The sequence below is a fragment of the Amphiura filiformis genome, chromosome 20, assembly GCF_039555335.1.
Source record: "Amphiura filiformis chromosome 20, Afil_fr2py, whole genome shotgun sequence".
Lineage (NCBI taxonomy): Eukaryota > Metazoa > Echinodermata > Ophiuroidea > Amphilepidida > Amphiuridae > Amphiura > Amphiura filiformis.
The window spans coordinates 32,534,868-32,679,046 of record NC_092647.1 but is presented as its reverse complement, the minus strand read 5'-3'; the positions used below and the strand labels follow the sequence as shown (position 1 = coordinate 32,679,046).

Below are 144,179 nucleotides of genomic sequence, written 5' to 3'. Positions count from 1 at the left end.
CTAAAAATTTTCGCGCGCTCCGCATGCATTCTTTTAGGGGGTCATAAAAAAATTTGCCCGCAATAGGGGGGTCATAATTTTTTTTACATATTCATGACCCCCTCTGCCGAAGAAAATGACATCCCTCTTTTTACGTTTAGCTATCACTGCTAAACAGCAGGGCGTGTCTGGCATTTTGATAGGTTAAATTTAAATTTTGATATTAAATTTCCATAAATAGTTGACTTTCTTTCCATGAAAATAATGGAAAAAATGTCATGGATGCAGCTCATGCCAGCATACTAACGCTCGGGGGGGTGAATATGCTAGGACTTTTAGTATACTACAGTCATGACTTGCTAGTAGTATATTTTAGGCCAACAGGGCTAGGGCCTAATTATAGTCCAAACCTCATACGGGAGAGGAGAGGACATCATGTTCAACTATAGGCTACAATTGAATTGTTGTCATGTTTTTGCTTACCGTTTTTCTTTCGTAGGCCTGCAGCTACTAACATGATGACACATTGTATACGCATGCGGTACATGCCATATATATTGGCGGCATTGGTGTTTGTTCAGTCAGATCTCGGCAAATAGTACTCATGTCCATGTCCATGTCACAGTCAGTACACGGTCAATAATAATGATGACATCACATGGCCATGGTAACACTGTCAACATCAGCGTAAAACTCCAGTCAGTGCCAGTACCATGTCCATGAGTATACCTCATGACCCTGGACATGTTGGAAGTTGTAGGCATGCAACAATCCTGGGCAATAATCATGACATCAGGCACAGTAAATAGCAAATCAACTGATTTATCCAGGGTACAACATTCATGACATAATGACATTGACATGCATGCATGGCATAATGATGGAGAATCTTGCATGGAAGTCTCAGGGTTTTGATCATTGCATGATTGCAGTGACACTGTCGGTTGGTGCGACGATATTGTCAAGTAGCAGTATTCTCTTGCCAAGTCAGATGCTAGGCCTGTCTACAAGTACAATCAATGTGATGCCGTGTATGCCACTGAGGCCTAGCATGCTAGTCAGAAGTATTACAGGCTACATTTACGCACGGTCATGACGGTTTGCATGCATGATGCATTGAATTGGAGATGTCCATTTTTGCAACTTCAGATGCAGACAGACCATAAGAAAGCACACTGCCGTAAGAATGAACTTGTTTTATACTAGAATAGAGCTGATTAAATATGTCGTCACTCAACTGGGCTCAGACCATGCAGACAGTACGTAAAAACAACCATCATCACCATCATGACATGTAAAAGTCCGGGGTAAAAGTATAGCATGCATGTGTACACATAATACTGCACACACTGTCACAGCGGCACTCCCGGTAACTATCCACATAAATTCTTCCAAATCGGATTATGTTCAACTCTTTCTTCACTTCCAGTTTGGTCCAAGCGATGTTTGAACACTTGCCGTTCATTATACCTTGTTTATTATTCCACAAATCGGTATATCCTGTTAAATTCCTGTACAAAATTTGTCTTCCACACGGCGCCGTGATTGAATTTCGACATCGGTGTTCAAAATTCCGACGAAATGGCGCTACGTTGTTTGATCTCCATATATAGACTATAGAAGTCCATATATGGACTATGTGTTCTATATGGACTATATAAGTCCATATATGGATATTTATCGCGCCGTCAAAAAAACGTCGGCGCGCATGAAAAGTCCTCCATGAAAAATGCACGTATCGTTCTCAGGCCTCGAACGAGCCGCCGCCATGTTTGTCCGCCATTTTGCGAGTGAGAGGCCAGGGACTCAGGCTAGTGTACTGACAGAGATTTGTAAAGTGTAAATGATATCCTAAAAATTACCGCACAGAAAGCAATAGTCATAGCTTTGTTGTAGCCCCTTTTCTGATACAAAAATAGTAAATAAGAAATGTGGAAAACATTCACTCCGGGCTAGATATTTTTGCGAGAGTCGCCCAAAACGAGAAAATTCACCCTACATACAACATCAAAGTAATGATAATAAAACAAAATTTATCTCTTTCCAATTGACAGGGATTTACGGTGCCTTAGTTGACTACTTTACTCATATCGTTAGCAAGACAGGGCCTACGCTTTCAGGCCATGATTTTTGGGATAATGGTAGAGCTGCTAAAGAACTTGTGGGCCAATATACGACGCACCTTTATGCTAAAAGGGCTGAGGAAATCATTGCTTCACATGGGAACGGTACAGTTAAGGTATGGTAAACTAGTACGAGTATTAGTTATCCCGGGCATCATTTTGAGCAAATGTCAAGCAAGTCTCGGTCGCTATACCAACATTTCGCCAGCCGATTCTGGGGGTTTGCTACCCTAAACCAAACAACAGTTTTTGCTACCCCAAACCAAACAACAGTTTTTACTACCCCAAACCAAACAACAGTTTTTGCTACCCCAAACCAAACAACAGTTTTTGCTACCCCAAACCAAACAACAGTTTTTGCTACCCCAAACCAAACAACAGTTTTTGCTACCCCAAACCAAACAACAGTTTTTGCTACCCCAAACCAAACAACAGTTCAACATGCAGAATCTCAAAACGGGTAGCTATTCTAGGGTTTTGGAGCCCACTCCTAGGAGTGGGTAGCAATGTAACATGTAGGGGAGAGCGGGGAGTGTTCGCCCTAGGGGCAGGTTCGCCCACCCCTTGTTTCTCAGCACTATGGCTATCGGGGGATTTGGTGATGGCAAAATTAGGTGACATAGGTCATTATAAACCTCTCATATTAGCTACGCGACATATAGGGGCGTGTTCATCGAACTGCAGCCAAAACAAAAAAATTACACCAAAACGTAATTTTTTCTTGCATTAATAATGTTGTATTATCATTGATACATAAATACAGATGGTTTTAATGGAAATCTGTATTTGGAACATATGGGATTTGTTAAAGATTTAATGCAGTTATAAACTCCTCATTCGATTTATATTTGCATACCCTGAAGAAAATACAAAAATGTGCACAAGGGGCACGTTCGCCCTTTTGAGGATGGGGCATGTTCGCCCTATATCTTCCCCGGGCGGACTTACCCCAAACTGCAGGGCGGACCTGCCCCATCAGCGTATTATGCAAAATATTGATAATTATACCATTAAACAAGGTAAAACTACTGAAAAGCATGTTTTTTAAAGTTATGTGGTATCAGTATTACTCATACCACCGTTTATGTCCTAATCCATAATCCCCTGAAGTTGTAAACATGTTACGTTTAAGCTCACTTTGGACCCCTACATTTTACCCTGACCCGACTCCTGCAACAAATTTAGTGATTCCCCAGAAGAGAATGAATACCCTGTATACTCTTGCTAAATGTTTGCATTGAATATGTTATTGTTACGCAATGTTTAAACCTTTTTTTGTGATTAGGGTGAACTTACCCCACCATATGGGCGAACCTGCCCCAATATGGGGCAAGTTCGCCACTTTGCAAAACTTTTTTGTTTGCTCTATCCTGTTGCTATTGTAAGGCCTATAGTTCTGGGATTGTGGTCATATATAGCTAAGACATAGGGCTTTTACATGGGCTAATCAGGTCATCCCTAACCTTAAAATTGACATCGCTAGGCTGGTCAGAAAAAAATAGGGCGAACACTCCCCGCTCTCCCCTACAATGGTATAGCCTCCGAGTCTTAGATATAGCTCGGTAAAACCCAAATCCGTGTAGCGATTCTAGGGTTTGGGAGTAGGGGAGACCGGGGATGGAAGTTACACGGGGAAGTTGTTACACCTCTCAGTGTGCCAAGCTGGAATAAGAGAGGGCAGGCTAACTTGACATCCATATGTTGCCTACACATCACAGGGGTATACTGCCAATCGCGAGCTTTCTCCATTGTTCTACTAAAATGTTAAGTCAAAAATCTTTTTTTGTCCTTTCCTAGTAACTTTCTGACAAACTTGTAATATTGTAATAGCTCTAACAACTGGAGGTGCATAATGCTAGCTTGTTATGGTAAATATAGTATGTGTAGGTCACTAATATATCCCCGAGTCATGGCCTGTAATTCTGCCTCTGGGTTGTGTTATAATGGCTTATGTATGCAAAACTCCCTATGGGGATAGTTGTTACACTGTAACAACCTACCCTATGTAACAACCTACCCCAATTACATTTTACATGTGTTGAACTAAATTTTGTTTCAATTTTCAGGTTTAATATTTCATATGTCTACTCTGTATTTTGCTTTACCTAGAGCTGTAATTGCTCTACTGTTAATGATGCCAAGAACCTAGAAAAGGAAGACAGAGAGGGGGAAAACACCTCTTAATGTATAATGGAAGCTGCTGCCCAACGTGTGTTGGAATATGGTGATTCTTTGCGAGTTGCAGCGGCTGACCATAATATAAGAGCATCATAGTTTAATATAAATGAACTTATTATAGAATAAAAATGATCCAAATGCTTCTAAAGGCCTATAAAAGGTCCATAAAATTTTGTAACATTGTAACAACTTACCCCGCATGGTGTAACAACTTACCCGGTATGCGGGGTAAGTTGTTACAAAAAAGTACCTTCATTAGTTAATTAGTAGTTAATTAGTTGTTTGATGTTTTCATGTTTTGTATGCCCCAAGATTTAGTAAACATAATGTGCTAACCACAGACCCAAGATGGAGTGTTTGGGTTCTTTCATTGGATTTATATGGGGCAAAATGTAAATTTTGTAACGTTCATCCCCGGTCTCCCCTACATTCCTATGAATGGCCGGCAATACCATGGTATAGTTTCCGAATCTGTAAAACTCAAATCCAGTAACGATTCTAGGGTTACGCCGCTTAACAACAGTTAACCGATTTACCGCAGTGTTGCTGCCCATTCTGGGGATTAGTTATGAAAACCCTGAATCAGGTATGAAAACACTGAATAAGTTCAGTGCCGATTTTCCAGAACATGGGTTGGATTGTGGATTGGTTAGCTTGAAATTCCCGTGGACAAGGAACGTAGTCTGCTAGTTGTCTCATTGTATTAATCGGTACGAAACTCGGGGAGCTAATCCTGGTGGTTGCGATGGTCATTTGTGGAATGTCTAGGGTGTGCGTTCTTGAAGCTGCAAAGTTTCTGTGTTGTTGTTAACTGGTTTATGGAATGATGTGGGTCGTAGTGGTCAGTGACAACCTGTAAAGTGTGCTGAGGCTTGTGGATCAACGTCTAGGCGTTGTGCCTGTGCGTAGCGCACTATAAATCACTGCGTTTTTTTTTTTTTTTGCTTGAGCGAACTGCATATGACCACCAGACTGCTGTTCAAAGGCCTCATTGTGATGTGGCGGGAGTTTAAAAAGCACGGGTCCTGAACAAAACATGATGCGCGCGCATTCTGCTGACAAGGAACGATGGCCTTTGTCTAGTTACTCAAGTGTGCCATGAGTATTGCCTCTTCTAGTCGGTTACTATTCTGTTGGGAATGAAACCTGATAGCAATTTTATAAACCAACGTGAGCGAACACCAAACTTGAGGGTTTCTCCTCCTTATTTCGGGATTCACATTTTGGGCTTCTTTCCGGTTTTCTGATTGACGTATCAGAAATGTTTGAGCGCCACAAAATTCTATATACACTTCCGACACATTCATAGCCTTATCATAATTTATTATATCAAAATTAATTCTATACTTTTGCAGAAGCCCATGTTCATGTACTTAGCCATGCAAGCACCACATTATCCGTTACAAGTACCCAAAGAATATCTTACTCCGTATCTAAAGATAAAAGATCCATTACGAAAGGACTTTGCTGGAATGGTCGCCTGTCTTGATGAGGCTGTGAAAAATGTTACTATGGCGCTAGACAAATATGGGATAAGAAATAACACCGTCATCATATTTTCATCAGGTAATATACCACATACGCAAAATATTTCCCTTTCATAAACCAAAGCAAACTGTTTCGACAAACCTTTGTCCTACTTACAGTATCAGATAGTATAATCTACAAAAAATGTTTCAAAGCGTAAGCATGGAAAGAAGTTTAAAACTTTTCTCTATTTTTGGTAAAGGCAGATACATACATTCCGAAATGCATAAACTGTATGTAAAACATGAAGTAGAAAGATTAAGATAATCAACCGCACTCACTGGATTATTTTCCCAGATAATTTCAGAACCAACTGGTTCCTTCCTCAGTGGGTAATTATATGAAGCGATTCAATCCGTGAAGCGATCGACATTAGACGGAGAGACCAGCAGCCCAAAATCAACACATTGCAGTTTGCTGAAATCAGTGAAACCAACTGGCAAGTAGAAGATCTTCTAGAAACACTGATATCAGCATCTCAAACACCACATACTAATCCCCTTAGTCCAAGACCATTACCCACTGAGGAAGGAATCAGTTGGTTCTGAAATTATTTGGGAAAATAACCTGGCGAGTGCATTTGAATGTTTTAATCATTCTCTTTCTTGTTTGCTACCGGCACCTGCACACGAATTCAACTGTATGTAAAATATATTCTATATAATTATATATCACTTTTAATTGATGAATACTTTATGCAACATTTGTCAAACTTTGGCGCAAAACGCAATCGCGTTTTTGAATATTTCAAAATGTCTTTTTCAATGATATCTTGTACATCAGCCTGGAAAATATGAAAAGCAATTCACTTTATAACAATCTTTTACTTACGTAATTTGTTTGTTTTTTGCTCACTTTACAAGACAATGGTGGAATAGGTAAAACATGGTGGGAGCAACATGCCACTTCGAGGTACCAAACATCTTTATTACCAAGGCGGTATCAGAGTCGTTGGTTTTGTCAACAGCCCACTACTATCATCCAAGGTGAGAGGCACTTCATATAATGGCCTCCTGGGTGCAGCAGATTGGTATTCTACTTTAGTGGAAGGAATAGCTGGCGGGGAAATGAATGTCAATCAAACGGACGGCTATAATATGTGGGATGCCATAAGGTGAGATCAATTAGGCCAAAAAAAATGTTTGTTTGTCCACGTCCGACTAGTCCATACAGGACCAACGCAATATTTAGCACTATAATCAACGCCGTTGGTCCTTATAAATTCGTTCGCTACCCCCAGCAGCGCACTCGAATTACCATAAGCAGTGACCTGAACCAACTCAGTTAATGACAACGTAATAACTCCAAATATGGTTGGTAACCCCGCCCATCATTTAACCGCATCTGTTATGTAACTGGGACTAGTACGCTAGTCATCTCAATCGATTGATTTTGAGATTGCATGAATCAAAACACTTCACACTTTTGAAGTAGCTGGGTTTCGATAGACCAGTGTAGGCCTAAATCGTGATATCATATTGATTTATTTTGTAAAATCAGTGTTATTATAATGTATTAGTCTGGTTCTATTTTGGAAATATGCTTATTTAAGCATCATGCGGCAAGTTGGAACTCCGTGACCCTAAAAAAAAAGACCCTCAAACACCCTACATACTCATAGTCATATAGGGGGCAAAAATTAAACATACTCCAAATTCACTAAAAACATGTCAAATTATTTGTCTGGGTCTAAGGATCACAGTGTAAAATATATATGCACGTAGGACACATAGTTACCAAGTTTTGAGGCTCGACAGGTCCAAGGTCAATTTGCATGCTAAGGGTGAAAAATTAAAAGTTACTCTAATTTTCGAAAAATGGATGCAAACTGTTCTTCAAGTTCAAGGGATTCTTAGATTAATCACTCAATCGCTGGTTCATTCAACCAATCAATAAAGTATTCAACAAACAATCAAGAAAACAATCAGAATCATTTAATGAATTGATTAATCAATTAATTGATATGGTCATCCTATCAATCAATATAATATAATAATATAATAGAATCACAATAACTTATTAGATTGATATGAATTAATAGTCAGTCAATCATTAAACTACTCATCAAGCATCAATTAATACTCATTCGTTTGACCAATCGATCAATTATGATTATTATCAAATTACATTGTAGTGTCGTTAATGTACCGTATCTTGGTAATAAAATATCAATAAATCACGTAATCGAGTCAAGCAACCACTCAATTTATAATCAGTCTCTCAATTGGTAGGTCTTCATGGTCTTACACTAGGAGCGTGTTTATAGTGAATATACCGCATATTGAGTATACCGTATACGATAATCCTTGTATATATACCGATACCCTTGCTGTTTATAGTGAGACACAGTTACCGCACAAATTATATTCGCTACTTGCACGGTTCCGCCATTATGTACTATGTGCGGGGAGAGCCTCGAACTGGCAGCATACATGAAAGGAAGAATTATGTAACCTTACACAGAACGTTATGACTAGTTCAATTCCCATTCATGTATGCTGCCAGTTCGAAGCTCTCCCCGCACATAGAGCGTGTTTATAGTGGTGTACGGTATTTATACGGTATCATTATACGCATATGGGATTAGAATGGAATGTGACTTATCCGTTATCTCGGCTGTTTATAGTGGCAATCAATAGCGCTATTCTGAATCCGAGGTGGTTGAACTTAGCGTGTTAGAGGTCACCGCAATGCAATGTGGGAGACACAAATATGGTGCCAGTTTCAAATAGTTTGCCGTCGAAACGATACCGACCATTTATAAAAACATTATTGTTACAGATCCGTACCATATCTGTAGGTGATGTGTTATTACAGTGACAAATTTGAGCTCGGAGAGTTATATTACCCTGCTCCACTTCCTTGAATAACGGTATCGTTAATCCCTGTCTGTTTATAGTGGCCGTATACGGAAAGAATATACTGCAATATCCATCGATATCGAAGGATATCAGTTCCGTATAATATGTGCGGCAAATAGCGCTATTGGTCTGTTTATAGTGGCGACCAATACCGTATAAGATGTACTTATACGCTAAATACCGGATAATCTGGCTCACTATAAACACGCTCATAGTGCATAATGGCGGAACCGTGCAAGTAGCGAATACCAACTAACATTATCGTACATTTGCAATGACCCCGAGGTCACACGGGGAATGTGTAAATATTGTGGCGCGAGCTATAAAGAGCCCATGCAACAATATGATCATGGCGGTGAACATGTAGCTTCTGTTTTGATAACTCTTGGGGTGAGAATCGTTCTGAATGTCCTGCGCGCATCCTACGCATCATGAAGAAGCTCCCACTTCCGGTAATACCGCACACAATTTATACTGGTGTGTTTATAGTGGGAATATCTCGCCACAATATCCTTCGGTTTAGAAGGATATCGATGTACCGTACATACATATACTGCTAGTGTTTATAGTGGGCAAGTATCCGGATAATCTCTAACCGGGTAGAAATTGTACCGCAATGTACCGCACATCTGCTCCCACTATAAACACGCTCATTGATCCACAACATGCTCATCTACTAAGGACACAATTCTTTAACCCCAATACATTTGTATATTCATTGAATGGCCTTTGAAAATATGGGTACCAAAACTCATACTCTGCAACTTGAGGTCAAATTTGCACTATTGAGTATTTAATTGAGGGTATTGAACTATGTCATTGGGATGAAAATCAAGGTATTATACCCCCTTAAAGTAAATAAATGAGTGAAACCCAAAGTTTTTATGAAGCGTGTGTCCTCCAATTCTATATTTTTCTTAAACATGTTAAACGAATAGGCCAACCAGAGAAGATGTAAAGAAAGGAGATAGATCCAGCCATCCTCAAACAAAATATGTGTGTTGCCGCTCATTCAAAAGCAATCACGCTATTTTGGTTTAACAATGAAATACAACAAAAGGGTTCGAACCCATGACGGGTGTGATACACAAGTTGCTGCTTACTAGTTTTAGGGAAAGGTCAGTGTCTGTATACCATCAATACTATGCACACCATGCATGCAGATCCTAACATCCAGTTTATTTCAAATAAAATATGACCGAAGTTCCATGGCAAATAATAATTTTGCACGCTTGGTTACGCTTTCAACCTCTACGGTTTATGATTCAGACTATTTTCAATTATCAAAATATCTTTATTAGGTTTGCAGGAAATGACAGGAAAATACATAAAACAATAAAATATAGATGATCAAAAATCATCCCTTTTCTAACAAAATCCTAAAACACTCTCCTAAATAATTAATATATGTTCCAAAATGGGCGGATTTTTTGGAATCTTTAGAAAACTGCATTTCTTTCTATAGTATCCACGTGTGGTATCCCTTCAGAGCAACATCAGGTACTTAACACACACGTGTCATACTTTTAAGGAATTCTCTATAGAAACATTGGATATGGTTTCAATTCTGGAGTGAAAATTAATCAACCGTAGCCGGCAACACACATCACATCAAAGGCTACTTTCAAGCAGTGTTGTAGTCAAGACCTCTATGTCCGAGACCGAGACCAAGACCAAGACCTGCCCATCCGAGATCGAGACCGAGACCGAGACCAAACCTTCCGAGACCAAGACCACCCCTTCCGAGACCGAGACCTCTAAGTTCCGAGACCAAGACCGAGACCGAGCCCTCAAGTTTGGTTTGGGTAGGGGAGTGCCGCTGAGAATTTCAAAGGGGACTCATCAATATACAAATTTGTCAAGAAATTTGGACCAAATTTAACACAATTTGTCTTAATTTTTACAATTTTTCCTCAAAATTGTGTGAAAATGTCAAAAATGTTGTTTTACATGTATTGACGGCAAAATTGGGCTATTTTCCGCAAAAAAATTGAAAAAAGGACCCATCCATTTAGGGGAGGAGGTTGGGACAGGATATTTTGTTCCGATTTTACTGGGATGTTTTTGCGCACACGAAGCAATTTTGGACTTTTTTGAACCCAAATGAAAGTGTATATTTTACACAATGGGCCAGTTCGCAAAACGCGCAAAATTGAACAATTTTACCACATTTGGGCCCAAAACACAGCGTTTTTCGTGCTGAAAAGAAGATGCACACTGCACAGGGCAACTATCGCTTTATTTGTTCTTCTATTATGCTTTTTTTGGAGGACGTTCCCCTGGCAAAAGTTTAGTGGGAATGTGTCCCCTGCTTCCGCCACCTGCCCACCTATGTTTAATCATGAACTGAAATTGGAAGCTCACATCCGAACATCTCACTTATGAGTCATTTATAAGTCCATTTATTGTTAAATCCCTAAACTCATACATGTCAGTATCATAACAAATGATTTCTGTATCTTTATTCTTAACAAATTCTTCAACATTCATTGAAATTTAGGGTAAGGAATAAGTAATGAACAACAACAGAAAATCATATCTTTTTCTTCAGGTCTCGACAGGTCTCGAACTAAAAAACGTTCGAGACCGAGACTTTTGAGGTCCGAGACCGAGACTTTTGAGGTCCGAGACCGAGACCTTGACATCCGAGACCCGAGACCTGCAAAACCAGGTCTCGAGATGGTCTCGAGACTGAGACCTGGTCTCGAGACCTACAACACTGCTTTCAAGTAGATGTGTAACTACTTGAGAATAAAGGACTATGAATAGGTGCGACAGGATTACCTACGGGATTATCTCAAGGATATAATTCCGTTCTCCCTCCTTCTTTTTCAACTTTCCTGGGCCAACTATCACAATTAATAGCGGTTGTGCATATGACGTATACCGTAAATATAAATAAAAACAAAAGCATGATTGCAATATACCGAGACAGTTCGTCTCACACACATAACAAATGCACTACGATCAAATAGGTTGATGACAACATTTGATTGAATGGACTGCACTCAAATTCTTTGTTTGTAGCCAATCAATAATTTCAAGCACAACCTCTACAAAAATTGTAACGAATCGTGGTTAACCAGGACAATATTAAATGTAGTGATGACAAAAGGAACTGATTGCAACCTACAGGTCAGTGAACTGAGGGTATAACAGCATTAACACATATGCAACTAAAGAGGATTAATAATCAATTTTGTTACGCAATACTTGTGTCAATCCCAAGCTAGGAGCTAGTGTTCTGGTAGCAGGTAGGCAAGCCACACCTACTGACAGCTCACGGTTGTTTGATGGGATCATTTATTAGTTTTTCAAACAAAACATCATGTATAACCAAATTTTAGGCTTAAACAGCTAAAAGTGATATCGTGCTAATGTATACAGTTGCTTTTGAATCGTTCTCAACTTTAATTTCCCTTCTTTTACAAAATTATTCACTTTTTTATTTTTTAAAGCTTTTTTGGATATAAACATATCTATTAATGACAAAATTGGTGGCGCTATTTAGTTACTGGATATTTACCCTTTCAAGTTAAATAATTCCTTTTATTGTTTGATAAAATAAGTTTATAAAATTTCCTTGTTGCTTGTTTCACCTATTCTAGCTGTTTTAATGGCGGTATGAATCACCTAACCCTTGCAAACAAAGAAATATAATTTAGGATAAATAGCGCCATCTATAGTTTGCATTTAGTTAATAATGAAGCCAATTCTATATACATCAAACAGCCGTGAGCTATTGATGATATTCAGTCAATCGGATTGGCTGAATATCATTAGTAGCCGTCAGTAGGCGTGGTTAATCAGTTTGACATTTCCCCCGACTTTCCGGGAAGGATTTGTCGAATGTAGAAGGACCCACGCCTGACGGCGTGGACTATCGTACTAAATGGAGCGTGGTCCTCCTTGAAGGACTACGTCCGACCGACCGTGTACTCTGGTCCCAACCGTGTCTTTTTTTTTTCAATTTGCGTTGAATGTGCTAGTAAAACAGTGGTTAGTATTAATTTAAAGAAAGAAAATGTAAAGAAAATGAACAGTATAACATGCAGAACCATCTCAAAAGTTAAACCAGTAAAGTGCTGTGTGTTTTGACCCCGGGGGGGGTCACTCCCATTGTGGCCTGTACACCATCCGCGATAATGAAAACGCGTAAAAGGGTCGTTTTTCGTGGGTAGGCACGATACGCGCGTATCGCGTTTACATTTAGCATCCTGGACAACCGATTCTTTTGTTATGCAAGGCTCACTCAGTCATTTAATGAGGCAATACAAACGATCGAATTTGGTGTTGAAATGAGCTAAATTTTTAGTTACACCTTTTCGATGTAAAATTAATTTTCTCGGCCAAATGAAAAGCAATCATTTTCATTTTTTCAGTAAATGTCAGGAAAAATTGTAGTGCTTGATACTGTATTTTTTTTTCAAATTCTAGTGTTAAACTTAGGCGTGAAATTTAGTCATTTAGTGTAAGATTTTCGATTTTGATAGGCTTAAACTCTGCCCGCGAGCCTTTTTTTTTTTCAACTTTTTAGCTTTTCAAAGTAAGATAGTTCGCTAATGAAGGATTTTTCCCAACTTTCTAACGCACATCACCGTGAGCGATATATCATAGTTTTGTCAGAATTTGCGTTTTCATTTCACTATTTTAACTGCCGGCTGACCATTTTTTCAAAATCAACAAGTGAAATCTAAGGCTAATACTAGCATTGTGGATCGATATCCCTGGGTTTAATAGGAATACCGGCATGGCTACAGTGTTGCTAGAACTTCAATATAGCAAAGAAATTCCCAGGCCTATAGCGCTCCTACTGATCATGTTTAACCAGAACACTCAATTGGGGATTTGGGCTACCAAATCGCTGGTCGGGCAATTTGCTTTCAATGGAAAATTGACCTGGATAAACAACAAAGGAAATATCGACTATTTCTGCTGGTTGCTCTCGAGATAAAAGTACTGAGTTAGACATGTTCGGAGCATGAAGGGAAAATGGGTAAAACAAAGACGGAAATTCTGACAAAACTATAATATATTGACCCACACGATGTGCTTTACAGAGGTGGGAAATATCTTTCTTTAGCAAACTATATTAGTTTGAGACGCTAAAAATGAATTCCGTAAAAAGCTCGCGGGCGAACTGAAGGTCTATAAAAATCAAAAATATCACACTAAAAGACACAATTTGATGCTTAATTTTAACACCAGGATTTGTAAAAAAAATGTATATCCAAGCACCAAGTTTTTAACTGACATTACTGAAGAAAAAAAAATATTGCTTTATATTTGACCGAGAAAATTAATTTCATAGCAAAAAGGTGTATCTCTGAATTGTGCTGATTTTAACATGTATCGATCGACTTTTAGCGCGACTAAGCATTTCTAAAGAATCGGTTGTCCAGGTTGCTAACTGTTTAGGGTGTCAAAAACATGAACAATTGGAAAAAAGGGTAGCAAAATTGCAATTTCTAAATACGCGGAAATGAAATTTAGGGTATGAAATTTGATGTTAGGAATGAAATCCCTGTTTAGGGTGTCGTTTTAGCCAAGGGTTAAATCCTTGTTTAGGATGCTTTTCAAAAGTTGATTATCGCGGATGGTGTACAGGCCACAATGGAAGTGGGTTTTGACTTATTTACCAAGTTTATTTATTCAAGTGCAATATCTGTAAAAAAAATCCGACCTACCGACCCAACTGTTTCACAAGCCTCTATGGACAAACAAACATTCCAAATCTCGGTTTTGCCGGGACTTCTTACTCATAATACTGATTTTGGTCTTACATTCATTCATTCATATTCATTCATCTTGAATATGGGCCAAACTATTGTAATTTTCATACATTATATATTATATTATATTATATTATATTATATTATATTATATTATATTATATTATATTATATTATATTATATTATATTATATTGTTAAAAAGATCAAAACACTTTTTGAATCGCCTGAATTAGACAATCCGTTGCGAAGATTCAGCCTTCAAATGTTGTCATAAATTTGCATATTAACATACACTTTTGCTGGTACTTTAAAGGTAAATATGTATGATTTTCACCGTTGAAGGCGCTATTAAATCATATGCGCCAATTTTAACCTTTAAAGGCTTGTATTTCCTAAACCATACAACCAAATTGTCTGCATTTTGCACAGGATTTTGCTCTGAGGGTCAAGATTGTAAAAAAACTATAAAAAAAAAACACCCAAAAACAACAAAACATAATTGTACCCCTTTGGAAAAATAGTTTTATTTGATTATTTAAAAAAAAGTATTTTGTGCGCAACTTTGTCATGTGTGGCCGCACAAATTGGGGTATGGGGTGGAAAAGTGCACCCAAGGACAAAAAAAATTCAAAGACTGACCCCATCCAGTGCAAACAATATTGTTAACAACCTAAAACGTAAATATTTTACTACAGGTTTGGTTCACCTTCAATTAGGACAGAATACCTTCACACAGTAGGAGGCAATTGTGACTGGACTCCTACACTTCCATTTCGCGATCGCGATCCAAAGAATATCCCTTCGATGTATGGTACGATAAGACATGGTCCATGGAAGTTGATGATTGGTGATCAAAGTACGTTGTCTATTTCTCCTGTTGTCAAATCTTACATCATTGTTCCATTATTAATATCAATTGACATGAGATTCATTATGCCAATGATCTGAATTATACATTCCAGCACATGGAAATAAAGCATGCATCAATATCCATGTTTAAACAGTTGTAAGAGCCAATACCTAACAAAAGCCCAATACGTTACGATTTGATAAGCGGTATTGGCTTAACATGTCTTCTAGTCTGCCAACATGACCAAAAATTCCGAGCAAAAACTAGCAAACAATAAAGCATCCTGCCCAGTACAAAAATTTAAATCTTATTTAAATACAGTAAGCCAAAAAATTAAAGTACCAGTTATATTCACCCCCAGTATATCCTAACCAAAGACAAAAAATAAAACAAACGAAGACGGGAAATATGTCATAATTGGAACCAGCAGCCAATAGCTGGATCTTTTAGCTCGAATTTAAGACATCATTCGTTGAAATTGTACACGAAATAAAGACACGGCATTCCAAAAACCCAAGGAAGACGCCAATTTAAAAGTTGCAGTTTGCTCCATTGAATGCCATATTGTTTTGTACACAAAGCGTTCGCGAACAAAGGAACTAGCGCCGCGCCGTGCTTCCATTGATTAGCACGTTGAAACTAGCGTCGCGACGCTCGTTTTAACGTGCTAATCAATGGAAGCACGCGTCGTGCTTTCATTGATTAGAACTCAAAAAAGCAACTTTTGATTTCGTTTCTTTATTAGGTTTTATATAGATCACCGTTTCTTTAATTCTCAACCAATTTCAACAAATAAGATCTTAAAGCAGAGCTAAAGAGTAAAGGTTAAAGACCCTCAATAGGCCTGGGCGATACATTGAAATACGACGAGGAACTATTTGTTTTCATGGCATTCGAAAAGACTGCATTAAAATCGCTGAAATTGATCAAGTTACATAGCCAAAAAAGTACTTTGTAGGGTTTGATGCTTCAAAATGGTATATTTTCTCTCATTATTTGACATTTTTGTTGTAATAGTACCAAAATTCATACGCACGGCTTCGGTTTGTAGTAAATATTCGCCCTATCATATTGTAACTTCCAGCTTCGAGGGCGCACTGTCATTTTAAGGTGTTTACGGTTCAGTGCGTTAAAACAAGAAAAGTCTCAGGTCAACCTATGTTGAATTTTTGATCATTTGGCATCTAAATCATATAATTTCACCTGATATTAGTGGCATTGAACTGTGCGAGTTCTGAATATGAGAAATTCCACCCGAAATTAGGCATTTTCCCATTGAAACCCGTGTAATACATAATTAGTGGTATTTAACCTAAAGGTATTGGCTGCTTGTTTTCATTTCGACATATTTGTCTTTACTTAGGATATACAGGGGTGAACACAACTGGTACCTTAGGGGCTGTGCAATAATTATGAGCCCTGGGGGAGGGTAAAATTGGGGGGGGCAAGAAATTTTTTTTTGGCAAGCCGAGAGGGGGGGCAAGCGATTTTTGGCACGCATTCACGGGGCGCCTTTTTAATAAAACGCTCTAAAAAGGCTTAGGAAAACAGTACGGAAACGCTTAAATATGCAAATTTTCCTGCTCGCTACGCTCGCAATATACATCTAGACCATTTAAAGTTTGGAATTTGGGATCCCAAAAATTTGGCATGTTCAAGGGGGGGGGGGCAAAGAATTTTTGCCGGGCCGAGAGGGGGGCAAGCGATTTTGGCGGGCCGAGAGGGGGGCAAGCGATTTTTGGCGAGCCGTTCAGAAATTTTACCCCCCCGGGGGGGCTGATAATTATTGCACAGCCCCTTAATTTTTTGGCTAACTGTACATTATTTATGCGGACTCTGTAGTCGAAAAAATGAGTTTGTGATGTATTGGGCTCTGGTTATTCTTAGTGCATGTGAACATATGTTTGCTAAGAAAGTAACAAATATATGCTTTCAAAAACAACCAGAGATCAATACGTGACAAACCCAATATTTTCAGTACAGAAGGAAGGAGTATGAATAATGTAACTTTAATTAGAGTGTTTGGTTTCGTTATGAGAAGGACGATTAATTTTGCCAGTTTCTGGTCTAGGCAGAATGAGACAAAATATTGGGCTTTTGTAACGTATTGGGTTCAAACAACACTGTCTTAATATGGGCTATATTGATGCATTATATTTTTGTCAGTTGTTTGTCATGGGTTGCAGAGGTTTAAGGTGGTAGGCTACTACAACCCCTGATAACACCAAAGCTCTAGCCAATTCTAACCGTAGCTCTAATCCTAACACTAATACTAAACCTGATCTAATCCCTAGTCCTTAAGTCCTTAACTTAAATGCCCTAAACCTGTTTTGGACTAATGGGCTTAGCTGATTTCAGTCAAATACAAAGCAAAATGAAGCAACAATGACAGTAAAATGAAAAAAAAAAAACACGTATTTTGAATGCTATGCCTTCTCTTAAATTGAGTACATTACAACATTAACAAGCTCCATATATATTTTGTGTATTTTTGGCAAGAAATGTAGCTGATAATTATTTATATTTATTATTGGCTTATTGCAGTGCAACAGAAAGTCTCAGGAAGAAACGATTATTTAAATGGACCAAACGGTGTATCGCTGTTCAACACTGACGATGATCCATATGAACAAAAAAATCAATTAGCAAACCACCAGGACATATTTGAAGATCTGCTGAAAAGGCTCAAGGAACACTGTAAAACACACGTCAAGTACCTAAAGATTGAAAATGATGACAATAATTTCCCACGATTACACGATGGTCTATTTGGACCTTGGTTGTGAACATGTGACATAAATGATTGCAGAGATATCTAGACAGAAGCAAGATCAATCGTCGTGGATCTATACAGCCTGTCTAAAAAAAAATTGTGCAAGTGGAAAGCGCCCTCTTTGGCAATTAGAAAATACCGTTGTGACATGATGCTTACATCAACGTCAAGGGCGCAGTCTTAGCTCTCAAATGCCGTTTGTTCTGTTCAATTTGCTTGTTTTAATCTCGAGATATGATTATTTAACAACGAAAGGGTAAAATCACAATTGTGCCACTTTTACTAAGCAAGAGAGCTGTACATGTAAAACCAATGATAGCTGATGTTGATGCGTCTAATGCACTCCCCCTTCGGGACTCGTGCATTGCATGCATCAACATCAGTGCGCGTGCATTATTTTGTCTATAATTTCTCTCCCAACAAGTAATACGCGTTCATTAACCTATAGGCTAAGTGTGCAATATTTGTTTGTCTTTTAACATGTCTTAAGTGACTAAGAGAACAGTATTTACCATGATAAAATCATTGACATGCACATGTTTTTAATTTTACAGCAGAATGTGAAATATTCATTTATCTTTTAATCTGTTTTAAGTGGATAAAGAGAATCATTATTCCTGCATCATGATAAAAACAGTAAAAACAGTATTTTTTTTTGCATTGTGCATTCTTTTGATTTCACAAAGGAACTCTTGATAAACTTGATGCTATCACTGATTTACATGTAAAGCCCTCTTCCCTAGTAAAAGTGGCACAATTGTGATTTTACCCTTTCGTCATTAACTAAACATATCTCGAGATTAAAACAAGCAAATTGAACAGAACAAACGGTATTCGAGAGCTAAGACTACGCCCTTGACGTGGATGTAAGCATCATGTCATAACGGTATTTTCTAATTGCCAAAGAGGGCGCTTTTCACTTGCACAGGCTGTATAACAGACAGAACGGAGTCAGTGACCTCCTCATTCAATAAAGCGCGAAGAGCTTTCCATTTAGAGAACAATCCAAAAGTTCGACGAAGTCCTGTAAGCGAAAGTCTTTTCGTTAGGGAGGGAGGGGGTCAAAAGTCCGATTACGTTTGGTAAAAAAGTAGTTAAAACATCGATCAAAGCTGATCCTTTTTTTAAGGATTTAATTTATCACTTTAAAATTTTAGTATTTTCCGAAGTACGATATTGCATTTTCAAATGGTTGCTTCAAAAATGATTTCAAATCAATACACGTGATCTATAAACGTGATCAATATCCTAGCATTGTCGCACCCCACCTTTGTTCCATAACCATTAAGGTATAGGATATTTTTTGTCTTTGCTATAGCCCCCGAATGAAATGTATTTAATTATGTTTGTACTCACCCAGGTAGCATTGTGTGTGAATTTTACTTCCGAAATAAGTGCTATTCTTTTAATGGGCATTTTAGTGTCAAAAATGGCCCAAAATGAGGGTTCTTCGATATTGCCGTCCATTTCTAATCGTCACCCCCCATAGACTTTACATGTAAAATAAAAAGGCTTATAAAGATTTAATAGCACCTAGTTCCGACGTAAAATTCACACAAAATGCTTTTTGAGTGATTACAAAGATAATTAAATACTTTTCATGCGGGGTTATGTGGAATCTTTTTAATGTATTCCTTATACAATGAAATTTCACAATAGAATGTCCATTGGAAACAAAGGTGGGTGCCACCTCCATAACCCCATGCACCATAGCAACGGCCCCTGTAGCCTGTGAATACGGGTTGGATTTTTCGATATTTGACATTTACGTTAGGGCAGGGGGAGGGGTAAGCCTTCTAACGAAAGGACTTTCGTTTATAGGACTTTATCGAACTTTTGGGTTGTTTCGTTAATGATCCCGACATCTTAGCTAAGATGTCACACAAAAAATAAATGTATTATCAACTTTTCCAAGAAACAGTCGTTTTTTTGTATCTTAAATGTAAGGAACAGACTTAATGATTTCAGACAAGTAGAACAAAAGTACACTTTATCCTGTCTTAAATATAAATTTTTTAAAGATTTTTACAGTCACGACTAAATATTCTGGAAAAATATGGTTACAGTAGTATTAAACCTTTCCATTATGATATTTATGTTTGCGACGACTTCGCCCACATATACGTGCAAATTTTAGTGTATGACCCTGACATATGGGGTGTTTGGTACCAGTTGGGGAGGGGGGGGGGGTGGTAAAGCTGCACTGCTACCAGATATGTTTAACATCATGGGCTACACAAAAATGCATGATAGCAATTGAACCGGAGTAACTTTCGGCGGGAAAAGGGAAAAGGTCATCGAATTTTACACGTCCCAGGGTCAAATTTCAAAGTTGTTTAAATTGTGTTAAAAATGTCTAATCCCAATGTATTCCTCTAGCCACAAGGATTCAGAAAATATATAGTTTGACATATCTAGGAAAACCCTTCCTTGAGTTATAGCCGAAAGGGTCAAAGGTCACGTTTTTGGCACTATGCAGGTCAAAAATATGAAAGTGCTCAGATTTTGCCAAAAGAGGTGTCAAAATATTGTTCGTTTTGATAATTCAAATAAGGATAGGATTGCACCATCTTGGATGTTTCGTTACCTAGGTAACACAGCAAAATAGGTAAATAGGCCTAACTTGACCTATTTTGCTGTTACCAAGCATGCATGTGAAACGTTCGAAAGGTTAACGATCGAGAATTTAAAAGAACAGATTAACTTAATCATGTTTGTCACCCTGTGCATACGTGCGTATATTTATGGCCTTTACAATATTTTCTTATGTTCTTGATTAGGTATGAGGTATATATTAAAATAAAAAAGAGTTATATTAAATGAAATCCTAGTACAAATAAATCGTCTTCATTCAATTGTCTATACTATGTGCATATTGGTGTTCTCTTTAAAGCAAGTAGAAATATAACTTTCAACATGGGAACATGTTGTGAAGTATCTATAATTAGTGAAAAGATATAGCTCAGCGGCCAACAATTTTTTTTCTATAGTAGGCCATATGCGACAAAACAATATTTTCTCTCTGAAATGTCCGTATTTTTACGTGTAAGAAAATTAATCGCATTATCGTGTTCACTCTAGCGTAAAGTTTGGGCCCTATTTGACTCATTGGAACGTTCTAAAGGACCCCCCGTAACTGCCAAGGTAAAAATAATTTATTATGACTAAACATTCTGCACATTTCAAGAGTGTCCAATGTTGAATTTGGAAGAGACAGGCTTTTTAAATAAACATCCAAATTGATGGGTACCAATCATTTCGATATAGGCTAGTCAAATTAAGAAAAATAAGGGTTAACTCACCACTAATTGCACCAGCATCGATTTAATCACCATTCATTTCAGAAAAGCATACCGTAAAACCCCGTCTACAAGCATATATAGTGTTTTTATGAAAGCTAAATTAATTCGAAGCAAGCGTGAATATACCGATACAATAGATTGGTCTTAAAATAATACTTGTTTGTATATGCTTGGATCCGTAATTTATTTGATCAAACTCCATAATGGTGCCTGGATTAATGTAGCTTTCATCAGAAGCACTCTATATGCTTGTAGACGGGGTTTTACGGTTTTTAATAACATATCAAAAGTTTCAAAACATTCAAGTAGTGGAACAGTGCCTAATTTGCATAAATCAAGATTTGTCAAATCTTGTTAATAACCATACCAATGTGTTGTTCTCATCATAAGGATTCAGAATAAGTACAGTTTGACAAACCTCCGACATATAGTTCTTGAGTTGCATGCAAAAAGATCAAAGGTCAAATTATACTTCTACGCTACTCAAATTTGGTACACTAACCGGAGCGCTTTCACCGGGTCAACCGGCGTCTTCAGCGGGTGTTATTGCTCTGAAGATTGTTGTTGCTAGTGATGTTAGTACTAGGACACCTCCGATGACGTCACATATGTTGATGACGTCAAACTTGAAGATGTTCTGCGCAAAGTATTCTGAGGTTTAAAAGCTGTGCTAACACTTGCAGATTTGAAAGCCCTGCGCAGCCGTTCCGAAAGTCCTTCCACGTAAGGTAAGGTGACAAAAATGCCCTTCTTATTGCTATCTTCGTCATTGTCCTTATTTTGTCTTTTCTGTTTTGGACGAGCCCTGAACAATGACCATTCTTAATAGCTGCTCTCGTGTAGCACCTCCTTCATGTGTCTTATCTCCTTAGATCTGTCGTCAGGATCAGTAACAAGTCAGCGATCAAGGAACACGTCGACAGGAGCAAAGGACACATGATTGACTGGGAGAACGTAAAAGTGGTAGAAAGGGAGTCCAAGGACTTCCCTCGCAGGGTCTTGGAAGCAATCCATATTAGAACTAAAAGACCCAGACTGGACCGTGACAAAGGGTTGGACATCGACCCTGTCTGGGACAACCTCCTGACCCCAGGAACCAAGGGGCGGCACAACATCTTCAAGTTTGACGTCATCAACATCTGTGACATCATCGGAGGTGTCCTAGTACTACATCACTAGCAGATGAGGATGGTAGAATAAATACTTTCTCTGCGCGTTGTGACATTCGTCCCCATTGCTCTAAATGGATTGATTCAAAAAGTTATGGTACTTTTTATAAAAGTTATGGTACTTTTTTATAAAAGTATAAATCATGTTAGGTCTAAGGCTGTGCTAACACTTTTCTTTGATGACTTTGACCACAATTTTTTATTTTTTCAAATATCTTAAAAATTCAAGAATCTAAGCTAATTGAACAGCCAGTAGTTCTCTTGTTCGCGAACGCTTTGTGTACAAATAAATAGGGCATGCAATGGAGCAAACTGCAATTTTAAATTGGCATCTTCCTTGGGTTTTTGGATCGTCGTGTCTTTATTGCTTGAACAATTTCAACGAATGAGGCCTTAAATTCGAGCTAAAAGATGCATATATTGCCTGCTGGACATATCTGTCTTTGTTATGATATACAGGGGGTAAACATAACTGATACCTTAATTATTTGGCTTATTGTATGGATGGGCGGAGCCATAGGCGGAGAGCCATACTTTAATTTTGTTTTGCAATATTTGTTCGCACGTTTAAGGGTTTATCTAGCCACTGTGTAGATTGAAAGTTGCAGGGTATATAGTATGTAATCGAATGAAGAAGTAGATAGATTTTCTATAATAATATGTGTTCAGGAAAGGAGATATTTAACAAAAACAAAAACACCCAAGTCCGTCAAATGCACGAATAAGAATACGTGTATAGTATAGGCCTATCCACCATTGGGGAATTGCCGCAGCTGATTAGAGTCGTTCATTTCGTGCGGTACATGATTAGAGTCGTTCATTTCGTGCGGTAAATAGCGGGCAATGGGTGTATTTTTTGTTTGCTTTTGTGCTGCTTTTTGGAAACACTCGCGTTCGCTATAAAGTCGTTAATTTGTTTGCGTTTGTTTGCACAGACCTAGTCTCCTACACAGCCAATTTGTGTCGAGCGATCCAAACAAACATCGTGATAGCCACATACAGTCTGGCCCGAGGCACAGACTATCAAGTGTTTGTTTACCTTCAATAAAATCGATACTGTAGTACAAACATGCTATATACAGGGTGTCCCTGAAAGAATTGTATCGTCAGAAACTTAATTGTTTGGGTATTTTAACGCCACAATTTTGACAAAAAGACGAAATATTAAGATTAAAAATTTAATAACGTGGCATAATCACTGCGCATCATAATTCTTACTTCATTTACTGTATAAAACATACATCTTTTGACTCATTATGACACCAGATTTTTTTTTTTTGAGAAACAAAATCCTTCCAAACTTTACATAGAGCCAAAAATTTACAAGATTAAATTTTATTTTGGCATAACAATTTAGGGAATTTTGTTTTTGTTTGTTAACGTTTGTTTTAATAAGAAATCACTCGGGCACACCATTTCCAACGAAAAATGAAAACTTTAATCTCAACATTTAATTTTGAGCATGGAGAAAGGAAATCATAATTTCCCTCCTGTTTCTCCCCATTTTCCCCTTCTGTTTTTCTTCTCTTTTTTTTCATTTTGCTTTTCACCTTTCCACATTTTTTCTTCTCAGACAACCCTTGTTTACTAAAAGTAATACATTTTTTTAATTAATGACGACACAGCATTCTGCCATCCCTGTCTAGCCCCGCTCCAAAGGTTTGACCTGGTTGTTAAACCGGCGCAGGCCAGATGTCAGAACTGCAAATCAAATACAGCAAGGTAGAGGTTGTAATATCGTGCACATAGCTACATATACCTTACTGTGTATAGTGAACAGAGCACGTGTATTTTGCTCACTGGCAATTGATACAAACAGAAGGTATCAATAAATGGGACAGTATGAATGGATCATTTTCGAAGTTTATGTTGTGATGAAGTTTGGAAGTCAACATGTGCGATGATGCCGAGTATTAGGAACAAACCAAAAGATCAATGACGTCCTATAAACGAGTTTCGTTTAGGGGTGGGGTAAAATACTCGATTACGTTTGTACAAAACCATCGGTCTGAAGAATGTGTCATTATTATTATTATGTCAAAATTTTCAACATTTCATTATTACGTTTCTGGCAGGGAGGGAGGGGGTCGGCTGAGAAATGAAACTAGTTACGTTTATAGGACGTCATCGATCTTTTGGTTTGTTCCTTATAGGGTCTACAGGGGTTTTAACAACATGGTGTATCGCCTAAACTTGGTCAGTTGTATTTGTAGTTGATGTTCTTACAGAGCTGAATAGATTTCAGGGTCATCCAAGGTCACCCAGGGTTCATCTGAGGTCAAATGACTAAAAACTGTCATATGGGCACGAAACTTGGTGGGTATAGTCAACACTTAAAGTAACATTTTGGAAGGTCATTTCGGGGTCATCCGAGGTCACCCAGGGGCATCTGAGGTCAAATTACTAAAACTGTTATATGGGCACGAAACTTGGTGGGTATGGTCAACATTTAGAGTCAAATTATTGGAAGGTCATTTCGGTGTCATCCGAGGTCACCAAGGGGTCATATGATGTCAAATTACTAAAAACTGACATAACAGCATGAAATTTGGTGAGTACAGTCAACATTAAGAGTCAAATGTTTGGAAGGTCATTTTGGGGGTAATCCAAGGTCACTTAGGGGTCATCTGAGGTCAAATGACTAAAATCTGTCGTATGGGCATGAAACTTGGTGGGTACAGTCAACATTGCTAGGAAACTGTCTATACATACAAAAACTTCCAACACACGGCTCGGGTTGTTTTGGTAAAGCAATACCAACACCTGTTGTGAACTCGACACCACGAGGGGATATCCCATATCCCAACCCGTGCTCTGGGCATCTTGTAAAACATAAACATTACACAGCTGTGCGGCCTATTACAGACTTGACATTTAATATGGAATATTTTTCTGTAAAATTCCGAGACAGGTCTGGTAGGGGTCTGCATAAACCGAACGGGCTAAATATTAGTTGGGGTGTGTCGAAAGATAATTTAAATAATTGTTTGACAGAAAATGTACTTTCCATTAGTTTATATTATGACACTCATAATGTAGTGAATTAGCCTAAAATGGCGGATTTAAGGAGACTGAATTTGATTTTTGTTGGGGTAAAATTTCTGCATTTGAGCAACATTATTCTGATATTATAAAATTTATTGAGGTTTGAGGCGATATTTACCGAACCTAAATACCATAAGTGTTCGTCAGAACTGAAATGCACCTGTAATCTACCAGTTTTGAAAGTGGGAGGAGCTTTAAAAATATGGCTCTTAAAAGTGGTACGCACTCAGAAAGTTTGAATAATCCCCTAGGGCCAAATGTTATAAGCTTACTGTACACAAAGAAACAGCGTGGGTTCATTGGACAACCAGTAATCCGCGTAGATGTTTTTTTACCGTAAGTTTATAATATTTGACTCCAGAGGGCCACTCAAACTTTCTGAGCACGTACCACTTTTAAGAGCCCTATTTTTACGCTCCTCCCATGTTAAAAAAATTGGTACATTGCAAGTGTATTTCAGCTGTGATGAATGCCAATTGCTGAGGAAGTTTAAGAAATATCACCTGAAACCCCTATAAATTTGATAATAACAGAACAATTTTGCATAAAGTCCGAAATTGTGTCCTCCACAAAACTCAAATTCAGCTTCCCTAAATCCGCCATTTTAGGCAAATTCGCTACATTATGAGCACCATAATGTAAACTTATGGAAAGCACATTTTCTATCAAACAATTATTTTACACCATCTCGCGACACACCCCAATTGATATTTAGCCCGTGCGGTTCATGCAAACTCCGTCCAGACCAGTCTTGGAATTTTGAGAAAAATATTCCATATTAAATGTCAAGTCTGTACATTTCCATATTATTTCCTTCTTTAATCACCCCACACTCCCCATCCACCATCCAGGCTTCGCCCATACAGGGTTCTGAAAAGAAACTCACATCTAAACACAACCACTACCATACCATCACCCATCAACCTTACACACCAACCGCGTATGCCGAAAACCGCGCAACCCGAGAACCGCTCTAGTTGTATATAATTTCAATTTATTCCCTGTTTAATTGTGCTAGTGTGCGATGCGTGATTCTTCTTTCCCCTGTATATTGATGACAAATGTTTTCTTATTTTTTTTCTCATCCATTTCATTTACAAGCAATATGAAATCACCAAATATTCTATTAAAATCAATCTACAAATTTCTTGAAACTATAGCCAAGTCTAGCTCTGCACCAAATTAACAATAAATGAAAGTAATTTGACGCATATGTTACCATACATCCGGGTTATAAAAACAAAACAAAACGCCCAAAAAACCACCCAAAATTTTGCATTTCATGGCCACCTGCAGGATATAACATTGGCGTAGATCCGGGGGATGGGGATTTCCCCCTAATATTTTGATACGTAGGGATGGTCCATACAAATCATCCCCATTTCCCCAAAAGGCCTACATTTTTTTAAATGTTTTGGGGAAAAAATCCATATCATCACTAGCAAAGGTCAACATTTTCAAATGATGGAAGGCTGTTCCTTTCACCTACGTACACTTTTTAAGTAAATATCATTGGATTGATTAAGTTCACTTCGAGGAATGTCCAAAATTAAAGTTATCACAACACGATAAATCGCATTCATCTATATTTAGAGGGCATACGTTTTGTCTTTTAATTCTAGTTTTAAATATCATCTGTCGTGCGATATGGTATCTTTGATCTAAGTCTATGGAATTATTGTGGCTAATTTTTTGGTCAAATAAACCGATACTGTTAAAAATATCGGTATTTACGCAAGTGATCTGGGTAAAAGGCATTGAAAACATTGTCAGCTAAGAAACGCAAAATTAAAATCACGAACATTAGTATTGTCAACAATAATTATCTACATTTCAACCTAAACCGATTTAAAATATATAAAAAAATTTTCCCCAGCAATCGCACAGAAATAAATGCGGCACTCGAGGACATCTGTAGGAAAGACCGCGAGTCTATAATGGGTATGAAGTTAAAACATCGCAACAATTGTTGTAAAACCTGTTAAAATGATACAGTAATTATTGACTATCATTATTTGTTAATTTGCGATTTTTACTTTTTAAGAAAAATAGATTAAAAATGAAAAACTGGGAGAGAAATCGTCATCTTTAATTCAACATCACTAAAGGAGTCTGCCCAATGAACATGATAAAAAGTGAGCGTGTTACTTGAAACCAGTTTTGGCACACACCTAACTTTTATGTCGTCTGGTCAGACATAAACTTACTGGAGGAAATGTTTTAATCAAGCCACGCCTTTTATGAGATACCATTGCCAAAAGCTTGCCAAGACACTATTTCATCACGAATGGTCAGCCATGTAACTTGAGCAGGGGCCCATTTCACAAAGACTTACAATTGATCTTACGATTGATTTAATAGGGGATTACGTGTGGTAAATCAATCGTAAGATCAATCTTAAGTCTTTGTGAAACGGCCCCCAGAAGCAATGAGGAAACAGTGTAACAACTGGCAAAAATTGGACATTTCATTCTGCTAAAATATACAGGTTACGTCTATACCTAAAATATTTGTCTGAATTGAACATCGTATTCTAATGACCATTTGTGTAAAGGATCTAGTTGGTAAAACGCATTAAGGAAATATATCCTCTGATACTTTATCATCGTTGTGTGTTGATGTGACGTATCAGAGGATACAACATTTAATGTGTTAAGAATAAGAAGCACTATCTCGTAAGCTCCATTTGGCTGGTCACAAGATGCTTCTAGAATAACTCCATAGGGTGATCGTCTTTCGTAAATAAATACATGCTGATTCAGACTAACTACTGTAGTTAATGTACCAAACACTACTGGAGGCTGTAGATGCCATTGCCTAGTGGTAGTAGACCGATTGGATGGCGAACAGATACATACTCTACCCTCGACGCCTTCATCACGGCATTCATCATACACGCCATATATAGATGTCCGTTCGTAGTGGGCGAGAACCAGTGACGGACCATCTTGTGAACTTGAAGTTACTTGTACAGCTACGAAGAAAATCTCGTCTTTTTCTGGAGTAGGTAACTTTCCTGGTAAGTGCAGATTCATTTCTATTGCCGTAGTATTCTGTGCAAGAAAATATCATAGTTTATATATCATGTTAGTTAAATATGCTGTATTTTACGTTAAAAATATATTGCAAAATGTCGTCTGTCTAGGCTGTGTAATATGTAAGGTAAAGGGCGATGGCCCACTTCCAGAAATAACATGAACAAGTGTCTTATTCATTCCTGGCTAGTGGAAAAAGTTCACTTTGGTGACCACTCTCTGGCTAGTAAGGTTTGACGATTGATTCGACTTCTATGGACCATTTAGAAAAAAATAGCCACCATGTCCCTCGCGAAAATCCCGGCATTTTTCGCTAGAGGCCAAAATCCAAAATGGCGGCCACCACCATTTTGAAAAATTAAGTTTTGAACCAGAGCACCTATAATCATGCACAAAGACACGTTTTCGGATATGTCGAGTACAAGGATTCCGATTCTGACATTAGTTTGACATTACGGCATCATTTTCACCCAGAAATCCAAGATGGTGGCCGGCACCATCTTGAAAAATTTAGTTTTGAACAAGAGGACCTTAAATCGTGTACAATGACACTTTTTGGATAAGTCGACCACAAGGATTTCAAATTTGACATTACTTTGACATTACGAACTCATATTTACCCAGAAATCCAAGATGGTGGCCGCCGGCGCCATCTTGAAAAAATAAGTTTTGAACCAGATTACCTAAAATCGTGTACAAAGACACTTTTTCCGGTAAGTCGACCCCAAGAAATCCGAATCTGACATTAATTTGACGTTACAAAATAATTTTTGCCCAGAAATCCAAGATGGCCCCCATTTGGTAGAGCATAAATGTGATTTTTGAATGAAAGCAGAAGCATAAATGTGTCGTTTCCGCCTTATCTGGGGTTCATGTCCCTTATATGTGGTTAAAACTGCCTTATCTTGGGTTTACATCCCTTATCTAGGGATAAGGCGCCTTACCTGTGGTTTAGACGGCCTTATCCTGGGTTTACGTTCCTTACCTGTGGCTAAGATGCCTTAACCTTAGCATATCGCAATCTAAACCCAGATAAGGCATCTAAACCCCAGATAATGCGCCGTAACCCCAGATAAGAGACGTAGACCGTCGATAAAGCAGTCCAACCCCCAAATAAGGCGCTTTAACCCTAAATGAGGAACATAAACCTAAGATAAGGCATCTAAACCCCACATAAGGTGCCCAAACTCTAGATACGGGTCGTTAACCCCAGATAAGGGTCGTAAACCTCAGATAAGACATCTAAACCCAAGATAAGGCGCCTTAACCCCAGATAAGAGACGTAAACTCAGATATGACAGTTTAAACCCCGATAAGGCGCCGTAACCCCAGATAAGGGACGTACACCTCAGATAAACCAGTCCCAACCCCAAATAAGGTGCCTTAACCATAAATAAGGAACATGAACCTAATATAAGAGAAGTAAACCCCAGACCGGCGCCTTATCTGGGGTTTAGACTGCCATATCTGAGTTTACGTCTCTTATCTGGGGTTAAGGCGCCTTATCTTGGGTTAAGATGCCTTGTCTGAGGTTTACGACCTTTATCTGGGGTTAACAACCCTTATCTAGAGTTAAGGCACCTTATGTGGGGTTTAGATGCCTTTTCTGGGGTTTATGTTCCTTATTTAGGGTTAAGGCGCCTTATTTAGGGTTTAGACTGCTTTATCTGGGGTCTACGTTGCTTATCTGGGGTTACGGTGCATCATCTGGGGTTTATATGCCTTATCTGGGTTTAGATTGCGATATGCTAAGGTTAAGGCATCTTAGCCACAGGTAAGGAACGTAAACCCAGGATAAGGCCGTCTAAACCACAGGTAAGGCGCCTTATCCCTAGATAAGGGATGTAAACCCAAGATAAGGCAGTTTAAACCCCATATAAGGGACATGAACCCCAGATAAGGCGGAAATGACACATTTATGCTTCTGCTTTCATTCAAAAATCACATTTACGCTCTACCAAATGGGGGCCATCTTGGATTTCTGGGCAAAAATTATTTTGTAACGTCAAATTAATGTCAGATTCGGATTTCTTGGGGTCGACTTACCGGAAAAAGTGTCTTTGTACACGATTTTAGGTAATCTGGTTCAAAACTTATTTTTTTCAAGATGGCGCCGGCGGCCACCATCTTGGATTTCTGGGTAAATATGAGTTCGTAATGTCAAAGTAATGTCAAATTTGAAATCCTTGTGGTCGACTTATCCAAAAAAGTGTCTTTGTACACGATTTAAGGTCCTCTTGTTCAAAACCAAATTTTTCAAGATGGTGCCGGCCACCATCTTGGATTTCTGGGTGAAAATGATGCCGTAATGTCAAACTAATGTCAGAATCGGAATCCTTGTACTCGACATATCCGAAAAAGTGTCTTTGTGCATGATTATAGGTGCTCTGGTTCAAAACTTAATTTTTCAAAATGGTGGTGGCCGCCATTTTGGAGTTTGGCCTCTAGCAAAATTTGTCTGGATTTTCGCGAGGGACATGGTGGCTATTTTTTTCTAAATGGTCCATAGAAGTCGAATCAATCGTCAAACCTTACTAGCCAGAGAGTGGTCACCAAAGTGAACTTTTTCCCCTAACTAGAGCATGTAGCAGTTGCTTTCAGATCCAGACGGGTTTCCGATAGACGGGGTTTTGCTGGTTCATTTCTTTGACCCAATGCTGAATGCAATAAATTATGGCAGATATTTTTCAGATTTTCCAGATTATGGGCAAATGATAATAATTACGAGTCCTAATACTGGATATCCTTACCAGTATTTTTGTTTACAGACTAGAAAAAAGTTTGGCAAATCCTATATTGTTTTCGGATTATGGGGTCAACATGGACTTTTTACTTTGAAAACTCGCAGTAACCTTGGTCGATACCTTTCCTGAAGAAAGCAAAAGATGTTTAAAATAATTAAAATATTAACCTGCATGCTAAAATTTGTTGATAGATCCCAATTTGAAAATCAGTTCATGTAGATCTCTAAGAAAAAGATGGGAAAGTTCAGCATATTATACTACTGCGGGACGGAATGTTTCATTACTCTCTTGTAGAGCCTACAACAATTAAATGTAAAAGTGCATACGTCGATTAATGCCCTTACGCCATTTTAAGGATCCTTACCGTCCCTATTTTATCCCTGGAAATTTTCTGGGAGGAATTTTCCCCTTGGCTCTCCCTGGCTACGCCCCTAAAATAAGCCCAAAGAACGAGCAAATTTTCCAAGCACTCTCAACTTGAATGACCAACACTAATCATAATCACTTAAGATGACTGTATTCATGTCTATCATATCATTTGACCTTCGAGATTTTTGGTAAAAGTGCTTAAGGTTAGTAACTATTTTAAACTGTTGCGATTTGGTAGTTCACATTATCTTGCGAATTGTAATGAGCTTTGACAAAAATTGCATTGCTCATTTCATAGCGAGTGTATAGAAGAATTCAAATATCACAGATATACTTTTATAGGTCTTGTGGTTCTTGAGTTATCTTATAAAGAGGCCTGGAACAACAACACTTTTGTAAAACGCACATAACTCATTAACAACAATAAATCAAGCAAGTTTTCAAAGTGTATGATTTGTAGAATGAACTTTTGCTAAACATCAAAGTGTTATTTTTCAATAATATATTAATTTAGATATTGAAAATCGATATTTTGGCTGCTTCGACCAACAACATATTGCGTCTACCCTTAAACTGTCATACGCTAAAGCATAATTAGATGAAGTCTTAAATGCCGAAAGGTTTCCCAATACTTTTTGTTTTCTTTTTGTTTTCCTTAGATTGGTAAGGTTTCTTTAAATGTACAGCAACTATGGTTACTTACCTGGTCATAATATTCCATCACGTTATCAATCCATTTTCCAACTAGTCGTTCACATGAACCAAATCCAGATCCACTTTCTTTGTTCGCAGAAACAAATTGGTCTTGGAGGATGTTGTTGATCTCTCCCAAAGCAAAATCTGCCAGTACTTTTACTCTGGTGTCATTTGACATCATATGACTCGTGCGACCTTCTGATGAGCAGATACATTTGCTACCTTCTAAACCTATTCCCAAACTACTGCAAGATCTCTTAGGATCAATTGGATGAAATAGTCCGTTGGGATGTGTGTCGTATTGCTTGTCAATTTCAAAAATAGAATTATCATCATCAGGTGAAAAAGTGAATAGAGTTTGTCTCAAATCTACAATATCAATCAGCCTGTCCTGGTTTAACCTCAAAGATTCCATTTTGTCTTTTCCCAGCTTTTCTTCTAAGTTCTTTGAAGCATGAATGAAACAAACCGGATGACCCAATTCAACTTTGCCTTCAGCCGTCTCTAAAAACTTTCCGTATCTCAGTCCATGATCTCCAAACATGAAAGTAAATGTATTGGTCTGGTTGTTAAGGAAGTTAATAAAGTTTGCCAAACTTTCATCTAAAGTTTGAATTCGGAGTCCACTATATTCGTGGCCTATGTTGAGATCTAAGTAGTTAAAAAACGGTCTTTTACATGTCGTTAATTGCTTCTGTAACGATTCCAGATATGCGAGCAGATAGTCAGCATGATATTTTCCATTATAACATATCGCTTTTCCTTCGCCTTGATAAGGAGCTAAAAGCTTGTTGCTTTTCAAAACCTCACAATTTGCTGTAGTTAATGCTATTTGGTTAACACCTTTCAATTTCAACTTTTCAAGCAGGTTTTTCCAAGCCTTAGAAGTGTTTTTCTCTTCTTTGTTTATACCAAGAAATCTGCCCATTCCTGCTTTTCGAAATTCTTTCATGGAATTTTGCCAACAAAGATCATCAATCCATGAAACGTAGTATCCGCCATTGTGGAACAAGTTAAATATTTTACCGATACCTGTCTTATTTTTGGATTTTAGGTCTTTTAACAAATCTTTTCCTAATGTAAACATAATAGTATTATTATAAGTTCCTCCCCTTATAGATTGCATCAGGTCATAATTAAACACGTGAGCAAGTTTATTTTCCTTGGTATTTTGTAAAGTTTTGACAGATTTTGGTAAAGATCTAAAGAAATGACTATGTGATGTTGAATCTAGCCAGATGACGTTGATATTTATTGCATCATCACAAGCCGAACCTTTACATGTATTCTGGGTAAAGTATTGTGGTATAAGAAGCAACTGACTGCCATATTGTTTGGTTTTTTTGTTTACACTTCAGATAGCAGAATCCATAGTTGCCGTTGCTCGCATTCTTGTTGAGAAGGTCCAAGATAGCGTTTTCTAAGTCATTGATGTCGGGGTATATACTCCATACTAGAGTTCCATCAAGTGGGTTTATTAAACCTAGCGATATGTCTGATGCACACATGTTGTTGGTACAACTGACTCCGTGGCTAGTGTTGTAGTTCTGTATACAATCAAATAACATTTAACAAATGAAAATAAGCAAATAAATAAGTAAAATAAAGATATGATACATACAAAAATGTAACAATGTAGTTTGAGAAAACGGAATAAGCACTAATTCAATGATAGACGTCATTGAATGGCCTCACAAAATTGCTTCTTTGGAACGCTTTCATCTTATTTAGAAACACACCTTCTGTACAATTGAGCATGGTGTGAGAGCGTTCAGATTTTGCCACCTTGAAATGCGACCGTATTACACAGGGCTCCTGTAATAGCAGATTTATCTGAAGGGTAACGATGTATAAATATGTTTTTAATAAATAATCTTTGATTAACTCCCGTTGGTCAGGGCACATCGGCTTCGTGTCACATGAATCTGGTATCAGTGACACCCGTATAATGATTTTAAATGTAGGCAGTCGAAGATTAATGATATTGATGGAATCGATCGGCCAAAATTTTTTTATGCTGGCTATCATTGATTTGCAAGCCTCTATTGTTCATGCAACACTATTCAAAGTAGTGAATATTTTAAGTCATCCAGTCGTTAAAATCACAAAGTTTTACTGGAACATACTTTTGCAACTTTCTACGTTGCGTCTGATACCATCAGACTTCATCAGGCAACTGACCCGCTGGGCTGGTCATGTGACACTTGAAGACGACTAAGGATCTTCTTGACCGCCCGATCCCGTGCGTGAGATAAGTTGTGTCTCAGTCCCCCCTTTCTTGTTAAGTGACGGCTGCTCTACTCACTCCCATGGGAACGGACAGTCAGATCCCTAGTTGTCTTCAAGTGTCAGCACAGCGAGTCAGTTGCCTGATGAAGTCTGGTAGCAGACACAACGTAGCAAGTTGTAAAAGTAAGTTCCAATAAAAAATTTAATTTCAAACTTTGTGACGTATTCAAAGTATTTTTTATAATATTCGACGTCACATAATAATAATGTTCTTTTTCGTCAACAAACATTCTTTAGTAAAAATAATATAAAGAAAATGAATTGAAACAGATTGCACTAGACAGAAGTTTGTGCTCACAGAGCACGAAAACAGCCGACAGCTTCGGAAAAGGTTATTGATTTATCGCAAAATATCGATATACCGGGAAATCCAGTGTTCCGATACCCGATAATGTCGCCCGACCTTCCCAAACAAAATAACCTGTCTCCTGAGAGCCCCCAACCTATTCAAGAAATCGGCAAGTACAGTTAGGGTAAATGGAAATCAACAGATTGGTTTACAACCTTGTTTGGAGTTCGTCAAGGATGTGTGATCTCACCTCAGATTTTTAACATCATACTGGAGATGGCTATGTTACATGCTCTGCACCAGGGGCGTAGATTTCTTTTTGACATGGGGGGGTTGGAAAAAGTGAATCCAGCACCTTATGGCGACAGAATAAGTTTATGGTACAAATGCGCGCGAAGCTATTTTGAAGCTAAACATCTCAGCTTTTGGACTAAGTTCAGGCCGTAAGCAAAGAGGACATCCACCTGAACATCACAATTCTCAACACTAAGCTTCTACAGGTGGAGGCGTTTACCTACCTGGGAGGAAAGATCATCCACAAAAGGATCCTGCTCAGAAGTTACTAAACTATGTCCTTGTTTGATCAATATTACTATAGGGAGGGAGCAGAATCCTGGATATCACGTTTGACGTTTGAAGATGTGCCTTGCCAAGATACTTGTAGTAACGCGGAGAGACAGGATCAGAAACACCCCATCCGCAAAATCTAGGGTGTTGAGTTTTCCCTCTCGGTAAAAAAAAAATTACCCGAAGAGACTGCATTATTATGGCCACATCCAGAGTATGCCTCCCTCCGGTCTTCCCAAGATTGTTTCCTTCGATTGTCTCATCCAGGCAATCGGACCTAAAGGAAGACCAGCAAAGAGGTGGACGGACTGCGTGCTAACCAACCAAAATTCCATATAGTAAAAGTCAGCCATATATAAGACGACAGAACAGTTTGGCGGGACATTATGATGCGGATGTTGCCACTCAACTCTCAGTTGGAGTGAACGGCAAAGGTCAAGGTAGGTCAAGTGCAAATTTGATAGTGCACAAACATTTTGTCTTCCTGTAACGATGCAGATTATTTTCCACCCGTTAACCCCATGAGAACTATATACCTGCCGATTGGCCAAAATGAACATCGTGTCCAATTTTGAACCAATCAAGGAGGGTGTTAATAAGATCATCTGCAAATGCAAGTTTGATCATAAATAGTTTAAAGCTTAGTCATAATTGGCAATTGAATCACCCCGGGTAAATTATTAACACCTTTACAAAAAACAGAACTGGTATGGGTTCATATACTAGGAGTAACCAGATGGGGAGGAGTAGGGAAGGGACCAACTTTGGTTCCCCCTCACCCACCATGTCACCTAACCAACCCAATCACTCAATAATGTTCAATCGTGTATAATCCCATTAGGCAACGAAAAAAACCTTGTTCTATTGACGTACGGACCTTTTCATTTGATTTGGAAGCGACCCTAAAATAAACATTTATAATAATGTGTTTGAATATCATAAAAATCTACACAATTAGCTTTTTTTTTCGCTTGCATTTTCTATAATCCAAATCAATTAATTTTAATACATGCATCACCAAACCGTAATTTCTGGGTCGGTTGGGCAAGTAGATCAGGGTGTTTTTTCGTCGCCTTTTAATACTGACGCAATTTTACCTCCATCTGGCAAATGATTAACTCCCGTTGGTCAGGGCACATCGGCTTCGGCTTTGATAAGAATAACTTACGAGCCGTGTCACATGAATCTGGTATCGGTGGCACTCGTTTACAGGAGACATAAGGAGGATGTTTCGTCTTGGGGTCGAATCTAGGCACCTTGCATCGATCATCGGATGTGTCTTTTGTACCGTCCGAGGAATGCTTTACATGGTAGAAAGATAATCATAATTATTAAGATTGTCAAAAAATGGTTTAGCAATTTGTGCTAGGATCTCAGACATACTCATCTGTCACGAGCACAGATATTTTCAACGAACACCGAGTCCGCCATGTTTTGGTGTTGCTCTGGAGACATTTCCCCCCTTTCCCATCATGCACTATTTCAGGGGTGTACTTCCGCCACAATTCCGCCAGGACAGTGTCACAAAATCTGTTCATTACAGTTTAGAATACGAACATTTCGGCTTTTTATACATTTTATAGATCTGAAGATGCCTAATTAATGACAGGACAGACAGTGATACACAGTGTCATCGCCCTGATATCTTCATGGCAGAAATCGTCATGGTAGGTTGAATCCACAGCCTCGCATGGCCATTTTGTTCCGACCTTTGAGAGGCATAATGAGCCGAGGGTCATGACTAAGGCTACTGACAAAAGCCTGGTGATTGACTTCTCTGTGTGTGAGTAAGCTTGTATACGCCATTGAGGTCAATGGTCATCGACTTTTATACTGCCTCCACGGGAGTTTCGAGTGCAGCTAGCTAGTGCGCTGTAGTCCATACAGGACCAACGCAATATCAAATCAGAATTTTGAGTTCAAGACGCACGCTTCTTTCTCAATACTCAAGCTAATGACTATCATATCCTTTCAACACATATGTTCAAGTGCAAGGATCTAAATATGGCTTCTTTAGAACAAAAAAATTACGGGAGATATTCATCATTTTCTACCACGGTATCCAAAGATTTATCGTCTGAATATCAATCGTGCATAGCACATTCACGTGTATCGAACCGGGTATTTATTTTAGTATCTCTGCTGTAGCTGTGATAAACTTCCTCCTCAGTGACAGCGAAATTCAAACCGCGAGCAAGAACATGTAATTCTTAGTCACTCAGAATACGTTGGGAACAGTTCTTAAAGGGCAGGTCTATAGCAAAACAACATCATATCATTGGCAAGCTAATATTATGAGGACAATGAAAATGACTCCTTTTTTGAGAAAATAAGACGTTTAAAATTGATATCCGCAAAAACCAACTTAAGCGGTGAGTTCCTTCGAACGAGACAGATTTGGCCTAGAAAAACGGTGACGTCATGAAATGAGATGTGCCCCCTGTGAGGGGATGAGGGAGGAAGAGGTGGAGGAGGGGACATGAAGAATGAGAGGGGGCTGGAGGAAGAGAGAAAGAGGGACAAAAGTATGAGGGGATGGAGAAGGGAGATAAGAAGAGGGAGTGATACTTTAGCAAGGAAAGAATAAGTACAGAGAAAGGAAAAGAAAGGAATGACAAATAAATGTAGGCCTTATAATAATTATTATAGAAACTAAACACAGCCCCCCAACATAGGCCTAACACTAACAGCACTATAGGCAGCCATTCGATGATGTCAATGCCTTTATGCGTTACGTATTTAAAACGCCCAGTCAGATGTATTTTACACCTGCCAAGCACAAGTCACCCAATTTCGAAAATTGGACGTTGAATGTACACTCTCATGAATATTGATTGGCTACATTTTCCAATATGTCAGCGCTCAAATCGGACACAATAGAACAATAGACCATTCAGTGCGCTGAGTGGCATAGTGTTTCTTATTTAATGACATTTATATTTGATGCATTGTAACTATTTGTTTACCACTGTTTCATGGTAAAAATTCTGACGAAAAAAAAATATATTAAAACATGGAAATGGTTGAAGAAACTCAAGAAAGTAATGTGTTTTCTGAATTTTGGTTAATTAATAAAATAACAAAGAAAATGTAAGTTTTTGTATGTAGGCATGAATGAGAAACTATCATGTTTTGGTTGAAATCACATTAAACATATCACAAGATTGGGTATGTGATTGAAAATCCTAAGCACATCTGGGCTAAACACATTGTCCTAAAAATACCATTTGTTGATTGTGTTCAGTTTGAACAGTCAACACCACAAAAATACATATCAAAATTCCCCGAATATCAACTTAGCGGAACAGTGCTTAATATGCATTAAACTAGAATGACCGCTTATGCAGTGGATGAAATCCTTTTAAAAATCATACCAATGTATCATTCTCATCAAGGATTTAGAAAATTGTCACTGCATAAGCGGCCATTTTGGATTTATGCAAATTAGACAACTGTTTAGTTTGACCTACCTCCGATATACATTTATTGAGTACCGGTAATGGGGAAAAGTTCAAATGTCAAAATTTGGATTCCATATGGGACAAAAAATAAAACATTCTATGATTTTGATCAAATTGGTCTTATATTGCTCCGCTGGAAAAAAAAAACATTTACAAAAAGAATAGTTTGCCATATCCCAGGTGATTTGTTACCTCGGTAACATGGTAAAAAAAAGATCAAAATCCATTGAGTCCTGTTGACCTTGACCTATTTTAGATGTTACCTGTTAAAATAATATCCAAATGATATTTGATTTTATATTTGCCAAAGGACCAATTTGAGACAAGTTGGGTTAAAACTGGAGCGAGTTTCAATTATAGACGCCTGTGGACCCCAAAATTTTGACCTTATTTTGTCTATAACACAAGAAGTGTATGTCGGAGACAGGTCAAACTATATATATATTTCCTGAATCTTTATGTTAAGAGGAATATATTGGTATGCTTTATTACCAAGATTAGACTAATTTTTGCCCACTGCCTATGCGGCTATTTTGGATTTATGCATATTAGGCAACTGTTCCATCACTTGGATTTTCGGTGACTTTTGATGTGTAACATAATATGCTTTTCTGAAATGAATGGTGATTAAATGGATTATGTCGCAACTAGTGTTGGGCTAACCGCTTTTTTCTTAATTTAGGCTATTACACGTCAATATCTTTTTCTTCCTCTTAAGGGGGTACTACACCCATAGATAAATTTGTGTCTATTTTTGTATTTTTCTAAAAAAAATATTAACACAGTGGTAACAAAAGTTATGTATATTATATGGGCAAGGAATCCAATTACTACACTGCAATTTCAGTGACCCAAGATAAGCGGTTTGTTATTTATAATAAGAAATAAGGTACCGTTAGGATGTACCTCATTTCCTATCATATATACTGAACCGCTTGTCTTGAGTCACTGAAATCTCAGTGTAGTAATTGGATCCCTTGCCCCAATAATATACATATTTTGTTGTTACCAGTGTGTTATTATTTTTGAGAAAAATGCAAAATAGTCACAATTTACCACAGGGGTGTAGTACCCCTTAAACTTGCGAAATACAGACTATGGCGATTGAGACCAAGTCGAATTGTTATTTCATGATCTTGACTCCCCCGCCACACACACACACCCCACCCACACACACCCCACTTAATCAATAACATTATCATGCATCTTGCCCACCAAGCCCACCAAATTTGCGAATTTTGTTGCCTTCGTAGCTCGCTAATTACATCATGTACCAACGTGAAGAAGACATGGGTAAGATTATCCCAAACTTACCGTATTCTTAGTGTTTTTGATCTGTTTATCCCCAGTGGCATGAAATATCAGATGAGACCAAGACTGAAATATTAAAAGTCATGATGCATTGAAAATACATGATTGAAATAAAATATATACTTTGAAACAGTGGCGTACGCAGGTGTTTTTTTTTTTTGGGGGGGTGTTGGGGGATGGGGAGAGGTCACAGGTCTCGATTCTCGACTGCTACAAAATATTCAGCTCGCTTGTTGACCCCTTTTTTGGATTCAGACATAAAAATGTTACAAAATAATGTTGTCTAAATTTCATAGAATTTGTACTGCATACTACATGTAATACAAGATCGCAACCAAACAGCAACGTATATACTGTTTGCAACAATTATCATGATTATATGACGTATGAATCAATGACCTTCGCTTGTCGCTTGAATGCAATTCTTTTGTGTTGCATAGCACCACACATGTGACTTGGAAGTTCTATTTGGGCGACATCATTGATCATTATGACCGATTTTTGTGATTTGACGCGAACAGACGACACATTATGCCTACTTCTTGGCAACACTGGCTCATATATATCGATGCTAGACTATTTTTACGAGTATAAACTCCCGTATATGCGGTATTACATACGTAAGTCAATGAAGCCGTGCATTTTCTCGCAATTTATCGTCTAGATGAACACATACCCTGTTCACCTCGAGTTTTCATGCCAGAATTTCACTCCCGAAACCGAAAACAAAAATACCAATCCTTTTCAGGGAGTGACAAAGAAAAGGATTTATCGCAATTCAAAACTTCAAAATAACAATTAGACCCAAAACCGAAAACAAAAACAAAAACTGAAAAGATAAAAAAAAGGACCCTTGTCAGATAGATACACATGACAAGTCTCAAAATATATATGCAATTTTATAGTAATAAATTTGTAAATATTATAATTCATATCCGTACATCTTTTGCTTGTTGAGGAGCGATATGAAGTCCGGCAATATATTCGTCATCTCTCCAGAATTGGAATGTTACTAATATGACACATACAAAGCCGATCAGGATTAATAATCGCCATGGTCGTCTCTTCTTAGAACCGATGGAGATATCAGCTGCTGCTGGTGGTGTATCGTATGTCCTAAAAGTAGATCTGTAATATATAAAGATGTATATCGTTACTTACTGTTTTTTTTGCGCAACGAAATGAAACGAAACAAAGAAAAATGTGATGGGCCCTAAAAAAGTACACATAAATTGAAGACAGTTTCCATGACAGTTGCCATTTACACCCATTTTGACTGGGACAGCTGTACAGTGTAATCGCAAATTTGAGATTCTAAGAAATAGAAGACGAAGACGAAGAAGAAGATAAGACCGGGTGTAAGACACTTCTCCTCTTTTAACAGGCTCTACTCTGAGACACCGAGCGGTCACTGGGTCTAGCAGTTCAAAGGGTATAGCATGTCTCGGAGTAGGCTATAGCCTGTAAACAGGGCCCTGTGGTAGGGCTACTCTATGCTAAGTTTTAAAGCTTGTGATGGCTATTTAACTATTTTCTCCAAACCACTGAACATGGAACACTGTGCAATTTGTCTCTGTATTACTAAAATACCGGTAGGGATGCACCATTTGACTTGGGAGGGGTTGGAAGTTGAAGTTGAGACAAAACAAATTACACTAGGTATTGGCCAGCTGTTGCTTTTTTTCATTAAATTGATGCATTTTATTGTAAGTGATAGTGGGGACTTTTTATTTCTTTTTTTGGTTTTTGTTTTTTTGTTTATTTGTTTATTTTTTTCAGAACCTTCCAGCACCCGCCCTTGAAGTCAAGTGGTGGGTCCCTTAAGAGCGGTATCCTTGTGTGCGCTGGGTCGTATCAGACTCAATATATGCATGTAGAAATGCAATGTAAAAGTTTGAAATAACTCCCAGTGGACACAATTTTAAGTCTGATGTCAATGACGTTGTATTTTTTGTTTTAATTTGGTTAGTGGTTGTAGCGACGTAAATACAAATTTCAAATTCATTATTGGTTATAATTTTGGTTGTCCAAATAACCAACCAAAATACAACATTAATGTTACGTTTGTTTTCTGACGGTAAGCATACCAGCCAAAATGTAACTGAAAACAAACACAAAGTTTGGTTAGTTTGTGACCAATAATAATTCAACGTATATTTCACGTATTTGTCTTTTTGACAACGTCAACATAACCAACATTATTCTAACGTTAATCTGACATGGCATTGGTCAGTTTGGTAACATCAATATAACCTAATGTAAATATAACACTAATACGTGTTACTTTTACGACGTCGACGCGACACAGCCAAAGTCGTCGCACAAAAAGCTTGAGCGCCATGTGTCGAATAGTATTTTAATACTTAAAGGGTCCTCTATTAAGATGCAGGCCCGGGATGCGTAATTTTTATGCAACCATAACGGGACGCAAAATTTTATTAAACCCTAATCCTAATCCTAATCCTAACCCTAACCCTAACCCTAACCCTAACCCTAACCCTTTCATATGTGTTCCTATGGGTTATAAATTGTTTGCGTCCCGTTATGGTTGCAGAAAAAAATAAAGCGCCCGGGATGCGACTATTCGAGTATTTCCTATAGTTCCTACCTTTTATCCATGGTGCTAGTATGATCTGGTTTGGCAGTGGTTTTAATGAGCTCGATTCAAGACTGGTGTAAAACTGTAGTAATGGCAATAACATTATAAAATCATATAAATAATAATTGGATGAAAAAGGAGGGAGAGAGAGGAAAAAGAGAGGATAAAGTTATAAGTTGTCCAGTGATAGTAGTGAGAAAGAAGAATTATTTTTTTAACAAAGACGATTTTATGTTCTCCTTTGATCTAAAGTCGGGATATTTTCATGTGGAGATATTCCCTGATCACACACAGTATCTGTGTTTTGCATGGGAGTTTGGTGGTATAATCAAGTATTTTTCATTCAAGGTCTTGGCTTTTGGGTTAAAATCGGCACCTTTTATCTTCACAAAATGTTTAAGACCTTTGGTAAGATAGAGTTGAATAAGAGTTGTGGTAGAGTTGAATAAGAGACTTCCCTTTGAGTATTGCTGTCCAGTTTCCTAGTATATTCAGATACTAGTGATTCGGGTTGCGGGGCCTGGTCGGCAGAGTGTGGGGGATTAAAGTTTTTTCAGAATTGGAACATATTTGAAAGGAAAAAGAGTTCCACCTGGAGAGAACTCAAAGGTGTATTTTAGCTTTGCAAGCCTTCACATCCCAATTGCAAGGAAAGAAGATATCATTGTCTACCGATAATTATAATCAAGGGGTGGTTTCCACAGTAACAAGGCAGCATGAAGCCAGAATTACAGAATTCGTAAGAACAAATGCATAGAAATAAATTGGGTTCCCCGGTCTGAAAATTCTGAAGCTTATGAGCTGAGCAGGAGAATAAATTTTGACGATTGGGCTGTGAGTCCAGAATTTGTTGACATGATTGATAAAATGTGGGGACCACATTCTGTAGACCGGTTTGCTGACGAATTCAACACGAAACTGAGATCATTTAATTCAAAATAGGCCCCTACTGGTCGCCCAAAACAGCTCACGTTGACGCCTTTACATGTGATTGGGCTGGAGCCCAGAATTGGTCAGTTCCACCAATAACCTCGGTGATCATGGTGAGCAAACCAGTCAAACACTTAGTGACATGCAAGGCTAACGGATATTCTGACAAAACTATGATCCCTCACGGTGATGTGCGTTAGAAAGTTGGGAAACATCCTTCATTAGCGAACTGTATTACTTTGAAAAGCTAAATGGTTGATCAAAATCGAAAATCTTACACTAAATGACTGAATTTCAGGCCTAAGTTTAACACCAGGATTTGAAAAAAAAATCAGTATCAAGCATTATAGTTTTTCCTGCCATTTATATTACTGAAAAATTGAAAATGATTGCTTTTCATTTGGCCGAGAAAAATAATTTTATATTGAAAAAGTGTAACTCAAAATTTTGTTCATTTCAATACCAAATTCGATCGTTTGTATTGCCTCATTAAATGACTGAGTGAGCCTTGCACATCAAAAGAATCGGTTGACCAGCGATCAGAATGAATACTGAATAGGAACCAAATCTGGTTACAATGAACTTTACGGGTCAAGTTGTAAGAAAAATAGTATTATATGACCCACTCCAAGTCTGTACACTTACATGTACATTTACAGTGTACAAATGTTTGAAATATTTAACTTAATTATGAAGTGAATTTACGATTTTGATTTTGAATTTTATCTTTTGAAAATTTCCGAATTTTTATTTTCAAATCATGAAATGTTATTGTGCAATTACCTTTGCCAGGTATGCAAATACCTTCATATAAATTAATGCACTGCTATCTTTAAAATGTATGTATGCAATTGCGTGAAATTTGTATCTTGAAATTACTTTCAATTTGATTTATAATTTTATCTTATGAAAATGTCAAATTGTACTAGGGAATTAATAATACTATTATTCTAATAGTATTATACTTTTGTTGTTAAGTAGTTAAGGTGGTACTACACCCCTTGATAAATCTGGGACTATTTTTGCATTTTTTCTCAAAAAATAATAACACACTGGTAACAAAAGTTATGTATATTATAGGGGCAAGGAATCCAGCTGCTACACTGGAATTTCAGTGACTCAAGACAAGCGGCACGTTATTTATGATAAGAGAACAGGTACTGCTAGAATGTACCTCTTGTCTTTAATCACTGAAGTAAAGTGAAGTAATTGAATACATGAATACAAAAGCCACCTAAGTCCATGGGAAGTGATTTTGAGAGAAAAACCTGTGTATCATTTTAATTCCTTCAGTTAGATTTACCTGGTCAATATGGTAAGTTTTACGTGCAAATGAGTGGATTAACCTGTATTAGGTATGACGATTAGCATTTCAGGGACTTCGTGGGGTTCATTTTAAATTTTGGACTTAGGTGGTTGTTTGAATCATATACAAAGACAACAATGTTAGAATGAGATTACCACTAATAAGATAATACAAAATAAAGCGCACAGGTATGTATAATGTTGATAAGCATTCTGCCATGTAATATAAACCACACACTTTCCTTTATTAAACCCATTTTTTTCAAAAGTCACTCTCTAGCAATGAATGTGTTACAAGTGGACTTTTATACATACTGGATTTTAATCAATGTGTTACAAGACTCAAATCATGGAATTGGGTGATTCTTTCATTCATGCTATTTTCACATGCTCAATAGACACAGAGGATGAATTTGAGTTGTTCTTTCATACATATGACAGGCCTATGTAAAGGAACACTTTCCCATGCTTAACTCAATTTGGTTTAAGTATGGACTTAGGTGGCTTTTGTATTCATATATTCAATTGGATTCGTTGCCCCTACATTATACATAACTTCTGTTACCAGGTGTAGTTATTTTTTGAGAAAAATGCAAAATTAGTCACAAAATTTATGAGGGGTGTAGTACCACCTTAATGTATAATAAAAGTATGTGGGGGTTTTGTTCACGCTGTATATGTAAGTCCGTCTGATGTATTATTTATGCTGTTGTTGGACCATAGACGAACAGGGGATACCTAAATTTTCCTCTGACTATGGAAGTGACGGGTATGTGCCTACCGGCGTCTCGAAGTAGGGGTCTATACGTACAAAACATAATTGTAGCCACGGTTGTTTGTAAATAAAAATCAGAATTCGTATACTGTGTTGGTATTATTCTTGCATCATAAAATGCACCATAAATGCAGTTATGGACCTTTCTCTCAAACACTTTAATTTCGACTTATATTCATATCAGTTAAGGGATCTGGAATGAGCGTTTTGGGCGTTTCGATGGTATTTTTTGTGGGACATGAGAGCACATCAGACATATCGAATTGCATTCTGAATACGAAGACTGTCTTTCTGATATCAAATAATTTTCATTTTTGAAATTCACGATATAATACAAATTTTATGACAAATTATTAAAATTTGATATTTTTCACATTTTTGATATATAACAGTCCTTTTGATATATCAAAAGTAATTTGATAAATCTAATGATATATTCTTAAAGTGTATGTAGCTGGGAGGAAAAGCCGACGATCAATTGAAAATTTTGACCTTTCATATTGAAGATATGGATTTTTTCCCCAAAAGACCAAATCTATTTTGGTGTTTTGGGGGAAAAAATCCATATCTTCAATACGAAAGGTCAATATTTTCAATTGGTCGTCAGCTTTTCATCCCACCTACATACACTTTAAGTATAAATCATCAGATTTATTAAATTTACTTCGAGTACTCTTAAATATGAAAAATATAAGTTTTTAATCATTTGCCATAAAATGTGTATTACATTGTGAATTTCAAAAAATACTATGAATTTGTTTCTTAGCTCACTTGTAATGGGTTTGAGCAGTCTATAATTCCAAAGTTAGTCACTTGTAAAGTAAACTTGTCATACATAGGCCTACATATATTATTATCTTAGTGGAACTTAGAGACTCGCTCCCATACTGCATTACACAAATATTTATACAAACAGCGTCCACAATATAATAAACATATTACTATAATATTTTACAGTAATTTCCAGTTTGGCCAAGATATTATTGTAAATATTATAGGTCTTCTAAGTTTGATAAAACGTGGAAAATAACATACCTTTAATAGGCAAAATGCAGATTTCCGTTATTTCGCAGTCTTGTCTTTCAAATGAAATGACAGTGTTAAAATCAAAGTGGGTATTTTGCTGCCTATATACACAATCCGATAATATGCAGTGATGCATTCAAGAGGTGATACTAAATTCGGTTATTCTATTAGCAACGCAAACCAATGGCATTCCGGCTTGTTAACGAGCTAGAAAGTCAGCCAATATACGTAATTATTATAAACTACTTTTTTTTAATAATTTTGAAATAAGTGAAATAATGCCACCTGCCCCCACATCTCATATGCACAGTTTATCCCTTACATATCCTGTGTCTTGAATAGCTATATAGCCCACCAACCCTGTGGTTAAGAGGCTAGGAAATAATTCCTAATATCTCATACCCTAGTACCTAATCTTGCTCCACATGACAACTTAGGCCCCGTACTATATTTAGCCCTTAAATCCGGCAAAGAGTCTGTTCAGTGTAGGATTTTTTAGTCTTTTTTATAAACATGTTTGCAATTGGCTTATAGCCATCACATGCTGACAATACACATAACTGATTGGTTAATCAAAACTAGCAGGTCATGGTCAGGCCTAATCACAAAGTAAACATATCATCTGTATAGAAAACTATGCAGCAGGCGATTTACTTCAGAAAAAGTTCAATATAACTACATTGCACAAAACTAAGTCCATTATCTATACTAGTTAATTTAATGTTTATTGACTCTTGTAATAACCCATGTAACCTGTATAATATTGGTGTTCATAAAAGTAGGACTATGAGACAAATATCCCTGACCCTGACAAAAGCCATCAAGAGCAAATGGCTGTGTAATTTGTTTACTTTAGTGATAATGCATCTTCAATACAATTTTCTTCATAGTTATAGCCAAATTTGTTTCCTGTACATGTAGGAGGCTTAATAAAAATTCCTTTAAAAAAGGAATGGGGCGCCCAATGTGAGCTTGGTGTGATGTGGTGAATTTCATGGTGTTTAGATTTGGTATTATCTCTTGCAAACCCGATGACACCTCATTATAGAAATCAGACCTGTCGATAGGTTGTAAGAGAGGATAGCCTTTTCCAGGCACGAATTGGGCTACATATAAAGAAAGTTTTGCTACTTTGCAACGCAATAAAAACCTAAATGCAAAATGAGATCTTGTATAGGTGGCTCCTCGAGGTGGCTTAAAAACTAAATGCAAAATGAGGTTTTTTAAAAAATATTGTTTTCCAGAGTCAAGACGCAGGTATCATTATTAAGCCTCATATCACTTATTTATTGTCGAATGTAGGTTAGATACCCGGGTTAGATATGAATATTAAATGTTAGACCAAAGTAGCTCAAAGTACATGTACTATACACCTGATCCGTGAACTTGTATTTTTTAAAGACAAATTCGTGTTTATATTTTACTAGCGTATCTAATTGTAGCCTTGGTCAAGGCTTCCTCCTTTTGTGTAGGACGAAAGCCTTGACGGGTTTGTAATTGGATTAAATATGGCCCTACACAAATGAATGGGAGAGCAAATAATCTGCAACACAGATCAGAAGCAACCAATCATATGCTTCCCCTGTTTCAGTCACTGCTATTTGGGAATCATAACTTTTAAAATAGACCAACTTTGAATTTCATTAAAAAAAATTGATGGTTTTGTTATGAAATATTCAACTATATGAAGAACTATATCCCATTCTCGGGAAATCAAGCTTAACTATCATAAATGAAGTGAAGTGACATTATTTGTATAAATATTGTATGTTTCTTTTTACATTTTGTGTATAATTTGCAGTACAAAACTACTAACTACTAAAATAAATGGACTTTCCCAGATTTTGAAAAATAACTGAAAGCCACCCATGGTGTATTACACAGTGACATCGCCCCGATGTCTTCATAGTAGAAATCGCCATGGTAGGGTGAATCCACAGCCACCCATGACCATTTTATTCGGACCTTTATGAGATGCATATTATTAGCGAAGTGACCTGACTAAGGCTACTGAATAGACGGGGTAATTGATTTCTCGCTCTGTGAGCAAGCTTGTATACGACATTGCGGTCAATGGTCATACTCTCTCCACTTGAGTGAGTGCCGATATAGCCTGCTGCGCGCTGTAGTTCATATTGGACCAAGGCAATATAAAATTGATAGTTTTGGGCAATTTTTTAGTTCAAAGCGCACGGCCAATTTTCAAAGCGCACGCCAGCGACTATAATATCTGTTCAACACGTATTTTCAAGTGTATGAGACCACATCTGGTTACATGAGAAAAATTCATTTACGGGAGATATTCATCATTTTTAACCCAGTATCCGAAGATTTTCGTCTGATATCAAAATCGTGCATAGCAATTCACGTGTATGGATCCCGTGTATTCATTTTAATGTCTCTGCTGCACCAAATAATTATTAGCCAGGCGATGTCGGTGTGTATTATGTAATCAATTACCAACTCTACAAGTCCTTGGCGCTGGCTGCATGAGCTGGGGAGGAAGTACGCCTTTTGGGCATGGTGTTTTTTTGCTCAAACACTACCCCTGCAGTGCACAGTATGCCTAAGAGTATGATAAGAAAGTTCACTATCTAGCAATTCAAATGTCAAATAGATTTTTACAAAGTTATGATGGTAAATAATTATTTTGAAAGAATAACTTCAAAATTTTGGAAAAAATAGAAATTTTTGGAAGATGTGGCAAAGCCTCATTTTACATTCACTAACTATGGACACCAAAGGACTTGAAGCAAGTCTAATCTAATTGTTACAACCAGACCATTGCCACAGGCGTCAATTCCAGGGGGAGGGGGCATGGGGACATGTTCACTCCACATATTGGGATGGGAGGGACACAATGTCAAATGTTAACCCCCCACGTTTCGGCAAATACTTCCTTGGTCTAATTTGTACTCATTTATTTTCAATTAGCATGATTAGGTCCAATTAGAAATTTTCCAGGAAATGCATTTCTAAAATTTGACCTCTGCATGACCTTTGACATGGCCCCTGTAAAATGTACCCCTGGTCATGAGATTTGTTGTCACCGAGTTTGAGCCCTATACCCCTTACAGATGTCAAGATAATGCAACTGTAAGATTTTACCCCCTTAATGACCTTTGACCCCAATTCCGTGTGCAAGTTATGGGCACTGGGTAAAGCCGATGCACATGTATAAGTGACGTAATATGTGGCACAAGAAGCATTTTGAAGGTATTTGGTTATATACCGGAAATTCACCCTTAAATACCTTTGACCTCAATCATGTTTGCACCTCATGATCACTGGATATAGCCAATACATATGTGCAAGTTACGTAATTGTAGGAGGAGGAGCATTTTGAAATTACCTAGTTTTTGTTTTCAGAAGAAGAAGAAAGCAGAATCGGATATCATTAGAATACTAACCCCCCAGCTAGGTATTCTAATGATATCCGATTCATAAACCCCCAGCTAGGTAATAATATTTAAATAACTTTTTATAACATTTTTGAAAATTATTATTTTAAAAAGTTCACATTAGAGTCCAAATTATCAAAGCGTTAGGCGTTACACAACACAGCGTTACACAAATGTTCTCTAATGTTTCAAACACGTTGTGTTTTCTGGGATAATTATCTCAATTATATGACTGACTTAAGTACATTATTATTTCTTAAAAAGGGACATTTTTGGGCGGGAGGACTTTTTTTTCAAATTCCATACTTAGACATATGGCAGGGATACTAACGCTACAGCTTAATGCGCCATGATCAAACGCGCATTGAATCATAGAGCTTTAAGTGCACTCTTTTATAGCTTTACATTATCTGGATTAATAAAGTTCAAGTATGATTTTAGCCTATCTTTATAAAAAGATGGGCACTTTTTTTCCAACTTTGAATTTGCTTTGAAATAATATTGCAGTTGAAAATCAAATTTCCGCCAAAAGGAGAAATAAAATCATCAAAAAGGATCTTCCAACCAGACAAGGAAGTGTAATTTATTAGCCCACTTAATTTTTTGTGCACGAAAAATTGATATAGGCTAACATCCACCATCCACCATCTTTAATCCTCCTTCATCAATGTCACCAATAATAGAAGTTTTCTTAATAATCCCTTTACCACCATTCCAAAGGAAATTATAAATGATTTTTCTTTTATCAATCTGATTAATAACACAGTATAACACAGTATTTCTTGGATTTATCTATTTAGATTATGTAAATATGTATAAGTTGCTACTGTATTTTGTGCAACGAAACGAAACAAAACAAATGTGGTGGGCCTTAAAGGAAGTGTCCAGCAATCACAACATTATGTCTTATATGTTAGAAAAATAATTATCAATCACCAATCACATGGTTTTATTTAAAACAAACTCATATTAACCATAAAAACGAATAAAAACAGCCATCTCTCAACACGCGATGTTCAAAATTCCCGCGCCGAAATTGTCTTCTCTAGGCTCTACTCCGAGACACCGTGCGGTCACTAGGTTTAGCAGTTCAAAGGTTATAGTATGTGCCGGAATAGGCTATAGCGTGTAAAAGGGCCATGTGGTAGGGCTACTCTTATTTTTCTTCATTAAGTAGCACTTTTATTGTATTACACAATTGAGTGGGGATTTAGAGCGTTTGTGGGGAAAGGTTTTTAAGTGATAGTGGGGAATTTTTTTGTTTGGTTGTTTTTTGGGGTTTTTTTTGCTCATGTAGTGGTACAGTTTTTTTAGAAACTTCCAGCACCCGCACTGGTAATCTATGAGCAGTATTCTTGTGTGCGCTGGGCCGTATCAATATACAGGGTGAGTAAAAAAAATGCAATAGAGCAAAGAATCGATATTTATGTAAGAACCAAGTTGAACTTTTCCATTATAGAAAATTTGTATAAATGCCACACTCAATAGTCACCTGCTGTGAAAATTTTTTATTTTGGTTATTGGTTGTAGCGACGTAAACTAAAGCGACAACCAAATTTCAACTTCACTATTGGTTATATTTTGGTTGTTCAACTAAAATACGACGTTAAAGCCATATTATAACATTTCTGTAAAAGTAGATTAGTATTTATTTTCCATAAAATGTTAGCTTTTACCATGTTTTACTGTCAGATATGTCCCCTTTTAATTTTGAGGCGAACAAGTGAGGTAAAGCATAGAAAATTGGAATTTACCACTAGCGCCCATGCATGTTACTCCCGCGGTTGTAATACGGTACGATCCTCGGTGTGTGTGTGTGGGGGTGTGTTTGTGTGTGTGTGTGGGGGGGGGGGGGGTGTACGTGTATCCCACGCGCCGTGTACGTACTGTGCATACGTGTTCGACTAATACTTCTATCGTAATAATAAAACGCCGGTTCCATCGTTTTATTCAAAATCTCGAATGTTGACAAAACTACAGCACCTAAAGTCTTGATTTTTGCAGAGTATCTTTATTGCCTAAAGTACATTACAATCGTGTAAAAACCAGAATTTTAATTTTTTGGGGGCGTTCTCCTCAGCAAATGTTATAATATGGCTTTAATATTACGTTTGTTTTCTGACGGTAAGCATACCAACCAAAATGTAACATAAAGCAAAACACAAAGTTTGGTTAGTTTGGAAACATATTTTACATATGTATTTGTCTTTTTGACAACGTCAACATAACCAACATTATTCTAACGTTAATCTGACATGGCATTGGTCAGTTTGGTAACATCAATACATGTATAACCTAACTTGAAAATAACACTAATACGTGTTATTTTTAAAAGAGCCCCATTTGTCGAATAGTATTTTAAGGCTTTTAACGGTCCTCTAAAAGATGCGTACCCGGGATGCGGCTATTCACGCATTTCCGCTAGTTCCTACCTTTTATCCATGGTGCCAGTATGTAAGTCCTTGATCTGGTTAGGCAGTGGTTGTAAGGAGCTCGATTCAAGACTGGTTTAAAACTGTGTAGTAATGACAATAACGTTATAAAATCATGAATAATTATTGGATGAAAAAACTCAACCCAGTATAAATATTGCATTAATATACCAAAGATCGACGACGTCCTGTAAAATGAAACTAGAAGTGAGGAAGTGAACATAAACGATTACGTTTGTACAAAAAGCTACAAAAACAATGGTTTGAAGAATGTCTCATTATGTAAAGCTTTCTTCTTCAAAATGTTATTTAACTAAACGCTGCATTAATAATAATAATAATAATGGTGGATTCTTAATGCGTCAAAAGTAGGCCTACATTTGTGTTCCATTGCAAATACTTCAGTTGCTCACCTTGTCGCGGAACCTCTAAAAATAGTTCTAAAATATAGGCCTAAACGATATAAAGGAATCGCCTATTCTCATCAGCACAGCGCAATTCTCAGAGTGTATTCTATATTTATATCATGCGTATATACGGAACCACAAATTTAACTCATATCGAGTCTGTGGCATAAAGTTAACAGTGACGAAAATTGACAATAAATTAATCAAAATGTGCTTCATTTGGAAATCGTCAATCTTAACCAACACCTGCCTACCAATAGCACATGGCAAGTAACTAGTTTTTCCCACGGATACTTACTAGATTCAATTCATTCAATTCAATTTTATTAAAAAATAACCTCGTGGCCCTAAGGCCAAATTGTGTATATTTTTACATGGTATAAAAGATACAAAATCAATACATGCTTTTAAAATCTAAATACAACAGGAATAGAAAAACACTTATTAATAAAATAAATAAAAAAAAGTATTGCACAATAATCAATCACTGATATTGCCACAACACGCCTAACTTATTTAAAATTATTCATGCCGCAAAAACCCCAAATTAGAAATCCTCACTCACTCATTTGCATAACTCAAACACTTACTACTTACAGGCAACAAATTACACTCACAATCATACTTGATGCAGCAAACATATGCAGTCTCAAAACAATACATGGACACTTCTAAAATACACACCCCCAACTTACTCACATAAAAAAACATGCACAGAAACATTACACTCACTTCCCATCAGCCTCTCAGGAACATGAATATATATTGCACTTTAAAAACTGAACACTTAGAAATACACATTAAATACAAGCAAAAAATATATATCCTAAAAACAAACTTAAAAGGAAAACTTTTAAATAAAACCAAAATTATTACTCAAAAGCCAAGGAATCAGGAGCAATGTAAGTGAAAGCAGCCAAAGTGCCTTTTAGTTTAGCATTCAAAAGATTCACTGCTCAGTGCTAGAAGTGGGTAAGTGCAATAGCTGCCTCGTGAACGTTTGCCAATTTACACATAGTATATTCATATATTACATGGTATCTGCACATATCATATATTGAACTTTAATATCCACTTCTGGCACTGAGCAGTCGGTCGCTTTGTCTCATTATTGTTCATGAACAAAAAAGTCAATCCAGTAATTTTATATCCAGAAAAAGTAAATATATATGGCATTTTAGGGTTAAAATTTGGAATTGTTTATGTTATATTGCTCTACTGGTCAGCAGGCTGGATTGTTTTACTAATATCGTAGGATGGATGGGCAGAGACATTGGCCCACCTTCTGCAAGAATAAAATCACTGTGCTTAAACTTTTATAATATAGAAATACTGCATTTAATTTATGCATAATTATTTGCAAACATTTACCTATTGTAAAACGCATTTTTGTTAATACCAAGTTTTTTTTTTTCTGGAATGTGAATATTATATGCTAAATGAGATCTGCATTGATAATATACTAACTTGTAAAAATAGAGTGGTCGTATACTATACTGCGCCAGAAAGTATCCTTACACTTGGAAGAAGAATCCTAATTTTAAAACGTAACCATGGGTAAATTTATTTGTTTATTCCCGAAGGAACTCAATTTGAGTTGCTCTTGGTTGTGTTCATTCTTTATTGTTACGAAAAATCAAATTTAAATGAAAATTTATTTAAAAAAAATTAAAAATGAAAACTATTGTTACATGGGGTAGAAAAACAAACTTACTTTCTTGTATTTTCACATGTATTTCAATGTGACGTTTATTTAGTGGTGTGCGCCCTTCGAAGTTTCATTTTTAATAGGCTATGGGCATGATTGATACCTGATTTTAAGTGCCAAAAAGTTGAGATATCTACTGGCAAAGAAAAAAGGTCTGTTGTCTGTTTACGTCCACAAATATGCCAATTTCATTCTTAAACGCACGAAAAATTTACTTCAAAACACAAGTCCCGGTCGAATTGCCAGTGTGAGACCGTGCTACTGTTTTCATTTTCGGACTCAACGCACCCCTTATAATATTAGTAAAGGGAATTTGTGTTGTCGACTAGCGGCGCACAGTGTCATCGCCCCGATATCTTCATGGCAGAAATCACCGCCACGCATGGCCATTTTGTTCCGACCTGTTTAATAGTTTTGAGTCGCATAATGGCCCGAAGGACATCTGACTAAGGTTACTGACAATAGCCCGGTTACCATGGGTGACTGACCTCGCTAGTGTGTGAGTGACCATGGTACGCCATATGTAACCTGCTTTTAGACTACCTCCACGATTGGCCTATACACTGCGCTATATAGTCGGCACATATAAAATCAGAATTATTGACAATTTTTGAGTTCAAAACGCAAGCTTCTTTCTAGACGCTAGCTAACGACTATCATATCTATTCAAAACATATATTCAAGTGCAAAGAACCACATCTGGCTTCTTTAGACGAAATCATTTACGGGAGATATTCATAATTTTCTACCCCGGTATCCAAAGATTTTCGTCTCATATCCAACTCGTGCACAGCACATTCACAAGTATCGATCCCGGGTATTGATTTTAGTATCTCTGATGCACCAAGTAATTATTAGCCAGGCGATGTCGGTGTGCGGCGTGTTGGACTGGACTGAGAGGTGCACCCCAATATACCTGTCTGTAGCAAGCAATAATGCTAATCAAGCAGTGGCGGCGGAAGCATTACAATTTATGGGGGGGGGGGTTAGGAGATGACCATATTTTGTTCCGGTTTTACTGGAGACATGTTCAAGATTTTATTTTTTAATTTTGACATTAAGTGGGAAATTTAATATCTTGGATGACTAAGTTTCACAGTTTCCCTAAAATCTTTTAGTGAAAACAATACTGATCCCGTGCGCATCATTCCGCAACGCGAAGTTTGCATATACAAATTCGGAAATTAGGTTGGTTTGGAAAAACGTTTCTCCTACCTTAATCATTCACTAACTAAAGTAGTTTACATTATGCTATTCACCTTGTGCTGTTAATACATGTTTGGCTTTTACATTAAAAAGAAGTTCGTACAAAGGCATTTTGCATCATTCCGCAACGCTTGGAATTGCCCATTTCTCCGAGAGTACCAAGTTCTGTGCAAATGTGCAGGTATCGATACCGACAGGCCTTTATACATTTGACCATGACTGCCATGTTGTAGTGATAATGAATCGCTGTTTCTACAATTTCTGCCCTTGTGTATCAATTTTGTCCTGGTATTATTGGCCTCATTATAATTGCTTATCACCAACTTTGGAGATCGAAAATAAATTATTGAAAATTTTACCTGCTTTACGACACACAAAAACTTGTAGAAATTATAGTTCCTATATCTCGTTTGGCTGTCAATGCCTCATTTCAAATGTTTAGTTTTAGTTTTGGTTTTGGTCACGTGGTTTCCTATTGTCCTGCCTAACCACTTGAATCATAAGATATCGAACTCATTCTTTCTACCTTTTGTTAAAAACTGAACATTTGTGTCAGTCAGTTTCGGTTTTGGTTTCAGTTTCTTATAAGTGGTGTGAAGAAAACATTATTTGGTTTGAAGTTATCTACTCTAAGTATACAAAAGAAATGTTTAAATTTCGCAGTGCAATATTCACGAGGAGAGAAATCGAGCATGGTAATCTACATTGAAAGACGTGGTTTACAAAATCGAATAAGCCATGCTATTTCACCTGTGAAAAAATATAGACCATCGAAATATTTGCATTCGACATTACAAAAGGGGCCACTATTGTAATGTATAGGTGCTATAAACAAAATCGATTCATGTCCTTAATCCCATGTACCAGAATCGATGGAAGGCCATTATATGACCTATAATAAACTAATGACTTTTACTGAAGCAATTTTTACTGCAAAAAGTAGAAGATAGAGGGGAGAAGAGATTGTGTGTGGTGTGTGTGTGTGTGTGTGGGGGGGGGGGCAAGGGGGTATGGGCCGGGAGAAAGAGAAACAGATGGGAGAGAGCATTGGAAGTGAAAGAGAAGGGGGAGGAGAGCTCGAGATGAAGATATCGAATGTAGGGGAGGAGGAGGGGAGAGAAGGAGTCACTTAGGGAAGAGGTGGTTATATAGGGAGGGGAGCCCCCTCTTAAAGAGGTATTGGTTGTGCTTCATGGGGATAATAAATTAATTCATAATCAAATCATCTCCATGCATCGTTTATGTTTCATACAAACAAACAAAGCCCCCCACCCCACCCCATCCTTCAATATACGCGCATGTATATGATTTCTATGCCTAGTACTCGTGAGTGTAATATGCCACCTACGACCGAGAGCATCAACTGTCGTCCGCGGGATAGATTTCCGATATCAATCATGATAATAATTATGTTAGCACAATAGGCTATTGTATACTTCTGGTTATATACCCTATACTGTGTCCTCCCAGCATAATAGTGTTATGATTGCAGACCAGATCTGCTCTACTTTTTAATCCCTTGATTTTTGGTTTCTGAACAAAAGAGAAACCAAAACTATAGATTTGAAATGAGGGACTGTCATACACATTATCACTGACACATAGACACGTAATCATGCACAGAATATCCACTCGTATATGCACAATGTGATTGTTTGTATTTTTCACTCTAAAGAATACCATGAAACCAATGACAAAAGATAGTAATTTCGTAAATACTTAAACATGTTATACAGGGTGTCCCAAAAAAAAGAGGCCCCACATTGCGCCCTCTTTTTCTCATATTTCTGAAACGTTGATCAAATATATTTTGGTATGTAAAGAAACCCTAAATCGTTAGCTTTAATAAACTAAAACAATTCTTTCAATCGGCTCACAATTTTGAAGATATGCCCTATTTAAGAAATGTACCTGTTTTTCACTCTGTCCATGGATGAGGTTTGGCTACATCAAAGATTTAAACGAAACACACGGTTAATGACATTGATAGATGATAGCATTAGTCTTGGGAAAGCATTCACTATAAGCGAGGATCACTAGCTAGCTTCAAACATCTTCGCAACTCCGTATTACTGCTGCATTCGCAAGTATCCGGCGCACAAGGCCTTAAGGATGGTACGCAACGCAATTAATGCAATGAGAATTAGGGCTGAAACCTCTATTCGTCACGGAGGCAACCAGGTAGAGGGCAGAGCAGCACAGTAAACTCACTTCAAAAGAACCAAAGACAAACTAAACAGCCCTTTTCAGGGCTAGCTTTTATTCCAAAAAGAGACATGACTTATGTTGTCAATAAAAGAAAGCAAGAAACGAGAAAACATAAGTTATTGCAAGTATAGCAAAAGAAGTCCCATCCCACATCAATTTCGCCCAAATTAATGACACTTAACAAAATCCATAACCCATAAGCCCACCGGTAAAGCCCATTCCCTGAAATAAAGTTCTTATTTTATAAAGTTATCATCGAGGAATGTTTTGTATTCATGCATGGTATATGCACTTTTCAATCTTTGAAGTAGCCAAACCTCCTCCGTGGACAGAGTGAAAAATTGATACATTTCTTTAAAAGGACATATCTTCAAAAGTTATGAGCCGATTGAAATAATTGTTTTGGTTTATTAAAGCTAACGATTGAAGGTTTCTTTACATACCAAAATATATTTGATCAACTTTTCCAAAATAGGAGAAAAAGAGGGCGCAATGTGGGGCCTCTTTTTTTTGGGACACCCTGTAGTTCAAGGCAAAGTTCATTGTGAAACTTGTGATCTGTAACATTTCTATACATGGTCTGTTTCTTCTATAGAAAATACCTTCTAGGGTTGTAAAAAGCTTCGGGGAAATAGTGTCACACTGGCGCACGCCCTTCTTTGTCATAATTTGGTCATTTTGGACTGAGTTGTAGCAATCTGAGTATAATGTCTTTGAAGATCTTCAGGTATGCATTGTTGATTCCTTGTTCTTTAAGTGCATTCGGAACTAACTGGTTTCGACAGAATCAAATGCCTTCTCGTAATCTATAAAAGCTACGCGGAATAGTGTACTCCTGGCATTCCTTAATGCGACATACATGACAAATCAACAACACGACCTCAAATGCGACATGTCAATACTGGTGACAAAAAATATGCGTTTCTCGTTGTGAATTGTTGTCGAATGTTAGACTTCGCCCATCATCTTTTTTATTAGCGACATTTTGACGATAACCCTTCTGTTATGATATTGTTGGCTCAAATTTGGGACTTAGTCGTTTACGAAATACCTTCAAAATGCTACATGTTTCAAATGGACGAATCATATATCAAAATGTTCAGAAGAGTCTGGAGAATCTTTTCTGCCATCTTGCCAAATTTGTAACCTGCGCGTTCTATTCCGTTTCCATGGCAACGGACACGCTATTTAAGGATTTTTTTTATTTTTACCTAAAAATGGCATATTTTAACTAGCTAATTCTTGAAAACTTAGTAGAAACTTCACATTTGGTATGCCACAAGGATATTTAATATATGCGAACAAAATCATCGCTTAATCAATACATTTAATTCATGGGTGAAAATGTCATTCTTTGGTGATTTTTGTTCAGTTTTGACCAAAAAATGTAATTTTTACATGGGAAAATATTTGAAAAATGACATATGCATCTTGGAAAGTGTATCGATTTACTAAAATGGATGTCTTGTTCCAAAAAGTCAATCACAACATTTTTCTGTGACCTATGAACACGTGCTTTAAAGCAGAACCCTAATAGACGCAAGAGCCGATTTACTATGTCGCGTGGTGGGTGTGTGGGGGTGGGTGTGTGTGTGTGTGGGGTGAGGGTGTAGTTGGTGTGTGTGTGTGTGTGTGTGGGGGGGGGGGGTTATGGGGTGCTTGTAGGATTAAGGGTGTGGAGGGTTATTGGAGTAGATATGGCTTTGCATGATTTCTTGTCATTTTATTGAACTTGTGACAACTTTACATAGAATATTCGTAAATGTCCATTTTGTTGACCTTTTAATCTGAATTAATTCTAAACATTCCCTAATATTCTTGACCGCAATTTGTATAAAAGATGGTTGACAGATATATTTAAATAATATATTATTGATATGAAGAAGTTAATATTCCATCGTCAACTTTATTTTAAATACAAAAATTACGTCTTCTTAAAGTTCAATTCGTCGAAGATTTGAACAAACCACATTGAAAATGGCAATAGTGTCCATTAAAAGTGACCGTGCCCTAATACTACGCACTGTGTTGTACAATTTTTGATTGTTTTGAGAATTTTAGGATTTCGTCTGATTCGTGTTATAAATTTATTGAAATCAATGCATCCGTTTAGATGCAAACCAAGAAGTGTATATCGTTTGGACCTTAGACAATCATAGAATTTAGTCTTGGGACAGTTTAGGACCATGAACTAAAATCGATCCCCCCTCCCCCCGTAACAATGTTGATCGGGGTCTTATCATCAGGCTCCTTGTTGGACTCTGCAACATTGATTGGTGGGTGAAGGGGATGGATATAGCTTACAGGAGGGTTGAAGCTACGCATAGATCACTATTTGAAAGACGTCCGTCAAAATTTACGTGACTGGGGATGGAAACAAAGAGTAAAATTGACCACGTGTCCCAATACAATAATTCTAAGAATGTAGCTATGTACAAAAGTATAGGCAAAGTTGTTTTACGGCTTAAAATTCTACGAACATGCAAATGCCATCGAATTTTCGCCTAAATAAGGATTATCTCTGTAACAATAATTTTACAAGAGGGATATGAAAATTATGGATTTGACTAGAAACCTATGGTGGGCTCCACCCCCCCCGAGCATATTTGATGTTCGAGCCTACCCCTGGTTAAGGTGCTGGAATCAAATTTTATCATTAAATGAGCGCAAAGGATGGATCTGCGATTAGCTTAAGTAGTTTTAGGGTTAAGAGCCAATCTCCCTTATTATGTACCCATCTGTGATACAAAAAAAAATAGAATTTTCTCTAAAAAATAATTTTGGTACATATTAGCACCAACAACTCACATGTAAAATATGAGCGTGCATATGTACCAAAATTATTTTTTAAAAAATTCTTGAAATTTCAGCCTCTCTGAGCCTTACTTGCAAATGGTAAACTTTGGAGGTGCATAACATCGTGCGCCATCATCATCCCAACCTGCATTTTGCATTTTTTTAAAGTACCAAATGGTTACATTACAAAAACCAAGAAAAAAAATTGGAATCTTGATGGCGCACAAAATCAGCAAATCAATGATTTGATGAAAAGCGCCCTCGTGCAAACTTCAAAGCATCATAACGGGCTGCGCCATCAAGATCCCAAGTCCGAACAAGTTTGAAATTAAAGACCTCCATGGCAAGTTTCATTTTTCAGCAAAAAAAATTTGGGATTTCGTTGGCGCACCGAGTTAACAGAGGTCAAAGGTCAAAATTTCCTATTTTCGCACATATTTGCACGCCTGTATTATTGCGCGCCAACGTCACCTGACTCTCCGAATAGCATTTCATCAAAGAAGAAGTAATTCTCTGCAAGAACTGAAAAAATTAGCTTGGGATCTCCTGATCTTCATATTTTTCTGATTTTTTGAAAATGGACTTAGCCTCATTTTGGAGGTCAATTTGACCTCTTTTTTCCCACTCGCTGCACAATGTGGGCTTTTTACTGCATCACAAAAAGATGCGCCAACAAGATCCCAATTTTATTAGTCATCGTCTAGCTTCTTTGGCGACCAGTAGATAAAACACAAGCAACAGCTAATTGGGATCATGTGGGCGCACTAATATAAAAGAGGTCAAAGGTCAAGCTTTGTGCCAAAGTGATGCATATTTGCCTATGTGCAGCACGAAAGTGGAACTTTGACCCGCAATAAAAATGTGCGCCAACAAGATCCCATCTTACTTTTTTGGATGATTGGATAAAGGGGCTTATGTATAACTGATAACAAGTAAAAAAAGTGGGATCATGTGGGCGCACTAATTCAATAGAGGTCAAAGTTCATACTTTGTGCCGAATTGGCATTATTTTGCCTATGTGCAGCACAAAAGTGGAACTTTGACCCGCAATATAAATGTGCGCCAACAAGATCCCATCTAACTTTTTGGATGATTGGATAAAGGGGCTTATGTATAACTAATAACAAGTAAAAAAAAGTGGGATCATGTGGGCGCACTAATTCAATAGAGGTCAAAGTTCATACTTTGTGCCGAATTTTTTTTTCAATGGGGATCACCAGACATGTCTCATAGAAACTTGTGTGAGTGCATTTCAGATGATGCTGATTCCATCATGGTAGTTGGTGAGAGTAAAAAAAAAATTTGTCAAAATACTTTTTGAGTGAAAGGTTGCTGAATTCGGCAACTTTATGCTAAAAATCGTTTAATTTTGTATGAAGTATGAACTTTGACCTCTAATGAATTAGTGCGCCCACATGATCCCACTTTTTTTTTACTTGTTATCAGTTATACATAAGCCCCTTTATCCAATCATCCAAAAAGTAAGATGGGATCTTGTTGGCGCACATTTTTATTGCGGGTCAAAGTTCTACTTTTGTGCTGCACATAGGCAATGTAATGCCAATTCGGCACAAAATATGAACTTTGACCTCTATTGAATTAGTGCGCCCACATGATCCCACTTTTTTTTTACTTTTTATCAGTTATACATAGGCCCCTTTATCCAATCATCCAAAAAGTATAAGATGGGATCTTGTTGGCGCACATTTTTATTGCGGGTCAAAGTTCCACTTTCGTGCTGCACATAGGCAAATATGCATCACTTTGGCACAAAGCGTGACCTTTGACCACTTTTATATTAGTGCGCCCACATGATCCCAATTAGCTGTTGCTTGTTTTTTTGTCTACTGGTCGCCAAAGAAGCTAGACGATGAAAAATAAAATTGGGATCTTGTTGGCGCATCTTTTGTGATGCAGTAAAAAGCCCACATTGTGCAGCGAGGGAAAAAGAGGTCAAATTGACCTCCAAAATGAGGCTAAGTTCATTTTCAAAAAATCAGAAAAATATGAAGATCAAGAGATCCCAAGCTAATTTTTTCAGTTCTTGCAGAGAATTACCTCTTCTTTGATAACATTCTATTCGGAGAGTCAGATGACGTTGGCGCGCAATAATACAGGCGTGCAAAAATGTGCGAAAATAGGAAATTTTGACCTTTGACCTCTGTTAACTCTGTGCGCCAACGAAATCCCAAAAAATTTTGCTGAAAAATGAAACTTGCCATGGAGGTCTTTAATTTCAAACTTGTTCGGACTTGGGATCTTGATGGCGCAGCCCGTTATGATGCTTTGAAGTTTGCACGAGGGCGCTTTTCATCAAATCATTGATTTGTTGATTTTGTGCGCCATCAAGATCCCAATTTTTTTCTTGGTTTTTGTAATGTAACCATTTGGTACTTTAAAAAATGCAAAATGCAGGTTGGGATGATGATGGGCACGATGTTATGCACTCCAAAGTTTACCATTTGCAAGTAAGGCTCAGAGAGGTGAAATTTCAAGAATTTTTAAAGCTGAACGAGGGCGCTGTGCACCTCATATTTTACATGTGAGTTGTTGGTGCTAATATGTACCAAAATTATTTTTTAGAGAAAATTCTATTTTTTTTTGTATCACAACCCCCCTGATTTGGGTACATAATAAGGGAGACTGGCTCTTAACTCAAAAACCGCAAGATACCATTAGGGGTGGTGCAATAAAGATGTGTACCCCCGGGGTGGTGAATTCTCAAAATGGTCTGCCAAAAATCGCTTGCCCTCCCCCCCTTTGGCCGTGCCAAAAATCTTTGCCCCCCTTTCGACGTGCCAAAAACCTTTGTCCCCCCTTTCGATGGCCAAAAAATCTTTGCCCCCCCCCATATACATGCAAGATATTTCGGAACCTGAATTTAAAACCTTAACTGTCTTAGCATTATTTGCGAGCGCAGCGAGCAGGAAATGTTGCATATTTTAACGTGTTCCTAACGTTTTCCTACAACGTTTTTTGCCCCTTTCGACCTGCCAAAAATTGCTTGACCCACCCTTTCGACCTGCCAAAAAATGCTTGCCCCCCCCCCTTTTGGCCTGCCAAAAATCTGGCGCCCCCTATAATTCGCCACCAGGGGGTGCACATAATTATTGCACCACTCCATATAGAATATGAATACGATTTACTTGATCATACGATATAAGATCAATTATAATTATTAATCTGAAGAAGTGCACTGCCGTGGTTTTGGATAATATGGTTAAAACTGAAAAAACATGACTTCTGCGGCGTTCTGCCATTCCACTCGCCTTAAGGTCATACTGGAATTTCATTGTGTTCATAACAATATATGATCATACAACTGTAAAAAATGACACCACGGTCAACTGACGTACATTACGTGGCTTTGGCATATACAGTAATATTTGTTGATTTTGCTTGCATACAAGGCTTGGTAATGTATACAAGGAACACGTAAGTACTAAATACTACAATAACAAAATTAATTTCTTGTCGGCTAACTATAATATTAAATTTTTTTTAACCATGTTTAATCTGAGTTAAAGTCAATTGTCTGGGCACGGGACAGTTGCTGTGTGACCTGGTCTAAGCCACACACACACCCACCCCACCCACATTATGTTTATATGAGGTACTATAGTAATAACTAATGCGACATATAAACCAACAGAAAAGTGTACAGATTTTGTAGATTTTATTTGGACTCTTGATGATTCGTCAACTGATAATTTACGGGCTATTCAAACAACGCAATAATTATATGTGGTGTTGAGTTTTCTCATATAATTATTTTTATGAAGGTCAAAACAGTTATAATATTATTTTCATTAGTACAGTTATATCGGGCTAAATACAACCACTGCCTAACCAACCAGATAGAAGACTTAGTATTACACCATGGATAATAGGTAAGAATATTATATTTTGATAAATTGTATTATTATTATTATTATTATTATTATTATTATTATTATTAGTAGTAGTAGTAGTATTATTATTAGTAGTAGTATTATTATTATTATTATTATTATTATTATTACTAGAGCTATATACCCGTATGCGTAAATGATAATTAAGCTCAATATGCCCGTATGTATAACAACAACATAGCCTGAACCCATATGACCTTTGACCTCTGTTTGTTATATTAATATTTTCACACACTTAGATTAATCAAAACATGATTTTAATAAAAGGAAGAAGGGTCAAATTCCATCTAAACTGTTTTCATCTTCATAATGTTTTCATCTTACATCTACGTGAAGTAATATATGATGTGGCACCTGTACATGCTAGTTCCGTAAGCATATGTTATTAATAGCTACAGAATGAGTTATTGTGTTTTAATTATCTATTAATAGCACGCACAAGTAGAAGCATCATCTTCATAATGTTTTCATCTTACATATACGTGAAATAATATATGATGTGGCACCGGTACATGCTAGTTCCGTAAGCAGATGTTATTAGTAGCTACAGAAATGAATTTGTTATTGTGTTAATTATCTATTAATTGCACGTCGAACAAGTAGAAGCATGCAATAATGTTAACAAGAAAGTTTATTGTAGTGAAAAGCAGCTTTCATGGATAAACAAAACTACACCCAATATTAATTTGCGAACGAAAGGCCCAACTCCATGTAGTTGGTCCTTTCTTCCATGAAAACCAAAAATGTGCTTGGAAGCTTTTGGAGAGCGAATTTGGGCCCTTCTTTCACACACAAGGAAAAACAGTCTGATGACCAAAAAAGTGGAGTCATTCTTCCACTTAAGCATTCAGTTTTCAATTTAATGTAACGATTTCACGTGGTCTAATTGCTCCGTTTCTATGAGGTATTATATTCATAGATCATAGTCAAAGGTCATTAGGGTCGCTACCAGTTGACTAAAACAAACGACAGTCTTCGTGGTCATAAGAACACATTGTCCTGTAAGTTTATTTCGGACTCAAAGGTCATTTAGGGGCCACTTCCGTTATAAATGCAAATACCTTCAAAAGTTGTATTTGCCTGGAAAAACAGCAGAGTGAAGATAAGTTCAGACATGAATTGTTGTTACTCAATGTATATGTGTTATTTGTGTGTTTTTTGTTTTGGATCAAAGTTCTTTAAGGGGTCACGTCCGGTCCGAGATGAAATACCTTGCCTCTTCTGCCACAAATAACATAACACACTACACAGTGACGTCACTTACACACATGCATCGACTTTAGCCAGGTCTATTGTATGGGGTGGGCCGGCGGTCGTTAAGGGGTTACCACGGCGGTGTTCGTGGTCTTATACAACATCTATGTCTAGTTCCCTTAGTCATTAGCAAAATGGCCAAGGGCCACAGCCGCTCATGTTCTTCTTTCTTTCTTCTGTCAATCACATAATAAACCATCGTAGTCACATACTTTGAGCTATTTTAAGCTTAGTTGGTCTCTCGGACCATTATGTGGTGCCACAAATGTCACGTGATCAACTCGGGGTTAAAGGTCATCCAAAGATCAGTATGGCCAAAAAATGCGATTTCAACTTAAAATGCTACTCCTACAAATTACATAGGACAATGACGTCACATGCACATATGCATCGGCTATAACCACTGTCTATAATTATGGTGTACACAGAATTGATGTCAAATACCTTAAAAATGCTACGGCTTCCGCAACTTACATAGTACAATGATGACACTTGGTCAATTATTATAGTACTATTGGTGGCACAAATATTTTGTGAACAACTCGAGGTCAAAGGTCACTATGGCTAAAACATTTCTGTTTGTTTTATTTCGATTCTAATCTGGCACCCATAGTGGGTAGGAGAACATGAAAACTAATATGAGATACTGTATTAGGATCTCGGACAATATTGTTCAAGGTTCAAAGACAATAATGTTATCTCAAGGACAATATTGTTCAAGGTTGCGCCGCAGGCTTACAAAGAGACAATATTGTTCAAGGTTGCGCCGCAGGCTTACAAAGAACAATAGCAATCAAGCTTAAACTTTAAATTAGCACCCGATAGAGGGCAGGGCCTGAAGAATGAGGGAAATTATGGGGTAATATTTAACGGAATAAACTGCATAATCATATTATTTAGATTTATTCCGTTAAAAATCTTATTTTAACTTATCAAATTACTAGTTTTTATATTCTATGGTGTCAAATATTTAATATGTGATCCTGTCTTCTGGAGTACAAGAGTAGACTCTCGCATGATACTTAATATGTGATCCTAATACAGTATCTCATATTAGTTTTCATGTTCTCCTACCCACTATGGGTGAATCTGGGACACTCAATCAGTTGATAACACAATAATCATGATAATAATCATTTGTTCTTCCCTTCATTACATATTTGGTTTTACACTGGAAGTGACCTCCTAATGACCTTTGACAGTTTGACCCCAAATTTCAAGGTCACGTCTGGACTTCGTGGTCTTTTCCTCCTTCTTCTTCTTCTTCCTGTCGCATCTCCTTCATTATTTGACCGATTATGATATAAAATTGGATGGTTTGAACCCAATACTACAAATTAATTGTTCGAGCTGTGAGTTGGACGAGACGTAGTCGAGTCCAATATTTTAATACTCATAGCGAGATCAATTAATTTACATCCAGGGGTTCTCGCCTGACCCGTGGCAGGCGAGAATTCTACCACTGAACCACGAGAACATTTGAACTAATACGGGAATTTTAAAAATGATATATTCAAGTCAAATAATTGCAGTCATGATAAATACAAAGTCACACGTAGCAGTATACAAATTATAATGAGGCGATTTACAGGGGTGAAACCCCTTATTCCCAAAACGCCGTCTGATAGCGAATGATCCGACCCTTTTCCCAAATGTTTGTTAGATGTTTATGTAGCTCCTATATATCTGAGTGGGTCCCCCAGGGGCAAATAATAATAGTTTAAACAATGGTGTGACGTCACGGCTTCTTTATTTTTTTAATTAGCCCTCAAACTCTTAAATAACAGTCCATTCCAAGAATGAACGGCAGAAATTCATACTTTAATAATCTATCTTCCTGTATAACCGGTTATTTGGGATAATTACCGTCCCGTTTTATTATATATTTTTGAAATTAACTTTTTAAACCCATTAGGGTTGACAATTGGCATCCTTTTGAAAATCTTCTTTTGTTTTATTTTATTTTATTTTCAAAAGGGATGCCAATTGTCAACCTAACTGTGTTTTTGTTAAAAAATAATTTTCAAAAATATATAATAATGTGTTGCTATTTGATGACAAAATCAGCGGGCCAAATACAGGTACCAAGGAAAAAATATGGCAGGGCTCACCGATTTGGAGATTTGCTGGCTAGCGCCTATTGGCCGTTGCCGGCGGGGTGGAATAGCGTCCAGGGTTCATACCCAACATTTATGACGCTTCGCAGCTCTTCTTAACTTCCTAAGTCTAAGATTAGAAATCGATGGTAACTTTCAATGCATTGCCACATAGTCATACATTTAATTAAGTACCGGTAAAATTATTTATGATCGATAGGGCTGCCTACTGAACAAGGACCCTTCGTAAAGTTACGACTATGGTATTCGCAGAGTGAAATGGATCGGCCCCGGATATAAAACAAACTAAAGTGCAGGCTTCAACATAATTTGGACCAACCATATCACATGACACGTTCATCTCATGCATGATCATCATGTTGTAAGCTTATTATCTTCAATTTCCATCCAAAACCCTAACGTGTTTGTGCTAATCGCAAACCCTGTCAAGCCTGTCGAGTCTTCTAGTAGTCATGGTAGTTCGAAAAAACCCATTGAGAGGTAGGAAATTCTCAGGTTTTGTCAGGAAATTGAATAATTTCCCATATCAAAATATAATAGGTATCGAGATAGTCTCTGATAATAATACCGGAATAGTACCCGCTACCTAGTGGGATATTAGTATCGGTATAGTATCCGGATATGTTTCACATGCAAATTTTTTGTCCATATATGGATATATAGTATCGGGATAGTATCCGATACTGTTACTGGGAGACACTGATAAATATTGTTATTCTAATTAGTCATGTGACATGGATTGGCGCCAGCTGAAAGCGGGTACTATTCCGATACTATAGTATCAGATACTAGTATCGGAATAGTACCCGCTAGCAGATCACTATACCGATACTAGTACCCAACTAGTATCTGCTAGCAGATACTTTCGGATAGCTCCAGAATACCTACCGGATACTATCCCGTATAGATGATTCCGCAAGTAATCCCGTCGCATCTATTCATACATAGTCCTTTTGTTCGCAAGTATACATCAATGCATAGATACCGCGTGTAGTTAATCCGATTATGATGTCACTTCAACAACGAATAGACCATGCTGTGTGTTTTGTCGAAGGGAACTGTATTGTGTTATTCTTTTGTCTACCTGTGTTTTCGCGGAAGGTGTAAAACGGGCGATGGAATGCAGTTTAAAATTTACGCCAAGGCCGAATCATTTTACATTTTGGGTGCATTGTAGCCGACGGCTGCCCAACTAAAGGCTGCTAGTCAGGTGTAGGAATGCGTGGATTTGGATTCGTCTATGGGGACTAAGATTCTGAAAACATAATAATGACCAAACTTGGGCAATTAAGATTCACTACCCCACACTTTACATTTGATATTACCCATTTGCGGCCAAACGTCACGCATGAGTAATTTAAAATTACAGCATGAGTCCACATGTTATTAAACATGCATTCCGCTATCGCTGGGTATATTACATACAGCGAATAGTTTTATGTTGAAAATCAATCTACAATCAAGCTATCGCTCGACAAAATCCGAAATAATGTTTTTATACAACTTGCTATATTATAGATCTACTTTCAGAACATACAATAGACCTACACCAGCAGCTGCGGATATCTACATCGGTTCTAACACAGGTCCTGGTTCTAAGAAGAGAAGACCATGGGGATTATTAATCCTGATCGGCTTTGTATGTGTCATCGTTGCAATATTCCAAATCGGGGTAGTGGATAAATATATCACCGGACATCCTGTTAGTCTTCACAATGTTCAAGCAAAAGAAGTACGGATATATATAAATTGGTATATTTACATATTTATCACTCGATCAAATATGCGGCAAATTAATGTGGCTACAAAATCAGCAAAAGGAAAGATTATAAACGTTACTTTTTAATGCTAGTATAAGATAATTAAACTAGACAAATATTTTAGCATGGTTTCTCGCAAGCAAGTGAACAAAAGTACCGTTTCCTATTCTACTCAAGGTATTTCAATTTTTACTTTTCATATTTCAGTCGTGGTCTCATCTGATAATTCATGGAGCTGGGGATAAACAAATCGAAAACGCTAAGCCAGCGGTAAGTTTATGCAGTTAAATAATACATGTACATTGCCACATGTACCATGTATCTTTACCCAAGTGTAACTAAAAATAATTATGAAAAGCTGTTATGTTCCATGTTCCATGCATTTACTTCACTTACCTTTCCCCTTCTTATACATCATGTGGTGTCGACGGAAAATATGAAGAGTTTAATTGCAAAACTGCTTACATCCATTTTTGACTTTTTGAGAAAAACACGTTTTTTAACTGTGCAATAATTAGGCCTACTTGTTCGATTTGATTCATTTTGGTTTTGAACAAAGTGTTGATGGAAGGAAACCGAAAGAATAAGTTTGGTACAAATTTTTTGCCTTCTTATTTATTTTATTATTACTTTTATATCATGCCTTTTATGGATGTAAGCAGTTTTGCAATGAAACCCTATTTCTAAAAAACATCTTTAAAGTCATAGTTGAGCCTATCTGTTGGTATGGTATTATGTATCTTGATTAATGCTTTCAAAATCAAAAAGAAAAATCAAAATATCTCATTTACTTCTTTAATTATGATTTTTTAATTAAATTCGTCAAAATGCCATTTTCGGCCATTTTTTGAGTATTTCTGAAGTAACATCTTTTGTTAATCAAAATTAATTTTTTCAAATATGGTGACTCGAAAACAGTTAATTTTCGTTTTGAAAGTTAAAGACCATTGAATGCTGCCGTAAAACATCAAAACAGTAATACAACAATAATTTTTCGGAGATTTTATAGCCGTTATAAGTCCGAATTTCCGGAAATTCCCGAAGATTTCCAAAAGGGAAAATTTACGATATCTCAGGAACGGAAGGTGGTATGAAAGTCAAACAAGCACCAAAATGTGTATTTTTATCGGCACTAGAACTTAACATCAACTTCAACTCTTCATATAACTTTCTCTCTTGCGCAAATGTGGCTCAGCCCCGCTGCTCAGTAAGTGTAGCTTTTATGATAATACCGTAAAACCTCGTCTACAAGCATAGTGTTTTTTATGAAAGCCAAAATAATTAATTCGAGACTCACGTAAATATGCCAATAAAATAGATTGGTCTTAAAATAATTCTAGTTTGTATATACTTGGATCCGTAATTTATTTGCTCAAACTCCAATGGCGCCTGGATTAATGTAGCTTTCATCAGAAGCACTCTACATGCTTATAGACCAGGTTTTACGGTTCTCCTAGCAGGATGTTCAACATAATTGGCACATTCAGTCGTTCTGGTTACTAAGGTAAAACCTTTAGCAAATTCAAAGTTCAAGATGACCGCCATTTTTCAAGATGTCCGCCTATAAATGTTAAATCTCAATGTTACAAGGGATCAAATGGTCACACAAGAAGCAAAAGTTGCAGTCACCTCCTTTAAATCGTTTATTTGATAAACGTTGGGTAATTCTTAATCCAACGTGGCTGACATTTTTCAAGATGGTGACATCACTTAATGACAAATCTTAATTTTTCAAAGGATCAAATGGTCACGGTCACACAAGTATAAACAAATAGCAGTTAGTCTCCATAATGTCTGGTTAATTCAATAATTCTGTCGCGGCTCGATTTCTGCAATTCCATCTTGACTGGTATCACTGCTGATCAACGAATTCAAAATTGTGCGGCCCGTCTTATTGTCAAAAAAAGAAAGCATGAGTATATTAGGGGCTGTGCAATAATTATGAGCCCGGGGGGGTTAAAATTTCCAAACGGCTCGCCAAAAAACGCTTGCCCCCCGTCGGCCTGCCAAAAATCGCTTGCCTCCCATCCCCCCTCTCGGCCGGCCAAAAATTCTTTGCCACCCCCCCCCCATCTTGCGCATGCCAAATTTTTGGGATCCCAATTTACAAACCTTTAATGGTCTATAATTGGGAGCGCAGCGAGCAGGAAAATTTGCCTATTTAAGCGTTTCTGTAGTGTTTTCCTAAGCCTTTTAGAGCGTTTTATTAAAAAGGCGCCCCATGAATGTGTGCCAAAAATTGCTTGCCCCCCCCCTTTTGGCTCGGCAAAAATTTCCTGCCCCTCCAATTTTACCCTCCCCCCAGGGCTCATAATTATTGCATATCCCCTTACACCAATCCCCATCGAGCTTCACTGGCTGCAAATTGTGCAATTTCTTAAATTATTACATTACTTTTTACCGTATGACAAAACAGGCGAAAATAGTAACTTTTTGCACAGGAATTGCAATTTAAAGATAATTGACCATTGCTCATTCTAGTGACTCTAGTATATGGACAATATAAGTGTGCTTTTTCATTTAATGACATAAAATTTGAAAAATATTGTAAGGAATACTTGAGGTTTCGACTTTTAAAACATATATTTTGGTCAAAAAGTGTGCTTTGATAGGTAGTTTTCAACATATTTTCAACATTCGCCTTGCTATTACATTGAATATTGTGTTATCTGTTGACCTAGTGACTAAAAGTGTTTTCAGGGAGAAGTGTTAGCTTTTGTTTGATATAAAAAATTCTGATTGGATGAAGGGAACACTTGAGGTGTCGACAAAAACCAATCAAAGAGGCCCATTTTGCTATGCACTCAACCGTGTAGTGTAATCAAAGACTGTGGTGGAGACATTCGCTGTTTGTTGTTCTCTGCTTGGAAGTTCTTGGGACGAAAATGTTTGCTCATGTGTATCGAGGTGGAAACTATGCGCATGATAGTTTATAATAGAATCGTTTTTGTATAGAAACCTTTCCATATGTAATTTTTTTAAAGATATTTCGATTTATACCGGAGGTGACCCCTTAATGATCTTTGACCCCAAATCTGTGTACACCCATAGACACTGGATAATAACAATGCATGTGTGCAAGTGGCGTCTCTGTCCTACGTAATTTGTGGGAGAAGGTATTTAATGACCCTTGACCCCAAATAAAAAATACCACATATACATTATATAAACGTAATTAATGTGTGAACATACCATCACTCTACTATGTTTTTCTTAGCTAATAAAATGTTTTGAAGTTATTTCGATTTTTACTGGAAGTGACCCCTTAATGACCTTTGACCCCAAATATGTGTACATCACATATGACCCATATGACCCTGCGTAACCTTTGACCCCACAAGTTTCATGTGCAATGTAGGGACATGGTCAATGATGGTTGTGACCAAGTTAGGTCAAAACCTGTGTAATCATGTCAGTGCTAGAGCAAAAATGTAAAGGTCGACAGAAGAAGCAGAAGATCCTGTAAGAAAAAATACACAACCGTGACTAACGTCACGGTTGTGTAAGAAGAAGACGATCCTGTTAGAAAAAAGACACAGCCGTAGTCAACGGCAATGTAATGTTAAATGTTGCGGCAGCACAAGAATGTCACATTACTATTTGCGTGCTCCTCCGATTTGGTCATGGACATAATAACACGAACAGTATCAGAGGGTACAATAATATAATCGTTTAAGATACATTATTCTACAGTAATCGTAATTGTCTCACTATTATGTTTAGAATTCTTCAGAGAGCTCAAAGAGCACACAATGCAAGGTGCCTCGATTCGACCCCAAGACGGTTCATCCGCCATATGTTTCCTGCAAACGAGTCCAACCATTACCAGACTCATGCGACTTGGCACATAAGATCTACTTATCACAGCCGAAGCCAGTGTGTCCTGACCAACGGGAGCTTAGTATTTGCCAGTTTCAGGTAAAATCATTTCATCAATGGGACGGTTGAGATTTTAAGGGATTGGGTCTATTCAACTACTATATTCGAATTTGAAGGGTTTGTTTAAGACGCAACATTTATCAAACGTTTATAATCAGGTGCAATCGTTCCAAAGAAGCAAGACCCCAGTGGATAAAGTAGTTAAGTGCCATTTTGACGAAATTGAGTTATTGGCAGATTATTAGTCACTAGGGGTCAAACATTTTTTTCTGAAAATTTGGGTCAATTTGACCCCCTCCAAGTAGGGGTCACGTCAGGGGTCAAGTGGGATCAACATTTCAAAATGGTCCGATTTGTTTTAAATTGGTTCCAAATTACTCATTAGGGTACAAGGATTACAAAAATATATGGTTTGCCATATCTAATGTGCTTAGTTTAGTGAAGGTCAATCAGAGGTCAAACGAGGTCAAATTTTCAAGAGCATCCGATTTGCATAAATGATACACCAAACTGTTCCTCTCAATATGGGCATTTTAAAAATGTATACTTTTAACTATTATTAACTGTCAATTTGGTGAAAAATACAATTGTTTAAATCTGACCCATGGTTTTAGTGGAAAAAGTAGTCAAGTACAAAATACTTATTATTGATTATAGAAAATCAATAAATGACGAATCGTTGATTAATAGCTGCATTAAGTACAATATCCATATCAAGTCATTACAGCAAGTTTTAGACCAAAATAACTAAGTTTGTGGTCAATAGAAAGAATTCATAACTTTAAACCAATTTTTCTCAAAACTGTTATTTTGGCACTTAACTACTTTATCCACTAAGGTCTTTAATTTAACCTTGTTAACCGAATATCAAAATGATCAACACAAGCCTAAACGCATACCACGACATGTGTTTACCAATGGACACTACAACAAACGTAAACACAGTCATGTCATTCCACAAGCAAGGACGTCAATTCAGCTGGACGGGGGACAACTGTGCAGAAGGTTCCTTTTCCAGTAAGGGAGTGTTCATAAATCCTTTGATGATGGGGGCTGGTGGAAAATATTGGGGGGGGGGGGGGGTCAAACAAGTTTGGGTCATAAAAAGGGGATTAAAAAATTCAGTCGATTAAGGTGGGTAACCTGATTGACAGCCTCATCCCCCTCACTTTACCCCATGAAAATGTAGATGTTGGTATCAGGTAAAAGCTCACATTTTTCTCATTAACATATTGAAATTAGGCGTTCCAAATCGGTATATTTCCGAAGAAATCGTCAAAAAAACTGTTGAATTAGTCTTAAATGTGGTATACCACGTTTGAGATTAATTTGACAGTTTTTTATGATATCTTCGGGAATACACTGATTTGGAACTTCTAATTTCAATGTATTAAAGGAGTGTTTCGTGATCATAGCATACTCTTTTTATGACATTTTTCAGTACATATCCACGCAAAAAGCCTATTCCCAAAATTTCAGTTGATTCCGATTTTGCGTTTGCGAGTTATGCATGATTATGTGTATTTACTGCTCCATAGACAATGCGTTGTAATTTCGTTCTGGTGCACCAGAACGAAATTCAAATTTCACGATATCTTTGCAAAACGAATTAATCTGCAAGAAATATTTTGTACATAAACATTATGTAGCCAGAGGTTTCCAGTGATATAAAAATCTCAACTTTGTTTGAGAAAAGTGGGGGGATGAGGCTGTGGATCACGAAATGCCCCTTTAATGAGAAAAATATGATCTCTCATTTGATATCAATTTAGTACACGAATGTCATTAATAAAAACACTTCAGACTATATTACATGTATCATAAATATCACGCTGTATAAATGTCATTAATTCCATAAGGAATTAGTCCCATTTACATGAAACATTTACGTGTTCTTTTTGCATGCATGCCTGAAAGGGACGACCTTTTATATTATACGTCAATTTTAAAGAATTCCATTTTCCAAATTTACAGGTCAACTTCATTTACTAGAGGGTAAAAGTCTGAAGTAAAATGTACGAGAAGGCATGCACATTCCAATTTTTTTTTAAATTGAACGTTAAATATTCATTTGTGCACTTTCAAGTTTCAAATCAAAAAAATGTGCGAACTTTACAATTTGGGTATAACACTATGACTCCTAACGGTAATTTTTAGTTAATGACGTATAGTTTTGGTTTCTTTTTTAGGAATGAAGGGAGGGGGGGGTCAAAATATTTTAGAACATAAAAGGGGATAAAAAATCCAAATTTTTGATGTCCGAGGTTCCAACTTTTCCCCCCCCCCCCCACCAACAAAGTATTTATGAACACTTCCGGAGTAGTAATGTCAGTATCCATCTGGTCACGTGAGTATTAAATAAGGCGGCTTTAAGCCTAAGCTTGCTGTTTTGGCTACTTTAATGACAGAGTCACAGTTAATTGAGTACTCGAACCATGCATTTAGGTATGTGCTTAGGTGTGCTGCACGTGCTTGAGCGGTTTTTAAATGGTGGGCCACAATATCAAAATGCCCACTCCCACTATTTTGCCAACTTCAATCAAAACATCACAAGCACAATCGTTTGATTAAAATAAGCACAACACTATAGTATTAGAACATATTTAGAGGTGTGTTCTGCAATAACCAACAATTAGTGTTTAAAAATATGCACAAATGGCTTCAAGTGGGGCCTAATTTTAAGGTACAAATCTGACTTCTGAGGGACGCATACCCTCGGACACGTACACCCTTACGTCTCGTAAGTCTAGACCACAAGCGGGCAAGGGCGGAAAAATTCTAACTCTCAGGGACACATTCCTTCAGACACACACACCGTCGTGCACGCGTGACGTGGGGTGCTCACACGCCGAACTCCACTTTAACACAAATTAATATGTGTCCCTAGATTTCAAAAAGGATTTGCGACCATGTCCGCAAGATCTACTAAGTATAGTGCTTCTTGTCCCCTTACAAACTACACTGCTCGAATGTTGGGCATGGTTTTACTATATCCAACGTTGAGCCAATATTTGAATGTTATCATCAACTTTTGGATACTATTTAATGTGATTTAAATGTTGAGCACTTCTTACACAATTGCTCGGACTCAACTGTTGGGTCATGTTTAGGTCTATTTTATAATCAAACCTTTACTTTGTGTGTACAAAACATTAATTATGTTAAGATTTATTTTTTCAATAAATTTAAAAACACACTTGGGTCGACAATTGTCATCTGTTTTGATATGAGTGAAATAAGGCATCGTCGCCTTTTCGGAACTCAAAATGTCAGTTAAAAAGTTAAAGTTTTGGAAATACGTGTAATTAAACCTACAAAACATATCTAACCAACATTCTAGCAGTCTATACATGATTTTCTGCATATTAAATTATTATCATTATTACTCAATTTGCTTGCAGAACAACAACACTTATCACGGAATTCAATGTTCCGACAGCATGTGTGAATCATCCATATCGCTAGGTGCCATAAACCCACAAGACGGAACTCTATCATGGAGTATATTTACCGACATCAATGACTTGGAAAACACCATCCTTGATTTTCTCAACAAGAACTCGAGCAATGGTAACTATGGATTCTGCTATCTGAAGTGTACACTTAAAGACAAGAAACTTGGCAGTCAGTTGCTTCTTATACCACAATACTTTACCCAGAACACATGTAAAGATAAAACCTGTTGCGATGCAATAACCATCAACGTCATATGGTTGGATTCAACATCGCATAGTCATTTCTTTAGATCTTTGCCAAAATCGATTACTGCATTAAGAAATGCTAAGGAAAATAAGCTTGCCCACGTGTTTAATTATAATCTGATGCAAACAATGGCAGGACGCACTTTTGCAAATACTATGATGTTTACATTAGGAAACCATCGGGCTAGGACTGGTATCGGTAAATTATTTAAGTTGTTTCAAAACGGTGGATACCATGTGACATGGATAGATGATCTCTGCTGGACAGAACGGATACAAGCAAAGCGGGTTGTAGGTATGCCTAGATTTCTTGGTATAAAAAAAGAAGAGAGCACCGTTTCTAAGTCTTGGAAAACACTACATAAAGTATTGAAATCGAAAGGTGTTGACCAAATAGGATTATCTGCAGCTAATTGTGAGATATGGAAAAGCAACAGACTTGAACATCCTTTCGGAGAAGATCCAAAACCGATATGCTACAATGGAAAATATCAAGTTGACTACATGCTTTCATATATGGAATCGCTACAGAATCAATTATCAAATGGTACTTGTAAAGGACCATTTTTAAATTATTTAGAACTTAACGTATGCCATGAACCTAGTGGGCGCCGATGTCAAACTTTAGATGAAAGTCTTGCTAAGTTTATTAACTTCCTTAACAAACAAAGCAATACATTTACTTTCATATTTGGAGATCATGGATTAGCATATGGACCATTTTTAAAGACAACGGCTGAAGCCAAAGTTGAATTGGCTCACCCGATTTCTTTCATTCATGTTTCAAATGACTTAGAAGAAAAACTGGGAAAAGACAAAATGGAATCTTTGAGGTTAAACCAGGACAGGCTGATTGATATCGTAGACTTGAGACAAACCCTGCTAACCTTTTCACCCGATAATGATAAGTCTATTTTTCGACTTGACAAGAAATACGACACACACCCCAATGGACTGTTTCATCCCATTGATCCAAAGAGATCTTGCAGGACTTTGGGTATTGATTTAGAAAGTAAGAAGTGCATCTGTGAAGAGGGTCGCAAGAGCCATAAGATGTCGAATGAAACCATAGTGAAAGTGATAGCAGATTTTGCTTTGGGACATATCAACAACATCATCCAAGACCAATTTGTTGCTGCGAACGAAGAAAGAACATCTGGATTTGGTTCGTGCGAACGACTAGTTGGAACATGGGTTGGCAACGTGGTCGAATCTTATCACCAAGTAAGTAGACAGATATGATGCATTTAAGGGATTGGACACAAAAGGTGACATTTCCATCCCAGTTTTCCGCTTTATTTCTGTAGTATTAAAACTCGCAACTTAAACAATAAGGGCTAGAATAAACTTTGGAAGGGTAAGTACTGTATCATTATAACAGGCCTGACACCAATTTAAACATTTGTGGTGATGTTCCAAGTTCAGGCTCTTTTTTCCAGATGGCCTCAAAATTCCCTTTTCCCCGCGATTGCCGGGGAAAGGTGATATGTTATTGAAATGGAGATACATGGACATATTGTGGATAATTAATGCCTTTTACATACTTTTAAGGTCACTTGTGGCTATCCCGATTTTTTAAAACATCATTTTTAACTATCTAAAAACAATATTATATCCATAATATTTTAGGGACCGATCACAAACACTTGTTAGGGGGAGGGGCCTGATGCAAAGGGGGGTGGGGGCTTAAGAGGCCTAAGAGGGGGGCCTGAAAAAATTGACCACAAATGTTCCCGGGAAAATAAAGTTTATATGCTTTTCTATGGGGTTGACCCATAATTTTCATGTCAAAAAAAGGGGAGGGGGTTGAAACTTTGATATCTGAAGGGGAGGGGGGGGGGCTCGAAAATGTTTCGTGATGAATTATTTTTGCATCAGATCCCCAACAAGTGTTTGTGAATGGTCTCTTACTGAAGCTAAAACGTAAGCAGATGGGCACATTTAACACTATAACAACAATTGCAGGCGTAGGCACACTAAAAATGGGTTATTGTCGGATAAAGCGCTATTACAATAAATGAAATTTTTGGCATTAGTTTCCCTGACAAAAACAAAATGCTTTTCTTACCCCTTTAAAATTTAAAATGCGTACTTGGATACAGCATATTTATAGTCTTTCTTAAGGGCTGGGGTATGAACGTTTGGACAGTATTTATTTTGGGACATTAGAGCACATCAGACATATCGAATTGCATTCTGAATACGAAGAAAGTCATTCTGATATCAAATAATTTAGATTTTTGAAATTCGCAATTTAATACACATTTTATGGCAAATCATTAAAATTGATATTTTTGATATTTAACAGTACTTGAAGTAAACTTTATAAATCTGATGATTTATACTTAAAGTGTATGTAGGTGGGATGAAAAGCCGACGATCAATTGAAAATTTTGACCTTTTGTATTGAAGATATGGATTTTTGTTCCCAAAACACCAAAAAAAATTAGGTCTTTTTGGGAAAAAAAATCCATATCTTCAATATGAAAGGTCAAAATTTTCAATTGACCGTAGGCTTTTCCTCCCTGCTACATACACTTTAAGAATATATCATTAGATTTATATAATTTACTTCGAGGAATGTTATATATCAAAATTTGAAAAATATCAAATTTTTATAATTTGTCATAAAATTTGTATTATATTGTAATTTTCAAAAAATGAAAATTATTTGATATCAGAAAGACATGCTTCGTATTCAGAATGCAATTCGATAGGTCTGAGGTGCTCTCATGTCCCACAAAAAATACTGTCGAAACGCAATAAACGCTCATTTTAGATCCCTTAATTCGCCGTAGAAGTAGTAATATAACAGGATTAATTACTATAGCAATGGGTTTACACTATTCTTTGATGTATTGCCCTGCACTATCAAATAACAGGGATAAAGACCTGGATCGTAATCGTATAAAATGTTCATATCATGCTGAGTACTCGAACCTGCAATAGTAGTGTCTTTGCAATGCATTTCAGTCAATCTTGAAATGCGTATTTTGTGCGATACGTCGTTATCATAGATATCCTACCCTTACCATAATCCTTTGCAACATGATGTATCACCTCATTTCATCAAATGACACTCTTATTACCTTGTACAGCTTCCCTTTGTTTTCATTTTGTTAATAGACTAGCTGAACATGGGTTGATAATTAAGAAATAAACATATTTTGCAAGATCTGGATGTGCTCTGTTCATTGTGGTAGGAAATGAAAGAAATGCATTGTTATGAGAAGTGTAAGATATCTTCTTTGCGCCGTTATCATGTCTGACGATATTTTGCAATATTTGTTTAATGAATGTTTAAAATACATATTCAGCTAACATGATTACTATCAAATATAATTTTTTCTGATAGGATACTACGGTAATAGAAATGGATCTGCACCTACCAGCAAAGCCACATGCTCCAGAAGCGGACGATGTTTTCTCAGCAGTTGTAGAAGTAACGTCAAACTCACAAGATGGTCCGTCACTGCAACTCGTCCACTATGAACGGACATCTGTATATGCCGTGTATGAACAATGCCGTGATAAGGGGGTCGAGGCTAAATTATGTATTTGCTCGCCATCCAATCGGTCTACTCCAATTAGGCAATGGCATATACAGCCTCCCGTAGTGTTTGGTACAGTAACTGAAGTAATTAGTCTGAATGAACATGTTTTTATTTATGAAAGAAGGTCACTTTATGGTATTATTCTAGAAGTATCTTGTGAGCAGCCGAATGGAGTATTCGAGATAGCGCTTGTTATTGTTAACTCATTGAATGTTGTATCTTCTACTACATCACATCAACAAACAATAACCATAAAGTATCAGAGAATATATTTCCTTAATGCGTTTTACCAACTAGATCCTTCAAACAAATGGATATTAGAATACGATGTGCAATTCAGACAAATATTTTAGACAGACGCAACCTGTATACAATATACCGTAAAACCCCGTCTACAAGCATATAGAGTACTTCTGATGAAAGCTACATTTATCCAGGCGCCATTATGGAGTTTGAGCAAATAAGTTGCGGATCCAAGCATATACAAACAAGTATTATTTTAAGACCAATCTATTTATTGGTATATTTACGCTTGCTTCGAATTAATTTAGCTTTCATAAAAAACACTATATATGCTTGTAGACGGGGTTTTACGGTATTAGCAGAATGAAATGCCCAATATTGACAGGGAGGTAAATAAGGATAAGTCATTCATCTATTCATATTCATTCATATTTTATTTCCATAAAAATCATTACATTACATTACATCAAAAAATATACAAACACGATACATATGGAGGAAAAGTTAGCCTTTCCCTAAAATCAAATGAAATTAGCAAAAAAAAAAAAAAAAAAAAAGAAGGAACTTTACCAAACATAACCAAAAGACAAGACAAGTAAAATAAGGTTGTTTTTTTTAATTCATTGCGGAAATGTTTGACCGATTTTGAAGCTTTCACATTTTTATCTAAAGAATTCCAAAGAATGGAACGTATGGTGTGATCAGAAAACACTTATTTTTGGTTAAATTTAGGTCATTTACATATCTTGTCTTGCAGTCATGTATGTCAAAACGTTTAGTAAAATTATTATCAAATGAACAGGGCAGCTCATTTATGGAGTAGATACGTTATAATTGGCAAACAATGGCGTTGTGTGATCTCTATAGTGACCGTTTGCCACAGTTCTTATAGCCCATTTTTGAATTCTTCATTAACAATATTAATATGGCGTTCTACGTTTACAAAATAGTGGTATCATCTGCAAAAAGGACGAATTCGAGTACTTTGGATACATAAGTTATATCATTGACATAGAGTAAAAATAGAAGTGGACCCAGGATTGATCCTTGTGTAACACCACATATAATATCGCGTGATTCTGTTTTATAAGAGTTATAATAAACATATTGTTTTCTGTTGCTTACATAGTTTCTGACACAATACCACGAAAGCCATAGTGTTCTAATTTATGTAAGATTATGTTATGATCGATTGTATCAAAGGCTTTTGACAAGTTCAGAAAAAATTCAATAGTCGTTTCGTTTCTTTCAACTACTGCAGTAACTTTGTCTACCATTTGCTCTATAGCCATAAAAGGTCGAATGTTTTGACCGAAAGCCAAATTGTTTGGTGTTAAGGATTTGCTTATTTTCAATGTAATCCGTACATCTGTTAAAGATTAATTTTTGAAACTGGACGATAGTTGACTGGGTGGCCAATTTAATTACTTTTTGCCCTCAAATTAGGCAATAATTTTCTGGGTGGGCAGTTGTATTTAATGGTATCCAGGCGCGTGAATTTTCCAAAATGTAGATTTTTTTTTGCGAGGAAATCGGCGTGAATGTAAAAAATGAATTTACCCCTATAAATAGACCCAGTTTTAGTACTAGTTTTGATAATATTGGGTGGGCATTTTTAGACAATGGGCAAGTTGAACTTACTGGGTGGGCAAACTATAAATTAACAGGGTGGGTAAATGTTAATTACCGCCCTGAGTTGTGACACAGTTTCCTTGTTGCCTTTGGGCACGTTGCTTTATCACCTTATAGGATGAAATAATTTCTTGACAAGCTAAGTTTTAAGCAAAAGACGTATCTTCAACGATATCAATTATTATAAACAATGGATGCACGTGTCTGGATGAAGACACACTCTAAATGCTTAATTGAGATATATCCTCCAGCAAAAAGTTTTGTTATACCAGCAGACATGTAAAAGTCGAGGATGGAGATCATTGATGATCTAGTGTGACCGTGAAGTTGCGTACTAAAATGGCAATTTTTTATATAGATAGAGCAGGGTATGCTCATTACGTTTCACTACCTAAAGAAGATTGATCAAAATAATATTGAATTCCCTCATGAGGTTGGTATCTGTCAATGAATTGACCAGATCACCAGGTTGTTATTATAGCTAGAAACAGTATAATTTTATGACAAAGATGGGTCAATGAGTTCCATAAATATGACCTTGTGTGGTATTTAGTACCCAGTAAATAAGTTTTGCCTGAGGCAATTTATAGGTAAATGTTGATCTCTTACTATAAGAGTTATTACCGTCGATGTTGTTGAAAAAAGAGGTGAGACATGATCAAATCCGTTCAGGCAGTGAAACCTAATGTGTTTTTGATTCCGTCGGGAATCAGCCCGGTGAGGCAGCCATGAGGGCACCCTTGGGCACCCTTGGGCAAATTGAGTTAAATCAAGTTACAAGATAACACGTTGTTCCACTGGTCTGGTTCCAAGGAATTAAAAAAAGTCAATGGTAGTGTTTTCTGCAGGATCAATGTGATTTATGTCAAGAAATGCTCCAATTTGAATACAAAATAGTATCACATTATTATCTTATTATTCTAAAATTATGGGTCCAAATTCAACAACCCTATACACCCTATAGCGTAATGTAACATTGACAGTTCATAACATGAAATTTAGACTCCGCAGATATGGCAAACAATACATTTTACGTTTCCTTTTGTCAAGACTTAGGGACCGTTCACAAACACTTGTTGGGGGCCTGATGCAAAAGGGGGGCTGAATATTTTGACCCTCCTAAGGGGGGGCTGAAAAAAATGACCACAAATTTTCCTCGAAAAATTGAGTTTATATGTTTTTCTATGGGGTTGACCCATAATTTTCATGTCAAAAAGCGATGTAGTATAAATTTCATTACGCTACAGACTACTTGAACAATAAGTCCTTTTTTACCAACGATTAGCTGAAAAAAGTAGTAGTGACTCATTTAGCCATGCCATGAATTGGTCGTTTCGCCCACACCCCCCCCCCACCCCCACGGCACTTGTCCCCCCCCCCCCCAACCAGAGTTGTAAGCTCGAGTCGTGTGACTTGGACTCAAGGTACGACTCGAGTCACGCTTTTTTGAGAACGTTTGCAAACTGACTTGACTCACCAGCACGTGCCCACTTGCCCCCCAACCAGAGTTGTAACCTCGAGTCGTGTGACTTGGACTCAAGTTTACGACTCCAGTCACACTTTTTTAGACCGACTTGCAACTTTAGCAAACTGACTTGACTTACTTGTGACTTAGACAAAATGACTTGCACTTGGACGAAAATGACTTGTTATCAACAAACGTCTGAGGTTACGGGCCCAAACTGCATGTGGCTCACGGTTTGTTATGAACAACAGAAACCGGCTGTGAAGGAGGCTACATAGCGATGTTGTTGGAGTGACATTCAATTTCGAAAAAACCACAACCGGCCATGGAATTTAATTTTAAGTTTGTCAGTATATAAACGGTAAATCAAGTAAGTTTCTTCCGCTCTGAATACTTAGAAACGGTTGTTTGATTCCACTGACTATTTGCGATCGAATTTTACATAACACCAGTGACAGAAATCATCAACAAAAATCTAATCAGGGACTTGTTTTCACTCGACCGTGAGTCGCATCATCAACCGGAAGTGACGTGGCACGGACCGACAGAATTAACAATTACATCATGAATTATTCGCTGGCGGGCATCGATCGTGTCTGGCATATCCTGAGCTGAAAATAGGTAAGTATTGTACTAAAATATCGCCCTCTTTGGGCGTGAGAAGTAAGAGTATGTCGAGTTAAGGGCGCATTACACCAACTCACTGCGGGAAAGGTGCAATGGTGATGAGTTCCGGTTAAAAGTATATGGCTACTGGAGACAATGTGGTGTTCATAGGGACCATGTTCTTCGTGAGGTTGGCATGTTCTGATTTAATTGAAAGATGCTAACCTATTAATGACTATGAAAATATATATGAAATTATACAAATTGATTTCACAAGAAAAGTATGTATGTTTTTAATAAATCTTTTAAGACTAGTTTGACAAGAAATGTTTTGCCAGAAATTGCGTTTTGTGTCAAAAGTCCATGGTATTTTAAAACAAATTAATTCATTAAAAATTTCAAAAGTCTCCAGATTTTAACTTAACATGTTTTTATGGTCATATATATATGTCACCTTCACTTCACAGTAATTTTACAGAAATCTTACTATTTTCATTGCCAAAAAGAAAATTCCGAATTTAAATTTAAAGTAAATCTTGTGGACTTAACTCGGTTTGGAAATAAAGCTCTTCATTATATCTAAGCCAAATTAGACCAAGGAAGTATTTGCCGAAACGTGTAGGGAGGGGATTTAACATTTGACACTGTGTCCCCATCCCAATATGTGGAGTTAACATGTCCCCCTGCCCCCTCCCCCTGGAATTGACGCCCATGGCAAAATGAGTATGAATGGTCTGGTTATAACAATTAGATGCGCTCTAGTAAAATAAAAACGTAGTTTATAATAATCACGTATATCGGCTGACTTTCTAGCTCAATACAAGACGGAATGTCATGGGTTTGCGCTGCTAATAGTATCACCCCCTGAATGCATCACTGCATATTATCAGAGTGTGTATATAGGCAGCAAAATACCCACTTTGATTTTAACACTGTCATTTCATTTGAAAGACAAGACTGCGAAATAACGGAAATCTGCATTTTGCCTATAAGGTATGTTATTTTCCACGTTTTATCAAGCTTAGAAGACCTAGTAATATGTTTGTATTATATTGTGGACGCTGTTTGTAAAAAAATGTTTGTGTGATCCAGTATACGAGCGAGTCTCTTACTTCCACCAAGATAATAATATATGTAAGGGTGGGGGGGGGTGTAGGGGTGTGTATGTATGTATGTATGTATGTATGTGTAGCTCATTCATTACTCAAGAACTCTGAACTAACTAATCACCTGCACATGAAGGATTCTGTATTTGAGGCTGAGAGAGCTGAATTGCTGAAGCAAATTCAGGAACTAAGTCGTACACAGAAGGTTTCCGTATGTCATGTTGAGACCCAAACAGCTAGTTACCGCGATGCTGTTGTTTGTGGTACACCTAGTGAAACATTGCTTTCCCCTCAGTCAACCAGCCAAGCTCAGCTTCAGCTATCCCTAAGGCTCCTGCTCCAGCTACATGTAGGATCCCATTTTCTGCTACATGTAAATCAACACCTGTCACCACCCACAACAGATTTTCTATGCTAAGTGATGAACATGAAGTAACCCCTGGTAGTGATACATCAGTATATGTTCCTCCAGTGAAAGCAAAGGTGAAATCTTCCCGGCCAGCGCGTACTTCTACACCTCAACCTCATACTGACAAAGCATCTACGAAGTCATCACAGGCTGCTCTCTCAAAGCCGAAGATTCTAATATTTGGTGACTCCATTTCCAAGAGGATAGATAGTGAACGACTTTCACGTAGTGCCAAAGTCATCAATCACAGCGAAAGTGGTCGTCATATTGAACAAGTTTGCAATGATATTTCTGTGAACAAGAGTTCTGATGCTGAATCTATCATCATACATGTTGGTACCAACAATCTTCAAAGAGACTCTATTGAAACTATAATTGACAAATATAACACCATGTGTGAGCGCGTGAAATCTGAAATGCCCAAGTGTTCGGTTGCTATTTCATCAATCATCCAAAGGACAGATAAACCTCACCTCAAACCTAAGTTGGATGCTGTGAATGATAAATTACATAATATATGTACTCAGAATAACTGGACATTCGTAGATAATACTGCAATTCAGGACTTGGGGAATGACAAACTTCATCCTAATGCACGCGGTATACGCTTTCTTGCCAAAAACTATCAGGATTTTTTGAGAAAGGCGCATCCCTCCCTTTTTCGGCAGGGTCGGAAATCGTATCAACAACAAACTGTACCACAAATTCACACCCCGGTGAAAACTGCAGGTCTGCTGGGAAATGCCCCAACATACCGCGAAACTTCGAGTCTGTAACACAGAGGAAGTATCCTACAGCCTGAAGTCTTGCAAAGTTGATCTAAAATCAAACTCTAAAACACCTACATGTAATGATAAAGTTAATGAAAATAATATTAATGATGTTCTTGTGAATGCAAGTTTATGTACTTTTCATGATACATGTTCTCATAATTATGATATGACTCTTCTTAACACAAATTGTTCTAGTTCTGGTAATGATAAAAATGTTCATAACATAACTTTAGATGCCAATTTGTCAACTACTGATGATCATAATATCACTGAAAATATTTCAAATAATGGTGATACAGATTTGAGTTCTCAATCCCATCATCCTGTCTCAACTATCACTGTTAATAACCATGCAGTTTCAAGTGCTACTAACAATTCATCTCAACAAACCACTCCATCTATTCAATCTCCATCAATAACTATTGACCATTGTACTAATACTATAATTGACAAAGGGTCTGAGCAGGTAAAGTTTACTTGTACTGATGACAAACATGTTTCTTGTCATCAAACAAATAATGTTATTCACCATGTTCCAAATAATTATTCTCGTGATGTAAAAATATTCAAAATAATATTCATAACAATCATTCAAATATTAATTTGTCTAAAGCTGAGAATTTTTGTGGCACCTGTTCTCGAAAAATTATAGCATCTCAGCCTATAGTTTCTTGTATACAATGTTCTCTTCATTTTCATATTAATTGTTTACCTACTGATTACAACTCTAGTGCCTCTTATTGGTGTAATTCTTTGCTTCTTTAGAACTTGTCTATATGAACTTCCTTTTTCTGACGAACCATTTATTGATTTTAATTGTAATGTAACTAAAGGATTCAAAATTGCTCACCTCAATATTCAATGCCTGCGCTACAAAGTTGATCACTTAAGAATTCTGCTTTATCAGAATAATATTGATATTTTATGTTTGACAGAGACTTGGTTAACAAATGATGATACTGATAATGAACTAATTATTGAAGGTTACAATTTATGCAGACTTGATAGAATAGGAATGCAGCATGGTGGTATTTTATGTTATGTGAAAGATGGTGTTGTTTTTAAAGAAAAGTCTAATTTGCATGATGATAATATTGAGGCACTCTGGATCGAGATCAATTTGCCACATACAAAGCCTCTCCTTCTTGGTACAGTTTACAGAGTACCCAACTCGAAGGTCGATTACATTGACAAATTAGATCAAGTATTTCAAAACTACACCTCCTTATATGATGATGTAATAATTGTAGGTGACTTTAATTTAGACTTATGTAAAAGGTATGAAGCAAGTAAAGTAAATACTCTTGCCACTCACAGTAACATGAAACAACTTATTAAAGATTATACAAGAATAACTGAAACAAGTAAAACTAAAATTGATTTAGCATTTGTTACCAAACCAGATAAGGTATCATCTTCAGGAGTTCATAATCTTGGTCTTAGTGATCATTGCATGATTTATGTAATACGTAAAATAAACAAATTAAACTGCCTCCAAAAACAATTAAAACTCGTTCATTCAAAAAATTTAATGCTGATGATTTTATTGACGACATGAAGAACATAAACTGGAATGATATAATGAATTATAATGATGTAAATAATGCTTGGGATGTTTGGAAGAAGACAATTATAGATGTTACGAACAAACGTGCCCCACTTAAAGAGAAAAGAATTAAAGGTCATCTTCCTGAGTGGATTAATGGGGACTACATTAAACTGACTAAAGATAGAGATTACTTCTTTTCAAAAGCACATAAAACTAATGATCCAGAAGATTGGAAGATGGCTAAGTCTTTAAGAAACAAAGCAAATAACTTAAATAGATACTTAAAAAAGAAATATTGTACTGATGCCATTGAAGAAAATGTAAATAATAATACTAAATTATGGAAAACAATAAAGAAACTAATTCCAAGAAGTAATGCAAGTGTCAGATCTATTCAAACAGATGATGGGTTTACAACATGTAATAAAGGTATTGGGCTATTCCAGATGAATTCCGCACCCCCCCTATGGAAGACACTTCTGGAATTGGGGGTCAATTTGACAACCGGAATTCACCCCTCAGGAAAACCCCATGGAAGACATAACCGGAATTTGTGCAATTTACAAATTTACCTGCTGGAATTTTGATATTTCAATTTAGACACATCCAAAAGTAGGGGTGAAATGGACAGTCAGATTTCACCACTCAGCAAAAGCTGTATGGAAGACACAGCTGGAATTGGTACAATTTTTTGATTTACCTGCTGGAATTTTGATACAACAATTTAGACACATCCAAAATGGACAGCCGGAATTCAACCCTAGCAAAACCCCTATGGAAGACAAAACCGGAATTCGTACAATTTATCGATTTACCTGCTGGAATTTTGATGTTTGAATTTGGATATCAAAAATTAGGGCTGGAATTGATACAATTTACCTGCTGGAATTACTATAGTTTGATTTAGACTCATCTGAATGGACCCTGATTATGATTTGGACCTGGGGGGTTACTTCAAAATTAAATGGCTTGGTGTTGCAGTATTAAGGGGCTGTGCAATAAATGCTTGCCCCCACCCTCTCGGCCTGCCAAAAATTGCTCCCCCCCCCCCTCGGTCCACCAAAAAATCTTTGCCCCCCCCCAATTGGCATATTAAAGCGTATTGTATTGTGTATTGTTTTCCTAAGCCTTTAGAGCATTTTATTTTAAAGGCGCCCCATGAATGTGTTCCAAAAAGCACTTGCCCCTCCTCCTTTTCGGCTCGCCTAAAATGTCTTCCCCCCGACCAATTTTACCCTCTCACCAGGGCTCATAAATTATTATTGCAAGAGCAAAATGTAAAAAATATGGGGTCAATGGGTGAGAGATGGATGGTTTAGGGGGAGATTTGGGTGAGAACATGACCTTTTTAAAAATGAGAATTTTGAATGAGAGCCAAAATAGTCCCAGTTGCAGAACATAGACTGTAGAGGGTAATGCATAAGAATGTCTTGAACATGATGGTTTTTTTTTTTTTTCAAAATAAGTAACAAAATCAGTGATTAATGAAAGTTGCTGAACAAATTGAAAAAGAGGCCTTTGGGTGACAGATCAAATGGGAAAATAAGGGGTCTTTGGGTGTGAGCCCAGGGGTGTGAGAGCATGTGCTTAAATGCAGAGTTTTAGGTGACGCCCTATACGGTGTCACCTCCAAAGTGGGGAGTGCCCCCCCTTGCTCCCATTCAGATCATAGACTGTCTGTCTTTTGCTCCAATTCAGATCATAGACTGTCTGTATAGAAATAGAGTCTATGTTCAGATTTATTGGATTTTAATAGCAGGGGATTTTGATAATCACTTAGGTTTTTTTTCTTTGTGATTTAGCTAGCTTCTTGGGATTTTTTATGCTAAAATTTCACTGCCATGGTAACACATAATAACAAAAACACATCCTGTCGCAGACCATTGATCAGCGTGCAGTATGTGGTGCATGGTATACCTGGGATGGTATAGGGCTGGGTATGTTTTAAACATAAAAATACATATAGGCCTATAAAATTAAATAAAAATCATAAAATATAAATGAATGCATAATAAGTTTAATGATTTAATTAATAATTGATTAACTTTATTATTTTAAACAAAATTAACTAGTCAAAACAAAACAAACCCCAAAACATGTTTTTGTTCCTTTTGTTCAGTGTAATTTTCAACAAGTTTTGTGCTTGCACTCTGAATTGAAGCATAGACTGTATTTCTACAGTCTATGATGATTGAAAGACTTTTGGTTTCAAGAACAGAAATTTGCAAAAATATAATGCCACATAAATTTACACTTTATAATTTATAAATAGAAAAGGCCAGTGAACAAAACTGAGATACACTATTACATAACCCCATAGACCATGTCTGATCATAACCTTGACCAGTTGGTCCTCTATTGCAAGTACTGTATTGGAGTTTTGTGGTCAGAATCTATGCTTTATTGTTATGTGAGGCAAGGCACTCATATATTACTTTAGCGGCAGCAAGGGGTCTGTTCGCAATATACAGCCTTCCTTAGGTAGATATATGTTCTACAATTTTCCTGGTGCATCAACTGAGACTACATCTAGACACCAGTTTATTTTGAACTTGAACGGGTATCTAAATTCAGAGAAATTCACGATCAAAGAGAGGTTCGGCAAACTGACCTAAACGGCGCACAATGCTTTAATAATACACACAGAATCAACATGTTGGCTAGGGTGATTCACAAAAAATGAAATTGGTATTTTTCAACGGGACACCCCCTCATTTTGTTCATTTTGGTAATAAAATTATACCTGCAAAATATGAAAAAAATTCAAAAAAGTTTAGGGGGTGCTACCGGTCAATGAACTTTTGTACACAACGTCAATGGGATTTTTTGTCAAAAATTTCAAACGCTTATTTCAGGGCCTAAAAAGTCTACCAGGCTTGCAAAACTGAAGTAAATGTTCAATGATATACCTAACTTTGTGAAAACATGGGTTTTACCAAATTAAAGTTCATAGTTGACTGTAATAATAAAAATGTTTCAAAAGTGACAGAGGGAGTGTAGCTCAAGAAAAGAATACCCTGGGATATCCCCTGAATCCCACCAGGCACCCCAAATTTATACCTTATTGAACTGAACTGTTGATAAAAAAAAGATTAAAATTCTTCACATATTTGTTTACCCCAATGGTGATACCAGCTTTTGACATCTTATGTAATAGTAACTATCAAAATCCATACATCTGTATCAGGGTGGTCATTATGGCCATACCTGATGAAGATTTGTATTGTTTGAATTGAATGACCACAGGAAGGATTAGATTCACCATGGTTGAAAAGAAATGTATATAAATTGGGGTCACAACATTGGATAGTGGCCAGTTCAAAACTACACCTTGTGCAAGGTACTTGTGACAAGAGCTAGAGTGGCTAAGACACATTTACTACTGGATTACACATTAAACATTACACTACACTTACATAAAATTACAAACCTACACACATTCAACACTTGAATAACATAATTTACAGTTACAAACAAAACAAAGCAAAAACAAACAAAGAAACAACAACAAAAAAACATTAAAAAAAAAAAAAGAAAGAACTAGAGCCCCATAAACACAACTTTATATTAGCCAAGTACCATAATATTTTGGCTGTTCCAGCAACTGCCTTGCCCCAAATGTAACAGTTTTCACAAAAATGCAATTTTCTGGAAAGCGGGTTAACATTTTACAATTTTCTTTAGCATTTATTTTAAGGACATTACTCACACTATGATCAAATATTTTTGGCACAATCAGGGAAAATTAACATGGCTTTTTTGTGTTGTAAAGAAAATGGCTCATAAATCCCATTGACTTTGTGTACAAAAGTTCATTGACCGGTAGCACCCTCTAAACTTGTTTTGAATTTTTTTCATATTTTGCAGGTATGATTTTATTATCAAAATGAACAAAATGAGGGGGTGTCCCGTTGAAAAATACCAATTTAATTTTTTGTGAATCACCCTAATGTTGGCGCCCTATTGGGATATTAAATCGCGGATTTGGCAACCATATCACAGACATGCGTCCATGATTACGTAACATTGCAAATGAGTCATCACACAGTTACTGTCCATTTGACAAATCCAACAAATAAGCGACGGACACGCAGCGTGGATAAGATGATTATACAAACACATTATTTCAAATATTTGCATAACGACCCCATTCATCATACGTCACAGCGAATAGTCCCGATCAATGTGTACAGTACCTCTGCGTATTTCTAATGTTGACATTGCGTTGCGATCAGGAGGTGAAACAAGAACTGCCTTTAAAAATACAACACGGTTGATATAAAAACATAACTTATGAGGTACATAAAGTGCGCTATCATGAAATACACTTGAAAAAAGTAAAGAAATAATATAGGGACGAAATAAATAAACAGCAAACAGCATCAGCTACATGTAGCTTGACAAAAATGATTAGAGGGACATGCGCCCAATGGGACCTTTGATGTGATGTGCTGATATGTAACCGTTTGGGTACATTTTTCTTTAAAACAAAGCAAAGAAAGATTACGAAATGTAAAGCATATCTATATACTAGTATTACAGTGTAAAATCGTACTGCATGGGATGTAAGAGGATTGTTTTAAATAAAGAATAAAGATCAGGTTTACCATTTCGGTTACTATATTGTTAGGAAATCATGTTGGGGGTGGGGCGGGGGGTTGCAGCAGAATTGTTTTATTCAGAATATAGGTTTGTATATTTAATTCTTAAGGATTGTTTTCCAAGTGGACATATTGGTCTTATGGAAAAAAAAAAGAACTGCTTTTTATGTCAGTATATACTGGGTTGTTAATATTTGATTTAGGCCTCCGTCCAACCATATCTCGTGAATGGATAATGTTTCTTTTTCAAATTTTCAAAAAAAAAAAAAAAAAAATTACACATCTTTTTTACAACAACGTGCATCAACGTAGAGGCATTGAGATCGACGCTCAAATTACATTCTACAAAAAAGGTATGAAGCTTTAAAATTCATTATATGCTAAAGAAACCTCAAAATCAAACTTTATGATATTTCTTGCATTGGTTATTCCAATGGCACAGACAAACAAGCAACACATACGCTACAATACAACGACGACAAAAATTTACACATTTGCCTCACATGAGGTTCTGAACAGAAACATCACATACAGGCCAAGACACCAAAAATACCTAAACCAATCAATCGAAACACACCAACCACACCAACCAGGATCACACATGGTTCCCCTACCACATACACAGGTGCCGAGAACTGCGAAAGCCAACCGCGAAAGCCGAGAACCGCTCTAGTTTATATTGCCCCTCACTCACTCTAGAATTTTCAACGGGCTATCATTTTAGCCTTGTGTAGGCTCATTACGCTCATAGTCATAAGCTTCAACATTTTTTTCACGGTAGTGAAATGATGCCACTTGTCCCCACATCTCATATGCACAGTTTATCCCTTACATATCCTGTGTCATATGGCCCCACAACAAAGGTTGGTATACAAAAAAGAAATATAACAATTGAAGTCATTAATTTATATGCAATCACCATACCAAGTTTGAAGTTGATTCATGATTGTGATAAAGCTGCACAGTGGATTAATGAAAATGTAGGCAAAATATGCAAATGAGCTCATTAATACTCATGAATGCAAATAACATGACATAAATAAAACAATACAGCACATCACGTACGCCATCATATCATCATCGGTGATTGCATAAAAGCTGCAGAGTGGATTAATGGAAAATGCAGGCACATGTTGTCTCATATCCCTGGTGGAATCAATGTACGGGACGTACGTTGTTTCAACTTTGAAATTTAATTTCAATGTTGCTTTAACATTGATGCAATGTTGAAATCTCCGATCGCGCATATGTGTATGTACACTATGAAACTTGTGCCCCCCCCCCCGGACCTATGCAAGAGTTATGGTTGTAAAGTAAATGAAGCCATGTTTTTATACCAAATTATTTATCACAGAAAACCCTTATTTCATTTCTGGCTTTATATTGTAATACCGGTAATAAGTTTTCAATTCCTGTTGTCATGCTTGTTTACTAAATTAAATAATGTTACTTGTACTTCTGCAGTCTGTGTTCAAATCCTGGGTTCAAATGGACAAGTTAATAATATGTAGGCTTAAAAAGTTCATGCATGTCAATATTTTTTACTTTGATAGATTTGACATTATTTGCGTGCTTACATTTTAATTATTCTGAACTTCTAGGCTATCCTGCTTTATTGAAATAGTTTAAAACCGTACGTAAAAGTATCAGATAAAATTTTTAAACCAAATCTAAAATATCCATGAAAGTTAATTCTTCCTTGGTTTATAAATATAAATGTTTTTACTTCCAAATTACGTCTGCCCAATATACCAGTACATGGTATACAGAAAATATGCAAGGACATATGAATGTCTTGGCACCAAGGTCTTTCCTGGCAAAATGTTGTTCCATGCATGTTCCATGTTTTAATATTTTTAATGATCACAATGACCCAACACTCTCAATGCCAAATGTAACCAATTGGAGCTCAAATTTGACCCCAAATTGCAGAGTATGAGTTTTTGTGCTCAATACATTCAAAGGTCATTTTATGAATGTACAAACATTCTGTGGTCAAAGAACTGTGTCCTGATCTATGAGAAAGTTTGAGATTTAAGTTTGAGATTCTGTTTATACATGTACAACTTGTACAAGCATATTAAATATTCATGTACCAAGTATGTACCAGACATATACTCAGACACAGGTCTACGGATACACATACTAGTACATGATAGTAATCAAATAATTTTATTATAATTTGTATCATGCTTGAATACTGAATTTGAAAAAAAATTGTTGTAACTTTATAGTTTTTAATATTACAAATTGACAAAATCGTTTGTTGTTTTTCTTGCGGAATATACAAAATTGCCAATGTTGTATTAAATTGTTGTTATCTACCAATTATTTGATATCAGATTGAACTTAATGTGATAACAATTATTGAAATATGCTTGACAATACATGCTCAAACATATTTTAAGTTATATTCCTCTTATTGTTTTATGTCTTGCAGCACAATTTTGATGTAGCAATGAAATGATAAAGGCCTTCAACAATTGATTTTGAGTGTACTTTTTCCCACCTGCACCCAAAATTGAGAATTGCTAAATGTTTAATTATTTTATTTTTATTTGACATTTTCTCTGTTAGATGACATTTTAATTACATTCATTTGCTACTTTCTTACCGGGCTTAGAACACCCCTGCATTATTATCAATGTATAAAATCAACCATAATTGCAATAAAATTAAATCCGCAGTTCCAAAATGTAAAGTTGATATTGGCCCTTCACATTAAATTTTTAGTTTACTGTTAACCGCCCGCATCCAAAATAGAAAATTGCAAAATATTTATTATTTAATTTTTATTTTGGATTTTGGATTTTTTCCTTTAAGATAACTTTTAATGAATTTTACTTGCTACTTTATAACATGAATCATCAACAATAATGATGAATAAACAAACAGCATAACTGCACCTTTATAGTATGTGTAAAAGTAAGCATAGTAATAAAATAATTAAATGCCGACTCCCGTCAAAACAGGTTGATAATTGGTTGTGATAACTAATACTAAATAAAGAAAATAATAGATAATTAATAATTAATAATTAAAAGTCACCTCATCCTATTTTAAAAATCTTGAACAGTAAACTCAGAATCAATTGTGAAGGTCCTAATAATAAGTTACCTCATGCCTTTTAAAAATGTTAAACAGTAGGCCTAACCCCTAAATGCCAGTACGTGTCAATGTCCATTTCCACAACAAAAACCTTAAGGGCTGGGGTATGAACGTTTGGATAGTATTTATTGTGGGACATTAGAGCACATCAGACATATCGAATTGCATTCTGAATATGAAGAATGTCCTTCTGATATCAAATAATTTTGATTTTTTGAAGTTAGCAATGTAATACACATTTTATGGCAAATGATTAAAACTGATATTTTTGATATTTAAGTACTCGAAGTAAACTTTATAAATCTGATGATTTATACTTAAAGTGTATGTAAGTGGGTGGGATGAAAAGCCGACGATCAATTGAAAATTTTGACCTTTCGTATTGAAGATATGAATTTTTTCCCCAAAACACCAAAAAAAATAGGTCTCGGGGGAAAAAATCCACATCTTCAATATGAAAGGTCAAAATTTTAAATTGATCGTCTGCTTTTCCTCCCAGCTACATACACTTTAAGAATATATCATTAGATTTATAAAATTTACTTCGAGGACTGTTACATGTATATCAAAAATGTGAAAAATATCAAATTTTAATAATTTTAATTATATCGTGAATTTCAAAAATGAAAATTATTTGATATCAGAAAGACATTCTTCGTATTCAGAATGCAATTCGATATGTCCGATGTGCTCTCATGTCCCACAAAAAATACTGTCGAAATGCTCAAAACGCTCATTCCCGATCCCTTAACTGGCTAAATATTAAAATTTGACTTTAATCGCTAGTTAGGATTAGGATTTAGCTATGTTTCATGCGGCATAACAGGATAATACCGGTATTTCTTTTATTTAAAAAAAATAGTTCTTTAATTTTTCTGGAGTAGGGAGTAGAGGAAGAATACCTCATATGTTACAATCAAATCACACACCTTTAAGAGCACAGATTGTAGAAGCAAAGTACCAGTCTTGAGTCATGGATTCAGGAAGAAAGGAAGGCTTTTAGAGGATTTTGTATATTTACTTAACAGGATATTAAATATAACGAAAAAATGTGTTAAATTAACTAAGAAAATGTATATAAAATTGAAAAAAAAAATGACAACTTCGCCACTTCGGCGGTCAAAAAAAATTGCCGCCATTGGCAGCAAAAACAATCTGTCTAATCCTAACTCCCAAGCATGTAGAAGTAGGCCTACATGTACAGGGTGGGCCAAAAACAACTTTACCCAATTAAAAAGGTTCATATCTCAAAGTTGAGAAGTCTGCTTCACATTGTTTTCACATATTCGTAAAGAACATCTTCTTAAGAGTATTTGGTGAAAAAACTATCCAAAAATGTATTAAATTAAAAATGTGATGCTAGTTTTAAATCAAAGGGTCAAAATTAACTTTGTCCAAGCGATGGCCTACTAGTTGTTGCGTCGCATCACTTGCAATACCGAGTTCGATAGAGGATGAGATCCACTCAGTATACGCACAAATTTGTTCAGCAATTTTTAATAACATGGCAAATAAATAAAAAACATAAACAATTTAAATTCCAATCTACGATATTTCGTCATGATATAAAAACAATTCTCTCAAATATGCGCAAAAGCAATTGTAACCTCTGACTTAATTTTTTGTCATTTTTGTCAAATGTTATCTACAAGAAAGTTTGCATTTTTTGCGTTCGTGGTATGTTCGGCCGGCAAATTGTTGCGTCGACAACTGACTCTGGGGTTTATAGCTGCAAGTTCCCTTTGAACCGCTGCAAATATTTGCAGCTGAACGGTCAGTTCTTAGACGTCAGCTTCGTGCTTTGCATCTATTCATCACACTTCACAGGTTGTGAAAGTTGTTCATGTGTAGAGTTATGGTAGGTTTTGGCGGGACTCTTACATTCGGCAAACGAATCCAAAATTGACACTGCATTTCCAAAAAGCTTTCTCTTCTTAAGTAGGCCTATACCTCTACCATAAAAGAACTCTCTTGTGTTGTGAATTGCCTTTATCTTGACACCGTGCAAACCTATTTAGAAATAAGCCACGCAGTCTCAAAATGCACGAAGACCTATTTAAAATTCAAAACTTGCACCATCGACTCTCAACTTCCGTGCGAGGAGCCATTTCTCCTAACCTCTCATGTAGCGGTATGACACCATATTTGACGTTTTCATCGTTTATATAGCAGAAAAAGTCATGTGATTATGACGTCACAAAAGTCATCAGATCATCCTCGAAAATCATGTGATCTTTATTTGGTGGAGGAAAACTGCCAAGGGCTTTTCGACCCGATTTGGGTGGAGGAAAACTGCCAAGGGCTTTTCGACCCCGATTTGGGTGGAGGAAAACTCCCAAGGGCTTTTCGACCCCGATTTAGGTGGAGGGTACGGTTTATATAGACTTTATTTATCACGTGACTGTCACCACCAGCCAATCAGAGACATTCTTGAAAGTGACATGACTACTACCTCACAAAATCATCCAATCAGAGGTCATACTCGAAAATCACGTGATCTTTATTTGGTGGAGGAAAACTGCCAAGGGCTTTTCGTACCCGATTTAGGTGGAGGCCTCCACTCAATCGTGGAGGGAAAGTGGAGTCCTCCACCAAAATGGGTTGTGAAAAGCCCTTACTATACTAATTGTAATTGTGTAATTTTTATGCTAATTGTTGGTCAATGACAGGAGTACATGATAGGTAAATGGGGATTAAAATCGATTGTATTTCTTTCATGCATATAAAACAACTTTTCAAAGACAAGCCAAACGTGTTTACTAATTACATGTATGCCTAATGCATATCGCATATGAATATATGAATACAAAAGCCACCTAAGTCCATACTTTGGCCAAATTGAGTTAAGCATGGGAAATTGTTGCTATACATAGGCCTGTCATATGCATGAAAGAACAACTCAAATTCATTCTCTGTGTCTATTGGGCATGTGAAAAATAGCATGTATGAAAGAATCACCCAATTCCATGATTTGAGTCTTGTAACACATTGATTGAAATCCAGTATGTATAAAAGTCCACTTGTAACACATTCATTGCTAGAGAATGACTTTTGAACAAAAAATGGGCTTAATAAAGGAAAGTGTGTGGTTTATATTACATGGCAGAATGCTTATCAACATTATACATACCTGTGTGCTTTATTTTGTATTATCTTACTAGTGATAATCTCATTCTAACATTGTTGTCTTTGTATATGATTCAAAAAACCAAAGTCCAAAATTTAAAATGAACCCCACGAAGTCCCTGAAATGCTAATCGTCATACCTAATACAGGTTAATCCACTCATTTGCACGTAAAACTTACCATATTGACCAGGTAAATCTAACTGAATGAATTAAAATGATACACGGGTTTTTTCTCTCAAAATAACTTCGCATGGACTTAGGTGGCTTTTATAATCATGTATTCATATGTATGCCTTACTCTTAGCAATCGGACAAATCCCATTGAATTACGTGTGGACAAAGTGATTTTTGACCCTCGGACGTAAAACTAGCACCATTTTGTTAAGGGCTGGGGTATGAACGTTTGGACAGTATTTATTGTGGGACATTAGAGCACATCAGACATATCGAATTGCATTCTGAATACGAAGAATGTCCTTCTGATATCAAATAATTTTGATTTTTGAAATTCGCAATGTAATACACATTTTATGGCAAATCATTAAAATTGATAATTTTGATATTTAACAGTACTCGAAGTCAAATTTATAAATCTGATGATTTATACTTAAAGTGTATGTAGGTGGGATGAAAAGCCGACGATCAATTGAAAATTTTGACCTTTCGTATTGAAGATATGGATTTTTTCCCCAAAACACCAAAAAAATTAGGTCTTTTGGGAAAAAATCCATATCTTCAATATAAAAGGTCAAAATTTTCAATTGATCGTCGGCTTTTCCTCCCACTACATACACTTTAAGAATATATCATTAGATTTATAAAATTTACTTCGAGGACTGTTATATATCAAAAATGTGAAAAATATCAAATTTTAATAATTTGTCATAAAATTTGTATTATATCGTGAAAGACATGCTTCGTATTCAGAATGCAATTCGATACGTCTGAGGTGCTCTCATGTCCCACAAAAAATACTGTCGAAACGCCATAAACGCTCATTTTAGATCCCTTAATTTAGCTTCTTTTGCTTTAATTTCTTCATCACATCCTCTTAGAAAGATATACATTTAGAATATGTAACATTATCATGAATAGCTCTTCTATAATTCGAGCAACCACCCTCTGAAATTGGGTAAAGTTATTTTTGGCCCACACTGTATTTTCTTTTTCTTTATGTCTTTCTCTCTTTCATTCTTTCTGCTTTTCTTTCTATTTATATATATTTCATATTTCTTTATTTTTTTATTTTTTTTTCTGTCTTTCATTATTATTATTTTTTTCCCTTTATTTTTTTTTCTTTCTCGTTTTTATATCATTATATATTTCAAACGTGCTTGTATGGCTTTGTCTCGCTGCCATATTATTGTGATAACTGCTATTTGGTCAGATGAATTTAATAGACATAGATTTATTATAACATATATGGAGGACAAATTTGTTTTGATCAAAGCATGTAAATTAATGAACAAAGACTAATTATATTTGTGCAAGTACTGTCCGTGCAACAGGTGAGACAAATTCAATGCGCTTAGATGAACATTGTATGAATCTTTTTGATCAAAATATGAATTTATTTGACCAAAGACGAAATTTAAGTTTACAAATAGACACTTCCAAATTTTATGGACAAATTCAAACTTAACGGGATATTAAATATAACGAAAAATGTGTTCAATTAACTGAGAAAACCTCTATAGGCCTATATCTATACAGAGTTGGGTAGAGATTTTTTTATGCATCAGTGTAAAACAAAACAACAACAAATTCTGTAAAATTAATTGCATGAAACAAACAAGAGCAGAAAATTTCTCACAGCAAATTTCAAAATAGAGCAGACCTATTTCATATGATACATTTTATGGCAGATACAGAGAAATTTACTTGTTACCAAATATGGGCTGTCATTTAAGTTTAGTTTGGTTTGAGGAAATAATATAGAAAAGTGGAAAAGTGAAATAATGGTGGTAAACTTGTTGTTTAATTGGCATAGAAAATGTGAATACCAAACACACATTTTGTTATTGATATTTTGAATAATATGATTTAAGTGGGCTTATTGCCTCAGCAAAGACAAAATCTGACAATTTTTCATCCCCATTTTCATCCCTGATTTTTTTTGGGGTGGGCAACTTTCCCCCTGGCTCCGCCACTGTATTGCCTGGAATCGGCCTCAATGAAAATATCAATATTATTAAGCCAGTTTCAATCTAAAACTAGAGCGGTTCTCGGCTTTCGCGGTTGGCTTTCGCAGTTCTCGGCACCTGTGTATGTGGTAGGGGAACCATGTGTGATCCTGGTTGGTGTGGTTGGTGTGTTTCGATTGATTGGTTTAGGTATTTTTGGTGTCTTGGCCTGTATGTGATGTTTCTGTTCAGAACCTCATGTGAGGCAAATGTGTAAATTTTTGTCGTCGTTGTATTGTAGCGTATGTGTTGCTTGTTTGTCTGTGCCATTGGAATAACCAATGCAAGAAATATCATAAAGTTTGATTTTGAGGTTTCTTTAGCATATAATGAATTTTAAAGCTTCATACCTTTTTTGTAGAATGTAATTTGAGCGTCGATCTCAATGCCTCTACGTTGATGCACGTTGTTGTAAAAAAGATGTGTAATTTTTTTGTTTTTGTTTTTGAAAATTTGAAAAAGAAACATTATCCATTCACGAGATATGGTTGGACGGAGGCCTAAATCAAATATTAACAACCCAGTATATACTGACATAAAAAGCAGTTCTTTTTTTTTTTCCATAAGACCAATATGTCCACTTGGAAAACAATCCTTAAGAATTAAATATACAAACCTATATTCTGAATAAAACAATTCTGCTGCAACCCCCCTCCCCACCCCCAACATGATTTCCTAACAATATAGTAACCGAAATGGTAAACCTGATCTTTATTCTTTATTTAAAAACAATCCTCTTACATCCCATGCAGTACGATTTTACACTGTAATACTAGTATATAGATATGCTTTACATTTCGTAATCTTTCTTTGCTTTGTTTTAAAGAAAATGTACCCAAACGGTTACATATCAGCACATCACATCAAAGGTCCCATTGGGCGCATGTCCTCTAATCATTTTGACAAGCTACATGTAGCTGATGCTGTTTGCTGTTTATTTATTTCGTCCCTATATTATTTCTTTACTTTTTTCAAGTGTATTTCATGATAGCGCACTTTATGTACCTCATAAGTTATGTTTTTATATCAACCGTGTTGTATTTTTAAAGGCAGTTCTTGTTTCACCTCCTGATCGCAACGCAATGTCAACATTAGAAATACGCAGAGGTACTGTACACATTGATCGGGACTATTCGCTGTGACGTATGATGAATGGGGTCGTTATGCAAATATTTGAAATAATGTGTTTGTATAATCATCTTATCCACGCTGCGTGTCCGTCGCTTATTTGTTGGATTTGTCAAATGGACAGTAACTGTGTGATGACTCATTTGCAATGTTACGTAATCATGGACGCATGTCTGTGATATGGTTGCCAAATCCGCGATTTAATATCCCAATAGGGCGCCAACATGTTGATTCTGTGTGTATTATTAAAGCATTGTGCGCCGTTTAGGTCAGTTTGCCGAACCTCTCTTTGATCGTGAATTTCTCTGAATTTAGATACCCGTTCAAGTTCAAAATAAACTGGTGTCTAGATGTAGTCTCAGTTGATGCACCAGGAAAATTGTAGAACATCTACCTAAGGAAGGCTGTATATTGCGAACAGACCCCTTGCTGCCGCTAAAGTAATATATGAGTGCCTTGCCTCACATAATAATATCATTTTGCTCAATTTCCTGGGCTCAATTGTGCACATTTACTGATTATTTTGATTTCATGAACATTCAAAACACAATATTTATACTGAGTGAATATGCATTCAGCACATTTGACCATGATCAGGGATTTACTTTTACTGTGTGGAATGTGTGTGTAAACCACTAAGAATAAACTTATGATCTGCCCTTGCCTGTATAACTCATTCTCAGTAATTTGGGGTTTAATATTTCAGTTGAAAAATTTTGAACTATGTCATGAGAAATGAGGCTGTATCCCAGGTTCTAGATGTCAATCAGATCTGGGTTGGGAACATTTTGTCCAGAGATGACCTATGTAGCTTGTTGCAAAAATTCTATATAATGCTGTATATTAAATCACAGACCTAGAGGAAGTGCAATAATTATGGTCCTGGGGGAAGGAAAATTGGGTGGACAAGAATATTTGAATAGTTGAAAGGGGAAGCACTTTTTGGCAGGGGGGGTCAAGCAATTTTGGGCACACATTCATAGACCATTTAATGTTTGCAAATTGAGATCTAACAAAATTGGCTTGTGCAAAGGGGTGGATTTTAGTAGACCGAGGAGGGGGATCTTTTTTGGTACGCCGTTTGTAAATTTTACCCCCCCTGGGCGGGGGGGGGGGTCATAATAATTGCACAGCCCCTAAGGTAACTGTGTATGATGTACAATATAGCCTACTTTCCCAGTTGGGCTATGTTTGGCCATAGTCAAATTTGAATCTTCCAAACCTTTTGATGCACATTGGGAAAATGGTTGGATTTGGAATGGCTTGACTGTGTTAAATTTGGTTGGAATTCCAAAATCTTCCACACCTCTCAGGTACATTTTGAAATAATTACTTGATTTGGAATGGCTCGACTGTTAAATGTGCTTGGAATTCCGAATTTTCCTCCACCTTTTCCACAAATGGTTGGATTTGGAATTGCTTAAACCGTTCAATTTGGTTGGATTTTCAAAATCTGGGATCTGGAATGGTTCAAATGGATGAATTTTGGTTGGAATTCCAAAATCTTCCACAGGGAGTATGTGGAATTCAAATGGAATAGCCCAATATCTCTGTACACCCCCTGAGAAAATAGTCTAGCGATGGTAGGCCAACTGACATCGAGGACAGAGCCCGAGCTTGATTTTTACTGTGCTCCGTTTTTACCATAAATGCTATGCTCCTGCAACTGTTGGTGGTTCATGAGTAGAAGGCCTACAAGTTATTTTTCCAGGCTGAGACAGAGCTAGAGGTAGAGTACTTGAGTTACAGAAGATATAAAATTCTGATACCTAATTTTCTGTCAGTTTCTTGCTTAAATATGTACTTATGATAAAACCCAAAATAAATGAATTACTCAGGCAAAATATGACCTAATTGTTAGAACAAATAAAACAAGAAAGGTGTTTTGCCTTCCATTGTGTTGATGTCATACTGCACTATTACAATTCCCAAAAGTTCTGTTATGACACACCCCTTTAAGCCTTACATAGGTTTGATCATGCTGGTGTTCTAAATATAAACAATTTGAAACAACTCAGCTGGAATTTGAGCATTTTCCCAATTTTCCAGCCGGATTTGAAGGGAAGGCGAATGTCTTCCATAGGGTCCAGCTGGAATTTGAACGTTTCCCATTTTTCCCATTTTCCAGCTGGATTTGAAGGGAAGGCGAATGTCTTCCATAGGGTCCAACTGGAATTTGAGAATTTTTCACATTTTCCAGCCGGATTTGAAAGTAAGAAAATGTCTTCCATAGGGTCCATCTGGAATGGGAGCATTTTTTCCCATTCCTGCCGGAATTCACATAAATGTCAATGTCTTCCATAGGGTCTTCAGTACTAGAAATTAGGAGCTGCTGGAATTAGAGCTATTTTGTCCATCTTCCAGCCGGAATTTATAAAAACGTCAATGTCTTCCATAGGGTCTTTATAGACTTCTCATATATTTATTGATTTGTTATCTGCTTCATGCGTAATTTAGACCAGCCGGAATTGTACCAAATGTCCATACTTCCTGCTGGAATCTATGCTTAAATTGCCAGCTGGAATTTGAGCTTCTCCCATATTCCAACCGGAATTGCACTTTTTTCAAATGTCTTCCATAGGGGGGGTGCGGAATTCAACTGGAATAGCCCATTGCTAATGAATTCAACTCATTCTTTACATCAATTGGAATTACCCTGGCTCAAAAATTTGACAATGTAAATAATAGTGACGATGATTCATGTAAAAATGTTACTAATGATGAATGTAATGATGATGATGTATCTAGTAATTTTAATTTTGGTTCTATTACTCCTTCTTTTGTATTTGACAAAATTTGTAATTTTTCAAATAAGAAGTCCTCTGGTCTTGATAATTTCAATGTGAAACTCTTGAAACTTTCTGCACCAATTATTTGTGACTCTCTTGCCTATATATGTAATCTTTCATTGTACACTTCTATATTTCCTTCTGATTGGAAACTTGCAAAAGTCACACCTATTTATAAAGATGGTGACAAATCAGATGTAAGTAACTATAGACCTATCTCTGTATTATGTATAATTTCTAAGATTCTGGAACGTGCTGTCCATGACCAATTGTATTCTTATTTATCTAAACAAGGTATTCTTCACCCATCTCAATCTGGTTTTAGGAGTAACCACTCAACCACTACAACCCTTCTTGATACCTCTGACTACATTCTTAAAAACATGAATGATAGAAAATTAACTGGTGCAATTTTCCTGGATCTCAAGAAGGCTTTTGATACCATCAACCATAGTCTTTTAATTAACAAATTAAAGCAATGTGGTATTTCTGGCTCATGTCTAAAATGGTTTATTTCTTATCTCAGTAATAGGTCTCAAGCTGTTAACATTTCCTCTATTATGTCTGACTTTAAAGATGTGAATATTGGTATTCCGCAAGGTACAATCTTGGGGCCTTTATTATTTATCATTTTTGTAAATTCACTTCCAAACTCTGTAAACTGTAAAACTATAATGTATGCAGATGACACAACTCTTATTTGTAGTTCTAATGATGCAGCAACTCTTCAAGCAGAATTAAATGAAAATTTGTCAAATGTTGCATCTTGGTTGAATGAAAATAATCTCACCTTGAATATCAAGAAAACAAAACTCATGATTTTTGGTACTAGTTATATGCTGAATACATTTGATGACATTGATGTTTCATACAATGGTAATAATATTGAAAGAGTTGATAAATTTAAGTATCTTGGTGTTGTATTTGATCAATTATTATCTTGGCATGAACATGTAAACCATCTCTCTTCTAATATCTCAAAACGTATTGGCATTATTCGTAGACTCAAATATTATCTCCCAAATGATACCCTTAAAATGCTTGCCAATGCCCTTGTCATGCCACACTTTGACTATTGTAGTCCTGTTTGGACAAATTGCATAAACTCTCTTTCAACTTCACTTCAAGTACATCATAATAGACTTGCTCGTATTCTTTTATCAGCGGATATAAGAACACCTATTAAAGACATGATGGATTCTCTTAACTGGGATAAACTTCATACAAGATGGGAGAAACAACTTTTGATTATTGTGTTCACGTGTCTTACCCATAATGCACCATCATATTTATTTTCTCAATTTTCTTATATGCAATCTCTTCATACTCATGGTACTAGAAGCCAAACTTTCAATTCTCTTGTCATTCCAAAATGGAACATAAATCCTGGTAAGAGAACTTTTCACTACAGATCATGTTATGCTTGGAATAGACTCCCCCAAGACATCCGTGGAAACTTTGATTCTATGACCGTTCATACTTTTAAAAACTGTATTTCAAAATTGTGATTTGACTTAATTATTTAATTTATTGAATTCCACAAATTTATATAATTTTTTTGTCTTTTACTCACTATTTGATTGTAAAACTTGTACAATGTTATCTATTCTGTATAATGTAATTATTACTTGACCTGATGTACAATGTAAATACTGTATTTAAGTAACTTTTGCTTCCATGCATTGCTTTTAATTGTTATCAACTTCTTTTATTATATTGTGTGCTGTAAATTGTCACTCAGGGCCCCCTTGGAGATCAGTACCAGTTACTGAAGGGGCTACCCTGGTTAAAGAAAGAATAAATAAATAAATAAACATACAACAAGTATAAAAAGGATAAACGGGTCTCCAGTGATTTCGGCTTTATAGAGCCGATACAATTACACCCCAACATATTTGAATGTTTGTTTGTTTTTTCTTTTATTTTTCAAAGGGTCAAGAGCCAAAACCAGGGAAAAAGTAATTCATGTAGAGCTATACTGATATGAATATAAGTCGAAATCACAATGTTTGAGAGAAAGGTCTATAACTGCATTTATGGTGCGTTTTATGCTACTGATGCAAGAATAATACCAAAACAGTATACGAATTCTGATTTTTATTTACAAACAACCGTGGCAATGTTTTGTACGTCGAGACGCCGCGGTAGGCGCATATCCGTCACTTTCCAGAGGAAAATTTAGGTGTCCCCTGTTCGCCTATGGTCCAACAATAGCATACATCAGACGTACTTACATATACAGCGTGAACAAAACCCCTAACATACTTTTACTATACATTAAGGTGGTACTACACCCCCTTTTGTGACTAATTTTACATTTTTCTCAAAAAATAACTACACACTGGTAACAAACAAAAGTTATGTATAATGTAGGGGCAACGGATACAATTACTTCACTGAAATTTGAGTGATTCAAGATTAGTGGTTCCTTATATGTTAAGACATGAGGTACATTCTAGTAGCACCTCTCTTCTTATCATAAATAACGCACTGATTGTCTTGAGTCACTGAAATTCCAGTGTAGTAACTGGATTCCTTTCCCCTATAATATACATAACTTTTTTTTACCAGTGTGTTATTATTTTTGAAAATGCAAAAAATAGTCACAGATTTATCAAGGGTGTAGTACCACCTTAACTACTTAACAACAAAATTATACTACACATTAGAATAATCAACAACAAAATCAATTTTATACAAAATTTTATAATGTCAATTCTACTGCACAGCAACCATTTTTTACATGAATAAAATGTATAAACCTGTTCCCTAGTACAATTTGACATTTTCACAAGATAAAATTATAAATCAAATTGTAAGTAATTTTAAGATACACATTTCACGCAATTGCATATACATTTCAAAGATAGAAGTGCATTAATTTATATGAAGGTATTTGCATATCCGGCAAAGGTAATTGCACAATAACATTTTATGATTTGTATAATTATAAGTACAAATTCGGAAATTTTTAAAAGATAATAATAATTAAGTTAAATATTTGACACTTTTATACACTGTAAATGTACATGTAAGTGTACAGACTTGGAGTGCGTCATTATAATATTATTTCTTACAACTTGACCCGTAAAGTCCGTTGTAACAGAGTGGATCATAACCAGATTTGGTTCCTATTCGCCTTTATGCCTACCAACCTTAAACGATTGTCTAATTATTCAAAGTCACTGTTCTGTGACTTACGAACCACCGACGGTAATAAACTGAAAACTTAGGGAACTCCACAAGTCATAACAATGATAAGAGTCTGTATACAGTTTAAAGTATTTTAGTGTAAAATATTATACAGGGTGTCCCCCAAACCAGAATTCTCATTGCGTCTATTTTTCTCCTATTTTTAAAAAGTTGATCAAATATATTTTGGTATGGGTATATAGCTATTCATTAGCTTTAACCTTAGAACTACGAGGGGGGGTTATATTTTTTTATCCGACATTGTCCGATGGTCTGTAACACGGGGGAAATGATCCCTGACACCCGGGGAGTATGAAACAGCAAAGGTCATCCGAGATCAAAGGTAAGGTCAAATGTAACGTTGCTCCGATTGGGTTGTGACTTGGGTAAAATGTTTCATGACACTTGGGGACTATGAAACCGTAAAGGTCATGTGAGGTCAAAGGTTAGGTCAAATTCAAACTTGCTCCAATTGGGCTGTAACTCGGGAAAATGATCACTGACACTTGGAGAATATTAAAACACAAAGGTCATCCGAGGTCAAAGGACAGATCAAATTTGAAGTTGCCCCGATCGGGCTGTAACTTGTGGAAAATGATCCCTGATACTTGGGAAGTATGAAACCGTAAATGTCATCCGAGGTCGAAGGTCAGGGCAAATTCAAAATGGCTGCAAAATTTGACCAAGGAGGGTGAGAATTCATAAGGGCAATGCCATGACCCCGGGTCACGCCACTTTTCAACTTAAGACATTTTAACGCATGATCCTTATTTATTAATTTAAACCGGATATTCTGTGGATAGTCTATTGCGCCTTTTGACCATGGGCACAAATAAAGTGACAGGTGTCAATACGATATGTCATTAATTATGAAATGTGATGCGTATAAATCTCGAAAGTCACCGTCATATTGGCCAGAGTTACCAAAATGAATAGAGTACTATAATTATATTTAGCCATTGGAAATCGGGAACATTTTTACAAATCAATGTTTTAATACCTACCGGTATTACAACACGTGAATAACATTAATAATTAGAGACGGACCCCGAGTGACATAATCTACTAATAGGGATGACCACTGTTAATACAGTTTCCACTAGAACGATTTTTCATTTACTGTGTGCGTGCACTCACACACGTATTGTCTATGGAGAAAGTGATCGATACAAGAAATCCCAGGCCTGTTAAATGGCGTACATACTTGTTTTGATCCAAATGTAGGCCTATATCAGGGTGTTTCAAGAAATTCCTGATTCCACCAGAAAACATTAACCAAACTTTTTCCTGTTTGGTCAGTAAATAGAGAGGACCTTCCTTCATGAAGAGATCAACTTTTTTAATGAAAAATTTAATGAGATGAGAACTACAACAGGTTGAAGTGACACCATTCCGTGCATCAGGTGTTCAAACGCAATTATCTCCGAATTTGGAGTGAATCAGACAAGCAAACTTACATACTCATAAAATTTAACTATTTTTGAAGACAAAATGTGCAGGATGTTAAGAAATTTAAGAATGTTTAAGCCTACCGCGGCCCATCTCAAATCTTTTACTTCCCCGTGCACTACTCACTACCTAGTCTGTGTTACAGACCGTGTACCTATATCCAGGGACAGGCGATTTGCGCGGAAAAAAAGAGCAAATTGCGCGGAATTGCGCGGAACTTTTTTTTTCAATGCAAATCATGTATCCCTAAATTGCGCGGAATTGCGCGGAAAGAAAGTTCCGCGCAAATCGCCTGCCCCTGCCTATATCCATAGGGAGAGAAACTACTGGGAACCACACACTCTCGGAAACCATAGTGGGCACATGCACACACAGTGTATTGCTCAATGTAGTAAAGATAACCTTTGATTTGGAGCAAATTTCTCAAAATTGGTAGTGATTAATGTTACCAAACTTATGCCATGATGAAATATAATAATTTTTGAAGATAAAATGTGCTGACCTTAAAAGATTGAACAATGTTTAAGACTACCGCTATTCATTTGAAATAATGCACTTATTGTTCATCTCCTCTATGGAGATATTTTCCATGGCGGCCATCTATGATCATGCTTGAGGTTTCACCAAACAAACCATGGGTTTTGAGGTCTTATATTTTTTGTTGTATGTCAACAAAATCGATTAAATTTTCAGGATGATCTTATTTTCATGTTGTTATAAGCAAATATAATGTTCCAGATAACGCTAGTTAATAAATACATTAAGAAAAAGTACCTTGAAGTTGCACTTTCTGTTAGTATTCCTTTTTGGACCTGAGCTACATCATCCTCATCATTACGTCATTTTCGATTCTTTTCCCGAATTCATAGAAGTTTCCTGTTTGACCTCAAGTGACCTATAACCTGTCCTATGACACATTACACTAAACTACCTAACATCTCAAAAACAGTAACTAACCCCTCTTAAAGAATGGCCTATTGTATTACAAATCTGTAAAATGCGATGGAAGCAGAATTTATTTCTGCGCATTGTGACACCTCATTTGATACGATAGCCCAGAAAACAATAAAACAGCGGTCAATTTAATGTAGTGAGGTCCAGATTTGAAAGTTGCACTTACAACAATACAAAAACACTCAGATATACACAGATTTCCTTCCATTATACTAAATACAAATCAATAGAATTTACTGCAACTTTCAAATCTTGGGTTACATTGATTTAAATGTACGCTGTGACGTCAATATAGACAAATGCTACAAATGAGGTGTCAAAATGCGCAGAAATAAATTCGGTTTCCAACGCATTTTACAGATTTGTAATACAATCTCCCGTTTTTGAATAATGGGCATTATTTAAAGGGGGTTAGTTACTTTAAAAAAAAAGAAGATGTTTAGTATTAAATTTGCTACCAGACTACGAGGGGGGGGGGGTGTTATAAAGAGATTTTTATAAAAAGATTTTTAAGCGTCATAAAAAAACCGCGCGCGTTTACGCCCAAACGACCTAAGCTAATCGTAGATAAATCCTTTGGTGATACAACTTTCACCCCACCCCGTACCCGGGGGTAGGACGGGTCATCAAAGATGATCATAGAGGGGGGAGAGGCCTAATGATTTTCATTTTAAGAGCTACTGACTTTTTACGTGTTAGTTAGGTGAAAATAATCATTTCCTTTTATATTGAGCAGAAAAAAAAAATATATGTAGTATTATTCACAATATGTTTGCGTATTAAACACAGGATCAAGACATCTGAGTAAATAATTATGTGCTTGCACTATCCCTTTCTACAGGTATGGACTCATGGACAAAATAATACCACCGTCAGAGCATATGGATGACTTCTTCAACTGATGTAGGTCTAAATGCATGCTACAACCAAATGAAAGTAGTTACCAGTTGAGCACTGAATCATCAAAATAGACAGCGTCAACTATGACCATATAAACATAGATTTCCATACTTGGAAGTTTATTGACGACCAATATGAAGAACTATAGACCTTTTGCGGTTCCATGGAAGAGCAAAGGAGTTCAAAACGAAAACGAGTTGTCTAAACGCAATTATTATGATAACTTAACATCACGTTTGAACGGAACCATCTGCAAACATCATATATTTGCCGTCATATCCCGAATTTGTTACCCACTAAAATGGACATTCAACTATGTAACACGACGACCCACTTTAGGAATGCTGTATTTATTGCTGATATTATCGTGTGTGTCGACAGTTGGTTTTTGGACAATTATAGGTGTCATAAGAACAGGTAAAAGCACACATGTAATGTGTACAATTTCATCCAATTTATTAATCATGTTTAACATTTTGAAATGTTTAGCGTATCGTTCTTAGGCATAAGACCACATTTAACCTTACTTAGATGAAATGTGAGGTTTAAAGCTCGAAATTCTTTCACCAAAAATTAAACTATATCGACAATCGCGCGTGCGATCACCAGTGGCTGATAAAACCTTAAATGATCTAAAAAACAAATCACCTTTTCAAATCATTCTTAAGAAAACTCAGTAGGATGTGTTTTTAACAAAGACACGGTACATGTAGGGGTGTAGATCCAAAGATGTTTACGTTCAAAATTCGACATCCTTGCACTGTCTGTGTTTAGCTAAGGCCTGCCTACACACGCCAGTATCCAATATGTCCAAATGCAATGCACAATGTTAGTACAATCTCAATTATGTTTTGATACGGTGTATTTGCAGGGGATTTTGAAAAAAGGGACTTTCTTTCTTCCAAAAGTAGGCATTTTTGACATTTTTGACCAAAAAAGCACAAAGAACCTTATTTTTCCCTCACTATATACTCGCAAATGAGCAAATACGGCCCTTTTTTATACCAAAAAACTATAACCCGCAACGCTCGTAAAGTCGAGCTTTTTTGCATTTGGCGAGGATGCTAGCTATGCCCCTGTTTATTTCACTTAGCAGTGGACTTCGGGTATATATATAAATGCGCACGTGACATCTACAAGTCGCCATACCGTGTTCAACGATGTAAGGTACCCGGATGTGCACAAATTCCACACGCAAAAGTATAGGCGAAAATGACAGGTTACAAGGAAAATTGGTTTTGCAAAATAGTGGCATTGATTGCAAAGGGCAAAATAATTTGACCCGAAACATAAACTCTTTATTTGGATTTTCCATTACGGAAAAAAAAATTATGACGGAAAAGCTAGATATAGCTGATTTAAAAAGTTATATTTCATTATTTCCGTGCTAAATGGGCGTGGCAATTGGCCATATTGATGACGAAATGTGATTCTTACTGGCATTAAGGTCAGAACTGGGTAGCTGCCGATGATGTTATTTGATAATGTTTGCACGTAGGGAACATAGGAGGCTGTCATTTTCTTCGGAAGGAAGGGGTCATGGATTTATTTATTTGGGAGTCAAGATAAGTATCCCCACCCGTAGCGCCGCCAATGAACATAACTCTGACCCTAATTTTAACTGTAATTATAACGTAAATTGAGGAAACTATAACTTTAGCCCTTTTCGGTATAATGACCCTCTCAAACTAATAGGTTAGATGTCCCCGCCGACCTCATCAATTCTAATTTACTCATTCGCTCGCAAATGGACAAAAACAAATTCAAAATGTGTTTTTAAGCACCTTTTTGTGTCCCCATGCTAAATCGGTAATCTGTACACCCTTTGTCACCCTTTGACGTACAATTTAGAGTATAAACACGTAGATGACTGTACATGATCTAATCATCCAGGCTGGAAGATGTTGAGGAAGACTCGTATACTATACATCACGCTCATACGTTATATGACAATATGAGGTACAATCACGTATGTGATGCATGGTTTGAGGTTTATTCAGCTAGTAAGTTAGATCTCGTCATACACATTATTGTCATGGTATATTGTAATTGTATACGTCAATTTTGTTCAGTTTGATTCAACCGGCTTATAAAGTTTTACTTTACACGGAAGGGGAAAGTTAGCAAAAAACAATTAATTTATGAGTGTAAAAGGGGGGAGGGGTGGTTTTGGGGGAAGGGGGGGGGGCAAATAATATTTATAACATTATAAGTAGGGTCGGTCGGTCGGTTGGTATTTTTTTTTTAAAATTTGTAAATAACCCAAAAAAGCACAAAAATCTGTAAATAAATTTCAATTTGAGAAAATACAAAAAAAAATTGTCCTGAAATTTCCGAAATTTGGGGTCGGCATTCATTTGTACAGGAACAATTTGTTTCCCAATTTGTTCAAAATAGAACAGGGTTATCGTTTTTAGTCGCATAAATGAATAAATAAATATATAAATAAATAAATAAATAAATAAATAAATAAATAAATAAATAAATAAATAAATAAATAAATAAATAAATAAATAAATAAATAAAAATAAATAAATAAACATTAGTTATGTTTGTACATGGGGGTGCTGTGCAATAATCATGATCCTTTGATATCCATGATTTATCCTTGCAAATTTATAGCATCGAACCTCCAGCCAATGTTCCTTGCCAGTGCTAGCCACGAAACAAGGTCACAACTGTAGCCACTCCTTCAATGGTCGCCATTTCAGTGATTGGTAGTGATGTAATGCAAATATGGCGCTGGCCATATGGTCACGTGCGCATTTATTAAAGCGCATTTATATATACAACCGAAGTCTACTGCTTAATTAACCCTCTTCACGCGGGTGTCGACTGCAGACGACATGTTAAAAAAAAAATTTAAAAATTCAAATATTTCAGAAATGTACATTTTCATGACCATATTTGGAATCAGCATGAAAAATGCATTAAAATGAGTACAAACAAGCCTACTATTGATTCAGTAGTTCTTAAGATAGCTCTTGATATTTTGAGAAAATATTTCAAAACTTCAACTTTTTCCGTTGAAGCGCATGGCTAGCATGCAGAGCATTATCCCGTTCTCATGGTTTTAACTCAAGTAATCGTTCGCAAGTTACGAATACGCTTTTACTAGTCGTAAGGGGCTGTGCAATAATTAGGAGCCCTGGTTGGAGGGTAAAATGGGGGTGTGTGGGGTGTGTGTGAGGTTATTTGGTGAGTCGAAGGGGGGGGAAGCAATTTTTGGCAAGCCGAGAGGGGGGAAGCGATTATTGGCACACTTTCATATGGCGCATTTTAAATAAAATGGTCTAAAAAGGAAAACAGTATGCGAATTTTCCTAGATCATTTAAGGTTTGCAAATTGGGATCCCAACCATTTGGCATGTGCAAATGGGGGAGGGTTGGCAGGCCGAGACTTTCGTCACGTTACGAAGGGTAGCGATCGTAAAATCATTTCTTATATTTGTTTCTGACAGTTTAAGGGATCGGATAGCAACGTTTGCACATTATTGTTTGTGGGACATGAGAGCACATCAGACATATCGAATTGTATTCTGAATACGAGGAATGTCCTTCTGATATCAAATAATTTTGACTAATTTTGATTTAATACACATTTTATTTTATATTTAACAAACCTCGAAGTAAAAATTATAAATCTAATGATGTGTATTTAAAGGGATCTACCTTCATGTAAGGAGTCACGAAAGTATTCATAAAAAATTGACTTTTGTTTTTTGACCAATGATATGCACGTAGCCCTCTTTCATGTCTTTTGGCTGTTTAGAAACTGCTTGGTTAAAAACCAGTCTCTCGTTTACTAAATGATTGAGTTAAATTCATATGACTTATCAATATTTTTTTCAACAGAAAACACACTTGAGTCTAGACTATCGAGTAATAATACCAATACAAAGCGTCAACTTCGTAGTCTGGGAAATTGGATGGCTTTTCCTGAGATTGGCCAGGATCAATTTAATGCTGTTGATATGTTCATCATTAAACCAATGACTCCTCTGATTAAACCAAAAGAAGAAGCAGTAGCAGCAGAAACGAATGCAACTTCGAAATCAAACGGTAAGCCATCAAACACAAAACGTTTTTGTAATATATGCTATAAATTTAACGATTAAAATTAATGTATAAAAAACACACAAAAACCAAAAAAAACCCACACAAACGTCCACTCCACCCCAAACACATCTCCACTCCGAAAAAACGCATCAATTAAAACATTTTTGACTACGTTTTGAAAACGTTACAATAATAACTTTAAAAATAACACTTTTGAAAATATTGTTGTGTTTGCTGAGAATTTTCTCTTCCCGCTTGTCTCTCCTTTTTTGATCAGTTCTCTTTTCCTTCTTTTCTTCTTTTTCTTCACTTTTCTTTTCATTTCTTTTCTTCTTTTACTGCCTTTTCTTTCGCTCAATATTGTTATCACTCCTTTGTCATCGACTAAACCAATATACTATGTCGAACTATCATCTCAAGAGCCGATTGAGACCCTGATGACGTTTCGTCAGATGCAAACAGGGTTTTTTGGGAAATGGCATATTGATGTAAAAACAGTATACAAATATTGACTGCTATGAGGGGCATGGTTAAGATTATAGGCCCAAGGTGATCTCAAAACCATGCATGGTTTGAGATCACCGCGGGCCTATGAATCTTAACCATGTCCCGAATATAAAGCAGTCAATAATTGTTTTATATACCGAATGGATACGTGGATGTTGCGATTGCGCAGTTTGATCGGGACGCACGTGACCGGTCCATAGTTCATTTCCATGGACCGGTCCATAGTTCGTTTTGAGGGCATAGTTAATTCAATGACTGCATATTCAACCAATCAGATAACAGGAATCTATATATGAGGTATATAATTGCAAATATTTCCCCATATACACGGTGTCCTAGAAACAATTACCAGGTGAATAAATTTGGACATATGATATTGGCATCAGAATCAAAAAATTTAAAGAGCAGCCAGGACCGGATTTACCTTTTTTGGGGCCCTGGGCCAGGCCAAAATTTCGAGACCCCAAACGCACAGTGAGGAAGGCATGTGCTCTCAATTGGCCAAGTTGGCAATTTTTGTAGGCTATTTTGACCCAAAACATGGTGTTTTTTGGCTAAAATGGAAGATGCACACTGCACAGGGCAATTTTGGGGGCCCCATATATTTGGGGGCCCTGGGCCCGGGCCCATCTGGCCCTATGGTAAATCCGGCCCTGAGAGCAGCGCGTAGCTCATTTGATTGTGCATTTTAGTTGGTTGACTATGACTGGGTGTGAAGAAATGAGCGGTTACATAATGCGCGCATCAATTCCAAGTTTAAGTAACAGACGATTTTTTCATTATAGCTCACCCCTTGATAAGGTTTGTGTATCTCCTTAACTTTAGCCCTCTTATCTATTTTATAATCCGACGGTGTTATGTTAATCAAGGTTTCACTGAAGCTAACACTTTTGCATTAATTATCCATAACAATATTTGAAACAGCATTTTGTCCTAGAAAACATTGATTTCTACAATTGGAAGCTTCACAACTTTAATTCTTTATTTGTGCAATATGTTATATTTTCACTTTTCAAAGAACGTCTGAGCTAAGAATGACAATGATCACATGCTTACATCTTTACCAGAGGATGATTTAAGGAAGCCCCATCATGCACTGTAAAAGTGTTATCACTAGAGTTTCAACTACCACTTTACTTTTCAAATCCCATTGAATTCTGTGCAAAAGATGTTGTTTTAGAATTGTGTGTGTGTCAATATTACTTGGTCGATTTCAGAATAAAAGTGATGTGTGTTTTAAGGATAATTCACACCTTCTGTACATAACATAAAATGTGAAATCGACCAACATTTTCAATGTGTTTTTATTGTAAATATATCAGTCCAAATTCAAATTTAACCATGCACGTCTACGATGGGCAAGCAGTGGTGTCATGTTCACTCACACAGCTGTGCTAATCGCAAGTTGACCCCAGTGGAGTGATGGGAAGTGCTTAAATCATTCTCTGCATCTTTATGTGTGATTTTTGATATCATTTTGCATTACCATTTCTTGGAAATATTCCAAAAACATAAATGTGTGAGATTACCCAGCTGCGATTATTTGTGCAATAAAAATATCAACACGAAAAAAGATAAGCACCGAGCATCATCTTACAAGCAGGCTCTCAATTTTAATATCGTGCAGTTCTTTCGTATTTGAACAAAACCTGTAAATTAAATACTTTCCAAGAAACAGATTGTTTAAGAACCGGTAGTGTTTTGGAACACCGTGTATCTTGCCAGAGCAAGGGCGTAAATCCGTTTTTGAAAGTGGGGGGACACACTGACAGTGGGGACCCAATGTGAGAAATAAATAAAAATGGCCGCGAAGCAGCCATCGCGTCGCGCTTGCGCGACGCAGGGGGGTGTCTGAGGGGGGATGTGCCCCCCTCCGTAATAAGAAACTTTTGCAAAATGAATACCTAATTGAAGCGATTTGGTGGCCCATTTTGGCACTATTAGTGTGTAAAATTTTAGTTTAAAAAAGCCAAAAATGTGTGAAATGATGGTCCATGAAGCCTTTTGTGGAAACGTTTTCCCTATTATTGTAGGCCTATATATTACATAAATTGGCAAATTATTTCTGTGGAAAGCAGAAGCGAAAATGGCTACTTCTTTATTACCCACTACGCAGGGGGGGTGTCTGAGGGGGCATGTGCCCCCCTCCGAAGTAAGAAACTTTTGCAAAATTAATACCTAATTGAAGTGATTTGGTGGCCCATTTTGGCACTTTTAGTGTGTAAAATTTTAATTTAAAAAAGCGAAACATTTGTGAAATGACGGTCCATGAAGCCTTTTGTGGAAATTTCCCCCTATTATTGTAGGCCTATAAATTACATAAATTGGCAAATGTGGAAAGCAGAAGTGAAAATGGCTATTTGTTTACTCACTACGCAGGGGGTGTATGAGGGGGAAAATTTTGCAAAATGAAGGTCAAATTGAAGCCATTTGGTGCATCATTTTTATACTATTAAAATCATTGCCTAAATAGAAAAAAGGGCCCCCAATTCAATTAAATGTTATACAGGTCCACTGATACTTTGTAAGAGCCGCCCCTGAATCCGCGGGTGTAGAAGCAAAAGTGGCCACTTGTTTATATACACACAGGGGGGTGTCTGAGGGGGATGTTGGAAAATTTTACAAAATGACGTCCAATTGAAGTCATTTTGTCAAAATTTTACTTGAGATTTGAGATTCACAATTATAGCATGCATGGATTGATATGGGAATCAGCATTGAGTCCGTCTTTATACTGACTTTTTTTGGTGATAAAATGGCCCTGCATATCGGCGGGCCCGCAGGAATTTTTACAGGCTTATAGACCATGGACCCGCCTTCACGCAATGCCTAACATAACCACAGGCCTGATATATAACCGACTGTGCGGTTTTTGTAGGCATGGGCAGTGATGGGCATACTCAATTACATGCAATTTAACTTTTTCTCTTCTTTTTTCCTCCTTTTCTCTTCTCTTTTTTCTCCTTTTCTCCCTTTCTCTTCCCTCTTTTCCTTTTTTTTTTTTTTTGGGACCAAAATGTGGGGGGGGGGGGGACATTTGATATTGTGTCCCCCACTTTAAAAAGTGAGGGGGACGTGTCCCCCTGTCCCCCACCCGATTTACGCCCCTGTGCCAGAGTGGATATAGAGTGCACCACAGACAGACAGTGGTAAAATTACAATTCAGTATCGATACACTTGCACAATTTCCTAATCATGCTAATCATTGCTAATGGTGGAGTATCTGACCTCCCCCTCTCCCTCTCGGGCGCGCGCTCTCCTCTCCCCCATCTCTCTCTCCCTCTCTCTCACTTTCCCTCCCTCTTCCCCATTCTCTCTCCCCCCCTTCTCCCCCTCTCCCCTTCTCTCTCTCTCTCTCTCCCCCTCTTTCTCAGCCCTACCGAACCGTTCAAGTGGGGCAGTCCCCACTTTTTGGTCTCAGAAACGACATGACGATAGCTAAATACGATTATTTCGCTGCCACCAGTCTATCGAGGACCCCCTACTTCCATTTGAAGGCCAAAATATCTCTTCCGTATTATGTGTTTCCTTTAAAAAGTGAGATAAAAAAAAATGGAGACGTGTATGTTTTCACCGCATAGTGGGGTCAAATTATTCTCATCCCCACACTCCAACCTTCGTATCTCCTAAATCTTGCAATGTTGCAATAGCTCCGTCTATGCTTTTATGACGCTCACCGTTCAACTGTCCACACTATGATGTTGAAAATTCCTATGAATGTCCCCACTTTACGGTTCAGTGAGAGTTCTCTCGCCCCTCTCTCTTCCTCTCTCTTTCTTTCTCCCACCTCGATCAATTTTCGTTGGTTTCACAGTTAATTTTGGATGTCCAGCTGCAGCTGTCTGTAAATATAAAATAATGTAATAGTTCTTTAGAAATAATGTACAAAATGTTCTTTTTCCCACAGATACAATACCTGCCGCCGTTATTATACGTAGAAATGCCACATCTGTTTGTCCTGAACTCGACATTCCGGATCTGGGTAGGCCGATATCGTATTTATTATATTAATTGTTATGTATTGAAGTACCTTTTTTGTCTATGAGACTATAATTTTTGCTTCTGAAAAAATAATTCAATAACAAACATTGTTATCTAAATTATCTAGATTACGTCCAGCTATATTATAAAAACACATTATAAACTCATCAGAAAACGCACATATAATGTTAACGGAACAAATTAAAAATCAATCGCAGCCCATGATGGTGGCCATTTTGATATTGGTTCCTTGGACATAAGTTTTATCCTGCGCTTTTGGATCCATATGCGGTGCCCATGAATATGCGTAAGAGACTATTGGTCCGGAGATACAATGTCTCAATCATACCGCTTTGGGTTTAATAAAGTATTTCTTGGTCCTATTGACTAGGATATCTGAAGTGTAACCAACGGGGACTGGCTGACTTTGGAGATGCCTGAACCCATGACCTCTGTGTTGCTAGACCGTTATTCGCTGTCGCACAGTGTCATCGACCCTATATCGTCATGGCAGGAATCACCATGGTAGGTTGAATCCACAGCCACGATTAGCCATTTGGTTCAAATCTTTAAAGCTCTTTAGAACTAATAATTAGTCGAGGGACATAACTAAGGCTACTCACAATAGCCGGTAATTGATCTTGGTTGTGCGTGAATAAGCTTGTATGCCCATTGAGGTCAATGGTCATCGACTTTTATACTGCCTACAGTGAGTGCAGCTGTACTACACGCTGTAGTCCACACAGGGTATTACAGGACCAACGCAATATAAAATGGTCAGATTTTGACTTCAAAGCGCACAGCCAATTTTCAAAGCGCATTCTAGCGACTATCATATCTGTTCAACACGTATTTTCGAGTGTATGAGACCACATCTGGTTTCTTGAGAAAAATTCATTTGCGGGAGATATTCATCAATTTCTAACCCAGTATTCGAAGATTTTCGTCTGATATCAAAATCGTGCATAGCAATTCACGTGTATCGATCCCGTGTATTCATTTTAGTGTCCCTGCTCCACCAAATAATTATTAGCCAGGCGGTGTCGGTGTGTGTCGTAGTGCACGTTAGAATATGACCGTTGCTAGGTCAACTGGATCACGCTTTCTTTGTTACGAACCACTGATCGAAATTATCACAACACAAAGCCTATGCAGTCACCTACCTGGACAACCGATTCTTTAGAAATGCTTAGTCGCGCTAAAAGTCGATCGATACATGTTAAAATCAGCACAATTCAGAGATACACCTTTTGCTATGAAATTAATTTTCTCGGTCAAATATAAAGCAATATTTTTTTTTTCTTCAGTAATGTCAGTTAAAAACTTGGTGCTTGGATATACATTTTTTTTTAATCCTGGTGTTAAAATTAAGCATCAAATTGTATCTTTTAGTGTGATATTTTTGATTTTTATAGGCCTTGAGTTCGCCTGCGAGCTTTTTACGGAATTGATTTTTTGGGTCTCAAACTAATATAGTTTGCTAAAGAAGATATTTCCCACCTCTGTAAAGCACATCGTGTGGGTCTATATATTATAGTTTTGTCAGAATTTCCGTTTTATTTTACCCTTTTTCCTTCATGCTCTGAAAATGTCAAACTCGGTGCTTTTATCTCGTGCGCAACCAGCAGAAATAGTCGATATTTTCATTGTTGTCATCCAGGGCAATTTTCCATTGAAAAGCAAAGATCATGAAGATTGCCCGACTAGCGATTTGGTAGCCCAAATCCCCAATTGGTAAATGAGGTGAATTTTAAAATTTGCTCCCGTGATAGCCTGCAATTTCAATTTATATGCATTCCATGATTATGAAAACCATTTTGTCTGTCTGTGTGTTTGTTTACCTAGGTTAGTCCGTATTAAGAGACGCACGCTTGAGGTTCATGAAAATCCACGGTCCAAACCTAGAAAAATTAGCGTGTTATTATAGGGGATTTTAATCTTCTGTCCCTCCTATCTTCATGTGAATTTTGTATGACCTACTATGTAATATCATGTACATGTAGGCCTATAGGGTGGGGTGGGTGCAGAGGTGTGTAAGGTGGGTAGTGGGGGTGTATGTAGGGAAACTTTGGTGTGGTAATCAACACACTTTAACCATGACTTTCAATGCAAGGCTTATTGTTGCCACAAATGTTTTTTTTTCCTTACGGTTATTTAATAAGTTTTTATAAACTTCCATGTTTAACCTGGTATTGTTTTGGCTGCTTCATTAGGGTCTATGACTTTCGGTGTGTTTCCAAAAGCAGTTTCAAACAAACACAAACAAAAGGCACCATACCCAGTCACCTTCATGACAATTGAAACACTACGTCAAGTATTAACATCCAAGTTATTCTGTTTTTAGGCAAGCAATTTTAAATAATTGCTTGAACAGGTTTTTGTTTAAAACAAAAACCTGTTTAAGTTAACAATGAAAATGAATGGTTCTTATAAGGCACAATCTCTGATGAGGAACTCAAAGCGCGTAAAGCACGAAATTTACAAACAAACATAAAAACAATCAATTTATAAAGATGTTTAAAAACAAAAACCTGTTTAAGTTAACAATGATAATGAACGGTTCTTATAAGCCACAATCTCTGATGGTTCTTATAAGGACAATCTATTTCTGGCGTTTAAATAACGAAAGTCTGGGGCGTTACGCCGGGGCGTTACGAAGGTTATTTCTTTGGAAGTGTGTTCCAAACAGTTTGCTTGATCATAAAACATACAGCGTAATATAATGTTTTGTAAAAGAAAGTTTTGTTTAAAATATTGCCCAATTGCATGTAAGCCTTCGGGCAAAGTTGTTTTGAGGAGAAGCAAATTTCAACACATTGGTCCGAATCACTCACGTGATGATGAAATATCCTCATCGTGCTATAAACATGATCAGTATAGGAGCGCTATTAGGCCTGGGAATTTCGTTGCTATATTGAAGTTCTGGCAACACTGTATCATGCCGGTATTCCTATTAAACCCAGGGATATCGATCCACAATGCTAGTATTATTAGCCTTATATTTCACGCGTTGATTTTGAAAAAATTTCAGCCAGTGAAAAAATGGTGAAATCAAAACGTAAATTCTGACAAAACTATGATATATCTCTCACGGTGATGTGCGTTAGAAAGTTGGGAAAAATCCTTCATTAGCGTACTATATTACTTTGAAAAGCTAAAAGGTTGATCCAAGAAAAGGCTCGCGGGCAGAGTTTAAGCCTATCAAAATCGAAAATCTTACACGAAATGACTGAATTTCACGCCTAAGTTTAACACTAGGATTTGAAAAAAAAGTATCAAGCACTACAATTTGACCTGACATTTACTGAAAAAATGAAAATGATTGCATTTCATTTGGCCGAGAAAATTAATTTTACATTGAAAAGGTGTAACTCAAAATTTAGCTCGTTTCAACACCAAATTCGATCGTTTGTATTGCCACATTAAATGACTGAGTGAGCCTTGCTAAACAAAAGAATCGGTTGTCCAGGCTGCTAACTGTATGGCATATCAAAATTCGGAACAAGTGTATGAGCCCAGGCTTGGAGCAGTAACCAATGGTTATTAACGTGCACTACGACAGCGAATTGTAAATTTTAATATTGCAAGGACTTGTAGTTGGTAATTATATTGATCGTGTAAGCGATTCTATTGTGTACTTTAAACAGCATTGGGTAGGTTTAACACTAAAACCACTGAGCCATATTTTGTAACACGGACTACGAGGTGGAGGGGGGGGTCAGTGTTGTTGCATCCTTTTTTCAATTGTAAACTTCATATACCGTTATACCAATGTATAGCTACAAGTCTCCTCTATCTATTGATACCAAAATAAGTGCAAACATGCCCCACATAATAATTTAATTTTTTCCTCAGTATAAAAGGAAATGACTATTTCAACCTAAATAATAATAATAAATAAGTAAAGGGTCAGTAGCTCTTGGGAAGAATTTTACAGGAGCCAAATGAATATCATTAAATTTAAATATAGAAACCAACGGTGGGCCTCAACCCCCCCATGGTCATCTTTGAAGGCCGGTCCTACCCCGGGTAAGGTCCTGGGGTAAAAACTTTATCACTAAAATGAGCGCAAAGGATAGATCTACGATTAGCTTAGGTCGAAAACGTGTGCGGGTTTTTTTTTTTGTGACGGATAAAAATCTTGGGGGGATCAAGGCAAAACTCGACAACCAATTCCGGGCGGGTTCCGGCGGAAAACGCTGGAAACCGCCGGGTTCCGCCAGAAATCGCATAGAACAGGTCGAGTTTTGATTCGATCCCTTATTAGTTTTGACAAAACGGTAATTATCTTTTTTCCACAGTAAATGAAAGAAAGCTAAATTTAAGCGATGTCTCTATTGACGAAATTGAGAAAATCATACTCGGGAAGAGGTTAATGGATGTTAGACAATTGGTAGAAAAGACTAACAGTCTTATCAACCAGGCTCTTGTTGGCGGCAACACAAGTTTTGTGTCGTGCGACAAAGCAACGAGTAGAGATGAATGCGGGAACAAAGCGTACAGGGAAGTTTTGGAATCCAATCGGATGCTAACTGACAATTATATGTATACACCTGGTGGAATTTGGACACCATCAGATTGTATGCCAAGATGGAAGGTGAGTGTTAGTAATTAATGACCCATTGTACTTACTAAACACGCTGATGATTCCATTAAAAGGGCACTTGTTCCACACTTGAGTAAGTTTTTGTGTTTTTCTCTGAGGCAAAAAACAAACACTGCTCTATGGGACCTGCCAACACATATTTTGCGTTTGGGGGATTGCATGTTTGTTTGTTTTACGATGCATGCAAAATCCGGCGCTTGAGGGCCAAAAAGGCCCAAACAAAAACGCGACCGAAGCGAGTGAAAAAGCGTATAAACAAATTCTGATTTGTACACGCACGTAATGCACCTTAACTAACTACAAAAATCAAGGCTTTTATATAATTATATATATATTTTGTATGCAAGAAGTAGCGAAACTGTCCGGTGGAAAAAGTGCTCAATTCAGAAGTATGAAGAGCGCTCGCCCCGTAGGAGAGAGGTCTATGGTTCAATTCTACGCACAGGGAGGTATTTCTGGATTTTGTTCTGGTTTATCTGCCTCTGCATGTTATGTTTCCATAAACAGTAGCTCAGTGGTTAGAGCGCTCGCCCCGTAGGAGAGTTGTCTATTATATGGTTCAATTCCCGTACAAGCAGGTATGTCCGGACTCCGGAGTTTTTTTCTCAGGTTTATGTGCCTGTGCATGTTATGTTTCCATTGTAATTTTATGTGTAATTGCGCTAGTGTGCGATGCGTGATTCTTCTTTCCTCTGTATATTGATAAGAATAAGAATTAAGCATCATTAATTAAATCTCGTGCGCTAGTTCGTAATGTTTGAATGTTTCTATGTCAGTGATGATGCGTAAGCCTCTTCCCTTGTTTGTATGATTATATTAGACTGACGGTATAACGCATCATTAGTTGATCTCGTACACTGGTGTGTTATGTGTTGTTTGTACTGTTTACCCTGACTGCTCATATCCTTAAGTACCAGACTTGAGTCAGGGTTTATCAGGGACAGTCTGTGTAGCTCAGTGGTAGGAGCGCTCGCCCCGTAAGCGAGGGGTATGGGGTTCATACTGTATATTTCTTATCATCGGATATTTTCTTTTCCCCCCACATCCTTAGGTGGCCATTGTGATTCCGTACAGAGACCGCTCGTTCCATCTACCAATAGTTATCCGCTTCCTCACGCCAATGTTACAGCGTCAAAAGCTGGAGTTCGGATTTTATGTTACTGAGCAGGTTTGTACAAGAGTTTTTGGCACACGTTATGCACTCAGTGTTCAAGTACTTTCTTAATCCCTCCCATTTCTGGGGGTTTATCCTTAGTATAAGAGAGCACTAAAAAAGGATTAGAGTTAGGGTTAGGGTTAGGAGTTAAGGTTAGGGTTAGGATTAGGGTAAGGGTTAGGGTTAGGGTAGGAGTAAGGTTAGAATTAGGATTAGGATTAGAGTTGGGATTTGTTTGGTACACCTATCCGGGGTACGGTATTGTGGGGAACTGGTGGGGATTAAGATGAGATTACAAGGGATTAACAATTTTGTAACAATTGTGTAATTTCCCGACGTATTGGGCACTATTGGCAATGGTACATAAAAATGTAGCACCAACGGAATTAGTACAAGAAGCCTATCTGTTGTTGTTGTTGTTATTCTGTTTACTGTTTATAGCTGTCACTATCCATAACAGATAAATGGCGCACAAGTGAATTAGAAGTTCTTTCACAATAGTATACGAGGCTTATAATTAATAGTAATATGCTACATAACATCTTTACACAAGTGATTTATTAAAGAAACTACAACTAAAATTAAACATGTCTATGGAGAAGACCATGAACATTGTGCGTAAAAAAGGCTGTAAACGCACCAATATTTCTTTTTTTTTGATATCGTATTGCTGAGAAAAGTATACCTTATTCTTTATTCTCGCTATTCACAATAAGGCGCCGCCAGCAATGGTTTTGCGATATTTTTAGTTTGTCAATATAACGGTATACACGCAAATCGATAGAGAAAAAATTAATTGTGCACATTTCAAATCACATTATTAAGTATTATTGAGTATCGATTCGCGTGTAACACCTTTATTTTGACAAACTAAAAAATATTGTCACGTGTTCCTATGTAATAGCATGGTAATATTCGTATTGCGCGGACTTGATGTCGACCTTTCCCATGATACATCACGATTACATCGTAAAATCCGTTGGCGGCGCCTTTATTGTGAATAGCGAGAATTGTTAGACTATCCATGTTTAATATACACCTACATGTACTCATGTTAATGTTGTACCGGGGGGGGGCACTCGACTTTGGAAGTGACGGAAGGTGCGAACAGCAGTTCGAAACTAGGCTCGTGTTGGAGGCAACATAAGTTTTTTGTCGTGCGACAAAGCAACGAGTAGGGATAAATGCGGGAACAAAGCGTACAGGGAAGCGTTGGAATCCAATCGGAAAAAAGAGGGTCTTTTGGTGGCAGGAAAACAAAAAATAGTCTCAATGGGTGAGAGCGAGTTCAGTAAAACAAAAAAGGGGGTCATTGGGTGAGAGGGTCGCACATCCCTGTCACCCATTTTAGTGAGTGCCCCCGGGGCTTGTACCATTGGAAATGATGAATTTCAATGTGTCGATTTAAAGGAATGTGTACAGCTTTGTAGGTTGCTTTGTCTTTTTAAACCCATTATTTAAAAACTATTTGAGATGCTTACTCAATAAATAGATCTTAACATTATAATTGAAGACCTGAGCGCAAGAAGACTGTAAGTCCACTTTTGACGAAATTGAGTTACATGTGGTTTTGAAGTTATTGGATGAAGACAAAAATTATAATAATTTTGGCCCCCTCCCTTCAGGGGTTACGTGAGGGGTCAAGAGGGGTCAAAAATGAAAAATTGTCAAATGTCGTCAAATTACTCGTTTCATCACAGCGATTACGAAAATATGTAATTTATCATACATTTTGAGCTCGGTTAATGAGTTAGAGGGTCACTTCCGGTTAAAGGTCAACTGAGGTCAAATTTTAAAACAACCTTCAAAGTCAACAAACAAGGTGTCAAATTGCTCGTCTTTGCACATAGATTCCCAATATGGAATCAGTATTTCCAACATCTGCATTCCGTTTTGAGTTATAAGCTTTTGTTTCAATCCGAGCGCAAGAAGACCGTAAGTCTAAAAATGATAAATCGAACAATATCGATCAATATTACAGATATTTACTTGGTTGATATACACAATGATTCTTCTTGTCTATACCCATGTACCTGAGAAGTGTCAATATTATGGCTTTTTTGGTTTCCAAATTATCATATTTTAAAAGGTTTAAACGATCAAATCTCAAAACGCCAAATATGGACTTCTTCTTGCTTAGGTCTTCAATTTATAATTGATATGTTCACAGGCAAATAAGCTGAACTTCAACCGAGCTATGTTAATGAATGTGGGCTTCCTGGAGTCGCTAAATTTCTCCAAATGGGATTGTTTTATTTTGCACGACGTGGATCATATCCCCATTAACGACAACAACTACTATGGCTGTAGTGGCATGCCAAGGCATTTCTTGAGTGGAGCAGATCGATGGGAATATAAGTAAGTCAGTTTGCAGAGGGCGGGCGACTATAAATAACATATCCAGTATTTTTGACTCATACTGCAGTTACTGTCCGTTTTCCTATACACAATACACAGTGCGCTCACCATTGACGCGTGTAGTGTATGTTAGAAGTATAGGCAATTGCCTAGTTAACGTCACTGTGTGGAAAATAACCGACCAATAAAGTATTTTCTGAAATTCTAGAAAATATAGTTTTGTAACATGTCCTAAATTTTTAGCTAATTTATGTGTTTGGAAATATTCGCACTTTTGTGTTATAAGAAGGATATGTAAACGACAGATAACACCAAAAAATATGAAGAAATTATTTCCAAACCGTGTTAAGCCTGCAACCATTATGGTTCTCATTTTCAGGAATGCTGGTTAACAATAACAGTATTGTTACCTTGCGTTCGCTTTATAATCGTTCACCCAACTGAAACTATAATACCAGCTTATTACTCATTGCACAGGTAAAACAGAAACATGTGTAATGTGGATTTAACAATGACAATTTTAAGCAATTTATAAACTTTTTTTTTTACACTTGCGCTGGGGTCACTGAATGGGCCTTTAACTAAAGTCTGCACAAAAAGTAACGCAGCTGTTATAAATACGCCTATAGCTGCAGAACTAATAATTGTTTTCACAATATTGCAACATAAAAAGAAGGATGATTAATTTACGCGCATTTTGATACCTAATTTGTCCAATTTTGTTCATTATTATGTTTTGATGGATCCAAGTTGTGATAATATTGGATCCTACACATAATAATGATAAAATTGGATACTTTACGCCCAATATTTATTGGTCTCGCTGTCCAATATTTTAAAACTCATAGCTCGACCAATAAATATGGGCTCAATCGATCCAATTTTATATCAATATTAACAACGCAGCGGTGTTTTAAAAGAAAAATACCAGAATTCAAAAGTTGCAGCTATTTGTATTGATTTGAAGTAAGCGCGAAGATAATGGCGGACTTTACGTGCTACAGTGCTGGCATAATAACCATTGATCGCTGTAAACTGCAACTTTTAAATTCGGGTATTTTTCTTTAAAAGCACTACTGTGTTGTTAATAGTGAACGACATTTGACAAATGGGGTATCAAAATACGCGTAAATAAATCATCCTTCTCTCTATGTTAAAATAATGTGAAAACAATTATTAGTTCGGAAGCTATAGGCGTATTTATAACAGCTGCGTTACTTTTTGTGCAGACTTTAGATATTTCGTTAAAATTAAATGAAGTAGAACAGTAGAAACTTCATATTTGGTGTGCAGAACACATGACACATGGCTTTGGCTTTGGCGCAGATCGGCGTGACGTCAAATGACGAGTTCTTAGGTGTACTCGCAAAGGCTTATGGGATTTACCGAAACGGTCAATTAGTTTAATACATTTGATTTATGAATGCCCCTTCTTTTGGTGATTTTAGTGCAATTTTGACCCAAAACAGTAATATATTGAAAAATGACACATTTTTCTGTGACCTTTACTATAATTATCATATAACTATCATGATTACAAGTACATGCAGGGTGTCAGAAAAAAAAACCCCGCACACCCCCACCCCCACCCCACCAAAAACAAAAACAAAAACCCAAAACAAAAACAAAAACAAGCAAAAACAAAAAATCCAGAACCCTCATTGGTGATTACTATGGTTAAACCTATTTTGTTTGTGTATTTGTTTCTTTTTTTAGATTACCCTACAATAATTTCTTTGGTGCTGTGATGGGATTAGGCCGAGGTCAAGTATTCCAAATTAAGGGTTTTCCCAACGTTTATTGGGGTTGGGGTGCTGAGGATGATGAAATATTGAAACGCATTGGAGAAGCCGGACTAGAGATCACCCGTATCCAAGGACCTAAAGGATACTATAATGTCATTAAACATCATCATCAAAGTGCTCCACACATGAAAGAGAGGTAAGACGAATTACATGCATGCCCATGCATGTAAAGAAAATGTCACCTTTCCCCCTTGTCCTTTTCCGATTGTTATTTCGCCGGGTTCATCACATAACATGCATAATGACGTATTATGCATGTTTTTTTGGTCATTTTGCAATTTTTTTGGTGTATAGGTTTTAAATATAGTTCTCTTTAATTACACCAAGTTTAAAAGCTGAAAATTTAAAAATAATTAGAGAAATACCAAAAATAACGGTACAAAAAGTAGAAGTTCAAAATTCAAGTTGAAAGTTCAAAATTTCATAAAAACATGTAAAAAGTAACAGTCACAGTTTTCGGTTATAACTCAAGAATGTTACATAAAACTATACATTTTCAGAATCCTTGTGACTAGATGAATAAATGAAATGGTTTTAAACACTTTGAGCAAGTTTGAACTTTGACCCAGTGTAGCCCATGATCTCAACTACTAGTATGGTAAAAGTGTACGTGTAGCTTTACCCCCAGTGGTACTGTCCAATCCTGGGCTCACATACTATTATGTATTGTATATAAATTTGCATACAAAAGTCCCGTTTTCTTAAAATGACACACATTTGAAATACGCCCGATTTATCTCCGAATGATCTTGGTTTAACAATAATAAGAATATCATCTTAATATTTTTCTTGTTTCGTTTCAGGCATAATCTTCTAAAGAACTTTAAACCACGACTCAAAAAAGACGGTTTGAACAATTTGCAGTATAAAAAACCGGAAGTCACACTCCACGTGTTATATACCAATATCTCAGTTGATATCCAGAAACTCTAATGGAACATACCACATATTAAAATGTAATTAAGTCTGAAGCTGAAGGACAGCATCAGAAAACAGACCCGAAAACGGCGTAGACTAATACTGTTAATAACCATAGATTTTAACTCAGCAAACCCAGGATTCTAAAAGCCATGCAAAACCAGGAGAAATACAGAAGGGTCAGAAACACCTTTCAAAGCACACTATAATAGGCGTGTGGTCAAACCAGTAGTATAACATAGGACTGTTCGTGTCACCGAGTAATTTAATGGGTTTTTTGTTGCACCTTTAAAACGTTAGGAAAAGCACAAAAAAAACCCGTATACTACTATACAAATATTGACTGCTGTGAGAGGCATGGTTAAAATTATAGGCCCAAGGTGATCTCAAAACCATGACTATGGCCCGAGGCGTAGCCGAGGGAAAAAGTCATGGTTTGAGATCACCGCGGGCCTATAACTTTATCCATGCTCCGAATAAAAAGCAGTCAATATTTGTTTTATATACCAAATCTTAAGACTCTTGTCATCTGTTTGGTTAAAAGCGTCGATTATTTATGTCGTGTATAAATGTTGCATCTCTGAATGTCCGTGGGTTGAGAAATGTAAAAAAACGTAAAGCAATCTTTATGTATATGAAGAAGAAAAAAATAGACATTATATTCCTTCAGGAAACACATTGCTGTAAAACTTTAGAAAAACAGTGGAAAGGAGAATGGTCAAGTAATATTGTTTTTAGTCATGGAACAAACGACAGTAAAGGTGTAGCTATTTTAGTAAATCCAACAATTACATGTACGTTTGACCAAGTGATAAGTGACTCGGAAGGAAGATTCATTTTAGCAAAAGTTAGTATCGAAAAAAAAACCTTTTACCTTTTAAATGTGTACGCTCCCAATAATGACAAAGATCAAGTTATCTTTTATGATCAGTTAAGCAATATTATAGAAAAACATGTAATTAAAGAATACTTGATTATAGGAGGCGATATGAATTTAGCTATGGATATCACTTTGGATAGAAAATCTAAAAATAATACTATTAAGGATGAGCATAAGAATGGCCGAATTTCCCTCAAACGTCTTCTATTTAAAAACAATTTAATAGACATTTTTCGTACAAGAAACCCTACCAAAATAGCTTACACATGGTCAACACGTAATCGCAATTCTGCATCAAGGATTGATTATTGGTTTATACCTCAGTCGCTTAAAATGAATATAGTAGATTGTAATATTGTACCAAGTATTATGTCCGATCACCAAACAATTATTATGAAGATTTCTTTGAGTGATACCGAGCCTCGTGGGCCGGGTTTTGGAAGTTCAATAATAGTCTTCTAGAAGATGTTGATTATCATAATTTAATTAAAAGTGTCATTTCAGATGTTAAACGTGAATATGCTAACTTAAATGATCAACAATTTTGGGAATTTATGAAGTTCAAATTACGTATGGAAACCATATCATATTCAACCACAAAAAATCGAGAAAGAAATGCACGTGAAAGATCTTTGAATAAAAGATTAATTGATCTTGAAGAAAAGATAAATAATGAACTTCAAGAAGAAATTGTACACGAGTATGCCGAAGTGAAGAAAAACTTAGAGGAAATATATAAATACAAAGTTAATGGTAGTATTGTGAGATCAAGAGACAGGTATTATGATGAAGGAGAAAAAAGCTCTAAATATTTTTTAACTTGGAAAAAAGAAATGTTAAAAAAAGGGAATTGATGAATTACTTGTAAATAATGTCCTTAAAACAACATCAAAAGATATTCTTGGTGAAATCAAAGTCTTTTATGAAGATCTTTTCTCAAGTAAACAAGATGGTGAAGGTTATGAAGATATTGAGGAATATTTAAATCAAATTGAGATTCCCAAGCTTTCTCCACAACAGCAAGAGCTCTGTGAAAAGCGTTTGACTTTGGACGAATGTTACAAAACCTTAAAAGATATGTCTAAAATAAATCTCCTGGGAGTGATGGTTTCTCTAGTGAGTTTTACCTATGTTTCTGGGATTTGCTTGGAAATATTTTAGTTGACTCTTTAAATTTTGGTTACTTAAATGGTCAACTTTCAACAACGCAATCACAAGCAATAATTTCTCTTCTACCTAAGCCTGGAAAAGATCCAAAGCTTATCAAAAATTGGCGTCCAATATCATTATTAAATATCGATTACAAAATAGGTACAAAGGCAATTGCTAAACGAATGGAAGGTGTACTACCAAGTATTATAGGTAATCATCAAACAGCCTTTGTCAAAGGTAGATATATTGGAGAAAATATTCGTTTAGTTGAAGATATTCTGCAGTACACAAATGATAACCACATTCCTGGTATGTTACTTTTTGCCGATTTGGAGAAAGCTTTTGATTCTGTTGAATGGAGTTTTCTTATGGCAACCTTGAAAAAATTTAATTTTGGTCCAAACCTGCTTTCATGGGTAAAATGTTTTTATTCAAATATTAAAAGTTGTGTAATAAATAAGGGTTTTCTACTGGTTGGTTTGATCTGACACGAGGTGTTCGTCAAGGATGCCCGTTATCAACAGCATTATTTCGTGTGTGTGATAGAAATGTTGGCTTTAATAACTTTGAAATGTAAGGATATTAATGGCATAGAACTCCCAAGTGGGGTGGAGCTTAAGTGCTCCTTTTTTGCAGATGATGCAACCTTTTTTCTATCCGATTCAAAATCTGTGGAGAATCTTGTAAGAGAAATAGATAAGTTTGGAAGGTTGTCTGGTTTGAAGATAAATTTGGATAAAACAGAATTGATGAAGATAGGAAGTCTTAGACACTGTAATGATTATGTTTATGGTATTAAACCAACTAAGGAACCTGTAAAAATATTGGGCTTATTTGTTGGTTATGATAGTAAAAAATGTAATGAGTATAATATTCAACCAAGACTCACAAAATTAAAGGACAAATTAGATATTTGGAGACAAAGAGATCTAACACTTAGAGGAAAGGTCTTATTAGTAAAAAGTATTGGTATTTCACAAATGACTTATTTAATGTCCACAGATTATGTGAGTGGAAATGTGTTATCTGATGTTCAAAAGATACTGTATAACTTCTTATGGAGTGGAAAACCAGAAAAATCAAACGTTCTGTTTTAATTGCACCAAAAGAAAGCGGAGGAATAGAGATGGTAAATATATTCAATACAGACAAAGCATTAAAGATAATGTGGCTAAAAAGATTTTTGAGTGAAGGTTATGCACCGTGGAAAGATGTCCCAAATTATTTCTTTAATAGAATGGGAGGTCTGGAGTTCCTGTTACAATGTAATGTTGATGATTCTGTTTTTCCTGCAAATTTCCCCAGTTTTACAAAGAAGTCATTTTAAGCTGGCAAAGTTTTAAACAATGTAATAACAAAGAAACAATCAATTTGGAAGATGTATTGCATATGCCACTAAGTTATAACAAGTTGTTTTCAAAAGATGTAAACAAGTCTCTTAATAGAGCTCGAACAAGACTAATAAAGATTAAAGATATATTAGATGATAAAGGTTCATTTTATTCATACGAAAAGCTTTGTGAAAAATATGGACGATGTATTGATTTTGTAACATATTACGGTGTTATAAATAGTTTACCAAGGGAATGGAAATTAGAAATAAAGAAACTTTCTGAAACAGATATGGGAAAACTTAAAAGTATTGAAAAAAATATTTCGTTAGAAGTAAAGAAGTTAACAACTCGTGATGTATCTAAACAATTTAACATGTCACAATCAACAAAACCAGTAAATCAGAATTATTATGATCGTTTGTTTGATCATTTGGGTAATCTAAATTGGGAATACATTTGGACATTACCTTTTCAAATTACCACTGAAGAAAGAATGAGATTTTTCAATATAAAATCCTTCATCGAATAATTCCAAGCAATAGTTATTTAAAGCTTATTAATCTGAAAGAGAACGAAAATTGTCATTTATGTCAAAATAAAGAAACAATTGATCACATGTTCTGGGAATGCCATCAAATAAACTCTTTTGGATGGAGATAGAGACATGGTTAAATGGAAAGATACAGACTCGAATACATCTATGTTATAAAGATATAATTTTGGGACTGGAAGGACATTCAAGGTTCAAAGTGCTTAACTATATTATTCTGAGTGCCAAGTATTATTTATTTAGGAACAGGTTTTCAAATGAGAAACCATATATCACCACGTTCTCACATTTTTTAAGTAAAAAAATTGAAGAAGAAAAAGCTTGTTTTCAGAGAATAAATAAATTGAATATCTTTCGTATGAAATGGGAAGGTTTTGTGTAAGAAAATAATGTAACAACAAAGTAATTATATATAAATATAACATATTAATTATTATTGTCTTTCTCATGTGCCCACGGACAAACAAAGTATTTAAACGAATTTAAAAATATGCATAATATTGTATTGTACTAGTGATATAAGAGATGCTTTTGTATTTTGTGTGTGTTGTTTTTATTCTTTCTATCTTTTGTTTATTTTTCTCAAGTTATTTGTCTTTTGTCCTGTTTAATCTAAAAGCAAAATGAATAAAAAAAAAAAAAAAAAAAAAAAAAAAAAAAAAAAAAGCGTCGATTTTGAGAAGAGAAATTAATAGTTTCAATGCGAACGGCACAGATCATTACAATCTGCGATTTCCGCGTAATTATAGCGCGCGAAATATCATTTTACGCTTGGAACAACGCACATGCAGAACTATGCCCGGGGAATAGTTACTTTTGCAGGCATAGTCAAAACTATAACCAATCAGATGACGGGAATCTTTAGATGAGGTATATAATACGTTTGGGCAAAATTGTCTCTAAAAACAGCTAATTTTGGCAAAATCAAAATTATTATCAAAACATCTTTCAATAAATGCACTTTTTTTACCAGAAATGGAAAGAAGTTAAAATGAAACCCCTCTGTGTATCAATGGTTACATAATGTTATTTTAATATAACCTCTTACATGATGAAATTGGAGGCTTGAATTGGTTGGCATTATCCAAAATAGGCTAAGAGGTTAAAATGGATGCCATTTTGGACGCCATCTTGTACTTCTATAACTAAGCTGCCATATTGGAATGGCTATAATATCAATTCATGACCACTAGGTATAGAACTTATCAAAACACAATCTGATTCATGCAAAAGAAATAATAGTATTTTAAATACTAGGTAGATTTATACTTTGAAATGCTCACTAGTTAGTGAACATTGACATGTCACAAACCCAAAATGCATTTGAGTTCCAGACTGATGTTCTGGCAAGTGTACACATAACATCAGCCCAAATGTTATGCAATTATTGGGCACATTCATCACAGTCTGGGTAAGATATGTAGATGTAAAGATGTATTGAAATTTTCTTTAAAAAAATACTTAAAATTCCAATTTTTGACCAAAAATGAAATGAAACCCCTCAAATCAAATTGCGCATCAATAGTAAATGCTATTGTCTTTTACAATGACCTCTGATGAGATCGGAGCTTTAAATTTGTCAATAGCATCAAAAATAGACCAAGAGGTCAAAACGGCGGCCATTTTAGACGTCATCATGGATTTCTATCACGGAGCCACCATAATGGATAGCAGTCATATCAATTCATGGCCACTAGGTGCAGATCTTCTCAAAACAAAACCAGATTCATGCAAAAGAAATATTAGTAGTTCAAATACTAGGTAGGTTCATACTTTGAAATGTTACCTATTTGTATTGCACTAGTTTTTAAGGATTTCAGACACAGTCAGTGTAGTTTGACACACCACAAATCCAAAATGAATCAGAGTTCCTAACTGATGTTTTGACCAAGTGATCATATAATATCAGGTCACATTTTAGATAAATATTGGACACCTTCAAAGCAGTGTGGGTAAGATATGTAGATGTAAAGGTTTGTCAACATTGTCTAAAAAATCACTGACAAAAATTGCGGTTTTTTGACCCGAAATGGGCCGAATTTGTAAACAGAACCCCTAAAATTGGGTATGAATGGTTAGGAAATATTATTATCTTTAATATGATACCTTATTGAATGAGATAGGACCTTAAGGGGTTAACAACATCCAAAATAGGCCAAGAGGCCATTTTGAACGCCATCTTAGATTTCTATCACTAAGCTGCCATACTGGAATGGCTATCATAGCAATTCATGACCCCTAGGTATAGACCTTTCAAAAACACAATGAACTAAATAACCGAATTTACTATCACCCCCTGAATGCACCACCCCAGCAAACAAAAAACGTTTTCGACATCATTCGCAGAAGGTTATAAAAGGTTGTCAGAAAACGTTTAAATGTCGGGTTATATAAAGGGTATATTAAGGGTATAAAACGTTTTCATAACATTAAAAATCATTTTTGATAATCTACTGCTCAGCAAACAAAAATGTTTTACAGAAAACGTTTAAATGTCGGGTTATATAAAGGGTATAAAAACGTTTTAATAACATTTCAAAAACATTTTTGAAAACTTTATACAAAACATTCTAAACAGAATGTTATTTTTGGGTTGCAAATATATTTTGCGAAAAATGTTTGCCCAAAATATTTGCAATAACGTTTTAAAAACGTTTTCATAACCTTTATATAACCCGACATTTAAATGTTATTAAAACGTTTTGAAAAAAACATTTTAAGAACATTTCTGTGTTTCCTGGGTGCAAATATTTTAACATAATGTTATGTTAGTGTTGACAAAATATTTGGCAAAAAATGTTTGCAAAAATAGTTTACAATTTTTGAAAACATTTTAAAAATATTGTTGTAGTGTGTTTTCATACAAAACGTTTTAAAACGTTTTCATGACCTTTATATAACCCGACATTTTAATGTTATTAAAACGTTTTTATGTAAACCAAAAGCCAAAATATAACTTATTAAAAACGTTTTTAAAACGTTTTTGTGTTTGCTGGGACTGCATCTTGTGTATAGACAACATATAGTCGGGCTCTCATTCACGTGCGGATGGGAAATAGTGTTCACTTTATGTTTGATACGGTTTCTAGACTGAAATTTTGCGTAGAACACGCTCACGTAGTCCACTTTAATTAAAAATGTGCCCAAAGTGCTTTTTCCGGGGGGTGCCCCTACAATGGGGGTCAAAATTACTAAAAATGTATTCTAAGGCCAATGGTGGTGATTTTGGTGTCTAAATATATGTTTATGGACATGAGAAAGTCATTTAGACAGTTTACGAAATCCAAAATGGCTTTCTTATGTTCCAAAATTCAAAATGGCGGCCAAAATGGTGAATTTTAGCCAAACTTATTTGAACGGCTTTTTCAGGCCGATGGTGGTGATTTGAGTTTCTATGAATATGTCTGTGGACATGAAAAAGTTATTTACATAGTTTATCAAAATCCAAAATGGCTGCCGTATACAAAAAAAAATCAAAATGGCCGCCAAAATGCCGAAACTTATTCGAACGGCGCTCTCGGCCCGATGGTCGTAATTTGGGTGTAGGTATATGTTTGCGGACATGAAACAGTCATTTATATTGCTTATAAAAATCCAAAATGGCTACCCTATGCCCAAAAATTCAAAATGGAGGTCAAAATGTCGAATATTAGTCTATATCATTTGAACGGCATTCTCACGCCGATGGTGGTGATTTTGGTGTCCAGTTATATGTTTGGGGACATGACAAAGTCTTTCAGCTAGTTTACAAAATCCAAAAAAGTTGCCCTATGGTTCAAAATTCAAAATGGCGGCTAAAATAGTGAATTTTAGTAAAAATTACTTGAAAGATATTCTTAGGCTGGTGGTAGCGATATTGGTGTCTAGGTATATGTTTCTGATTATAGGCCCCTATAGTGTACATGACCAAGTCATTTAGATAGTTGATGAAATCTAGAATGGCTGCCATATGCTAAAAAAATCAAGTGGTGGCCAAAATTGTACATTTTATATTGATTTTATCGAATTACCATATAGACACCCCAACTCTTGGGACTTAATTTTTGTTTTAAATCTAAAGTCGCCGTGTCACAATATAATCACTTATTAATGGAACATAGATGCCAAAAATATTCAAAATTGCGTCATTTACCAAATGTTAATACTAACTAACACTATAAGGATCACATTTGATGTCCATTGATCTATTATGATTTAAAAAGGTAGTCCAAAGACGATTGAAAATGTTGTATATCCGTAAAATGTAAACTAGTTCTATCTCTAAACCTGGGCACTAGAAGAACTTGGCGGCCATAATATGAAACATCATATGATAATCATTATAACGCAATAAGTAAAGTGATAAACCCTATAACTAAGCAGGGGGGTGTACCACCCCAAAGGTTTTTCATCCGCCATAAAAAAAAACACACACGCGTATTTACGTCCAAACGACTTAAGCCAATCGTAGATACATCCATTGCGCTCATTTTAGTGATAAAATGTTTGCCCAAGCACCTTACCCGGGGGTAGGACCGACCATCAAAGATGGCCATGGGGTGGGGGAGGTGAGGCCCATCATGATTTTCATTTGACTCTTGTAAAATTATTCCAAGATATATTGACTTTTTACTTGTTAATTAGGTTGAAATAGTCATTTCCTTTTATATTTATGAGAAAATTCGATGAAAATCGCACTTTAGATTTAAAATCGTAGATTTTTTTGGCCGAATCTATTTTGCCTATACTTTTGTAGATAGCCAAAATTTCCCAATTTAACAAGGGTGTGCTCACATTATGACGCCATAGCGATATTATGACTGTGAGGAATGTGGCCTTTTTTGGAATCACTGGAGAGAGTAGACCTATAGCTATACTTTGGTACCAAATATAACGGCATATGACGTTTGTAATTGAAAATTAGGGGGGGGGGTTGCAACACCCCACCCCTTTGTAGTCCGTGTTACAAAATATGGCTCAGTAGTTCTAGGGTTAAATTTACACACGTTTCCACTTTTGATCTGTTATGAGTGAAATTAATGTGCTAAAAGTGGCAATTATTGTTTATCATCTATCCTTGCTCAATGGACACTCACCTTTATCAGAAGGATATCAGGTCTTGGTCAATATTATTACCAAACAAGCGAATGTGATGGCTTTCTAACAAATCCAGCTTTCGCAGTTACCTACTGACCAAGGAACAGTCGCTATTATACCATCATGGTGATAGCGGCATGAGGAAGAAACGCCTAAAAGTTCACTCCCTATAGCAAAGGCCCCTTGACCATGCAGAAAATCCACGAAATGTCATATCCTGTGAATAATATTCGTCGCAAATGCTTTTACGGTTTGTATAAACAGACATATCCTCTCAACTACAGCTGGTTACTTGAAAACGGCATCCCTGGACGAAGGCTCAGCACCCCTATAACGATTGTTCTACGATTAGCCCAGTTTGCCTTGGACATGAGCTGAGCTACACCAGTTAAAATGGTGAGCAAGACCAATCTGTAATTGTTGGATCACAGCCTCATTACCGGTCCTCAACCAACCATCGGAAGAGGAAGTAACATACTGAGAGTTGCATTTACACTCGAATTTTTGGCTGACGAAGGCGAGTGTCCATTGGGAGAGGAGAGTACAGATATGATGAACAATAAATTTCACTTTTAGTAGATTGGACATTATATTAATTTAACTCATAACAAATCAAAAGTGAAAACATGTGTACGTTTAACCCTAGAACCACTGAGCCATATTTTGTACCACGGACTACGAAGAGTGTGGGGGGGGGGGGGGGGTGTTGCCCCTAATTTTCAATTGTATTTGGTACCAATGTATAGCTATGGGTCTCGTCTATCCAGTGATACCAAAAGAAGTACAAACATTCCCCACATAATATCGCTATGACGTCATAATTCGAGCACATCCTTGCCAAATTGAATATATGAATGCACAACCCACCCAAGTCCATACTTTGGCCAAATTGAGTTAAGCATGGAAAATTGTTGCTTATACATAGGCCTATCATATGTATAAAAGTTGAACCCCAAATCAACCCTCTACGTGGGTCTATTAGCATGTGAAATCCAAAATGGCATATACCCGGCATGTATGATACACATTTGCTTTTTAGTTTTCTCAAAATCACTTTCGATGGACTTGGGTGGGTTTTGCATTCATGTGTTCAATTCTGGTTATTTACAAAAGTAAGGCACAATTGATCTTCTTCCAAAAATTCTACGAACGTGCGATTTTCACCGAATTGTCTCCTAAAAAAAAGAAAATGACTATTTCAACCTAACTAACAAGTAAAAAGTCAATATATCTTGGAATGATTTTACAAGAGTGAAATGAAACTGTATTTACTGTAGAAACCTATAGTGGGCCTCACCCCCCTCTATGGTCAATCATCTTTGATGGTCGGTCATACCCCGGGTAAGGAGCTGGGGTAAAAATTGTATCACTTAAAAGAGCATACAGGATGGATTAGTAAGTCGTTTGGGAGTAAAGACGTGTTTTTTTTTTATGGTGGATGAAAAACCTTAGGGGTGGTACAACCTCCTACATAGTTCTAGGGTTAATCTAATCACTTTCCTCGAGCTTCATTGCGTTATAATCATTATTATGTTTCATATTATGGCCGATCTTAACCCTGTATAAAGATAGAAATCGTTTACCTTTTACGGGAAAGATAGAAATCGTTTACCTTTGACGGAATATACAACATTTGGCCACCTTTTTAAATCATAATAGATCAATGGACATCAAATGTGATTATTTGGTTAATGGCGCCATTTTTAATAATTTGGGCATCTATGTACCAATTGCAAGTGATTATATTGCAAGTAATTTTGACCACCACTTGAATTTTTTAGCATAGGGCAGCCATTTAAGATTTCATCATCTAAATGACTTGGTCATGTACACTATAGGGGCCTATATGTCAGAAACATATACCTAGACACCAATATCGCTACCATCGGCCTAAGAATATCTTTCAAGTAATTTTTACTAAAATTCACTATTTTAGCCGCCATTTTGAATTTTGGACCATAGGGCAACTTTTTTGGATTTTGTAAACTAGCTGAATGACTTTGTCATGTCCCCAAACATATAACTGGACATCAAAATCACCACCATCGGCCTGAGAATGCCGTTCAAATGATATAGACTAATATTCGACATTTTGACCGCCATTTTGAATTTTTGGGCATAGGGTAGCCATTTTGGATTTTTATAAGCAATATAAATGACTGTTTCATGTCCGCAAACATATACCTACACCCAAATCACGACCATCGGGCCGAGAGCGCCGTTCAAATAAGTTAGAATAATTGTCGGCATTTTGGCGGCCATTTTGAATTCGTTTGTATAAGGCAGCCATTTTGGATTTTGATAAACTATGTAAATAACTTTTTCATGTCCACAGACATATTCATAGACACTCAAATCACCACCATCGGCCTGAAAAAGCCGTTCAAATAAGTTTGGCATTTGAATTTGGAACATAAGGAAGCCATTTTGGATTTCGTAAACTGTCTAAATGACTTTCTCATGTCCATAAACATATATCTAGACACCAAAATCACCACCATTGGCCTTAGAATACATTTTTAGTAATTTTGACCCCCATTGTAGGGGCACCCCCCGGAAAAAGCACTTTGGGCACATTTTTAATTAAAGTGGACTACGGAAGCGTGTTCTACGCAAAATTTCAGTCTAGAAACCGTATCAAACATAATGTGAACACTATTTCCCATCCGCGCGTGAATGAGAGCCCGACTAATAAGGAATGTCTAGGGATTGTGTACAGGCCTACAGGTAGCAAAATGCCTACCTTGATTTTAACACTGTCATTTCATTTGAAAAAACAAGACTGCGAAATAACGGAAATCTACATCTTGCCAAAGGTATGTTATTTTTCGACGTTTTATCAAGCTTGAAGACCTAGTAATATGTTTATTATTATTGTGGACGCTGTTTGTATAAATGTTTGTGTGATCCAGTGTACGAGCGAGTCTCTTAGTTCCATTAAGAAAATGATATTATGTGTACATGTAGTTCATCCATACAACTAGTATACAAAGAAGTAACTTGTCTCCAGCTATTTCAGCTTGATAGTCCCGATACATATACAACATATATAGTTGAGCCAAAACCAGGAAAAATTAATTCATGTAGAACTAACTGATATGAATATAAGTCAAAATCACAATGTTTGAGAGAAAAGTCCATTACTGCATTGCGTTTTATGCTACTGATGCAAGAACAATGCCAAAACAGTACGCGAATTATGATTTTATTTGCAAACAACCGTGGCTAAAATTATACTTTGTACTTATAGGCTCCTACTTCGAGACGCCGGTATGCACATACCAATCACTTCTAAAGTTGAGCATACCTGAA

At 36.6% G+C, this 144,179-nt stretch overlaps 5 protein-coding genes across 8 annotated transcripts in view; 3 read left to right on the top strand and 2 right to left on the bottom strand.

Moving 5' to 3' along the window:
* The window catches only part of LOC140142614 (arylsulfatase I-like), a 27,597-nt gene extending 7,480 nt beyond the window's left edge, over positions 1-20,117 (top strand). The window contains exons 3-7 of one of the 2 annotated variants that reach the window (XM_072164614.1): positions 2,034-2,218; positions 5,636-5,846; positions 6,671-6,921; positions 15,098-15,258; positions 17,797-20,117. In XM_072164614.1, coding sequence (XP_072020715.1) covers positions 2,034-2,218; positions 5,636-5,846; positions 6,671-6,813 — 539 coding nt within the window. In that variant the 3' untranslated portion in view covers positions 6,814-6,921; positions 15,098-15,258; positions 17,797-20,117. Of the gene's footprint in view, positions 1-2,033; positions 2,219-5,635; positions 5,847-6,104; positions 6,441-6,670; positions 6,922-15,097; positions 15,259-17,796 lie in introns of those variants that run through there. The other variant, XM_072164615.1, reaches the window with a different exon arrangement.
* Positions 20,118-27,616: 7,499 nt separating this feature from the next.
* Positions 27,617-33,521, bottom strand: LOC140142612 (uncharacterized). Its single transcript, XM_072164612.1, has 2 exons — positions 32,393-33,521; positions 27,617-28,594 (listed from the first exon to the last, which is right to left on the bottom strand). Exons 1-2 carry the CDS (start codon positions 33,509-33,511, stop codon positions 28,043-28,045), a joined length of 1,671 nt encoding a protein of 556 aa, XP_072020713.1. The 5' UTR covers positions 33,512-33,521; the 3' UTR covers positions 27,617-28,042.
* Positions 33,522-33,662: 141 nt separating this feature from the next.
* Positions 33,663-47,054, bottom strand: LOC140142613 (uncharacterized). The gene is made up of 6 exons (XM_072164613.1): positions 46,947-47,054; positions 42,911-42,983; positions 41,244-41,430; positions 40,306-40,368; positions 36,628-36,831; positions 33,663-33,932 (listed from the first exon to the last, which is right to left on the bottom strand). The coding sequence occupies exons 2-6, from the start codon at positions 42,919-42,921 to the stop codon at positions 33,663-33,665; spliced, it is 735 nt and encodes a 244-aa protein (XP_072020714.1). The 5' UTR covers positions 42,922-42,983; positions 46,947-47,054.
* Positions 47,055-64,359: 17,305 nt separating this feature from the next.
* Positions 64,360-82,655, top strand: LOC140142600 (uncharacterized). 3 transcript variants are annotated; one of them, XM_072164596.1, is made up of 7 exons: positions 64,360-64,530; positions 64,909-64,985; positions 69,896-70,079; positions 70,345-70,407; positions 73,861-74,055; positions 77,418-78,941; positions 81,073-82,655. In XM_072164596.1, the coding sequence occupies exons 2-7, from the start codon at positions 64,975-64,977 to the stop codon at positions 81,622-81,624; spliced, it is 2,529 nt and encodes an 842-aa protein (XP_072020697.1). In that variant the 5' UTR covers positions 64,360-64,530; positions 64,909-64,974; the 3' UTR covers positions 81,625-82,655. The 3 variants fall into 3 exon arrangements, with proteins under 3 accessions (XP_072020697.1, XP_072020696.1, XP_072020695.1); XM_072164595.1 differs by having other exon boundaries at positions 64,361-64,530; positions 64,914-64,985; positions 69,896-70,109; XM_072164594.1 differs by having other exon boundaries at positions 64,361-64,530; positions 69,896-70,109.
* Positions 82,656-86,115: 3,460 nt separating this feature from the next.
* Positions 86,116-132,421, top strand: LOC140142594 (beta-1,4-galactosyltransferase 5-like). Its single transcript, XM_072164590.1, has 9 exons — positions 86,116-86,210; positions 112,428-112,903; positions 116,341-116,547; positions 120,959-121,033; positions 125,334-125,629; positions 126,690-126,806; positions 128,965-129,152; positions 130,869-131,093; positions 131,761-132,421. The coding sequence occupies exons 2-9, from the start codon at positions 112,621-112,623 to the stop codon at positions 131,888-131,890; spliced, it is 1,521 nt and encodes a 506-aa protein (XP_072020691.1). The 5' UTR covers positions 86,116-86,210; positions 112,428-112,620; the 3' UTR covers positions 131,891-132,421.
* The last annotated feature ends 11,758 nt before the right edge of the window (positions 132,422-144,179 follow it).

Coding starts and splice junctions, on each gene's coding strand:
- LOC140142612 (XM_072164612.1), bottom strand. CDS start 33,511: ATGCAATCTATAAGGGGAGGAACTTATAATAATACTATTATGTTTACA. Junction 28,595..32,392: donor TGATGGAATATTATGACCAG/GTAAGTAACCAT, acceptor TTTCTTGCACAG/AATACTACGGCAATAGAAAT.
- LOC140142613 (XM_072164613.1), bottom strand. Junction 36,832..40,305: donor TCAAAAACACTAAGAATACG/GTAAGTTTGGGA, acceptor TACCATGTAAAG/CATTCCTCGGACGGTACAAA. Junction 33,933..36,627: donor TAATCATTTGCCAGATGGAG/GTAAAATTGCGT, acceptor GATTGTATACAG/AACTACAACACTAGCCACGG.
- LOC140142600 (XM_072164595.1), top strand. Junction 74,056..77,417: donor TTAGTATTTGCCAGTTTCAG/GTAAAATCATTT, acceptor ATTTGCTTGCAG/AACAACAACACTTATCACGG. Junction 78,942..81,072: donor TGGTCGAATCTTATCACCAA/GTAAGTAGACAG, acceptor TTTTTCTGATAG/GATACTACGGTAATAGAAAT.
- LOC140142594 (XM_072164590.1), top strand. CDS start 112,621: ATGAAGAACTATAGACCTTTTGCGGTTCCATGGAAGAGCAAAGGAGTT. Junction 125,630..126,689: donor ATTGTATGCCAAGATGGAAG/GTGAGTGTTAGT, acceptor CCACATCCTTAG/GTGGCCATTGTGATTCCGTA. Junction 131,094..131,760: donor GCTCCACACATGAAAGAGAG/GTAAGACGAATT, acceptor GTTTCGTTTCAG/GCATAATCTTCTAAAGAACT.